General features: G+C 44.0%; 2 protein-coding genes across 3 annotated transcripts; one reads left to right on the top strand and one right to left on the bottom strand.

Moving 5' to 3' along the window:
* Positions 1-25,101: 25,101 nt before the first annotated feature.
* Positions 25,102-56,841, bottom strand: COQ7 (coenzyme Q7, hydroxylase). Its single transcript, XM_040356894.1, has 6 exons — positions 56,702-56,841; positions 49,719-49,918; positions 41,359-41,473; positions 41,131-41,270; positions 38,989-39,057; positions 25,102-25,580 (listed from the first exon to the last, which is right to left on the bottom strand). The coding sequence occupies exons 1-6, from the start codon at positions 56,757-56,759 to the stop codon at positions 25,503-25,505; spliced, it is 660 nt and encodes a 219-aa protein (XP_040212828.1). The 5' UTR covers positions 56,760-56,841; the 3' UTR covers positions 25,102-25,502.
* Positions 56,842-57,105: 264 nt separating this feature from the next.
* LOC120943533 lies at positions 57,106-134,292 on the top strand. Of its 2 annotated transcripts, XM_040356892.1 has the most exons (14): positions 57,106-57,212; positions 67,183-67,273; positions 71,218-71,412; positions 74,471-74,523; positions 78,958-79,066; positions 80,634-80,673; positions 80,754-80,941; positions 106,966-107,139; positions 108,346-108,424; positions 110,930-111,079; positions 118,025-119,181; positions 128,754-128,902; positions 131,363-131,432; positions 133,320-134,292. In XM_040356892.1, the coding sequence occupies exons 1-14, from the start codon at positions 57,112-57,114 to the stop codon at positions 133,581-133,583; spliced, it is 2,820 nt and encodes a 939-aa protein (XP_040212826.1). In that variant the 5' UTR covers positions 57,106-57,111; the 3' UTR covers positions 133,584-134,292. The 2 variants fall into 2 exon arrangements, with proteins under 2 accessions (XP_040212826.1, XP_040212827.1); XM_040356893.1 differs by lacking the exon at positions 128,754-128,902 and having other exon boundaries at positions 133,320-133,409.
* Positions 134,293-144,179: the final 9,887 nt, after the last annotated feature.

The raw sequence follows: 144,179 nt of genomic DNA, 5'->3' as shown, positions 1-144,179 counted from the left end.
TACAGATGCGCGGGCTGCCTTCGCGCATGCGCCGCCCGCGTTCAAGGACTGGCCAACCACGCCAGAGCACATGATCACATTCGCCCAATCCCAGGGCGCCATCTGCCGCAAAATGGCGGTGACAATAACGGTAACGGAGTTCAGAAAAATGACACAAGTCCTCCTAACCTGGGGGGGATTTTACAATACCTGTCCCCCCCGCATTATTTCCTGGGGGGGATTCGTCCCCCCCGTCCCCCCCGGTTCCTACGCCCATGCTCCCGGGACCCCCGGCTCCAGGCACTCGTGTCCCTCTTGTCCTTCGGCTTCCTCTGTCTCACCTTCAGCGGAGCCAGGACAGGAGATATAAGAGAGGCCGACCTCATCAAATCAGTCTCCCATCCGATCCCTGACACTGGCTGTTCACCTAACATTGTTAGGTCTCACATATAACAGAAATATGTAAATCTGATACTTTTCAAACAGCTTAATAATACTTGAAGCTAAACACATTCTTGCCTGTTTCTGTGGAGGCTCCAATGCAGAAAGAATAGGATGATCTAGTGACATCACCTAAATTAAGGCAGGAACAAAGATTTACAAAAAACAGCCTGAAGTTGAAAAATTGTCAGAGGAAAACCATTTAGATGTAAGAACAAAAACTCACCCACAGATGGTCTTATTTTGAGATAGGAATTCAATAAGAGAACTGGACAGATGAGCCTGTTGGAATATGCTGCAAGCGTGATCCAAGAGCCTTTCCCAAGCTGATCAGTTTTTGACTGACTAATAAATAACCTAGAATTTTTGTGATTAGCTATTATATAATTAATTCTAAGGCCTTTCCTGCTCTTAGAATTATTTGGGACTAGCTCAGAGACGCTCAGAGCAGCAAAGAAACTATGAGAAATGGTAGCTCTAAAGAAGCATGCCTCATAAGGGGAGAAACAGACCACATTTTAGATATTACATAAATCAAAATGTCAGGTATAATAGGTCTTCTCTTATCCAAAGAATAATGAGATTTTCTATAACTCTTCATTGCCTGACATATTGTTTAGAAACTATAACAGGATGGTAAAGAATGCAATTTAAGAAAAAATGACACTCATTAATTCATTCAAAAATAAAATAACACGAAATGTTCTGAAAACTCTAGAAAACTCTGGATTTGTGAATCAAGAAAAGATAGCCATAACCACCATGCTGTAGTATAACCTGACCACGTAGAGGGTGTCAAAGTCTTGATAATGTTGTCCGTGACTAATCTATTTTCCAAAACTGCTGGGGGCATGAAGTTCCTCTCACGTCTGCCTCCGGGAATAGCTGGAAAAACTATTCATTTGAAATCTAGAAAGAGAATCTGCTATCAGATTGTATTTACCAGGGAAATATCATGCTTTAATCCACAAATTCAATCTCAGGCAATTTTAAACTGAATAACAAAGCAAAACTATGACTGGTCTAGATTTTGAAGAAAGACAATTATCCGTACTGAGTCTTTTATTCCTAAAGTGAACCCCCCAAATTTTAATAGCTACAATTATGGGAAATAATTCCAATAAAAATATATATTTTAAATAAGTCCTTAATATTCCAATCCAATGGCCATTTTTCTGCAAAACAGTTTTTTTGCCAAATCTCTGCAAAACCCAAAGATCCTGCAGGATCCGTAAGTAATTAAAAATCCTGAATTAAAAAAAGGAAATCTTGCCAAACCGATCTCCCATTAAAATCGAATAAAAACTTCTGTCAGACCAATAAATCTTCTTTCATGTCTTGCGACAACCTTATATGAGAGTAAGGATTCTTAAAACCCGAAATAACCAGATATAGCCTTCTCGAAAATATATGACCCATTGTAAGTACCTAATTGCAAATGTGAGGAGGCCTAATAAGTTCTGCATAGCTTTCAGATAAACTTTTTTTTAGCAAGGAATACTAGATATTAACATGCAGATTTTATCAATATTTTCCTGAGGAAGCCTAAACAGAGCTCTTCAGCACTAATCTGCGTATACACTCCATACCCTGCTTAACAGTCAGGGCTTATCGGAGAGACGTGACACCTGGCGCTCGGCCGATCCTGATCGCAGGGGAGTCAACTTTAGGTTGGAGAACCAACGACTTGGTCCTACAGAGGAGGACAAAAAAGGAACACGAATAGTAGTCCAGTGCAAAGATTAATGAGAGAGGTGTCCTATAAGGTAGTTATGGAGACGGGGCTAACCCACACATTGCTGCCACTGAGTCTAGCAGGAAAGCTGCTATTAGAATTTTTTTGGGGGGGGAGACATGCTTTGTCTCTTCTGCTTTAAAGTGGTTGTACACCCTGTATAACCACTTTTATCTACAGGTAAGCCTAGATTAAGGCTTACCTGTAGGTGCTCGAAATATCTCCTAAACCTCCATGGTTTAGGAGATATTTACAACAATGACGGGTGCCAATGTCTACGGCGCATGTGCACTTTAGAAATCGTGTCATTTCTAAAGAAGGTCATACCGTGACTGGTGGCTCCCACGCACATTACGTCATCGCGGCTCCGGACAATCACAGCTGATCCCTGGAAGTAACCCTCGGGAGAGATTTCAGCCGCCAGAGCGGTGTAGGAGGACAGCTGCGGGGTCTTCGATCTGAGGTGAGTATTACATAATGAGCTAGTATGCTATGCATACTAGCTTATTATACCTTTGCCTTTTTTGGTTTACAACCACTTTAAAGCTACTTACCTGCCTGTCTGCCCATGCGCAGCTTACTGTACAAATTGGGCAATGCCGAATCTGACCTCATCCCCGCCCGGTCAATGACATAGGCCAACGATCAAGACCTGGAGGCCGGCTGCCCGCCCAAAGATGTCAGCAGCTGGGCGGGTAACTTGGCAACCCTGCATCACTGGAGCTGAGGTAAGCATTGTTCCGCTTTAAATACATTTAGCTAAATTCACAAAGCGTTACGCCGGCGTATCAGTAGATACGCCGTCGTAACTCGGAATCTAAGCCGTCGTATGATTAAGTGTATTCTTAAACTGAGATACACTTAAACCTAGTTAAGATACGACGGCCTGCGCCGTCGTATCTTAGCTGTCTAGTTCCGCCGGCCGCTAGGGGCGTGAACGCTGATTTACGCCTAGAATGCGTAAATCAGCGAGATACGCCGATTCACGAACGTACGCTTGCCCGTCGCAGTAAAGATATGTCTGGGCGTATTTATGCGCTCGGCGTAAGCCGGTGGGCCGGCATATCCCAGGAAGTTGCGCAGGCGTAGTTGTGAGCATGCGCACAGGGAAGCGATCATACGTCCACGTCACTGCGCATGCTCCGTTGATGATACGCCGGGCGTAAGCCACTGCTCCACGCTCAGGCCATCATTAGCATAAGGTCACACCCACTTACACTTACGCCGGCTTACGCCTTCAAATTTACGTTACGCCGGCGCAACGTTGGGAGCAAGTGCTTTGTGAATACTGTACTTGCCTCTCTAGGTTACGTTGGCGTAGCGCATATGAGCTGTGCTACGCCGGCGCAAAGATGCGCCTATCTACCTGAATCTGGCTATAAATGCTTACATTTTAGAAAACTTGGAACCATGCTGTGCCATTAGATCTCTTAGTTGATAAATCAATGACTCAATATCAATATATATATATATATATATATATATACACACACACAGTATATCATCTCTTTGTTGTGTACAAATTGTTCAATATGTTTATAGATGTTCAATGATTTCCTGTGACAAAGAGTGAAATTGGAAATATCTTCAGAAAAAGGAATACATCCAAAATATTTCTACTCGTGAAATGATTACAGCGCTATGTACTCACATACAAAGGAACATTGCTTTGTAATTTTTTCAATAGTTCTGACTGGTGGCATCTGCTGTAATGGATACTTTCACATCAAAGTACTTTCTGCAAATCTTCTTCGTGATCCAGGTAATCTTCAACTTAAACCGTGAATGTGCTTGATGCTTGGCAGCCTGGTCACTATTATTGTAAACAAGTGGACAGACAGCTGGTGCATGCTTCAGCCATTATAATGATCACATCAAGGGGTTCTATTTTTAAGAGAACATAGGCAGTCTGTGAAGTGTCCATGTGAAGGCTGATTCAAATACAGTAACAAGTGAAACGACCTGCCCCTGACATGGATGTGGCCTGCAAATGTAGTCGACTCGGTAAACCTGTCATCGCTATGTTAATCTGACTTTCAACTTCGATATTGGGCTTTTCACCTCTAGTGGATGGCAGCAGAGTATGCTAAATGCTTTCCATTGTAGAATCCACTACAAAGTGTTAACTGCTGTATTGGTCATGAAGATAAACAAACAGATCGGAGGTGGTGATATCTTTATATGGACACGGTATAACTTTATTGATCTCAGAAATGCTTTGAGTGGGATATTTAAAGGTGTTGTGATAACTTTAGTGTAGGTTGCATTAGCTGTCTTCCTGCACAGCTTTACAAGTATGAGGATAAGAAGTGTGATCTGTCACTACCATCGTGACATGCCTCCGTCCCTATTGTACATATATACACATGTAGCACTGACCCCCGAAGGAGCTGCTGGTTTAATTTGGGCCTGCACTCTACTAATAAACCCCACTAACTTGGCTCAATCCCCTTGGCACAGCTGTGATGCAATGCAATACAATACAATGTAAGACAATACAAAATACCTGTATTATAACCCCAGGATCCACTGACTGCATTTGGAGTGAGAAAAACAGTACGCCACAACAACTGGATACTTAACCAGAGATATATTTTACTGTGAAATATGCAAATAAGTGATTACAGTAATTGTGCTGTCATCCCAACGTAAGACGACAGCACAATTGATGTTTAACATAAGCTATTTGAAAACAGTATACATAAACATTTTATACCTGGGAGCTCCCCCTACTTTATTAGCTATGCGTGAGATCTCACTTAAAGTACTTGGTCTTGGATCTTCTTTTCTTCGCTAGCTAAAGTGATCTGTAATCCACAGTTTTGATGAGTCAAATTGAAGTGAAAATGCTCCTGGTGTAACTGCAACAACTATTTTAAAATCGCTTGAAATGTCAAATTAGATAGGCCTCAAGCTTTCTCAGTTTCAGTTCCTCTGCTCCTCTGTGGAACTATAAATCTCAGTGAGGCCTGTATATGAGTCTAACTGTGTGTAAACTTAGCAAACTGTGGGTCGTGACCCGCTCACCCACTGGATCGGAGCTCCGGGTAGTAACTTTTGTTCAGGGTCCTTGCTTCTCCGTCAGCTCTGTTCAGCTCCGCTGGATGGATCCGGTTCTCTGATGCTCGGATGAGTGTCTCTCGGTCTCTGCAATCCGGCCACTGTCCTCTAGCTCTCCGAGCTCAGCCTTTCGCTCCCCAGCAGCTCGGCATCCACCTCCAGAAGGCTTTTTGTTTACACTCCTGTCTCCCCTCGTCTCCAAGGCAACCAAAATCCTCAACCCAAAACATCTCTCTGCATTACCAGTATTTGGGTCTCTCCTCGTCTCCAAGGCAACCAAAATACTAAACACAACATCTCTCTGCAATACCAGTATTTGGTCACTAGATGGCTCCAAATACTTAAACATAGCAATGTCCATAGACGTTGTATTAAAGTATGCAAACACACATCAATATACAAGAATGTCAGCGCTACACACTCCCCCTACTTTATCTCTTTGGTCCTCCAAAGAGGTTCAAATTGCTAACTCTATTCTGCATTTTAGCCTCTATACGGTTATACAATACAGACAGAGGAGCTTCCCACCAATTGTCATATGATGGGGAGCTATCCTGTGCACTCACAGCTGATACTACTGTGTCTGGTACAGATGTGCCAAGGGGTGAGGTGGGGTTGTCCCTTACTGAATCAAAAGTAGAGGGACCAGACAGTTCAAGGTTTCTTTTGCTGACAAACTGAGATGCTTCAGAGCATTCGCCCAATGTATCATAAGTCAGTCTGCGTGGTGGGCGAATGTCTCTCTTTGCACTTTCGGGGTATCCATTCCTTTTTGACAAATGTCGTCATCCCTCCTCTCAGTGACTAAAAATGGAGAGTAAATAAGAGTACTGGGCTCTTCTGCAAGATGAGTTGCCGGCACAAATTCTGGGGCCTCTGCCCTGAGAGTTCCGTTATTATCCTCCTCTACTTCTGAAGAGATATCGGCATCTGTTTCTGAAATTTCCGGAGGCCACAGCCAACTCATCTCCACTTCCTCATCTTCATCTGTAGAGGGTGCAGGCTGAGATCTGGTTATTGGCCTACACACATGGATGTGGATGGGAATTCCTCCTCTGTGCTTATCCTGACTGCCTCAGTGAGAGGTAAAAGGTGATTCCGATGCCAGGTTTTTATTGGTCCAGTGTTTCCTTCTGGCTTGATTTCATACACTGGGAGCCCTGGAAGCTTCCTACACACAACATAAGGCTGTGATCTCCAACGATCAGCCAACTTATGCTTGCCTGGGATGCCTAGATTCCTCAGCAAAACCCGGTCACCTGGTTGAAGATCCTGAACTCTTACTTTCAGGTCAAAGTTTCTCTTGTTCCTGTTGACTCTGGAGTTCGAGGTGGCTTGAGCCTGCTCGTAAGCTATCTTCAGGCTCCTCCGCAGCCTATCCACATACCCTCTATGGGAGGTCTCTGATGTGTGATCCAAGGAGGAACCAAAAGCCAGGTCGACTGGTAATCGGGCTTCACGGCCGAACATCAATCTGTAAGGTGAATACCCAGTGGCGTCACTTTTGGTACTGTTGTAGGCATGAACCAGTGCAGTAATGTGTTTACTCCAATGGGGTTTCTGTTCCGCAGTCAACGTCCCCAACATATTCAGGAGAGTCCTGTTGAACCTTTCCGGTTGATGTCTTTCGTTGTATACACCTGAGGCAGGAATGACAGTAACTCTCCACTTCTTTCCTCATGTGAGGCCAGTAGAACCTGTCCCTTACTAGTTGGAAAGTCCTCTCGGCTCCCAAATGACCATGATGATCGTGTAATGATCGTGTAAAGCAATCAGTACCCTCTCTCTGTGCTTTTCCGGCAGGAGCAGCTGCCACTTTGCTTCTGGATCATCAGAGGGGCCCCTTCGGTAGACCACCCCTTGTTGCAACTGCAACCGATCCCATTCTTTCAGTATCAGCCGGGCTTCCTTCTTGGGGCTCTTCTGCAGCACATCAGACTGTTGATGTTCCAATGCCTTCAGCACCAGCCCACACAGTGGATCTTCCTCCTGATCTCTCCTGAGATCCTTTCTGGATAGCTTGGGGAGACCCTCTTGTACAACCTGGGAGACGTTGCAATAGCACCTGGGTACTCCCGCTGAGGATACTCCCACTTCTTCAGCTCTGGCCCCACCTCTACCATGTAGACTTGTCCCTTCACAAAGGGCTCTTACCCCCTCTGGAGTAAGTTGAGTCCAGTCTTCTGATGGATTTCGGGGGTCATGAGGCCTTCTTGATAGAGCATCCGCATCTCGATTACCAACCCCTGGTCTGTACTTCAGGCTGAAGGTAAATGCCGAGAGAGCAGCTAGCCACCTGTGAACGGTGGCGTCCAGCTTTGCAGTGGTGAGCAGGTATGTGAGGGGGTTGTTGTCCGTCTTTACCACGAATTCAGCCCCATAAAGGTAATCCTTCAACTTGTCTACCACTGCCCACTTCAGAGCCAGAAATTCAAGCTTGTGAGTCGGATAGTTTCTTTCGGCAGGAATCAAACTTCTGCTCACATAGGCGATCGGCTGCAGATGCCCTTCATGCTCTTGATAGAGCACTCCTCCCAGTCCGTCATGGCTGGCATCCACATGCAACTCGTATGGTTTGGCAGGGTCTGCATAGGCCAAAACCGGAGCAGTGGTAAGGCTCCACTTCAATTGTCTGAAGGCTTCCTCACATCCTGGAGTCCACTGGTCCTGGATGGACTCTTTCTTCCTTCTGGGCCCTTCTTTTGGCTTCCTTGACTGATCTGGGCTTACACTAACTTCTTCCTGTTTCTTCAGGAGCTCAGTGAGTGGGTGGGCTATTTTAGCGAACCCCTCTACGAACCTTCTGTAGTACGAACAGAAGCCTAAGAATGACCTGAGTTCAGTCACGTTGGTGGGCCTTGGCCAAGAAGTGACAGCTTCTAACTTCTTGGGATCGGTTGCCACTCCCTCTTCAGACACAATGTGTCCCAGGTAATTCAATGAGGGCTGGTAGAACTGGCATTTTTCCATAGAGAGCTTCAGACCTTCATCATGAAGTCTCTTCAGGACCTTCTCCAGGCGTTCTTCGTGCTCTTCCAACGTTCTTCCAAATACTATGACGTCATCCAGGTAAACTAGTACTTCAAGTAGGTTCATGTCACCCACTGTTTTTTCCATCAACCTCTGGAACGTTGCTGGGGCCCCAGACAGGCCTTGCGGCATTCGGTTGAACTCAAAGAATCCGACTGGGGTGATAAAAGCGGTCTTCTCTTTGTCTTCAGGGCACATGGGGATCTGATAATACCCACTCTTTAAGTCCAGCACACTGAACCACTTTGCTCCCGACAGGCTCTGCAGAGCATCCTCTATCCGAGGTGTGGTGTACTGGTCAGGAATGGTCCTCCGGTTCAGGGTCCTGTAATCGATACATAGGCGTAGGGACCCGTTCTTCTTCCTGACCACCACTATTGGGGAGGCATAAGGACTCCTGGACTCCCGGATAATGCCAGTCCTCTTGAGTTCAGCCAGTTGTTCCCTCAAATCTTCCAGATCTCCCAATGGGATTCGCCTAACCCTTTCACGAAACGGCTTGTCTTCCTCCAGTCGAATTCGGTGGGTGGCACTCTTTGCCAAACCCACATCAAATTCACTTTTTGAGAAAGCTGCCCTCCATCTCAGAAGTTGGGCTTTAGCTCTTTCTCTCCATGCAGGAGTAAGAGGCGTATTCTTTGGGCAGAATTCGTCTACAGGGATTTCTGCTGCTGGTCCTTCCGTCGAACCACATGCTGCGACTGGAGTTGCTGGGCTGACCTGTCCTAACAGTAGTCTGGCTGGCACCCTAACTGGCACAGCTGCTGTGTTGCGGACACTGACTGGAACTTTGCCATGAGTCCTCTTCAATGCCCTGGTGGGCAATACTTCAGGGATAAGTTCTAACCCCTTTTTTTCTTCCTGGCTTGTATTTTCAAGGACAATGAAAGGACCTGTTTTTTTCCAGCTTAACTTGACGGAGGCTCTCAGGCAGACTACTTCACCTGGCTGGACTAACCTCTTTTCCCTATCCAGGAGCCAGATTTTTCCCACTCCCTCTTCAGGAGCCTCTTCCTCCTGTCTAAGGTCTCGGTATGTCTGGGCCAACATTGGATGTATTTTAGTGGGGAGGGTCCCCTTCTGCAGCACAAGCGGTGCAAGTAGCCTCCTCACCAAGTCAGTGTTCGTCCCAATGATGAGGGAATTTTTGTCAGCCCCTGGGGGACGAGGGCACACTATGGCCAAGGTGTCAAAAGTCTCAGCCTCTCCTGCTGTACTTGGGTCGAAGGTGAGTCTGACCGGCAGGTAACCATCATATGGGAAGTTCTGGGTGCCTAATCCCCATATCTCTAGTTCCTCCAATTTCTGTAACGGCAGGTGCTTGAGATGTCTGTCATAGAAATCCCTGTAGAGCAAGGTTACTTGGGCTCCAGTGTCCAGCAGGGCTTTCGTATAAATCTCCTCTACTTGGATGGGAACAATTGGGGAGGGTCCCACTAGCTTGGGGGGAAATCCACTGATTGCAGTACCTTTGACCTGCCTGGTGGCTTGTACCTTCGCCTTTGGTTTTGGGGGTCTCTCTCTTTTCCCTCCTGGCTTGTTGGTGACCTCAGTGGTCAGGGGTATATGAGTCGGTGTGGAGTTCGCTATTGCGACCGGGCGCCCAGTTGACTCCTTCACTGGGGCCCTCTGAAGTTTTTCCCCCAGTTGTTTGGATTTGGTTTCAGTTACTGGGCTTGGGCACACTCGCCTGAGATGTCCTACTCCTCCACATTTGAAGCAGACTCTCTGTGTTTGTTTCATAGGATGATTAATGGTAGGAGTCTCTGGAGCCTTGAGTGGCAGGACTTCTTCTGTCTGGGGTTTCACCAGACGAATCATCAACATGGTCATCATCTCCAGTATTTCTTTCTGGGTTTGGAACAGCTTCTCCAGTTCAGTCTGACCTACGGGTAGGTGGTGAATAGGTGAAAGCCATGATCCCTGTTCAACGCTTGTTGCCAATACATTAAGTTCCTGAGTGTCTGAGGGGACACCTATCTGCTGTATTTTAGCACTTGTGGTGCTAGGAGGTTGAAGTTTCCCCTGTTTTTGGTCCCTCTCAATCTCCATTTTATCCGCTTCATTCACTTTCTCAATGAGGACCTCATCCGGAGTTGAGGGATCTTCCAAATACTGCTTCAGTTGTAGCTTGATATAGTCACTCCTCAATCCCGTAGTCACAGATCTCCTAAATTTCCTCTTAACTAGCTCGGCTCCAAAATGCTCTCCATTTCCTTCTTCCTTTGATGTGAACAGCAGGCGGTCCTTGAGCTCAATGGCCCGAAATAGGAAGTTCTGAGGAGTCTCTCTATTATCCTGTGTCATATTTATCAGTCGATGAAACAGCTCAGTGGCATCTTCCTCCTCATAATAGCTTTTCAGTATCCTCTTTAGCTGGTTCAAGGTCAATCCACTCTTCCTCTCCAACATGCCCCTAACACTTGAACCTGGGCTGATGGCATGGATTACAGCCTCTCTAATTTCCGATTCCAGATATCCTTTTTGTAGCCCCAACTCTATTTTGTGTAGGAGGCTGGTGTAGGACAGTTTGTCCTTCTGCCCTCTTTCTCCTATCTGACCGTCAATGTGGAAATCCTTCCGGATTGTTACTTCCTGCAAGCGGCCCTGGGTGCGTTTCTTCAGTACCTTCCCAGTGTTGGGCGTTATCTGGCCATCTTTCTGGTCCTCCAAAACGACACGTAACCCATTAATGCGTTCAGCTATCATACTGGAGGTCTCCTGAAACCTCTCCTGTATGTTACAGTACTGTCGCTTCAGATCAGCCAGCTGTCGTTCTGCCAGTGATTTAACAGCAGCCTCTGCTTTCCTGTCTAAAGGTTCTAACTGCTTTTGACTGGGAGAGCGCCCTTCATGTTTGCTGGGGTGTGTCAGATGGAACTCTGTCTTTTCGGACAATTTTATACTGGCACCGTGGAAGTTTTCAGGGACATCCCGTTCCCACTCTATCAGTGCATAGGTGCAGTCGGTCCCAGGATCGGGTTTCACTGCGACCACGTAAGCCTTTCTGTCCGGGGACAATGCTTGTACCACCTCTTTAATTTGTTTCTTTCCCCAGTCGCTCTCTGGAAGTTCAATGACCACGCTCGCTTCTGAGCGTGTCCCTTCTGCTTCGCACCATTGGACTACTTTGATGGGGTCCATGATAGCGTGAAGGGGCGGGCTTGCTTGTAGAGTGACAGGAATCCCGGACGAGCCCCCACGTGTAGCACTGACCCCCGAAGGAGCTGCTGGTTTAATTTGGGCCTGCACTCTACTAATAAACCCCACTAACTTGGCTCAATCCCCTTGGCACAGCTGTGATGCAATGCAATACAATACAATGTAAGACAATACAAAATACCTGTATTATAACCCCAGGATCCACTGACTGCATTTGGAGTGAGAAAAACAGTACGCCACAACAACTGGATACTTAACCAGAGATATATTTTACTGTGAAATATGCAAATAAGTGATTACAGTAATTGTGCTGTCATCCCAACGTAAGACGACAGCACAATTGATTTAAACATAAGCTATTTGAAAACAGTATACATAAACATTTTATACCTGGGAGCTCCCCCTACTTTATTAGCTATGCGTGAGATCTCACTTAAAGTACTTGGTCTTGGATCTTCTTTTCTTCGCTAGCTAAAGTGATCTGTAATCCACAGTTTTGATGGGTCAAATTGAAGTGAAAATGCTCCTGGTGTAACTGCAACAACTATTTTAAAATCGCTTGAAATGTCAAATTAGATAGGCCTCAAGCTTTCTCAGTTTCAGTTCCTCTGCTCCTCTGTGGAACTATAAATCTCAGTGAGGCCTGTATATGAGTCTAACTGTGTGTAAACTTAGCAAACTGTGGGTCGTGACCCGCTCACCCACTGGATCGGAGCTCCGGGTAGTAACTTTTGTTCAGGGTCCTGTGACTGCAACTTGCTTCTCCGTCAGCTCTGTTCAGCTCCGCTGGATGGATCCGGTTCTCTGATGCTCGGATGAGTGTCTCTCGGTCTCTGCAATCCGGCCACTGTCCTCTAGCTCTCCGAGCTCAGCCTTTCGCTCCCCAGCAGCTCGGCATCCACCTCCAGAAGGCTTTTTGTTTACACTCCTGTCTCCCCTCGTCTCCAAGGCAACCAAAATCCTCAACCCAAAACATCTCTCTGCATTACCAGTATTTGGGTCTCTCCTCGTCTCCAAGGCAACCAAAATACTAAACACAACATCTCTCTGAAATACCAGTATTTGGTCACTAGATGGCTCCAAATACTTAAACATAGCAATGTCCATAGACGTTGTATTAAAGTATGCAAACACACATCAATATACAAGAATGTCAGCGCTACACACACATGAGCAATGATCATGGGACTTTACATGAGGCGTGTCGGTGTCTCTTCCAAAATGATGAACCATAGAATACATGTAGTTAGAAAATCGAAATTGAACATGCCATGATCTAAAAATACGCGATTTTTGAGCAATAAGCCATTAAAAGGTCATTAAAGCAAGCTGACATATTAAAATACACACAATTGGTAAATAAAATTCATATTGTGCTGATACATGATGGTATATGCATGAACAAAAACATGATGGATGTAAGTTGCAAGAACCAGGCTGTCTTGACATCCTAAAAACTTGTTTCGTGGATTCTGTCCACTCATCAGGAGTATGGTATAGGAAATATCTATAATTGTCAGTAAGTAAACAAAAATATATATATATATATATAATGAAACATACGGTAGTAAAAAAAAATAATTTCCTATAAGGGGAAAGAAAAAAATGATCTTAAAGGGGCAAGAAGTCTGATATTTACAAGTCAGCTTTAGAGAATGGCCCAGCTTCTAAAAAGGGGAATAGGGGTGTCAGATGCAGTGTCTGACCCGGGGATGAGGCAAGAAAAACCCATCCAGACCAGGAGAAAAGCCAAAAAACAGGCCAGGGAACCACAGTGTAGTCCATAGGAAAGATGGAATAGAGGGACAGCTCAGGTCCACATTAATCTGAAAAAATATATATGTGTAAGGATATATACATGAGTGCATAAAATATTTTAATTCGGAAAAGTGTGTTAGCTGTGTCCAAAATACCCAATAAAACATGGGAGTGAAGAAACAAAAAGAAACCGGGGGGGAATGAACAAACCACCAATGCATATCTATTGGAGGTGTTGTGGAAATTGTATTATATTATATTATATGTGGACATTTTATTCTAAGATGTGTATTTTATAGATTGTCATCTATCTCCCTATGTCTGATTTAATCGAAGAGCGCTCTAGTTGAATGGGTTGAATTGGGACCAGCGGTAAAAACAATAGGTAGGAAAACCTTCTCATGGACTTGGAGACGTGTTCCCTGTGTGTGTGTGGACGTTTGTCGGTTTGTAAGTATCAAGCGCAATGCGTTGGGCTTCTTGCCTTCAAATGTCTATGCACATTAGAGAAGCGAAGTCCGCATAACGAGAGAAACCTATTATATCTCTGTTGTGGCTACACTTTCCCTTTTGGATATATATCTGCTTTTATAAGAGGACATTGATATCTGCCTTGTTGGTATACTTGTACCGTATATTGACAACAGCAGTAGCAATGTCCCCGCAGATCTTCTCAAGGCTGTAAAAACAAATAGAATGATCCTCAATAGATACTGGTTCTGAGCAGTATTGAATGGGCTCCATGCTGACTGTCATATCCTGTGATGCCATTTCTTGTAATGCCATTTCGCATGGAGGAAGCCACTGGCTGTTGGGGCCATGACTTCCTGTTTGTGATTCCTTTTGTTGTCCATGAATAAAAACCAAGTGCTGTGCTCGGGAGAGGAGTCAAGCGGAGGATGTAAGCACGAAAGCATGGTGGTCATGTCTGTTTATTTGGGTATATGCAGGAAACAGAGCGATACTAAGATGCATTATACCATTAGGCTGAAAGGTGTCAGGGCACTAGTTCTATTGCCCACGGTTTCGCGCACATGCGCAGAAGAACGGCGCTATCGTGCACATCTATGCAGCGCACACATGCGCGGCCCAGCAGCGCGACGGGTGTGTGGACGCGCACACGGTAACGCACACGCGCACAGGCACGCACGCGGCTCCCTCAGAACTGTGACCGCCCTATTTAAACCTGCTCCTGACACATGACAGGTTGCTGGTTTGTCATCAGCTCCTGTATGTGTTTCTGCCGTTTGACCTTGCCTTTGACCTGGATTGCCTGACTTCCCGATTGGATACCTGACCTCTGCTTCACTTCAGATTGCTGCCCTCTCTAACCCTTGACCCCGGCTTGTATATTGGACTTTGCTGCTCTCTCTAACCCTTGACCCTGGCTTGGATATTGGACTTTGCTGCTCTCTCTGACCCCTGACCCCGGCTTGAACCTCGGACTTTGTTGCTATCTCTGATCCCTGATCCCAGCTTGCATCTCAGACTTTACCTGTCTCTTCAGCCGTTGTTCCCGGCTTGTCTTGAACTGGTCCCCTGCTGCTTGAGCATCCTGTGGTTCCGGATTCCTCACCTGCTCATCCTCACCTGGATTGCAACCCAGCTACCCGCTCTCGGTACCGGTGCCTTCTGGTGCTTTCCCCCCTCTGTTCCCATCTCCAGAGGGAGGTCAGCTCCGGTTCGCAAAGGTGAGCCGTCCGCAGCATCTCGGCCTCGGTAAGTACGATCCCTGATAAAAGGGCGCTTTAAGCGCAGGAGATATGGAGTATGCATAGTGTATATAAAAATCTCCAGGACAGAGGGGAGCCGTGGAATAGGTGATTAAGCATTGTGTGAATCAATAGGGTCGCAGGAACACAGATGTGCTCTAGTGAGAAATAAAACTTACATCCATCATGTTTTTGTTCATGCATATACCATCAAGTATCAGCACAATATGAATTTATTTTACCAATTATTTGTATTTTTTTTAAATCAGAAAAATTATTTGTATTTTTATATGTCAGCTTGCTTTAATGGCCTTTTAATGGCTTTATTGCTCAAAAATCGCATTGTGTATTTTTAGATCATGGAGTGTTCAATTTCGATTGTAATACATTTTCAAACTACATGTATTCTATGAATCATCATTTTGTAAAGTCCCATGACCATTGCTCCAGTTTGTATGACTTTGTTCTGGATTCTTCAAGCAGACTATTATACAGTCAGAGCTGAAGAGGGTCACAGAGGGAAAATTCGACCTGTCTAGGTATATACATACATTCAATGGATATTCATCCTGTTATCTATGACACAAATCTGAGTGACAGAAAGAGGAAAATGCAAATGACGGGCTTTTGCCTAAAAGCAAAATTAATGTTTTTAAAAATAAAGTACAGCAGGGAGAGCATCTTTTTAATGTGACAACAAAGGCATCATAAAAAAAACATAAATTCCTATAAGAAGAAGTGTGGGCAAATTAAAAAAATAAACATTCATACTTACCTCCATGCTGCAGCATCTGTCCAGTGCTGCAGCTGTCCCTTGCCATCTCTACGCCCAAGATCTGAGCAATCATGTGATCGGTAATTGCTCAATTCTCAAGACCGCTCTGAGCAGAGAGCGGTGACTGTCAGTCAAGGCTCTCTGTTCTGCCTCTTAAACAGTAGCTGGAACGCTGGTCTGTGGAGGCGACAGGAGCGGTTGACTCTCTCTCTCTCAGCAGCACACCGAGGGGCGGAGCCAGCTGCCGGTCAGGTATCTGGGTGGATCCCAACATTATTGTCGTGATTAGAGTTGAGCAGACACCTGGATGTTCGAGTTCGGCCGAACTTCGGAAAAAAGTCTGGGTTTGCGACCCGAACTTGACCCCGAACCCAAACCCCATTGAAGTCAATGGGGACCCGAACTTTTCAGTAATAAAATGTCTCTAAAAAACTAATGGAAAGGGCATGGCAAGTACTCTGCAAAAAATTTCTGAAGCAGGACTGACTCCTATATATTTCTCTCCCTAAGCACAATCAGGAACCTTTCCCTAAAGTATCTAATGCAGAGTATCTCACAGGAACATATGCAGTGCTGGTGTAATATGATTTCTGAAGCAGGACTGACTCCTATATATTTCTCTCCCTATAAGAAAAATCAGGAACCTTTCCCTAAAGTATCTAATGCAGAGTATCTCACAGGAACATATGCTGTGCTGGTGTAATTTGATTTCTGAAGCAGGACAGTCTGACTCCTATCTAATTCTCTCCCTCAGATCAGATCATCAGCAGCAGCAGCAGCATTTCCCTACCCTATCTAAAGCAGAGTGACGTGCTGTGCTATGTGCCTCTAGCTTATATAGAGGCTGGGTCACATGCTGCACTGGCCAATCACAGCCATGCCATTCGTAGGCATGGCTGTGATGGCTTTTAGGTCACACAAGTAAAACAAATGATGATTGGCTGCCCTGCAGCACGCCATTACATTGCCAAACACCGAACCCAAACTCACAGCAAATTGTTCGGGTTCGGGTCCGGGTACCAAAAACCCAAAAGTCTGGTACGAACCCAAACTTTACAGTTCGGGTTCGCTCAACCCTAGTTGTGATACATCCATAAACTGGAGAAGTAGCTCTGTGACATCAGCCAACAGTTGGCTAATGCTTGCTTCCAGCTGATTCTGGGTCACGGGAAAACACAAGTGCACTCCTGTGATCCAGAAGAGAAGTATGGCCAAAAAAGCTTTGGCCATACTTCTCTTTTCATTTACATGCTTCGGAGATGCCTTTAAAGTGGATAAAAAGTGGGTAAACTGACTATAGTGGGTAAACTGACACATGCCAAGGTCCTAGGAGTAGTCCCGGACTCTGAACTCTCCTTCAAGCCCCACGTCCAATCACTGTCCACTTTAACATCAAAACTGAATACAACACCTGACCCCATAAATTCTACCCTTAACCCTTAAAGTGACACTAAATGAGATCCCTATTCTTCAAAAATTATCCAGACACATCCACCACTTAAATATGTAAACCCAATATTTAATATTCCTGCACTTGTATGAGAAAATATCCTGTTCTTTGTATAGCTTGTTTTGTGTGAAATCTTGTGTGTTTCTGCCAGCCCCTCTGCTTTCCTATTAAAACCTGAACACACTAGGCATGAGAGCACAGCATGGTCAGTTTTCTGGCTGTGCCTGCTCTTCTCCAATGATTAAACTTGTGCTGACATGCCCATTACCCTTCCTTTTAGGTTTAGATCCACTTTAAGGTTAAGTGTTAGCGTCAGATTAAAGGTTAATTAGTTGTTACACTGGGGATCGAAAGTTTGGGCACCCCAGGTAAAAATGTGTATTAATGTGCATAACGAAGCCAAGGAAAGATGGAAAAATCTCCAAAAGGCATCAAATTACAGATTAGACATTCTTTTAATATGTCAAAAAAAGTTAGATTTTATTTCCATCATTTACACTTTCAAAATTACAGAAAACAAAAAAATGGCGTCTGCAAAAGTTTGGGCACCCTGCAGGATTATAGCATGCACTGCCCCCTTTGCAAAGCTGAGACCTGCCAGTGTCATGGATTGTTCTCAATCATTGTCTGGGAAGACCAGGTGATGTCAATCTCAAAGGTTTTAAATGCCCAGACTCATCTGACCTTGCCCCAACAATCAGCACCATGGGTTCTTCTAAGCAGTTGACTAGAAAACTGAAACTGAAAATAGTTGACGCTCACAAAGCTGGAGAAGGCTATAAGAAGATAGCAAAGCGGTTTCAGATGTCAATATCCTCTGTTCGGAATGTAATTAAGAAATGGCAGTCATCAGGAACAGTGGAAGTTAAAGCAAGATTTGGAAGACCAAGAAAAATATCAGACAGAACAGCTCGCAGGATTGTGAGAAAAGCAATTCAAAACCCACGTTTGACTGCACGGTCCCTCCAGAAAGATCTGGCAGACACTGGAGTTGTGGTACACTATTCCACTATAAAGAGATACTTGTACAAATATGGTCTTCATGGAAGAGTCATCAGAAGAAAACCTCTTCTACGTCCTCACCACAAAAATCAGCGTTTGAACTTTGCAAATGAACATATAGACAAGCCTGATGCATTTTGGAAACAAGTTCTGTGGACCGATGAGGTTAAAATAGAACTTTTTGGCCGGAATGAGCAAAGGTACGTTTGGAGAAAAAAAGGGCACAGAATTTAATGAAAAGAACCTCTGTCCAACTGTTTAGCATGGGGGTGGATCAATCATGCTTTGGGGTTGTATTGCAGCCAGTGGCACAGGGAACATTTCATGAGTAGAAGGAAAATGGATTCAATAAAATTTCAGCAAATTCTGGATGGTAACTTGATGGCCATCTGTGAAAAAGCTGAAGTTAAAGAGAGGATGGCTTCTACAAATGGATAATGATCCTAAACACACCTCAAAATCCACGGGGGATTACATCAAGAGGCGTAAACTGAAGGTTTTGCCATGGCCTTTACAATCTCCTGACCTCAACATAATTGAAAATCTATAGATAGACCTTAAAAGAGCAGTGCGTGACGGACAGCCCAGAAATCTCAAAGAACTGGAAGACTTTTGTAAGGAAGAATGGGCAAAGATACCTCAAACTTTTGGCTCTGTATGCCACCAGAATTAAATTAAAATTGAAGCAATCCAAATGAATTTAAAGTGAAGACTTCCAGCTTTAATTCAGGGGGTTAAACATAAATATCAAGTACAAATTTTAGGAACTACAACCATTTGTATACACAGTCCCCCCATTTTTAGGGGCTCAAATGTAATTGGACAAATTAACCATTTGCTTACTGGGGCACATATACCCCCTTCCTGCCCAGGCAAAATTTCAGCTTTCAGCACTGCGTCGCTTTAAATTAAAATTGCGCGGTCGTGCAACGTGCCTCCCAAACAAAATTGATGTTCTTTTTTTCCCACAAATAGAGCTTTATTTTGGTGGTATTTGATCACCTCTACAGTTTTTATTATTTGCGCTATAAACAAAAAAAGAGCGACAATTTTGAAAAGAAAACACAATATTTTTTACTTTTTGCTATTATAAATATCCAATTTTTTTAAAAAAAATAACTTTATTTTTTTCTCAGTTTAGGCCGATATGTATTCTACATATTTTTAGTGATTAGTTTGGCTACAAAATAGGGGATAGAATTCTGAATTTTTTTTTATTATTTTTTTTTTTACTCGGCGATCTGCAAATTTTGTCAGGACTGCGACATTATGGCGGACGCATCGGACACTTTTGACACATTTTTGGGACCATTCACATTAATACAGCGAACAGTGCTATAAAAATGCACGGATTACTGTAACAATGTGACTGGGTGGAAGGGGTTAACACTAGGGGGCGAGGAAGGGGTTAAATGTGTATCCTGGGAGTGCTTCATACTGTGGGGGGAGGGGACTGACTGGGGGAGGTGACCGATGCTGTGTCCCTATGTACAAGGGACACAGCATCAGTCTCCTCTCCCTGACAGGCACACGCATCGGCATCTCGTTGACGCGCCGAGCGTGCGTGCACGCCGCCGACTCCACTTGCGCGCCCCCCAGTGGCTGAAGGCCGGAACCCGTATATAGACGGCCTCCCGGCAATTAAGAGCCACATTGTGGCCGTAAAAACACGCCGGGCGGGCGGGAAGTGGTTAATATAATCATAAATAAAATGTTAATTTTTTATATTTTGTTAAGAATCCTTTACTGGCAATGACTGCCTTAAATCTGGAACCCATGGACATTACCAAAGACTGGGTTTCCTCCTTTCTGATGCTTTGCCAGGCTCTAATGGCAGCCATCTTCAGTTGTTCTTTGTTTGTGGGTCGTTCTGCCTTTAGTTTTGCCTTCAGCAAGTGAAATGCATGCTCATTTGGGATGAGATCAGGTGATTGACTCAGCCATTGCAGAATATTCCACTTCTTTACCTTCAAAAGCTCCTGGGTTGTTTTGGCTCACTGTACTGTGAAGTGCCGTCCAATCAACTTTGCTGCATTTGGCTGAATCTGGGCGGACAGTATATCTCTAAACACTACAGAATTCATCCGGCTGCTTCTGTCTTCTGTCACATCATCAATAAAAAAACAATGACCCAGTGCCACTGGAAGCCATGCATTTCCATGCCATCACACTGCCTCCACCATGTTTTACAGATTACATTGTGCGCTTTGGATCATAAGCCGTTTCATGTTTTCTCCATACTTTTTTCTTCCCGTCATTCTGAAACAGATTAATCTTAGTTTCATCCATCCAAATAATGCTTTTCCAGAACTGGTCTGGCTTTTATGTTTTTTTGGCAAAGTCTAATCTGGCTTTTCTATTCGTTAGGCTTATGAATGGTTTGCAATCTTGTGGTGAACCCTCTGTATCTGATCTTGTGAAGTCTTCTCTTGATTGTAGACTTGACAATGAGAGAGTGTCCGTTATGTGAATGGGGTTTTCTTTACCATAGAGGGGATCCTGCGATCATTCACCACTGTTGTGCTTACATGGATGTCCAGGCCTTTTTATGTTGCTGAGCTCACCAGTGCTTTCTTCTTTCCTCAGAATGTACCAAACTGTTGGTTTGGCCACTCCTAATGTTGCTGATATCTCTCTGATGGATTTGTTTAATTTTTGAAGCATTACATTGGCCTGTTTGACTTGCATGAACAGCTCCTTTGAATGCATGATGTAGGTTTTTACAGCAATAGATTGCAAATGCAAATATCACACTTAGAATCAAATCCAGACCTTTTACCTGCTTAATTATTAAAGAAATAATGCAGGAGTAGCCCTGGCCATGAAACGGCTTTTGATTCAACTGTCCAATTACTTTCGGTCCGTTGAAAACTATTTCTATTTGGCTATTCTTAACAGCTGTAATTCCTAAATCCTTTCTCCAATTTGGATATGCATACCCTCAAATTAAAGCGGGGGTTCACCCTTAGAGGGCACTTTTCCCCCTTAGATTCCTGCTCGTTATTACTAGGGGAATCGGCTATTTATTTTAAAATATGTGCAGTACTTACCCGTTTACGAGACGCATCCTCTCCGTCGCTTCCGGGTATGGGCTTCGGGAATGGGCGTTCCTTCTTGATTGACAGGTTTCCGAGAGGCTTCCGACGGTCGCATCCATCGCGTCACGATTTTCCGAAAGAAGCCGAACGTCGGTGCGCAGGCGCAGTATAGAGCCGCACCGACGTTCGGCTTCTTTCGGCTACGAGTGACGCGATGGATGCGACCGTCGGAAGCCTCTCGGAAGAATGTCAATCAAGAAGGAACGCCCGCTCCCGAAGACCATACCCGGAAGCGACGGAAGAAGATGCAGCTCGAAAACGGGTAAGTACTGCACATATTTTAATATAAATAGCCGATTCCCCTAGACCGAACGAGCAGGAAGCTAAGGGGAGATTTTTTTTTTTTTTTTAAATGGGTGAACTCCCGCTTTAAACCCTAGAGTGTGCACTTTCAGCTAATATCCATTATAATAACTATAGCTTAAATATGTATTAAAAAAAAAAAAGAAACATTGTGCCTGTGTCCAAATATATATGGACCTAACTGTACATTTCCAAAGAGTTTATGTCATATTAGAGTAATGTGTTGTACATGCTCACTCTTTCTCTATCTAGCTAAAGGAGTTGTAAAGAAAAACTTTTTTTTTTGCTGAAATTACTGTTTACAGGGTATAGAGACATAATAGTTAACTGATTCCTTTTAAAAATGATTAAAAATAGATAAAAATCAATCATATAATGTACCTACAGTTTCAGTTTTGTTTTTGCATGCTGTTTCCTCCTTCTGTGATGTACAGCGACTCAGAGCCAATACAGGGCAGTGATGGTTTGTAAAACGAAACTGATTGGTGTTGAGGGGTTTTAAACACACAGTAATCACACCTCCTTGATTAAGCTCCCATGACTTTTTTTATCAGGAAACAGACAACCAGGAAGTGTTCAGAACAGAGAAGGATTACAGCAACATCAGAGCAAAAACTAACAATGAGGACATGAAACCAGGACTGCAGTAAGGTAAAGGAAGCTATTTAGCTTTAAAAAATAATGTGTACAAGAAGTGCCATCCAGGTGAATTTAGTTATTACACCCTCTCACTACACTAGTCTGAAATGGAGGATTCTTCTCTTAAGGGTTTAGTTTTCTTGGAAGGTGAAGAAGCTGAAGCAACTAGTGTACAGGACCAATACTTAGCATATAGATGGAAAACACATTCTACACATATGTATATCCACCTCCCCTTCAGAAGGTTTTTACTCCTTCATGAACAGGCCATTTTTTGTTATTAACTGGTAATTGCACAGTCATGGAACGCTGTACCCAAATGAAATTTAAATATTTTTTTTCCCAAAAAAAGAGATTTATTTTGATGAAATTTGATCACCACTTGGTTTTTTTATTACCTAAAACGAAAAAGGGCAAATATTTTGGGGATTTTTTTAACGTTCTGCTATAAAACATATCCAATAAAAACAATTAAAGAAAAAATCGAATTTCTTCATAAATTTAGACCAAAATGTATTCTGCTAACAGGTCTTTGGTATAAGTCGCTGGCGGTGATCAGAGACTTATAGATGGAAATGTGATAGTGAGGCAGCCAATCTTGCACTAACTGACCCTGACTGGGGACTGACTAACTGCAGTTGACATCACCAGTGACAATAAAACAGTGATCAGTGCTAATACTATACACTGTCACTGTACTAATGACACTGACTGGGATTAACAATCAGTAATATGAGCTCATTTTTAATACAAATGTCTTTGTATCTTATCCCCGCTTTGCAACACAGGTCTCTGGGCTGTGATTGGACCAGGGGCGTTGCTAGGTGGCAAAAAGACCAGGGGCTTCAGTCCGAAGTCCGAGGCTGGCACCAAGGGGGGGGGCAGGGTGATCGTGGCCCGGGATTTTTTGGCTGGAACGGTGGGGTTGTGTAGCGGGGGGGGGGTAAGTTCACTTGCTGGTTGTTGCCTGGGGCTTACCCGTGCCCATCAATTTTGAACACTAATCTCACCTACCTGACACACTGGCCTATCTGACATACATACACTGACCTCACCTACCTGACCAGGAGACGGATTTCATGTGTCCTGCAGTTCAGTTCAGCATCAGCTGTAGTGTGCGGTGTGCAGCGCGCCCATCATGTGTCACAGCAGGCAGCCAGAGGAGGAGAGGAGACTGCTTGGATTTCATCGCCAGCAGTGCCCATGATCAGACAGTCAGACAAACCAAGATCCGGAGCTCTTCACTCTGCCATCCGCCCCCAGCACAGCTCAGGTCATGGGTGCTCAACCTGTGGCTCTCCAGCTGTTGCAGAACTTCAAGTGCCATCATGCCTCTGCCTTTGGGAGTCATGCTTGTAACAGTCAGTAGCTTGCAATGCCTCATGGGAATTGTAGTTCTGAAACAGCTGGAGAGCCACAGGTTGAGCACCCATGGCTCAGGTCATCAACACACCCCAGCGCAGCAGGCTCCTCCAGTCATCCTCATCCCCTCCTCTACAATCATCGGAGCAGTCACTGGCAGATCTCGCCCGATCGATCCTCCGCTGCTCTTATCTCTCCCGCCCTAGCGCCGAGCAGGGGATCTCAGTGATGTGGCGCGGCGGCATTGTAATTCCCGCCTTCTGGAGCCTGTAGCGACTATGATGGACGTCACACGTTCCGCAGTCCCGGCATTGGACGTCCATCATAGGCGCTGCAGGCTCCTGAAGGCGGGACCCGCTATGTCACTCAGTGACTCGGCCGCACTCAGCGTTCCAGATCAGTCGCTGCTCGTCGGCGCTCGGGGCTAACAATTGGATGGTGCCTTACCGAGACTCTGTTTTTTTGGGGGCTCCAGCCCCCCCTAGCCACGCCCTCCTGACGCCCCTGGATTGGACACAGCCGATAAGCAGGTCCCAGCCATGGATCATTGGCCAGGATCTGCTGACAGACTCCCTCTGTGTACAATCACAGCAGGTGTCGGGGTGGGGGTCCATGTGCGTAAGCTAAACACCGGAAATAGGCAGCGACGTACTAGTATGTCACTTTGCCTGTGTGGGTTGCCCGCCTGCAATATACTGCAAGTGAATACACCTGAACTCCAGCCAACATTTTTTTTTTTTTTGGGGGTTTTGGACACAATGGGGAAGAGTTGAAGTTATAAATATGTTCTTATAACTGGCTGAGTACTCTTTACCCACAGACCTGTAGTAAAGAGAAAGAGCTTCAATGGAAACATGGATGGCAATAAACTTTTTTTTTTTTTTTTTTTTTTAATGGTAGGAGAGAGTTTGAACCTCTGACAAGTCTTTATTGTTACCTACATTCTCTTAGGAAAATTTGCACTCACTTACCGTCCTTGTGGCAATGGACACCAATACATTATGTGAGAGAACCTCTCCCCAACATGGAACCAGACAGCAATAAAAATCTGATAGAGGTTTTGACTGTACCCTACACAATACAAAAACTAAAAAAAAGTCTGGCCTTTTACTTTATAGCTACAAGAAGAAATTCTGGTACATCTCTGTTTTGGATATACGCCATGAACGCAAAAAAGGATGAAGTAACAAGGGCAACAATGTTGGAACAGTTACTATACTTTTAAAAAAGATAAAATAAAAAAGACAAGGATGGTAGCTGCCTTACTGTGCAAGACTAAGTTATGCTCCTATACTTTGAGAATTAAGAGTACCCAGCATGCTGTCATTGCAACATCTGCCCCCTTTCCCATCTTTCCAGTGTTCACACCTGTTGTATTTTTTTCCAAAAATCATTAGCAATGCTGAAGCCCATATAACCCTGCATCACAAAATGTGCTCAGTCTTCTGGGTTGAGGTGCAACCTTATAGTGGATTGGGAAGACTATGGGGTGCTATGCCCAACAGGATGTTGATTTTGCAACCAATGCTGCCTAGAGCTGGGCTATTGGTCTTCCAAATGATATACATTAAACAAATAACTTTAAAAAAGTCAAATTCAATGTAGAAAAATAATTACAATTTATTGACCAATTCATAGTTCTACCCTTCTGACAATTTCAGCAATACAAGATAGGAGAATAATAGAATGAGCAGTTTTTATTACCTACAGTATATTGTTTGGTTGTAGTGACATTTAAAGTGTCCAGTGAAGAACGCAATAAGAAATGTTCACATTTAGGCCAAATAAAAACTTCACTTGGTTCTGTAAATATATTTTTATGTAAGCTTTCAGCTTAAATTACATACACTGCCACCTAGTGGCCACTTATAAAACTGCAAAAAGCATTACTTGCTAAAGCATAAGGCAGCTGCCTAACCACAATAATGCATTGTGTAAAAACAGCTTCATTGCAGAAGAAAGGAATATGCTTAAATTCTCTCCGAAACTCCTTTTCTTAGACACGTTCAGATAAATAGACAGCTGCTCGGCATCCGGCTTGTATAACAGTCTTCAGCACCGAATAAGCTGGAGCCTGCAGGGAAAAGAGGCATTACATTGTCAGAGGCACTTCGGCAGACAGTTGATGTCCTTTATCTATTCCTTTGAAGTTTGGAGACACAAGATTGTCAAGCTATTTTTACAATGACCTATGATCTCTTAATGTAGAGGTAAATTTAGTTCATCTGGCATCAAAGCATGTCATATAGCAGGTGCCTGAGGATAAAATGAGCCTAATTATCAGTTCTGGGGGGCTATTGCAGGTCTGATCACCCACAATCCACGCAACTTTTTATTTTGATGGGATAGTTTTTTCATAGAAAACGAAAACATTTATTTTGTTCATTTTCTTGTAAACAGTTAAAAAAATTCAAAAGCAGCACAACAAAAAGCAAACAGTGGTATACCATATATAACTTGTTTTGTTTCCAGAACTGATTTAAACAATGGCCTATGCAAAAAGTCAGACGGAATTTTTTCATCGGATATTCCGACCATGTGTATGCCCCATCTGACTTTTTTCATCGGAAATTCCGACGGAGTTAGAAAGAGAACATGTTCTCTTTTTCGCCAATGGAAAAAAATTTGATCGGAAATTCTGATCGTCTGTACAGCTGCACGATTAATCGCGGAGAGAATCGCGATCTCGATTCTCCCCGCGGGATGACCCACGATTCTTCTGTTTCACGGCCAGTTCCACGTAACCAGCATGGAACGCAAATGGCGCCGATATCGGAACCGACGTCAGCAGCCTGCGCCGCTGGATGGATGCCTGGGCTTCTCTTGCAGATCTGTACAACTGTAATGCCGCGTACACACCATCACTTTATGTGATGAAAAAAAACGACACTTTCTGTGAAGTAAAAAATGACGTTTTTGAAACTTCAATTTTCAAAGACGAAGTTGCCTACACACCATCGTTTTCTCACAATAATCTTGCAAAGTGAGGTTACGTTCCACCACGTTTTACCATTGAAGCTTGCTTCATAAGTAGCTTCTGGGCATGCGTGGATGAAAAAACGTCTTAGAAAACAACGTTTTTTGATACACACGGTCAATTTCTGTGAAGTAAAAAGTGCACTTTTGAAAAACGACACATAAAATTGAAGCATGCTTAAATTTTTTTTGGTCGTTTTTTACAAGACATAAAACGACGTTTTCCCCCACACACAGTCAATTAAAGTGACGTTTTTAAAAACGTCATTTTTTTTCATCACATAAAGTGATGGTGTGTACGCGGCATAATGGTTGCTGGCGGTACTGCTTCGGATGTATTAATCTTTATCACAGTTCTGTACAACTGTGTGTATCCATGCGCCACCCAATGGTTGCTGGCGGTACTGCTTCTGATGTATAAAAAAAGAGACCAGTGATATGTCTATAATGTTAAAGACCATATAACTCCTATGAAAAAAGCAGAATCAAAGTTTGATTCTGCTTTTTTCATAGGAGTTATATGGTCTTTAACATTATAGACATATCACTGGTCTGTTTTTTATATATTCATATTTTCAGATAAATCACAGGTTTATTTATTTATTTGGGGGGGGTTCTGGCATTCAGTTTTTGAGAATCGTGAGAGAATCATGATCTTTAGTCTAAGCAAAAGAACCGTGATTCTCATTTTGACCAGAATCGTGCAGCTCTAATCGTCTGTATGCTTTTTTGACGAAAAAAAAAAACATGCATGCTCGGAAACAATTTGACGCATGCTCGGAAGCATTTTCTCGGCTCGTCGTAGTGTTTTAAATCACTGTGTTCTTGACGGTCGGAATTTAGTGTGACAGTGTGTATGCCAGAAAGCTTGAGCGGAATTTCGCCAGGGTTTATTCCGACGGAAATTCCGATCATGCGTACAAGGCATTAGTTTTAGTTCATCTTTTTAGAAAAGAAATGTAAAGATGAACCAACACTGTACACCATCCCCACCCCCGTCCCAGCTGTACTTACCTATTTACCTCAAGGGATGCTGAGCTGTCAGTGTCCATGCAGCCAGTCCAACGGTCCAGGGACATGAAAACGTCATTCTTCAACCTCTTTGCTATGCAGCGCTTTTGGGACAGACCAGAGCGATTCACTGTGCAGGCGCTGACCAATCAGATATGCTCTGGTCTGTCCTGGAAGTGCTGCACAGAGAAGAGCAGGAATTTCAGATCCCAGGATCACTGTGTGGGCACTGATAGATCAGCATCCCTGCAGGCAACGGGGACTGGCTGGGGGGTGGAGCTTTTGGGTAAGGAGGATGTATGGCTGTACTGTATGGTGTATGTTCACCTTAAAAAAAATCTGAAAAGGTCAATACTTTAAGGTTACATCCACATGGTTGCATAGCTGAAGCCCCAGCAGCTTGGTACAAATGAATGGCCGGCGACGCCTCTGTTCACATGCAACCGCTCACCTCGGCCGGGTAGCTAATCGGCCACTTTGTATGCAGACATAGCAGAGTGCTGCTGCGGAGCAAACTATCCACGCCCCATCCCCCATGTGAATGAAGCCTTACTGGAGCACTTGCTTAACTTTTTCAAAGAATGTCCAGTCTACAGGAGTAGGGGGCGTGTTTCATTTAAATTAAGCGTGTCCCCGCACTGAACGAACTGCGCATGCTCCGTTCCTAAATTTCCCGCCGTGCATTGCGCTAAATGACGTCGCAAGGACGTAATTTTTTGTGACGTGGACGTAAATTACGTCCAGCCCGATTCACGGACGACTTACACAAACAAAATATTTTTTTTATAATTATACGCGGGAACGACGGCCATACTTAACATTGATTCCACCACGAAATAGCAGCTTTAACTATACGCCGAAAAAAGCCGACGTAAAAAAAATGCGACGGCCGCTCGTACGTTCGTGGATCGTCGGAAATAGCTAATTTGCATACTCAATGCGGAAAATGACAGGAACGCCACCCAGCGGACGCCGAAGAATTGCATCTTAGATCCGAAGGCGTACGAAGACATACGCCTGTCGGATCTAACCCAGATGCCGTCGTATCTTGTTTTGAGGATTCAAAACAACGATACGACGCGGGAAATTTGAATCAGTATCAGTAGATACGCCGGCGTACTCTCTCTGTGGATCTGCCCCTTAGTCTATTCAGAGGGATTATACTTTGTTTTTCAGGATAAATTGGGCTTTCATTTAAAATTAAATAGTAACATATCTCCTGAATAAAAATAAAAAAAATTATTATCAAAGAAAAACTGCCACAGAATAGTAAAAAATATATATATTTAATATTTAGATGTATATATTGCTTGCTGTTACTATAACCTACCATTAAAGAACGCCTCAAAATAAATTCCCTGCTCCAGACGATACCACATGTGTATGTTATTTGTATCCATAAGAGGGCCCAGAAATGATAGCCCACATTTAGCTTTTTAATTTAAAAACACATCTACACTGATACTAAATAAAACATTTTTTATTTTTAATCCTACCTAAAATACCCTGATCCTAACCTAGTTCAAACCCTGATCTAGATAACTTTTTTATTTTTTACACACACTTTTGTTTACAAATTTCTCCTCTAGCAAGGAGAAATGATACAATGTATCTCTGTGTGTATACACTATATTTTTCTCCATTTAAGATGAGAAAACACAGGGATAGGCTGTGCAGTGACTGATCACTGGATGGCCCCTTTCACACGGGCGCACAGATCGGATCATTTATTGCCCTCTATGGAGCGGCAAATGTGTTACATCTGCCAACTTCCGATAAAAACAGACAAATGGGGGATCTGTTTCCTATCAATCTGGTGGTCCCTTTACATCTTACTGCCCATGAAGAAATGTGAGCCGTGTCTGTGTCCGCTCTGCATAAGCTGAGCAGACACAGACCTGTCATCTGCCTGCTCAGTGGGGATCAGCCGAGAGATATCCTGCTGAGCAGGCTGATCCATGGGCAGAGCCTGCCAGTGTGAAAGAGCCCAGAGAGTCAATCACAGTGATCAGGTGATCAGGAACCAGGCCTTCCGATTCCCAATCATTAGTACGAGACCAGGAGCAGTCACTAACAGTTTAGTCTCTTGTGCTGGATGCATGTTGTGCAGCGTTGCTCCCAGCACTAACACAGCAGTGCACATATGCAGTCCTATGGAAGAAGACCCACTTCTGGGAGACCATATATAGTATGTCATACTCATTGGGAAAGGGTTCAAGAAATTGTAGCTTTTGGCTAGAAATAAAAAAATAAAAAATAAATCCTTTTAGGGCTTTTTCACACTTCTGTGGATTATTGTGTTCTTCAGATACAGAAAAACACAGGTCTTCATAAAAGTATAAACAAGCCCTAAAGCTGCCCCCAGGTGGACCGAAAATTTGGTAATCGTTCGATCCTTGTATGAGTACTGTCAATCTATTGGAAAATGTTGTCTCGATTAGTGCTGCCTACTATAACTTGCAGCACTGATCAGTGTATTCTAATGGTGGAGATGTCAAGGGATACAAGGGGTAATCACTGTGTGGGATGTGCTGATGGAGTAGCTAGGGGTAGCAGAAGCTGAGCGGTTTGTAAGGTGGATGAGCCTGACAGCAGCGTTCATGATGGACTGAAGGGGGGGAAGCTTATTTAACCACTTCCCAACCGCCTGCCGTACATATATTGTGGCAAGGAGACTCGATTGTGCAAAATCCCGTACCTGTACATGATTTTGTCAATAGCCACTGGCGGGCGCGCATGCCACCGTAGCCGCGTTCGCACGCTGATTGGCCACAGGAGGAGCCAATCAGCGGGCCCGGTGGACGCGAAGTCCACCGGCCACCCAAGATCGCTCTCCGCAGAGACAGAACGGCAGTCTGCCGATGTAAACAAGCAGACCGCCGTGCTGTCAGGCATGGACACACTGATCTAGTTTTCCTGCTAATCAGGAACACGGATCAGAGTGTCCATGCAGTTAGCTAACCCCCCCCCCCCCACAGTTAGAAACAAAATAAAGGGAACACTGTTAAAGCCCTGTACACGCGATCGAATATCTGATGGAATTTTCGTCGGATATCCGATGAAGCTGACTTTCTTCAGTCTTGCCTACACACCATCAGTCAAAAATCCGACCGTGTCCAACGCGGTGACGCAAGACACTACGACGTGCTGAGAAAAATGAAGTTCAATGCTTCCGAGCATGCGTCGACTTGATTCTGAGCATGCGTGGATTTTTGACCGATGGACTTCCACACAGACGATCGTTTTTTTTTTAAACATGTTCTATTTTTTTTCCACCGATGGAAAACAAACCAATGGGGCCCGCACATGATCGGTTTGTCCGATGAAAACGGTCCATCGGTCTGTTTTCATCAGACAAACCGATCGCGTGTACAGGGCCTTAACCCCTTGATCGCCCCTAATGTTAACCCCATCCCTGCCAGTGTCATTTATACTGTGTCAGTGCATATTGATGGGGTAGCGGCGGAGACTATCGCGTCCTCTCCCGTGGATGCCTGGCTGCCGACTGAGGGAAAGATGGCCCCTGCTCGGCTCCATAGCATGGGAGGGCGGAAGTCAAACTTCCGCCCATAGCTCTTAAAGGAGAATTTTTTTTTTTTTAAGTGACCTTTCTTTAATTGCATTTTAGCGTAAATATGAGATCTGAGGCCTTTTTGACCCCAGATCTCATATTTAAGGGGTCCTGTCCTTTTTTCTATTACAAGGGATGTTTACATTCCTTGTAATAGGAATAAAAGTGACCCAATTTTTTTTTTTTTAAAAGACAGTGTTAAAAAAAATATATATTTTTTTAAGCACCCCATCCCAACGAGTTCACACGCAGAAGCGACCGCATACGTGGGTAGCGTCCGCATATGAAAACGGTGTTCAAACCACACATTTGAGGTATCACCACAATCGTTAGAGTGAGAGCAATAACTCTAGCTCTAGACCTCCTATGTAACTTAAAACTGGTAACCTGTAGACATCTCTAAACATCGTCTATGGAGATATATAAGGGTAAAAGTTTGTCGCCATTCCACGAGCAGGCGCAATTTTGAAGCGTGACATGTTGGGTATCAATTTACTTGGTGTAATATTCACAATATAAAAAAAAAATTGGGCTAACTTTACTGTTATCTTAATTTTTTTTATTAAAAAAGTGTATTTTTTCCCAAAAAGTGTGCTTGTAAGACCACTGCGCAAATACAGCATGACAGAAAGTATTGCAATGACCGCCATTTTATTTTCTAGGGTGTTAGATAAAAATATATATAATGTTTGGGGGTTCTAAGTAATTTTCGAGCAAACAAAAAATAATTTTAACTTGTAAACAACAAATCTCGGGGCTGAAGTGGTTAAAAAGTGTGAGCTGGAGATTGGCTTCAATTTGTTTAGTGCCTTTAAATCTGCTAGTACATTTAACGCCCCGTACACACGATTGAAATTTCCAATGGGATAAAATCTGATGAAATTCTGTTCAAGCTGTCTTGCATACACACTGTCAGACCAAATTCCAACCGTCCAAAACGCGGTGACGTAAAAAACACTACAACGAGCCGAGAAAATGATGTTCAATGCTTCCGAGCATGCGTCGACTTGATTCTGAGCATGCATGTTTTTTTCTCAGTTGGAGTTCCACACAGACGATCTATTTCTAAACTCCGATGGAAAAAAGTCCAATGGGGCCCACACACAGTCGGAATATCTGATGAAAAAAAAGGGATTTTTAATACAGCTTACCTGTAAAATCCTTTTCTTGGAGTACATCACGGGACACAGAGCGGCATATTCATTACTATATGGGTTATATGGAGTACCTTCAGGTGTTGACACTGGCAATCTCAAACAGGAAATGCCCCTCCCTATATAACCCCCTCCCATAGGAGGAGTACCTCAGTTTTGTAGCAAGCAGTATGCCTCCCAAAATGGTCCCCAAAAAGAGGGGTGGGAGCTCTGTGTCCCGTGATGTACTCCAAGAAAAGGATTTTACAGGTAAGCTGTATTAAAAATCCCTTTTTCTTTATCGTACATCACGGGACACAGAGCGGCATATTCATTACTATATGGGATGTCCCAAAGCAATGCTCACAATGAGGGGAGGGAGAACATCTCCAAGACAAAAGGATTTAATTTAGAGATATACTCAAATCATAATAAATCCAACTTAGTTGAGAAAAATAATCTTAAATTTTAAATTTAACTCAAAAAAGAGGAGCCCCCGGAATCCGAGGGTCTCAAACTGCAGCCTGCAGCACTGCCTGCCCAAAGGCTGTATCAGACTTCCTTCTTACGTCCAACTGGTAGAATTTTGTAAACGTGTGGACAGAAGACCAGGTTGCCGCCTTGCAAACTTGAGCCATAGAGATCTGGTGGTGTGCTGCCCAGGAGGCGCCCATGGCCCTAGTAGAATGAGCCTTTAATGATACTGGAGGAGGCAACCCTTTCAAGCCGTAGGCCTGAGTGATTAATTGCTTAATCCACCTAGAAATGGTGGACTTTGCAGCTGCCTGCCCCTTCTTGGGCCCATCCGGTAATATGAACAGCACATCTGTTTTCCGGATCTTCTTTGTAGCTTTAAGATAGGCCTTCATGGCCCTGACGATATCCAAGGTATGCAGCAACCCTTCCTTTCTGGAAGTAGGTTTAGGGAAGAAGGATGGTAATACCAAATCCTGGTTCAAATGAAAACTGGATATAACCTTCGGTAGGAAGGAAGGATGAGGGCGGAGAACGACCTTGTCCTTATGAAAAATAAGATATGGTTCCTTACAGGATAAGGCCGCCAGTTCCGATACTCTTCTTGCGGAAACTATGGCGACCAAAAATACTAACTTTCTTGTCAGTAAAACCAAAGGAATTTCAGCCAACGGCTCAAACGGTTGTTTCTGTAAACTTGACAGAACAAGGTTTAAATCCCATGGGCAAAGCGGGGATTTAACTGGAGGTTTAATACGTAAGACCCCTTGAAGGAAGGTCTTAACCAGCGAGTGGGTGGCCAGCGGCCGCTGAAACCACACTGACAGAGCAGAAATCTGTCCTTTGATTGTGCTTAATGCCAATCCTTTATCCACTCCTAGCTGGAGAAAACTTAATACTCTATCGATGGTAAATTTGCGAGAAAGCCATCGCTTGGACTCACACCAGCCTACATAGGCCTTCCAGACCCTGTAATAAATCACCCTAGAGACCGGTTTCCTGGCTCTGATTAGGGTAGAGATTACTTTCTGAGACAGACCTCTACCCCTGAGAATCAGGGATTCAGCTTCCAGGCCGTCAAATTTAGATGCCGTAAGGCAGGGTGGAGGATCGGACCTTGCGATAGCAGGTCTGGCCGTAGAGGAAGAGTCCAAGGGTCTCCCACTACCATCCTTAAGATTAGTGAGTACCATGCCCTTCTGGGCCATGCTGGAGCTACCAGGATGACTGGTATGTGCTCCACCCGGATCCTGCGCAGCAGGCGGGGTAGTAACTGGAGCGGGGGAAACGCATAAAGAAGTTTGAACCGATGCCAAGGGCAAACCAACGCATCGGTTCCGCAGGCCATCGGATCCCTTGAGCGGGACATGAACCTGTCTAGCTTCTTGTTGAGTCTCGATGCCATGATATCCACGTCCGGCACTCCCCATCTTTGGCAGAGTGCTTGAAAGATTTGTGGATGCAGAGACCATTCCCCCGGCAAAAGAGTCTGGCGGCTTAAGAAGTCCGCCTGAAAGTTGTCCACTCCTGGAATGAATATTGCCGATATGCAGGGCACATGAGCCTCTGCCCATAGGAGAATCAAGCTCACCTCTCTCTGAGCGGCTTGACTCCTGGTTCCCCCTTGGTGATTTATGTATGCCACGGCCGTGGCATTGTCTGATTGAATTCTCACCGGGAACCCCTGCAATTTTGACGTCCAAGCCCTGAGGGCTAGTCGAGCAGCTCTGAGCTCCAAGATGTTGATGGGCAACTGCTTCTCTGGCGTTGCCCAAGTACCTTGGCGAGTGCAACCATCCAAAATTGCTCCCCAGCCCGTCAGGCTGGCGTCTGTGGTCACTATCTTCCAAGCCACTGGGCTGAAAGACTTCCCCTTCAGTAGATTCTGAGGGTCTAACCACCAACACAGATTTTGTCGGACTCTTGATGAGAGCGGCAACGGGATATCCAAGGCCTGTGGCCTTCTGCTCCATGCTGACAGGATGGCTGCCTGCAGGATGCGAGTGTGGCTCTGGGCGTATGGTACCACCTCGAATGTGGCCACCATCTTGCCTAGTAACCTCATACATAGGCGAATAGTCGGTTCCTTCTTGCTTAGAACCAGTAGGATTAATTCCTTGATGGCTTAATTCCTCTTTGTTGTTCTGTGTCTAATCTCATGCCGAGATATTCCAACTGCCTTGTGGGCAGGAAAGCTGACTTTTCTCGATTTAGGACCCAGCCGAACTTCTCGAGGTATTGGACCGTGAGGGCCACTGCTCGCTCCAAGCCGGGAGACGAGTGATCTATGACTAGGAGGTCGTCCAGGTATGCTAGGATCGTGACCCCTTGGATCCTTAGTTTGGCTAGGATTGGAGCTAGGACCTTCGTGAACACCCGGGGGGCCGTAGCCAACCCGAAGGGAAGCGCCACGAATTGGAAGTGACGCGAAGCCACCATGAAGCGTAGATATTTTTGATGTGGCTGATAAATTGGAAGATGAAGGTAGGCATCCTTTATGTCTATGGACGCCATGAAGTCGTCCTTTTGGAGTGTGGTAGCTGCTGACCGCACGGATTCCATCCGAAATGAGCGGATCTTTAGGTATGTATTTACCATCTTTAGGTCCAAAATTGGCCTGACATCTCCATTGGACTTCGGGATGATGAATAGGTTGGAGTAGAAACCTAGCCCCTGTTCCAGGACTGGTACCTCTACTATTACTTCCTGGGAAAGTAGATGATTTAATGCCGACATTAATGCGGCTCCTTTCTCCGGATCGTTTGGAATCCTCGACTCCTGGAAATGAAGAGGAGGAAACCTTAGGAAATCTAATTTGTAGCCCGTGGCCACGGAAGACCGTACCCACTCGTCGGGAATGCTGGCTTCCCAAACCTCTGAAAAGAGTCGCAGCCTTCCCCCCACCTTCGTGGGTGGGGGCGTCCCTTCATAAGGTCGGCTTGGGGGCTGGTTTAGCTGGTTTGCGAACCCACTGCTTTCTGCCTCTAGCAGCCTGTCCTTGTGATTTGCTGTTGAAGCCGAAGTTTGCTTTCGCAGGAGGCCGTCGATACTGTTTGGCATTAGAGGGCCCCTGCCCAGGGGAGTACTGTCGTTTAAACGCAGGCCCCTGAAACTTCCTCTTAGTTGGCAAGAGAGTACTTTTGCCATTTGAAATGGTTTGAATGTATTTATCTAGGTCTTCTCCGAAGAGTCGTCCTCCATGGAAGGGGAACCCTACCAGGAGCTTCTTGCATGGGGGCTCGGCCTCCCAGCTTTTTAACCATAAGAGTCTTCTCATATGGATAAGGGATAACGATAAACGTGACGCTTGCTGGATAGAATCCTTAATTGCGTCTACTGTAAAACATATGGCCCTAGGGACATCCGAAAATTCTTCTGCCTGCTGGGCAGGAATAAGTTTAAGCATCTGCTTAACTTGATCCGATAATGCTTGAGCAACCCCAATCGCAGCCACGGCTGGCTGTACTACTGCCCCTGCAGTAGTGAAGGAGTTCTTAAGTAGTGCTTCCAAGCGTTTATCAACTGGATCCTTGAATACCTGTATGTTTTCTACAGGGCATGTTAATGATTTGTTAATACATGAGATGGCTGCGTCCACTGCAGGAGTAGCCCATTTCTTGGAAAATTTATCTTCCATAGGATATAGGGCAGAGAATCTTTTTAGGTGGTAAGAAGATTTTATCTGGCTTGTTCCAATCTTGGAACAAAACTCCCTCTAGTAGAGGGTGGATCGGAAATACTGCATTGCTTTGAGGCGCCCTCAGTGAGCCCAAAGCTGAAACCGTAGACACCTGGAGATCTGGTACTGGCAAGTTGAATGCATTATGGACCAAGTCCGTTAAGGCTTGAATCCACCAGCTCTCCCCTTGGGAGACTGCTCCAGACTCCTCTGTATCCGGATCTTCGATCCCTGAACCTACTTGGTCCTTGTCCAAGAGATCGTCCAATTCCCCTGAGGAAAGGACCTCCTCTTCTGAGGGTCCGCGCTCGGACGACGGAGATCTAATCCGTTTACTGCCCCGCATAGCTGTGGCTATCATTTTTCCCATTCTTTTCTCCATCTCTCTTAAAGAGGTGAGTAATACCTTGTCCGTGACCATCTTAGGGTTGGACTGACCCGCGCCAGCTCCAGCCCCAGATCCCGATGGCCCCAAGGCTCCCTGTGGGGAAAGCAGCGGCATAACTTTGTCCGAGACCTCAGACTCTCTGGGGGAATCCCCACCTCTTGTACCCTCTGACCCGGATGCCATGGTACAATACCGAGGTACACCTGCTACCTATTGGTATTTGGAACTATAAAAGTTAATTGTCCAAACACCTGTTTGGGGGATAAAAAAATGCTTCCTCTCCCCTAGATGACTTTTCTTTTCTTTTTTTTTTTTTTTCGTTTTTGTTTCAAATCCAGGAAAGAAAAAACATTCTGTCCCCCTGAGTAGTATTGCAAAGAAAAACTATGAGATGGAAAAGAAACAGCCTATTTCTAGGCTTGAAAAAACAGTCTTCTGAAGACTGCAAAATCCTTTCTGGCCACTGTGTGTCCTCGGCGCCCCGTGCTGCCGCTCTGGTTTTTCTTCCCCAGTTCCAAAGTATTGAATGGAACAAACAAGGAAGGGCCGCCCCTTCCCTCTCCCCTCACTTACCTGCTCCATGCCGCAGGACTTTGCCAAGCAAGAGGCCCAATCTTCCCCCATCTCCGTGGGGATGTCTAGACCTTCAGGCCCTGGGTTCCTATGAAGGATCCACTGTCCTGGGCCCATATAGCACCCTGGCAACAGAAAACATTAGGCACCCAAAGGTTTCTAAGTTCTGGGCCCAGGGCTATACCCCAAGGGTTTGGGGTCCGGTTACTGACCACTTTAGCGCTGAGGCTTTTTTGGACAGAACCGGTAGCTCACCTAATCCCAAGGATGCGGAGGCAAGCTAAACCATGACTAACACCTAAGACACTGGCGTAAAAACTGAGGTACTCCTCCTATGGGAGGGGGTTATATAGGGAGGGGCATTTCCTGTTTGAGATTGCCAGTGTCAACACCTGAAGGTACTCCATATAACCCATATAGTAATGAATATGCCGCTCTGTGTCCCGTGATGTACGATAAAGAAATTCCGCCTGACTTTTTTCCGATCGTGTGTACAAGGCATAACACTCCCCCCAGACTGACAATGCTGCTGTCCAAATGCGTCTCTATTGCTCCTTCATCCAAAATGGGGGCATTCTGATACAGATGTGTTACTGACCAACCTGGTCAGGTGAAAACTCAGGGGGGGGGGGGTTTAGTCCCCTAAAAAAAAGCCTCCCCAAAAAAGCAGCCAACAAATCTAATAATTGATAAGCTACAATACATTACATTTCCAGTTTATTACTGCTTTAAGAAAACAAACTCATGCCACAACAGTTTGCAGCTAGAAAGAATCTGAATTCTACGGGGAGGAATATTTCGCGGTTTTATTAACCTTTAGAAGCTGCAGAGCTTCATTTCTGCTTACCTGAGATAATTAAGAACTCATTACTTATTTAAGCATTTTAATTAGCATCTACTTATCCCCATCAAATATAAAAGCAGAGGTTTATCGCTTCTTCCAAAACAACAAGATTCCTAGAGCTGAACTCCAGGCACACTAACTTTCCTTAAAATTATATTCCTCAATAGGCAAAAAATTACTTTGTGTTCACTAAATACCTCCGCAAACCTAGGTAATACCTTGTCATAGATGACTTGTTTTTTCAGATTCTCCCATCCACACAAGCGAGGTGAATAGAGAAAAAACTCTATGATGTGCCATTGTATTCTGACAGCGGGACTCCATTGTCAAAAAACACCGATCATCGGTAGCAGCTCATTGGTGCAGAACCACTGCCATTCATGAAACACCTTGTATTTTTTTTCCCATAAATACAAAGCTTTCTTTGATTGAAAGAGGTGGAGAGGAGGGGCCATGACATCATAATCTCCATCTCATCCAATCAGAGAAGGCCTTGTTTTCATTGAACATACAAGGGTTCAAAAAATAAAAGCAGTGCCAAGCAAGTGACCCCCCTTTGTTTGGTTAGTGTGCAGAGGGGAAGCCGCTCGCACAGAACCTAAGCAGGATCCAGAAGATTGCAGCCTTTACTATAGTAGCGCTGGATTCTACAGTGATTTCTAAACCCTACCCAGGGGCCTTCCGGTATGAAATCTGCATACTCCGATTGTGCCAAGCTTGATCGATGCAAGTATGCAATACAAATAATTCTTGGAGTTCAGCTTTACAGGAACTGAACTGGTTTGCAGAAAATGTAAAAGAGGCTCTTCTTCCCGTTACAGTTAGACTCATACCAGTTCTGCGTCATGTTCCAGTCCGGTATCATGATGTTCCATTTCTTCATCCCGAAACTTCTTTATTGTCTGGTGTAAAAGAAAGAAAGACCACTTTACATGTAGGGATCAAACATGGATGCTATAGCAACCTATACTAATTTCATAGATTGGCTGTCCATAGCCATGCAAGAGCAGTCATGATCCTTCCTACAATAGAGGTGCAGAGCAGTGAGCCTAGCATTAGACATAGGTTTTCATCTTAAAGTGTATTTCCAGGGGAAAATGTTTTTAGTTATGGATAGAGAGAGAAAGGGATAGAAGCCCTGTCCGGCGTTTAATGCTATCTGGGTCTTTGTTACAATGTTACAATTTCCCCTTAGTTCCTGCCCTGCTGACACAATTTTACCAGACTGGAAGCGAGGGGAACGCTCCAACGGCAACCATTTATGACTTCCTGTCAGGTGATACCATTGTCAGCTGGACAGGAAGTGAGGGTAAATCTCTCTAAAGAGGTCCCAAATAGTTGCAAAACTATCAGGATATCCAAACCTTCCACACAACAACAACAACAAAACAAGAGACCAAACAAAGCTGCTAGCAGATTGTTTGTTTTGAGGCCCACCTTTCCCATTAGTGCACTGTAGGCTTTCGCCTGGAGCTTACATGTAGGAGATATCCGTGATGTTTTTTTTTATGTTGCGTCAAGGTGATACTCCAAATTTTGGAGTGTATCTTGATTCTGGACATCTCTGTGTTCTGATATTGATTCCCTCCTATGATATATCTTGGGACCCCTTGATAAAATTTCCCAAGTTGTGGGGACCCCTAACAGTAAAATTATTTTCATAGCGTGGGTTGAAAGCACCCAAGGCAAGACAAGTAATTTGTGGCCCTAACCCGCGGACATTTAGTGCTCCCTGAGTCCCTTCCACTCCTACAGTATTAAAACCCCTTATAGTACATTTTAGGATGTAACACTCCTTTCTCTTTGTTCTCCTTTCTTTCCCTTTCATCTCTCTCTTTCCGAATTCCTTGTTTTTTCCCCCATCCCTCCCTCTAACGGTCTTTCTTGCTCTCTTTTTTTTACTTTCTCTCCCTTTTTCTTTGTTCTTCCCCCCTCTTATCATTTCCCTTCCTGGGAGAATAGTGCAGGCTTCAGGAAAAGCCCAGGATTTGGTGACCCCTGGCAAATCATCATTTGACCCCTGAGGGGGTCCCGACCCCTAGGTTGAGAACCACTGCTCTAGTGCCTCCTGTTTTTGTTTCCATCTATCGCCTTTTCAAGTTTTCCTGCAGGTTTTTTTCTTCAGGTTTACCAAAACCATCTAATATGAGGTCAAACCTTAAGAGTTTCAATTTGTATGCAATCAGGCAGGCCCTTGCACTACATGGTTTTGGTAAACCAGAAGAGAAAAACCTGCAGGAAAACCGATAGTGTGTTTGGGGCTTTACTTTTTAATCTCTATGTCTGGTTGGTCTTAGTTTGGGAAAAGTGGGGAAAAACGCGTTGACTAACAAGTATAGAGGAACTGTGGACTTGATTTCCGATATCCACGCCAACAACACATATATTACTTCCATTGATCATATATACTGCTTGGCTAGATCTGTATCTCCATGCTTAGGATTGGGTTTTGGTTGACCTAGTGAATGTAGATGGTGCTAGAATGATTTTATTCAACCATTTTTTTATAATTTTGGAATAAAGATTGACATTGTAATTTAAAAAATATTGTCTCATGTTGTGCCTAGAAAGTCTGCCAAGTTTTTGAGAAATTAGGATTCTATTTTCTCTTTCTTTCCTATATGACAATTTGGATGTTGGCAATTTGAGGGTCTTTTTCTTCCTGCGGTATAAATGTTTTCAATGTACCCATTCGTCCTGCCAGTAAGTTTTCCTTATATTGGCAGGCAGGCAAATCAGGCTAAGCAGTAAATCCTCTGCCTTCCTTCTTGGGGGTGTAATAACAGAAAACCTAAAATGGTGATGCCATCTCTCGCACACCTGCAAACAATTGGTATTACTGGTCTATGGGTAAATGATAGCGTTTAGACTGATTTCAAGACTGCAGGTCTTTTGTGTAATTCACCCAATAAATTCATTGGATTTTTCTGTACCCTTTAAAAACCATGTTATATGGTGGAATTCCATTTAAGCACCTGCAGTAATTCCTTGTGCTTTTCAGGATCCCTTTCCATAAGAGTTCGGATTTGACTGTTATAGTGGTCTGATATGGTCTCTTCTACCGCCACTGTACATGCCATTGCGCCATTCTTTCCCAGCAGAGCCGTACCAGCACCTGAGTGGGACAAGATGTGACAATCCATGAGCTCATGCATTCAGAACATAAGTATAAGAAATTAAAACACAAAGCAGACGTAGCCTACCTAATACAAATCCAGCCACATTCCAGAACGGCAGCAGTATGGTAGGCCGGACCCTGTTTGCAACCATTAGTTCATCAAACTTTTTTAAATGATCTTTCTCCTGGTTCCACATATGCTGTAAAATATACATTGGTAACACTGAGAGAAGATGTAGCTAAGGTAACTTTAGATAATAATTTCAGATATATTTTAGACACTTTCAAATGTAAAATAATGTTTAATTTAATCAATCCATTACCACATCAGGGATATTTGCCTTGTATAAGGTAAACTAAAATAGGTAATACCAAATGCTTAGGGGATAAGGAGCAGGGGACAGTATCCTCACATGTAGTGAGCAAGTGGATACTTAATAATGTAAAAAGGTGCCACGTCCTAATAAGTACGGAAAGAAAGAGAAACTAGGGGCAAGTTTTTTTGGACTTTTCAGGCACTGTGTGCTGGTAAGAATATAGTCGTACAGAGAGAGATTCTCTAAAATTGAATTTATTTGAACATGAAAATACAGTTCATATATTAAAAAAACTTGACGTTCCAACGGAACTAACTAACAAACTAGCTAGACATTGCAATATGCCTCCAAAATATAACAGGAAGTTGTAAACTAATGATCAAACATGATAATACAGCATTTCAAAGATGAAGTACAAACTATAGAGAGTAGGTTAGATAATTCGAATATCCTGTATAGATGAAGGAGGTTCAGACATGAACTGTCTGAAAGATGGAACTTGCAATGTATTGACTCGACCGGTTTTGCGCATCTTACAGCGCTTCTTCCCAGAGTCTCTTAGGTATAGTTTGATATAGGATCAGTAGATTCCAATAATAGGTGTACAGCTTAGAATAAAAAAACTTCTTATAGAGGCTTAGTAACTAGGTCCGAGCTGCTGGACACTAGATAGGTAGAGATGAACCCTTTTGGGCAAAAAGATCTTAAATGGAGTGTTGCACTGCCAGGGAGAGGGGGGGGGGGGGCGCCGTGGCTCCCAACCCTATTATAGTATCTAAATATTAGGAAGTTTATGCCAGGATTTAGGCCTTAAAGGGCTTGTGGCCCAGAGGCAATATTGGTTCTAGTGATTCCGATGGCAGCGGGTGTACTCCGTAAGCCTCCGTAAGCCTCCCGGGAGACTGCAGCCAGTCTCCCAGGAGGCTTACGGAGTACACCCGCTGCCATCGGAATCACTAGAACCAATATTGCCTCTGAGCCACAAGCCCTTTAAGGCCTAAATCCTGGCATAAACTTCCTAATATTCCCAAGATCTGTTTGCCCAAAAGGGTTCATCTCTACCTATCTAGTGTCCAGCAGCCCGGACCTAGTTACTAAGCCTCTATAAGAAGTTTTTTTCTTCTATGCTGTACACCTATTATTGGAATCTACTGATCCTATATCAAACTATACCTAAGAGACTCTGGGAAGAAGCGATGTAAGATGCGCAAAACCGGTCGAGTCAATACATTGCAAGTTCCATCTTTCAGACAGTTCATGTCTGAACCTCCTTCATCTATACAGGATATTCGAATTATCTAACCTACTCTCTATAGTTTGTACTTCATCTTTGAAATGCTGTATTATCATGTTTGATCATTAGTTTACAACTTTCTGTTATATTTTGGAGGCATATTGCAATGTCTAGCTAGTTTGTTAGTTAGTTCCATTGGAACGTCAAGTTTTTAAAGCGGTGGTTCCCCCTTAAAAACAACATTTTTTTATTCCACTGCCCCCCCACATTCCATCACGATTAAGGCTATTATTTTTTTTTTCCTGCTGTACATACCTTAGTACAGCATCTTCACCCGTGCATCCGGGTTGCGAGTCCCGCGGGAGTGGGCGTTCCTCACATGATGTTGATTGACGTTTTGCCCAAAAACGAGCTCTCCCCCCGTCGCGTAAGCCGCGTCACGATTGGCGAAAGGAGCCGAACGGCGATGCGCATGCGCAGTATAGCGCCGACTCGCCGTTCGGCTCCTTTCGCCAACCGTGACGCGGCTTACGCGACAGGGGGGAGCTCGTTTTTGAGCAAAACGTCAATCAACATCATGTGAGGAACGCCCACTCCCGCGGGACTCGCAACCCGGATGCACGGGTGAAGATGCTGTACTAAGGTATGTACAGCAGGAAAAAAAAAATAATAGCCTTAATCGTGATGGAATGTGGGGGGGCAGTGGAATAAAAAAAAATTGTTTTTAAGGGGGAACCACCGCTTTAATATATGAACTGTATTTTCATGTTCAAATAAATTCAATTTTAGAGAATCTCTCTCTGTACGACTATATTCTTACCAGCACACAGTGCCTGAAAAGTCCAAAAAAAACTTGCCCCTAGTTTCTTTTTCTTCAAATGCTTAGGGGAAACTACAGTGCCACATCCCTATAAGCAGTGCATCATACAGAAAATGTATAGTGGAATGGTACTAGATAGGGGGTCTAGGTGCTGGGGGTCCCCACCTTTTCCCTCCTTCCGGGTCCCTTCTACCCTTATCGGCACACTCTGGGTTTCCATTTATATTTGTTCAGCGGGATGTTAAATGTCATATTATACTATACTGTAATACTGATGGATGTTATTTCATTTCGATTATCTGGTTATATAAATGTGGTAATGGCTCCCAAGTAAGTGGACTAAGTCCAGGAAACGCATCAGGCCACAAAGGATCACCAATTCTGGATATGATGCACTGTGTTGTCAAAACTATTTTAGGATTTTGTATTAGGCCTAATGCACATTGGTTGTTTTTACAGCGGCTGTTTTTTTCTACAGTCAATAAACTCTCCATCATGTTATCCTATGTGTTCATGCACACATAGGCTGTTATCAGCAGTTTTTGGCTAGGGTCGTTTTTTGGCATTAAAAAAAAAAACTTCAAAACTAGTGGGTTCTGAGAGGAGTTTTTCAGCTGAAAAAAACGCTTTAACATCAAAAACTCAGATAAACTCTGAAAAGCGTGGCTCACCAACCTTGTTTGATCCATTGAGAGAAAAAAAATGCTAACGTAGAAAATGCTAAAAAACGCAGGCTCGCTTATGTGGGTTCTGAATACGCCCTAGTTCATCGCTATCGAGTAGTTGTTACGCTGCCCTCTGGCTTCAATACGATCTGAGCCACTAACACAGAACAAGCAAGCAGACCACTTGATCTGGGATAAAAACTGCTAGATTCATCATGTGAAAGCCAAACCAGTCAGTAAGACAGCCAGGTAAGTAGTATTTTCAGAAGGTCAGCAATGTCAGCCTACATGTTAAGCTCATGAAAAGGTTTTCATTCATTCCAATGGCCAGAATAAATGACTATTCTGCATGCAGAGGATTGCATTTATGCAGTCTAACCGCATGACAATAATAAAAAAGCAAGACTTGGTACAGTACCTGCCGCCGAGAATGTGTTTTTAGCACGACGGCATCGCGCTGATTCTCGGCGACAGGGTGCCGACATCTCGCGCTTGCTGGAATAGTAAAAGCACATTCCAGCAAGCGCGTCATAGAAGCGACGAGAGATCCGACTTGGATTCCCGCCAATTCTACACGTGTGCGGCGTTTGTTATGAATCCTGAGGGGGAACTCCCCGCCGGATTTTAAATAAAAATCGTGGGTAGGTATCACATGGGTAGGTACCAGAGCATGATGGGACTGTGAGGCCTATATAAGTCGGATGCAAACCGCGCACCTGTCATTGCAGCGAGAAGAGGCGACGTGTCAACATCGGGAGAAGGCTGAAAAAGAGAAGAGAAGAAGAAGACGTCACAGCACAGAAGAAGAAGAAGACGTTCAGCCCTGAAGGAGAAGGCACCGGACAGCGGGAGGAAGAACCGGGGTGCGCCGAGTCAACAGCGGAGAGCGGCGAACATAGAAGAAGACCCCCGGAGAGTGGAGAAGACCCCCCGGATAGCGGAGAAGACCCCCCGGATAATGGAAGAAGAAGCCCCCCCCTGAGAAGCACACAACCCCCCGCCGAAGACGTCGGAGGAAACCCGCCGGGGGGTGGGCGCTTTTATAAAAGCGACCCCCCCCCCCGGCGATGGAAGAGAACCAGACGGCGGCAAAGAAGAGCGGCCCCCACCCAAAGACGTCAAAGAAGAAGCCCCCCTGCAGAAAGAGCTAAAGAAGACAGGGGGGTGCCTCCGGAGCAGACTAATAAATTATTTTAAAAACCCTTTTGTCGTGTTTATTAACTTTAACATTTTTCCTCCAGGTGAATGGGTAGGGGTACGATGTACCCCATATCCATTCACTTAAGATACCGGCCCCCCACCCTATTAAAGGTGGCTCCCAGATTCCGATAAGCCTCCCACCCGCATACCCCGACAACCAACGGCCAGGGTTGTCGGGAAGGGGTCCTGTCCTCATCAACATGGGGACAGGGTGCTCTGGGGTGGGGGGGCCGCAGTGCGCCCCCCTGCCCCAGAGCACCCAACCCCCCCATGTTGAGGGCATGCAGCCTGGTACGGCTCAGGAGGGGGGGGGGGCGCTCGCTCGTCCCCACTCCTTTCCTGGTCGGCCGGGTAGCGTGCTTTGGATACGGGTCCTGTATGGATTGTAGGGGGACCCCCTACGCCGTTTTTCGGCGTAGGGGGGGGTCTCCTTACAACCCATACCAGACCTAAGGGCCCGGTATGCTCCTGAGGGGGGAACCCATGCCGGATTTTCATTTAAAATCCGGCGGGGAGTTCCCCCTCAGGATTCATAACAAACGCCGCACACGTGTAGAATTGGCGGGAATCCAAGTCTGATCTCCCGTCGCTTCTACGACGGCTTTGTCTCCATCGCGGCAAGCCAGCTCGGCGCTGGCTCCCGCGATGGGGCTCGTAGGTGGTCAATCTCGCCGAGAAAGGGAGCGAGATTGACACAATATCGCGGTCACCTACTGTACTTCTATAGTGCCATTACGTTTTACTTGTATTTTAGACAAAAAAGTACAAAACCTGCACCAAGAATAACCACAAAGCGATCTTTAAAGCTAAAAAAGACCACTTCACAAACACCATCTCCAAAGCCCTAAACCGTCCACAGGAACTTTTTAAACTAGTCGCTAAGACTATGAACCCCTCCTGCTTGGAGCCCCCTGCAAACGAGACACAGGAATTCTGTAATGAACTATCCGACTTTATCGACAAAATCGAAAAGATTCGGGCAACAGTTCAACAGAAAAAAAACACCAACCCCACTCAGATACAGCAAGAAGAAGAAATCAACATAAATAGTCCACGATTGACGAATTTCGAGCTGGTCCCAATTACCATCGACACCACAAAAAAACATAATCGGAAGCCTCAGCGACAACACATCACGTAATGACATCATTCCTACAAAACTCTTGAAAGAATGCACGGACATCTTGGCACCCATCATAAACCAATTGTTCAGGGAAGGGATGGTTTCCGAACAACCTCAAGCAAGGCATAATAAAACCCCTCTTAAAAGGGGAGGTTCACCCTAAAAAACACTTTCTCTAATTACACTGGCCCCCCACATTACAATACGATTATGCCTGTTATGTTTTTTTTGATGCTGTACATACCTTCGTACAGCTATTCACCCGTGGCTTCGGGGTTGCGAGTCCCGCGGTAGTGGGCGTTCCTCACATGCTGGTGATTGACGTTTTGGCGTCACGACTGGCGAAAGGAGCCGAACGGCGAGTCGGCGCTATACTGCGCCTGCGCATCGCCGTTCGGCTCCTTTCGCCAATCGTGATGCGGCTTACGCGACGGGGGGAGCTGTTTTTTTGTCAAAACGTCAATCACCAGCATGTGAGGAACGCCCACTCCCTCGGGACTCGCAACCCCGAAGCCACGGGTGAATAGCTGTACGAAGGTATGTACAGCATCAAAAAAAACATAACAGGCATAATCGTATTGTAATGTGGGGGGCCAGTGTAATTAGAGAAAGTGGTTTTTAGGGAGAACCTCCCCTTTAAAGAAACCCAACCTCGACCCGAAAGACCCAAACCAGCACAGACCGGTAACAAGCCTGAACACGATCTCCAAGATCATGGAGAAAGCAGTAGTACAACAGCTTCAGCCCCACCTGGACGACCACAAACTCCTAGATCCTCTATAATCAGGTTTTCGCCCAGGCCACGGCACAGAAACGGCTCTTCTCAAGATATGGGATGACGAACTCGAAGCAGCAAATGACGGAGAATCCTGTCTCCTAGTGCTGCTGGACCTCAGTGCAGCCTTCGACACGGTAGACCACAACATATTGCTCACGCGACTCAAAGAAGTAGCAGGAGTCTCTGACGCGGCCCTACCATGGTTCGCATCTTTCCTAAGAAATCGCACTCAGACCGTGAAACTTGGAGGCTTTACATCAGAAACACAGACCATTACATGCGGAGTCCCGCAAGGATCACCCCTCTCACCCGTACTCTTCAACATCTACATCCGCCCGCTCCTCAAAATCATCAGCAAACAGGACCTGCGCTACCACTCCTATGCGGACGACACGCAGCTTTACCTTCGATTCACCAACAAAAAAGACCAATTTCATGAACTCGGAAAGTATCTTACACTGATCGACAATTGGATGACTGAAAGCTCCCTCAAACTCAACGGATCCAAAACAGAACTACTCACCCTTCACGCAAATAGGAAATCCATTTCTAGGACCACATGGACACCACCCACCATTCTCGGACAAACCATCACGCCAAGCAAGAAAGTCAAAAGTCTCAGAGTCATCTTTGACTCAGACATGACGATGGACGCACAAATAGGATCAGTCGTCAGCGGTTCTCATTATCTGCTCCGCATGCTACGTAGACTCATCCCCTTCATCCCGGAAGAGGACACAGCAGTAGTGGTTGGAACTATCATCAACTCACGACTCGACTACACAAACTCCCTCTATTTAGGACTACCAAAATACCAGAGTTCACGTCTACAAGTTGTCCAGAACACGGCAGCCAGAATGGTAACAGGTAAAAAGCCGTGGGAATCAGTCTCCCCGGCCTTGAGGTCCCTCCACTGGCTGCCCGTACAGGACCAGGTGACATTCAAGACACTCTGCCTCACCCACAAATGTATACAGGGGAGCGCTCCCCAATACTTAAGCGAGAAAATAAAACCTTACGCGTGCTCCGGTCAACCAACCAAAACCTTCTCCAAATTCCTAAATCCCGATACAAATCGAAGGGAGAACGTAGATTTTCGGTCCAAGCACCACGGCTCTGGAATGCTCTACATACTACCATCCGCTTGGAGGAAAACCATCGGGCCTTTAGGAAAAAACTAAAGACCCACCTCTTCTGAAAAGACCAGTACGACTCTGGATGCCAGCGCCTTGAGGCGATTAAGTTCGCATTTGTTGCGCTATACAAGTTACTCACTCAGAAAGCAGTGTTTACTTAATTTTCAGTACAATGACAAGCTCTATAAAGAGACCCTTAAAGCGGAGTTCCACCCAAAAACTGAACTTCCGCTTTTCGGGAACCCTCCCCACTCCGGTGTCACATTTGGCACCTTTCAGGGGGGAGGGGGGTGCAGATACATGTCTAAGACAGGTATTTGCACCCACTTCCGGGCATAAACTCCCGTAGGAGTTACGCCACTTCATCCACCCATCCCCGCTATCTCCTGGGAAACACACTGTTCCGAGGAGAAAGCGGGGACCAGTGAGGGAGCACCGCGCTACTCGCGCATGCGCAGTAGGGAACCGGGCAGTGAAGCCACAACGCTTCACTTCCTGATTCCCTCATCAAGGATGGCGGCGGGGGCTGCCGAGGGACGAGCAATTGCTCGGCTTCGGCTGCCAACATTGTGTGCACGTTGGATAGGTAAATGGCCATTTTTTATACGTCAGCAGCTGCACTATTAGTAGCTGCTGGCTTTTAAAAAAAAAAAATAAATTCGGGTTTACCTCCTCTTTAAAATGCATGTAAACCTAAGAAGTAGCCACTGGGGTGGGTTTTGAGAAGAGCCTAGTACAAAAGTTCATAGCACTCAGAGGTCTTTTTGGAATGTTTATCGATTAGGAGCATCAAGTAAAGGCAACATGTTTCGGGGTAAAGGCCTCCCTCTTGCTCAGGCCTGGAGCAGTGAATGTTATTAGGATCACAATGAGATGCAATAGGAGACCTACTGTATGTTAGGGCTTGATGAAGACTGTCAAATCTTAGCAGCACTACGAGTTGATAGCTCCGTCATCACCTGCCGAGTGATCTTACTGTCGCGATCAGAGCGGTAGCAGCCCAGGACCAGAACAAGGTTCACCTACACTGCACCTTCATTACGCATTATCTCCTTTGAAGGAAGGCTGACTCCACTGTATAGGAATCAGAACCAAGCCTTGCTTCTATTGTTACAGCGCTACCATAGACATATAAGACGTAGCCTATAAATAATATCTGTACATTCACTAACCTGAATGATGGGTCCTACAGACGATCTGCCCAATACGGCCATTTGCCCAGCATAGATGCGATTCGCTCCATATTCCCCAGCGTGATCCACTCTTATTACACGATCCAGCAGTGCTCTATCTCCGTCATCTGTGGAGCCTACTGAGCTGCACTGTCTGGCTGGCACAGCGCACACCGATAAGCAGCATTGTTGCTTCACACCTTGGATTTAAAGTGCAATAGATAAACTGAAGAATACCATTAAGATTGTTTTTAGTATTTACATTTTGTATAGTTCAGGTATGAGACAGACAGGTAATGGTCCCAGACAAGTAACATCACTCCAACGTTGTTATAACATAGCTTCTATGTACTAGCTACAGGCTAGATATCCTACCTTATGGGTCATGTCACGCAATGCTTGAAAGACAATTTTTTTTAGGCAACATTTTTTTTTTATCTGCGTTTGTTTTTTTATTCATGTTACTGTAAAACCGCTGCAGAAGGATCTTTAATACAAACATGCGGGCGGGTAGCCGGGAGGAGCCACGCCAATGTTCACTGGCTGCAGGGACATCCCAGCAGCCAATCCTAGTGCACAGCGTCATGGCCTGGGCGGGAGTTAAAGTGGAGTTCCACCCATGTTTTTATGTTTGTCTGTGCTGCATGCCCTAATCTCATAGTGTTCAGAATGGACACTTTTTATTTATTTTGTTGCTTGTAAATACCTTTATTTTGTAGTCCTTCATTACTTCCTCCTCCTTATTAGCCTAGGCTATTAAGTCACAAGGCTATTCGCAAGGGTTTCTGGGATAGGCATCATGTATCCCAGTAGTCCTTGCAAATAGCCTATTACATAGAGAAGGGGCGGCAACTTCCTCTGACACTCCCGTTGCTATGGAAACCTGACTGAAACCTATTACATCGCTTGTGTAGCACTGAGCATGTGCGAGATCTGCAATGCTGAAATCCAGGAAATCATACAGTCTGGCTTCATGATGCCCACACTTAAGATGGCCACGGTCTATTTCTAGATTATAAACTAACTAAATGCTCTAATAACCTAACAAAACGGACCTTAGTTTACAGACTAACTTTACTAGACTACATTAATCTTGTGTATTACAGGGGTATTTATATTTAAAAAGTGAAATTGTGGGTGGAACTCCCCTTTAAGGCAGCGGCTTTGTCAGAAGTGAAAGACGCGGCGAGCGGGAGAAATACACAGTGGGACTGATGCTAGCTGCGCACCGCGAAACGGAGACCCCTGCACTAGCGGAGTCGGGAATAAAACAGAGAGCAGAAGTGAGCTCTAACAAGGCAAGGAATACAGCACAGTACAGTGCATGTACACTGATGGGGACACTCTGATTGGACACTGATGGGGACACTCTGATTGGACACTGATGGGGACACTCTGATTGGACACTGATGGGGACACTCTGATTGGACACTGATGGGGACACTCTGATTGGACACTGATGGGGACACTCTGATTGGACACAGTATTTGTGGATGATACAAAGTAAAGCAGGGTAATAACTTCTGCGCAGAATGTGAAACCCTTACAAGAAGATCTAAATAAAATAATGGGGTGGGCAACTACATTGTAGATGAGGTTTAATGTTGAAAAATTTAAAGTAATGCATTTGGGTGCTAAAAATACAAGTACAAGTTACTCACTAGGGGGAGAACCTCTGAGGGAAGCTAGGATGGAAAATTACCTGGGGGTCCTAATAGATGACAGGCTCAGCAATTGCATTAAAAAGGACATTCACTCCAGAGAAAAAATGATAATTCTCCCGCTCTACAAGACTCTGGTCCGGCCGCATCTTGAGTATGCCGTCCAGTTCTGGGTTTCAGTCCTCAGGAAGGATGTGCTGGAACTGGAGAGAGTCCAGAGAAGGGCAACAAAGCTAATAAAGGGACTACTAGATGTAGGGGTCTCAAACTGGGGCCCTCCAGCTGTTGCAAAACTACAAGTCCCATGAGGCATTGCAAGGCTGACAGTTGCAAGCATGACTCCCACAGGTAGAGGCACGATGGGACCTGTAATTTCGCAAACAACTGGAGGGCCGTTAGTTTGAGACCCCTGGACTAGAGGATCTCAGCTATGGGGAAAGACTACAAACATTGAACTTATTCTCTCTGGAGGGGAGTCGCCTGAGAGGGGATATGATAGCAATGTACAAATACTGTACTGGTGACCCGCATAGGGAAAAACTTTTCAGTGAAAGGAAATTTATAAAGACACACGGCCATTCACTGAAATTAGAAGAGAAGCAGTTTAACCTTAAACTGCATAGAGGGTTCTTTGCTGTCAGAGCAGTAAGGATGTGGAATTCTCTTCCACAAGCAGTGGTATCAGCAGGAAGCATCGAGAGTGTCAGAAAACTATTAGATGGGCACCTTAACAATCATAACATACAGGGATATACAATGCAAATTTTAAACATGACATGTTGGGTATCAATTTAATCAGTAAAACATCATCTTTCTCAAAAAAAAATAAAATAAAATGGGCTAACTTAACCACTTCCAGACCTTAGGTGTTTTTCAGATTCGGTGTTTGCAAGACTAAAATATTTTTTTCTGCTAGAAAATTACTTAAAACCCCCCAAACATTATATATTTTTTTTCTAACACCCTAGAGAATAAAATAGTGGTCATTCCAATACTTTTTGTCACACCGTATTTGCGCATCGGTCTTACAAGCGCACTTTTTTTGGAAAAAATTCACTTTTTTGAATTAAAAAATAAGACAACAATAAATTTGGCCCAATTTTTTTATATATTGTGAAAGATAATGTTACGCCGAGTAAAATGATGCCCAACATGTCACGCTTAAAAATTGCGCCCGCTCGTGGCATGGCGTCAAACTTTTAGCCTTAAAAATCTCGATAGGCGATGTTTAAAAAATTCTAGAGATTGCATTTTTTGAGCTACAGAGTAGCTCTAGGGCTATAATTATTGCTCTCGCTCTAACGATCGCGGCAATACCTCACTTGTGTGATTTGAACACCGTTTTCATATGCGGGCGCTACTCCCGTATGCGTTCGCTTCTGCGCGCGAGCTCGTCGGGACGGGGCGCTTTAAAAAAAATTTTTTTTTGTTTTCTTATTTATTTTTATTTATTTTATTATTTTTTACACTGAAAAAAAAAAAATAATAATTTGATCACTTTTATTCCTATTACAAGGAATGTAAACATCCCTTGTAATAGAAAAAAGCATGACAGGTCCTCTTAAATATGAGATCTGGGGTCAAAAAGACCTCAGATCTCATATTTGGGCTTAAATGCAAAAAATAAAAAATAAATAAAAAATGTCATTTTTTCAAATGACCAAAAATAAAATTTGTCTCTTTAAGAGGCTGGGCGGGACTGACGTTTTGACGTCACTTCCGCCCAGCCGAGCTATGAGGACGGGCGAAGGAGATTTTTCCTTCAGTCTCGTCCCGGCTCACCAGCCGACAGCACCCGATCCCGCCACCGATAACGGCGATCTCGCGGAGACCGCCATTATCGGATTCCAGACCGCGCACACTAAAGATTGATACCTCGGTTGTGACAGCAGCTGCTGCCGTTACCGAGATATCAATCTTTAAAAAATGGACGTACATCGTCGTGCGCAGGTCTGGAAGTGGTTAAAGGGGAGTTCCACCCACAATTTCACTTTTTAAATATAAATACCCCTGTAATACACAAGATTAATGTATTCTAGTAAAGTTAGTCTGTAAACTAAGGTCCGTTTTGTTAGGTTGTTAGAGCATTTAATTAGTTTATAATCTAGAAATAGACCGTGGCCATCTTAAGTGTGGGCATCATGAAGCCAGACTGTATGACTTCCTGGATTTCAGCCTTGCAGATCTTGCACATGCTCAGTGCTGCACAAGCGATGTAATAGGTTTCAGTCAGGTTTCCATAGCAACTGGAGTGTCAGAGGAAGTTGCCGCCCCTTCTCTATGCAAATAGGCTATTTGAAAGGACTACTGGGATACATGATGCCTATCCCAGAAACCCTTGCGAATAGCCTTGTGACTTAATAGCCTAGGCTAATAAGGAGGAGGAAGTAATGAAGGACTACAAAATAAAGGTATTTACAAGCAACAAATTAAATAAAAATTGTCCATTCTGAACACTATGAGATTAGGGCATGCAGCACAGACAAACATACAAAAATGGGTGGAACTCCACTTTAACTGTTGTCTTATTTTTTAAAGTCCAAAAAGGGTATTTTTTTTTCAAACAAATTGCGCTTGTAAGACCGCATCGCAAATACGGTGTGACAAAGTATTGCAATGACTGACATTTTTTTCTCTAGGGAGTCTGAAAAAATATATATAATGTTTGGGGGTTCTAAGTAATTTTCTAGCAAAAAAAAAAAAACGACTTTAACTTGAAAACAACATATACAAATAAGGGATGTTGGTGTCATATATATTAAAGTGTTTGATACTGGCCTTTGGCCACACAACCTTGTAAACAAGTGTCAAAAAGAGGCGCGGTCCTTAAAGTGGTTAAACTACCTCACATCTGCAATCACAGCCATAAACCTGCCCCAAGCGTGTTCTTCAGGCTCTTCCGCAGACTGCATGTGACTGAACCTATGATTGCAGTTGCAATGCTTTGCATCCCTCATGCTCAATTTGTGGCCACTTTTTGTGCAGTCCTCTGGGCCACCGTAGACACTAATCTGTGTTTCCCTATTGCCCTGTTATAGCAGTGCTTTCTAACAGTCTCACTCGTGTAATATGTCTCCAGTGTATGACTGTACCTAGTCTCCAACAACTCCTATAGCATATTCACAGTCTCTGAAAGTCTTCTGCCTCTCTGACCGTCCCTTCTATCATACCTGCACTCTCTGAGCGTCCCTTCTATTCAGGGTTGCCAACTTTTAGTAAATTTACAAACAGTTTGTAAAATCCATAATTGTTTCATCTGTCCATGAATGTCAGTTATGGACATTCAGCCTACATGTCCGTAATGGACATTCAAGGACAGATGCAAAATGTACGGATTTTACAAACTGTTCGTAAATATACTGAAAGTTGGCAACCCTGCTTCTATTATGTCCCCACTCTCTGACTGTCTCTTCTATCACGTCCACACTCTCTGACCATCTCTTCTATCACTCCCCCACTCTCTGACCGTCCCTTCTATTATGTCCCCACTCTCTGACTGTCTCTTCTATCACGTCCGCACTCTCTGACCATCTCTTCTATCACACCCGCACTCTCTGACCGTCCCTTCTATTATGTCCCCCACTCTCTGACCGTCTCTTCTATCACGTCCGCACTCTCTGACCGTCTCTTCTATCACGTCTGCACTCTCTGACCGTCTCTTCTATCACGTCCGCACTCTCTGACCGTCCCTTCTATTATGTCCCCACTCTCTGACTGTCTCTTCTATCACGCCAGCACTCTCTGACCATCTCTTCTATCACGCCCCCACTCTCTGACCGTCTCTTCTATCACGCCCCCACTCTCTGACCGTCTCTTCTATCACGCCCCCACTCTCTGACCGTCTCTTCTATCACTCCCCCACTCTCTGACCGTCTCTTCTATCACTCCCCCACTCTCTGATCGTCTCTTCTATCACGCCCCCACTCTCTGACCGTCTCTTCTATCACTCCCCCACTCTCTGACCGTCTCTTCTATCACGCCCCCACTCTCTGTTTTTTTGCAAAGCTGAACTATGGCTTTATTAGCTGTCTTTGCACTTTCCTGTAGAAGCGATCTGCGTGGCTGTGACACCCCATGATCACTACTACACAATCCAGATGAACCCTGTGTTATACTGTGCATTCTGATGTGTACCGTCATTGTAGTGTTTGTATGTATAAATGTTTTAATAAAGTACTTCTGATCATTACACAACAATGTGATTTAGTTCTATCATACATCACACCGTGATCTGTACCCGAGATCTATCATACGTCACACCGTGATCTGTACATGAGATCTATCATACATGACACTGTGATCTGTACATGAGATCTATCATACATCACACCGTGATCTGTACATGAGATCTATCATACATCACACCGTGATCTGTACATGAGATCTATCATATGTCACACTGTGATCTGTACATGAGATCTATCATACATCACACGGTGATCTGTACATGAGATGTATCATACATGACACTGTGATCTGTACATGAGATCTATCATACATCACACCGTGATCTGTACCTGAGATCTATCATACATCACACCGTGATCTGTACATGAGATCTATCATACATCACACTGTGATCTGTACATGAGATCTATCATACATCACACCGTGATCTGTACCTGAGATCTATCATACATCACACCGTGATCTGTACATGAGATCTATCATACATCACACCGTGATCTGTACATGAGATCTATCATACGTCACACTGTGATCTGTACCTGAGATCTATCATACATCACACCGTGATCTGTACATGAGATCTATCATACATCACACCGTGATCTGTACATGAGATCTATCATACATCACACCGTGATCTGTACCTGAGATCTATCATACATCACACCGTGATCTGTACATGAGATCTATCATACATCACACCGTGATCTGTACCCGAGATCTATCATACATCACACTGTGATCTGTACATGAGATATATCATACATGACGCTGTGATCTGTACATGAGATCTATCATACATCACACCGTGATCTGTACATGAGATATATCATACATGACGCTGTGATCTGTACATGAGATCTATCATACATCACACCGTGATCTGTACATGACATCTATCATACATGACACTGTGATCTGTACATGAGATCTATCATACATCACACTGTGATCTGTACCTGAGATCTATCATACGTCACACTGTGATCTGTACCTGACATCTATCATACATCACACTGTGATCTGTACCTGAGATCTATCATACATCACACCGTGATCTGTACATGAGATCTATCATACGTCACACTGTGATCTGTACCTGACATCTATCATACATCACACTGTGATCTGTACCTGCTCTCTGGAGGCCGGAGCACAGCTGTCTAATCCGGAGCCCTGCTGCTCTATCCATGCCTGAGAACGACCTTTCCTCTCCCAATAGCTGTCACTACAACATTTCTTGTCGCCTTCTTCTGACATCATTCACCATGAGCCTGTTACCAGGATACTGCTGACTCTGCTCTGCCCATTCCAGAGACAACGTGTTACCAAGCATGTCTGCAACACAGGAGCCATTTTGTTGTAGTTCTCGGACCAGCGTATTATTAAAGCCTTAAAGCTCAGGAAATCCTTCCTAGAGATTTATGATTATATGTATGTCATTGTGAATTGTGATAACTTCTATATGTGATATGACTGGTAAGAAGAAGGAGGCACACCCTTTCTATATGTAGTGCACACCCGGCTCCGCCCCCATGGTTGCTATGACAGCACAGACAACATTCACCAGCAGGGGACAGAGGACACCAGGCATGGACTGCAGCATCCCCTCCAGAGCCGTTATTCCAGCAGTGGCTGCAAGGCTGTGAGTTATGTGGGAGAAGAACTTACAGTCTACTCTCTTACACTGATAACCTTTCATGACTTAGCCCATAGCTGACATTTGGTGTTTACAAGTTCAAATCTGTGGCCTGGATTCAGAAAGGATTTACGACGGCGTATCTCCAGATAGGGCGTCATAAGTCCAAATCTGCGCCGTCGCATCTATACGCCTATTCAGAAAGGCATTTACGTTAGAATTTGTCCAAGATACGACTGACGTAAGTCTCTTACGCCGTCGTATCTTGGGTGCATATTTACGCTGGCCGCTAGGGGCGCTTCCGTAGATTTACGCGTAGAATATGCAAATTAGCTAGATACGCTGATTCAGAAACGTACTTGTGCACATGTCACTGGGATACGTCCACGGACGGCGCATGCGCCGTTCGTTCGGCCCCTCATTTGCATGGGGTCACGGTTCATTTTAATAAAACACGCCCACTGCCAACCTACTTTGAATTACGCAGGCTTACGCCGGCCCATATACGCTACGCCGCCGTAACTTAGGACGCAAGTTGTTTCTGAATACGGTACCTGCCTCTAAGTTACATGCGGCGGCGTAGTGTATATGAGATACGCTACGCCCGCCCAAACTTACGCGATTCTTTCTGAATCTGGGCCTGTATTTTTTGCTAGAAAATTACTTAGAACCCCCAAACATTTTATATATATATATATATATATATATATATATATATATATATATATATATATATATATATATTTTAGCAGAGACCCTAGAGAATAAAATAGCGATCGTTGCAATATTTTATGTCACACAGTATTTGTGCAGTGGCCTTTCAAACGCATTTTTTGAAGGAAAAAGACACTTTCATGAATAAAAAAAAAAATAAACAGTAAAATGAGCCAATTTTTTGTATACTGGGGAAAGATGATGTTACACCAAATAAATAGATACCAAACATGTCACACTTTGAAATTGCGCACACTCGTCGAATGGCGACAAACTACGGTACCTAAAAATCTCCGTAGACGGCGCTTAATTTTTTTTTACGGTTACCAGGTTAGAGTTACAGAGGAAGTCTAGTGCTAGAATTATTGCTCTCGCTCTGACGATCGTGGCAATACCTCACATGTGTGATTTAAACACCGTTTACATATGCGAGCACGACTTGCGTATGCATTTTCTTTGCTGTGCGAGGTTGCGGGGACAGGGGTGATTTAATATTTTTGTTCTTATTTATTTTATTTCTGTTTATTTTTTTACATTGTGTTAAAAAAAAAAAAAAATGAAACATCCCTTGTGACAGTAATAGGTGGTGACAGGTACTTTTTATGGACGGATCGGAGGTCTAAAAGACCCCAAATCCCTCCTTTACACTTCAAATTATTCAGATCACCAAAAAAACGGCGATTCTGAATACTGTACTTTTTTTTAAAACTGGCGCCAATGGCAGCTGAGTAATCCGGAAGCGTTTTTGTGATGTCGCTTCTGTGTTTACATACAGGAGACTGGAACGAAGCCGTTTCCGGCTTTGTGCCAGTCTGTCACTAGACGCCGGAAGTGGCGCATCACCGGTAAGAGCGGCGGAAGGCGGCAGGAGGGGGATGTCCCCTCCCACTCCTCCGGTATAACAACCAAGTGGCTTAACCACTTAAAGCGGGGGTTCATCCTTAAAAAAAAAACATTTTATTTTTCTAGCATGCCATCAAGCATACTAGCGTATGGTGACCAGACATCCCCAGTTTCAGGGGACAGTCCCCTGATTGAGGACACTGTCCCCAGACCAAGTCCGTCCCTGGTTTTGTCCCCAGAATGGATTTAATAGGGGACAGGGGCAATTTCAAAGACAATCAGTGCAGAATTAAAATAAAAAAAATAGAATTGGCCCCCCCCCCCCCCCCGCTCCTTTCTGATGATCATGTGCTGGTCGGAGCGGAGGGAATATTTCTTCAGCTTCGCTCGCATGTTCTTCTGCCTTGGCTCAAATCCTGGCCAGCCGCCTGCCTATCTCCTTGCCTTCCCTGGCAGAGTGATCTTCCTCCGCTCCCCACCCAGTAGTAGCCGGGGCCTGAAGAGTAAGACTTGAGTGGCTGTGAGGTGGGCGGTGGCGGGCAGAGAGTCGCTGATTGTTGCCATTACTAGTAAAGAAAAAATATGTCCCCGGATTTAATTTAAAAAATCTGGTCACCTTATACTAGCGCGATCTACAGTACGCCTTTATTTTATTTTTTGGCGCCGTACTCACAGTTTACTGCCGTAGTGAAGTTTCAGACTCCCCGCGGGGAATGGGCGTTCCTATGCAGAGGGAAGATGATTGACGGGCAGCTATGGTGCGTCACGCTTCCCAAAAATAGCCGAAATAGGACTTGCCTCTTCACGGCGCCTGCGCAGTCAGCTCCGATGTCTGTGCGCAGGCGCCGTATAGCGCCGTGAAGAGGCAATTCCTATTTCGGCTATCTTCGGGAAGCGTGACGTGCCATAGCCGGCCGTCAATCATCTTCCCTCTGCATAGGAACGCCCATTCCCCGCGGGGAGTCTGAAACTTCACTACAGGATTAAACTGTGAGTACGGCGCAAAAAAAAAAAAAAAAAAGGCATACTGTAGCTCGCGCTAGTATGCTTGATGGCATGCTAGAAACTGTTTTTTTGGGGTGAAACACCGCTTTAAGGACCGCCGCATGTACATATACGTCGGCAGAATGGCACGTACAGGCACAATCACGTACCTGAACGTGGCTGCCTTCGTGCGGGTCGGGGGTCCGATCAGGGCCCCCCCCCAGTACATGCAGCGGTCCGTGGGAGCGATCCGGGATGAGTGAGTGAGAAACTTGTAGAGCGCAACACATGCGAACTGAATCGCCTCCGAACACAGAGGAGAGAAGACATCTGAACAGTGAGTTGCACCAACAGACCACTAACACCAGTACACATAGGCACACAACCCCCCCAGTCACCCCCCGATCACCCCCCCCCCCCCCCCCCCAGTCCCCATTTATTTTCTGATCACTGCATTTAGTGTCATTTGTGACAGAAAAAAGTGTTAGAGACATTAGCTTTAAGCCCCTTTAGGTTCAGGGTAGCCCCCTACCCCCCCCTAATAAAGGTTTAACCCATTGATCGCCACCTCAGTTAACCCTTTCACCCCCTATCACCAGTGTCACTAAGCGATCGTTTTTCTGATCGCTGTATTAGTGTTGCTGGTGCCGCTAGGTAGCCAGTTATTTTTTGAGGTTCGCCGCCAGGTTTTTATAGCGTTAGGTACCCTCATAAATTTTCTAAATAAAGGTTTTAATCCCTGATTGCCCCTAGAGTTAACCCTTTCACCAGTGATCACCGTATAAGTGTCACTGGTGACGCTGGTTAGCCAGTTAGTTATTTGATTGGGATGATCTTTGGGAGAACTTCTCCAGACTGGTGTCGGCTAGAGACCATCTCATACAGTACACATTTTTACACTCACCCCAGGCAGATTAGCTAGGATCCTTCCCGCTCAATCAGTGTACTTCATCCAGGGAAGATTTTCTTCACATATTTTGGGAGTACACAGCCATGCAACAATTCTGGGTAGAAGTTACACAATGCATCCAAGAAGTTAAGACTCTGCAGACACGTGCTGGTACCATTAATTCTTAATAGCACCCCCATGCATCTGCGCATGACCCCAAAGTCATGTGCGTTTGCAGCCACCAAAATGCATAGTACAGCAGTACCATGCAGTTTTGTGGTTGTGCAATTTAAAAAATTGTGCCTGCTGTATTTTGTGTGCCTAACAGCCCATTGAAATGTATAAGCTGACATAGATGTAAGGGAACGCGCAAAAAACGCACATGATCAGATGCACCTGCACAGTATGGTGTGAACTGGCCCTTATTGAGTTTAGATACAATATTATGTCCAGTTGAGTTAAAGTACGTTTGTTTCACATATTACAGTCGCATTGTCTTTTAGAGAAAGCACGGTTCAGTAAATCAGTGTAATTTTCTGAGCATAGCCGATATTCTACATCAAATTACACATAAACATTACACTTAAAGTGATACTAAAGTCTCTTTTTTTTGCTTAAAAATAACAAAAATGTTGTACTTACCTCCTATGTGTAGTGGTTTTTCACAGAGCAGCGCAGACCCTTCTCTTCTCGGGTCCCTCTTCGTCGCTCCTGGCCCCTCCCTCCTGATTGATTGATTTAAAGCGGTGGTTCACCCTTATTAACATCTTTTTAGCATAAAATGAGGCATAGTAGCGCGAGCTACAGTATGCCTATTCTTTATTTTTTTAGTCCCGTACTCACAGTGTAATCGTAGAGACAAGATTCCGACTCCCCGCGGGGAATGGGCGTTCCTATGGAGAGGGAAGGTGATTGACGGCCGGCTCTGGCACGTCACGCTCCCCGAAGACAGCCGGAACAGGTCTCGGCTCTTCACGGCGCTATACTGCGCCTGCGCACAGACTATGCGCAAGCGCCGTGAAGCGCCAAGTCCTATTTCGGGTATTTCCGGAGGAAGCGTGACATGGCATAGCCGGCCGTCAATCATGCTCCCTCTCCATAGGAACGCCCATTCCCCGAGGGGGGTCGGAATCTTGTCTCTATGATTACACTGTGAGTACGGGACTAAAAAAATAAAGACAGGCATACTGTAGCTCGCGCTACTATGCCTCATTTTATGCTTTTTTTTTTATTAATAGGGTGAACCCCCGCTTTAATAGATTTATAATGCGCCAAATACTGACCCGTCAGGGCAGTGTCTAAGCGCAGAAATAGGTAAATCAAGTCAGGGAGGGAAAGAAATAGAAGGAAAAGAAAAAAGGAGAGCAAGAAAAACTAAGGAACAGATCACCAGGGAACAACAGGGAGAACTAACATGACTCGGCCTGCTTTTTCTAAAAAAAAAAAAGTTTTTTGCGTTTTACGAAAGGCCATAATAGAGGGGAGAGACCGAATGGAAGCAGGGAGACTATTCCATAGAGCCGTAGCTCTCACAGAAAAGCATCTGCCCCAAAGGTAAGCAAACGGGCAGATGGGCAAGTGACAAGACCAGCTGTTAGTGATCTGAGTGCTCGTGCAGGGGCATATCGTGTTATCAAGGAATTCAGATATTGCGGGCCCGTCCCATGATAAGCACGATAGGCGAGACAAAGAGCCTTAAACTCAACGCGATCTACCACAGTGAGCCAGTGCAGTGATCGCAGGGTAGGGGTAATATGCTCCCGCCTATTTAGGCCAGAGATTAGTCTAGCGGCCTGGTTTTGGACGAGCTGGATTTTCCTCAGCCACTTTAGAGGCATACCCAAATACACATTGTTGTTAAAGTCAATCCGGGAGTTGACGAGAGATTGAACCAAGACTTTCCGGTGGTTCTGAGAAAACAGATTTTTGACCTTTCTCAGACACCTGATGTAATACAGTGCGTTGCGGATACATTGATTGACTTGGGGTATCCAATTCAGATTACAGTCAAAAATTGTCCCCAGGACACGGACTTGATTCACCGGAACGGGACACGGCCCAAGGCTCGTGGGCCACTTCCCCAGAAAGACAGCTGGATCAATACGTCCAGAGATGAGAATTTCTGTCTTTTTAGCATTTAGACTAAGGGAATTGTGATCCATCCACGGTTTGATGTCTAATAGGCAGGAAGCAAGCTGCAGACCAGGAGCAGGGTCGGATAGGCTGTCGACGACCAACTGGACATCGTCTGCATACAGCCGATTAAACACTGCATGGGTGTCCAGCAGACTCGCAAGCGGCCGAAGATACACATTAACCACTTCCCGACCTCCTCATGTACATATACGTCAGCAGAATGGCACGGACAGGCACATGTACGTACCTGTACGTCCTCTGCTAGACGTGGGTGGGGGGTCCGATCGGGACCCCCCCCCCCGTACATGCGGAGGTCGGGTCCGCTCGGGGAGCGATCCGGGACGACGGCGCGGCTATTTGTTTATAGCCGCTCCGTCGCGATCGTTCCCCGGAGCTGAAGAACGGGGAGAGCCGTGTGTAAACACGGCTTCCCCGTGCTTCACTGTGTCGCCGCATCGATCGCGTCATTCCCTTTATAGGGAAGACACGATCGATGACGTCATTCCTACAGCCACACCCCCCTACACTAGTAAACACACACAAAGTAAACCCTAACTCCTACAGCGCCCCCTGTGGTTAACTCCCAAACTGCAACTGTCATTTTCACAATAAACAATGCAATTTAAATGCATTTTTTGCTGTGAAAATGACAATGGTCCCAAAAATGTGTCAAAATTGTCCGAAGTGTCCGCCATAATGTCGCAGTCACGAAAAAAATCGCTGATCGCCGCCATTAGTAGTAAAAAAAATAAAAAAAATTAAAATGCAAAAAAACTATCCCCTATTTTGTAAACGCTATAAATTTTGCGCAAACCAACCGATAAACGATTATTGCGATTTTTTTTACCAAAAATAGGTAGAAGAATACGTATCGGCCTAAACTGAGGAAAAAAAAAAATTTATATATGTTTTTGGGGGATATTTATTACAGCAAAAAGTAAAAAATATTGCATTTTTTTCAAAATTGTCGCTCTATTTTTGTTTATAGCGCAAAAAATAAAAACCGCAGAGGTGATCAAATACCACCAAAAGAAAGCTCTATTTGTGGGGAAAAAAGGACGCCAATTTTGTTTGGGAACCACGTCGCACGACCGCGCAATTGTCTGTTAAAGTGACGCAGTCCCGAACTGTAAAAACCCCTTGGGTCTTTAGGCAGCAATATGGTCGGGGCTTAAGTGGTTAAATAGCCATGGTGACAGGGCCGAGCCCTGAGGCACCCCACAACTCAGGGTGCTGATGGCAGATAGGAAAGGACCGGTTTTAACATGAAAGGTCCTGTGGGTGAGGAAGTCTGAAAGCCAGTGTGAAGCAGTGCCGGTAATGTGAAACTCGTCCCGAAGCCTGGCAATCAATATAGCGTGGTCTACAGTGTCAAAGGCCCCAGAGAGGTCAAGGAGCACCAAGGCAGCCGCTTCCCTCGCGTCCCTGACCCCGAGCAGCTTCTTTCTGGTAGAAAGGACCGTGAGCTCAATCCCACGGCCCGGACGGAAACCGCACTGCGAGTTGTGAAACAGACCTTTTGTCTCTGAGTACGATTGAAGTTGACGAGTGCCCCCACAACAAGCAGCTTGCTATTGGGGCAGCCGAGCCGCAGCTGCCTGTGTCCATTCACACACGGAGCCGCTGATAGGCCCCGCCCCCTCCCTCCCCACATTGGCTCACTGAGTTTGATTGACAGCAGTGAGAGCCAATGGCGCTCCGCTGCTGTCTCCCAATGAGGAGGGAGAGTCCCAGGCTGCCGAGTCTCTCCTGCAACAGAGCCGGATAAGTATCGCCAGGTAAGTATTAGGGGGGCTGAGGGGAGCTGCTGCACACAGAATGTTTTTTATCTTAATGCATACAACTAAAGGCATTTTTTTTGGTACTTTTGGATAGAGTGGAGAGGTATTAGAACACCTGTCAGGTTTTTATTGCTGTCTGTGCCCCCCGTTAACGAGATTCACCCTCTCTATTTGACCTGTTTACCATTATCATTGAAAGTGAAAAGTGAAGTTTTTGGTTGTCACCAGAAAAGTAATAGAGTGAAAATCTTCCAATAGGGACACTAGTTCTGGTGACCTGGGAGTCCCCAAGGAATTCCCTTCATTTGCAGGGATTTGCTCTCACTTCTTGTTTGGCTATGGGACAGGAAGTGAAGGGAAATCTCCCCAATGGGACACAGATGGTGAAAAAAAAAAAAATCTGACAGGGGTTATAACTTTCCCTTGATCTGTCCAAAATAAAAATAAAAATATTTTGCCTATAGTTTTACTTTAAACTTTCATACCAATATTCATACGTACAATTGTAAGAAAATTCTCAGTACATTTGACGGCATTACAAATGTTGTTCCATTTGGGGACAAACGGACTTTACTGAACATAGGGAGCATCATAGGTATCTCTAGGGCCGGTGGGACAAGGGGTGGGCAGGAGGTGAGGCTGCCTCTGGCGCAATGGTTTATTGCAGGGATGGGGGGCACCCTGACCCTAACCCTAAGGGAAAGGAGGGGGCTCAGTAAAGCATCTTTTGCCCTGGGCGCTGGATGACCTTGTCCCGGCACTGGGTATCTCACAGTCACCAACCCTCGGAAACCTTGCAGTTATAGCCAGATGCTGAGCTTTTCTGACAAACAAAGCTCCAACATTATGTGTGTCCCTTTCTACCTTCTAAACATTCTTATTGGCCACTGAGGCTGCCCATCAGTATGGGCATGTAGGGGCATGAGGTAGTAGCAAGCACTGATACTGTAGGTCTGCAAAGTATTTTTTTTATTGCTTTCAGGTTCTTTTGAAAGTCATTTTTGCAAGCTTTCTCTTGTATACTTCTCGTTTCATATAGAGATTTGAACATTAGACACTAGATGGCAGGCTGAGATAAAATATTATCTGACTTATAGGCCTGGATTACACTGGCAGAGCCTACCTATGTAATGAACAAATATGGTCACCCCTATGTATGTATATAATTACAAACTGTAAAAGGCTTAAAACATTCAAATATACAGCTGCATTTTTTTGTATTTTATTTTTTTGCATCAGGCTAATTCTTTGCATGTTTATTTAAGAGTAATGTTTTTAGCTTAATTTATTTAAAGGGTAACTACACTTTAATGGAAAAAATGGCAAACAAATAAATAAACAATTGCTACACATGTCACATTGTAATTTAATGTTATTAAAAATTACCTTTCCTTTTCAATGTCCAGCACTGTAATTTTCAGTAAAATGCTATGCAATATGGAAATCTGGAGTTGTTCTGTACACAGGTGGTGTATGCAATGCTCTCCAGAAATTTTTATTTTTTTTGCTTGTGTGATTGGCTTTGTTTTTTCCAGAAGTCTGCACTAAGATACATGTCAGATTTTGGACATCCCCTGCAACACAAATGTCATTTTTGGTGAGATACTCCCAAAGGGGAAAGCACTAAGTAGGTGCAGACCTTGCCTTTTTCCTCATTAGAGCCATGCAAATGCAGCAGCTGGTTGAGAACTATAAAATCACACATTTTCATTAATTTTGCACATGAACACAGGCACATAAACAGCTTCAGAATAACAAAAGGTAGGACTCTGCAACAAAGTTTGTTAAAATCCTTGCAATGTACATAGATCACCCGAGGGGAATGTTTTTCTCTCAACAAAAGTAGAGTTACTCTTTAATATTTTAAAGGAACACAAATTGCTGAATTATTACTAAATCATGACCGTGTCTCCTTAGAACTCTGTTGAATTTGACCAAGCACACGTTGAAGTTCTCAGAGTTCAGTATGTCCTCCTGGTTCATTCTTCACAAGGGAGATCAGTGAATATATGTTCACTGATCTCCCAACATCTCCCAGTCCCAACATTCCCCACTGAGCAGGTGGACTCCAACGGAGCCCGCCCCATGTGGAAAGGGACTACAAAGGCAAATCTTTATTGTTTTTTTTTTAATGTTTAACACCTTTTATATGCAGGCACTGTTTAAATGAAGATCTACTTTTTGCCTGTTCAAACTTGTCAAAAAAGTGCCTTCAAGCACTGCAAGTTTGATACTTTGAATCAACTAAACCTGGCTACATGGTTTTCAGTGTTGGAAGTACATTTTAGGGGTGGAAAATGAGTGCACGAGACACAGTTTTTCAGAATTATCTCCTAACTTGGACAATGAATAAGGGAAAAACAACCTAAAAAGCTTTATTTGAAAGCTGAAGTACTTGGCAGTAGGAGGCATGAAGTAACCATGATCACTTTTGTTTTATTAGTCCTTATTTCAGTTATAGTTGGATGTTGGTAAGATCTGAGAAACTGCCATCAAACACCTACATATCATATATACATTTTGGGTTACCTGGCCTTTTACTATAGTTTGGGTAGCATTGCTTTATTTAATAACTAACTTCTATTTAAAGCTTTAGATTATAATGCTTACTGTTTTTCTTTTATTACAGAAAATATTATGTTGATGTAGAAAGAAAAGAAGTTGGTTTTGATTTATCTTTACATCCAAAAGATACAAATGAAAAATATAGACTGTATGAAGTAAGTAAAACAAAAAATTATGTTTGTACTGAACATTTGAAATTGAACCATCAAAACATTTCCAAATTTATTATCAAATTTCTCTGTTTTAAAGTGAACCTGGGTAGGGAGTTCAGTAGACAAATGTTATCAAGAATATATGCACTTAATTATGGCCCAGATTCACATAGGGCGGCGTAACTATGTGCGGGCGTAGCGTATCTTATTTACGCTACGCCGCCGCAACTTAGAGAGGCAAGTGCTGTATTCACAAAGCACTTGCGTCCTAAGTTACGGCGGCGTGCGTATTTCAAAGTAGGCAGGTCGTGGGCGTGTTGTATTTAAATTAAGCTTGACCCCATGTAGATGCATGGCCGAACGAACAGGGCATGCGTGCGCATGCTCAGTATCGCGTCGTATTTACGCCCAAAGATACGCCGGCTCAATGCCTGTGACGTGAACGTAACCTACGCACAGCCCCATTCACGTACGACTTGCGTAAAAAGATACGCTTGTTCCGACGTCCATACCTTGCATGGGCTGCGCCACCTAGAGACCAGCTTTAACTTTACGCCGGTGTATGTCTTACGTAAACAGCGTAACTAATTGCGACGGGCGTACGTACGTTCGTGAATCGGCATTTCTTGCTCATTTACATATTCGACGCGGAAATCAACGGAAGCGCCACCTAGCAGCCAGCGTAAATATGCACCCCAAGATACGACGTCATAGGAGACTTACGCCGCTCGTATCTTGGCTAAATCTATGCGTAACTGGTTCTAAGAATCAGGCGCATAGATACAACGGCGGACATTCGGACTTACGACGGCGTATCTGGAGATACGCCGTCGTAAGTCTTTGAGAATCTGGGCCTATATGTGTATGACACAATAGTGGAACAAAGTTACATTTCTTTTACTTCTAATGAGCCAAATATGAGTTATAAGTTCAGCTCAAGGGACTTTTTCCAAACCATTAAAAAAAAAGTTTGGAACTTGTGAAAGTTCCCTAAACCCTATTGAAGTCTATGGAGGACATATCCTGCAAATACATTTTGCCCATTGTAACAGGAGTAACTTTTGGGCACAGATTGAGCCAGGAGATGGGGTGGCAAGTGAATCATAATTCATGTATTACATGAGATGGGACATCACTGATAGTTCGTATTGCAGGATTTTGAGACACTGCAAGATGTTGGTTAATTGTGACCCCAACCAGTCAATAGTGACTCATCTCTCTGTGAAGACTGTTAATATGTTAAATAAGTCTGGCTTTTGAAAGGCATTTAATTGTGTGATAACACTGTCTAAAACCTATTGATGCTCAGAGGTGTGAATAGGTGTCAAGCTGCATGCGGAGACGAAACGTCTGCCTAGGAAACTCAGTGTGTGATGGGTTTGTTGTTATACTGTTAATTAAGGAATGTTTAGTAATTAGCCTTAGTGTGTGATTAGGGGGGTGGAGATCTCATTGTTGCTTTAATGCCTTGTACTGTATAAAAAGCTGAGAAGAAACCATTAAAGTATCATTACATTTGAAACCAGAAGCACAGAGCTGTGTGTCTCGTGTCTGGGGGGAATTCTTATGGATCGGGTCCTTTTGGTTGGAGTGTCGATAAGCTGTCGTGACTGGGATGGAAGGTCGTAAACGGTGGTGACCGTTACACCCATTTTTAGGGCTGGGCACTGTCAGGGAACATGTATCACTGCCATTTACCATGGTATCAAAAGATACCACTTGGTAGGGAGCAGCCACTTTTGAAAGTACTTATAAAAAAGGCTTAAGGGGCATCATTAAAACTGCACAAATCCTCCCAGTATCATACTTAGGGGATGCCATAAATCTGGCAGTGAAGTGTTGCACCTCTACGGTGTACTAAAGCAAATTGACATTTACAATTTAAATTGCCAGTAAATGAGAGTTCCCTGCTGCTTCATTCTGTTTTGAGAAAAAGCATTGGGGATTTCCTTCAACATCTATCCCAGACCTTTATCTTTTTTATTGTCCCATGATGACCCTTCTCCATTTAATCTCTCGCCACAAATGACCACAAAAATCTACAATGTCATTCACAGCTGGATAGTGGATGATAGGACTCCGGTGGCCGCCGGTGTCCTAGCAACCAATGGTGTATCCCTGACCCTATTCACTGAATGTAAATCAAGGGGAGAGGTATGCAGGCTGACATCGTTGACCAAATGTGGCCATATTTGGTTGGTGAGGCCAGCCAGCTTCCCAGCCCCACTGTTTACAATTACTGTATCTGATTGAGGCCAGGGATGCGTCACTGGCTTTTGGTCCCCCATGGCCACAGTCCTAAGCAGAAAGCTGTTGTTTATCAGTGGTGTTAGGCTGGCCATACATTATACAATGTTCTTATTCAATTTCCTTTAGATTTACCTTTAACTGTGTAGTGCAAGGGCCTGCCTGATTGCAAACAAATTGAAAGTGTTTAGGGTTAACCCCATATTACCATATATACTCGAGTATAAGCTGAGTTTTTCAGCACATTTTTTGTGCTGAAAATGCCCTCCTCGGCTTATACTCGAGTCACCTTTTTGCGCCTGACCTCCTGGACTTTGGGGACCCAGTACCCGCTGGCCATAGGTCCCCTGAACCCCATACATGTAGCCCCACTCTTTCTCTACAAGTGTGCAAAGTTTGTTGTCCGGGGGACCTACGGCCAGGGAGGAACACCGATTTTTCAAAGCCGGGTACCCCTTGTATAGACTCCCATGTTAAACGGTCATTTCACCAGTGATTTTGGGGACCTGGTACCGGCCGGTCGTAGGTCCCCAAGACCTGAAACTTGGCACACATGTAGCCCCATCTCTCCTCTATAAGTGTGCAAAGTTTATTGTCTGGGGGACCTATGGCTGGGGAGCACAGATTTTTCAAAGCTGGGCACCCCTTCTATAGACTCCTATGTTAAACGTCAGTCTAGTCATGGACACAGTGAGGCATGGGCACCCTAGGCTTATACTCGAGTCAATACGTTTTCCCAGTTTTTTGTGGTAAAATTAGGTGCCTCGGCTTATATTCGGGTCAATTTATACTGGAATATGGTTTTGTAAATATAAAGAAAAATTGTACAAGAAAATTGTATAATGTATGGCCAGCCTTAGTAAAACCACCACTACTGAAAAATTTCCTGGAAAGCCAAAGGTTCGCTGCTGTGGATGGGAGTACAGGCCATTAGTTGTTTGCTCTTTGGAAAATTAGCAAACTAAGAGTTCAGGGCAAATTCTGCATTGCCCCAAACTTGAACCACATCCCTAAATATCACAATAACAGACTTACTTCAAGTCTGAGTAAGGGAAAAAAAATGTCACTCCTTCAATAAAAAAAAGCCTGGCAATTCCTACAAAGGATTGCCCTTTTTTATTGACAGAAAGGGTCAAAAGGATCTGCAGCATTTGTAGTTCTTGTGACATTTATAGCATACAAAAATTAGATTTAGGAAAGCAAAGACAAATCAATAAATACTCTCTCTGAGTGACAGATGTTATATGCATAGAAGTATTGTGGAAATCCAAGTATTTTTTGGACATGACTATAAAATGTGGCTGACATTTGTCTGGGTAGGAGAGGGAAACTTGGAGTAACTTGGTAAGGAATCTAATAAGAAGGTTTGATGAATTGTATGCAAATTTGGCTTGGTGTTCATTTGGGGCAGATATACAACATATTTCTTTTTTAATCACATAGATTTTTCACCTTCCCTTTGGCTCTTTGTTCAGTCAGCACTGGATTTGGCTGCCAGAGTAAAAAAAAAAAAGCCCAGTAAAGGCTGCGACCAGATATACTTCCCCCCAATCCCCACATCTGCTCACATTCCAGGGCTGCATCATGGTAGGAAGGGGAGATTAAAATACTCATCATACCACGCATAAACCATCACCTTGCACAGAAGTAACAGGTTTTTGTTTACTGTTTAACTAACTGCATTTTCTTGCAATATTCAGCAGGCAGGTAACCATATGGTACATCAAAGTCAAGGAATCAAGAATCATTTTTTGGACAAGCAGATAGAGGCTGCTCTTCGGCATTACATCGGAAAGTCTGAAGCAGATAAAAAGGCCAAAATGGAAGTAAAACAGGAGAGAAGGATAAAAGTGCAAAGAAAAATAAAAAAGAATATGTCAGCTTTAACCATGCCTGTAAGTTTATTAGAAACTATACAGTTTCCATGATATCAGAAGTTGCCTAAACCACATCATAAGTCCAAAACATAAAGTAAGATGTTTTAGTTTCAGATCTTTTTCTAACATCAGACCTTCATATAATGGGTCTTGCATGCGTCTGGCGGTATAAAGTAGAATTACTTATTTGACATTAAGCATAATGATAGCACCATCTAAATAGTGGTATCATTGGCATTGTTGGGCTTCTTAGATAACAGTTCAAAAAGCTATGGCTAATAATTACCTTTGGTAACCAGTCAGAATTTAGTTATCTCTAATATGGAGTAGAGCTGCACGATAAATTGTTAAAAAATTGCAATCTCAATTCAACCCCCCTTACGATCTTAATCTGGCATTTCCATGATTCTATGTAACAAGTGCAGAGCCGTTCTCTGCTCAGAGCTGTAAAAAAAAAACGACAAATGTTTATCAACATTCCTCAGCGCTGGGAGATAAAGAGAAACATTGTAACATGTTGTAGTTTTAGATCAAAGGGAAGAACTGTAAACGAGGTCAGTTTAACAACTTAAATGGAACTTCAGTCATTTTTTCATCTTTCCATCTATTAAATCTTTTGCCCTTGTTGTTTTAACTTTAGATAGTGTAACGACACCCCCCGAGTATGAAAGGGGTTAAAGTCGTTTAGGATATTCCATTCCCGAACACAAAGGCAGCTACCAATTCTCTAACCAGCCGAAGAAGAAACCCATACGAATAATTCTCCCCCAAATACGAGACGAAGCTCCGTGTTGGAGGTCAAACAGGAATCACAATCTTTATTGGAAGACTACAGGCTTATATACAGTAAAAGAGGAGGTGCATACATATCCTACTCATATTACTCTGAAAATACACCTGTGACCAGACCTAATTAACATGAGCTAACTAACTAATCCCTTTAAGCAGCCAAGATGACTCAGAGACATGACCTTTAGGCTAGACTTGCCGTCTTGTAGCTCAGAAGACACAATCAACATTATCACAAATCAACACAGAACTCCTTCACACAATTACAGGGTCAATTAACACAAACCACAATGAAAGGCCCATAGAAGTTACCCTAGACTCATTTACATTATAACAGACAACAGACAGACAGGTGGCTGGAGGTGATGACATTAGCATCTCCTTACAGTATATGTCCCAACAGTATGAATGAGTCACTCTTTCTAATGAGGCATATATCCTGGGAGATAATGTGGATAAATATAACTGTCCCATTTTAAGTAGACCAAGATATATTTTCTCAGTCACCCTATGCCCCTAATGGACATAGGGTGATTCAGACATAAGAGGTGCATGGGGAGCTGAAGCAATACTTTCTAAGGGATTCTGGGTTCCACGGGCCCTCCCGTTACAGATAGTAAAACCATAGTTGCCAACATTTTAAAAAAAATTCCAGGGACACTTTGCAGCACAGCTGTTAATTAATTACCACACTGACTTCTCCGAAGCTCCACCCACTCCGCATAATCTTCGCCTGGCAAAGATTATGCGTAGTGGGTGGAGCTTTGGGGAAGTGAGTGTGGTAATTAATTAATAGCTGTGCTGCAAAGTGTCCCTGGACAAATGTTGGCAACTATGGTAAAACCTTTTTTTCTGCCAGTAAATACCTTATACAGCCCACTTCCTGTTTCTAGACGTATGACATCATGCACAGCTCTCTCTCTCTCGAACTCTTGTGAGAGTTTGCCAGGAAGGGAGGGGGTTGAATCAAAAGAGGGCCAATGTGAGCTTCAGACCTTGGAGGTGCGTCTGTGTAAATCCAGGAAGTGAACAGGCAGCAGCTTCAGCTCCATACAGTTAAAATGATTGCAGCCTGACTCAGTGGAAGGAGATTTCTGCAGCATATTTGGCAAGTACAGAATCACAGTATATATAAATGAATATTCAAAGTGGTTGGAGGGAATGGCAAAGTTGTTTTTATTACAAATTATGTGAGCAGCTTGCAGTTTCCTCTTTAAAGACTAATGCCGCGTACACACGATCGGTTAAACCGATGAGAATGGTCTGATAGACTGTTTCCATCGGTCAAAACCGATCGTGTGTGGGCGCCATCGGTTAAAAAAAGGCAACTTGTTTTCAAATGAACCGATGGATTCCTAACCGATAGGACAAAACTGATCGTTAGTAGGCACAACCATCGGTTAAAAATCCATGCATGCTCAGAATCAAGTCGACGCATGCTTGGAAGCATTGAGCTTCGTTTTTTCCAGCACGTCGTTGTGTTTTACGTCACCGCGTTCTGACACGATCGTTTTTTTAACTGATGGTGTGTAGGCAAGACAGACCATCAGTCAGCTTCATCGGTTAACCGATGAAAACGGTCCATCGGTCCGTTCTCATCGGATGGACTGATCGTGTGTACGCGGCATAAGCCTTTTTCTAACACTTGTTGCTTACAAGTTAAAATATTTTTTTTCTGCTAGAAAATTACTTGGGACCCCCAAATATTATATATATATTTTTTAGCAGAGACCCTAGAGCAGGGATATGCAATTAGCGGACCTCCAGCTGTTGCAGAACTACAAGTCCCATGAGGCATAGCAAGACTCTGACAGCCACAAGCATGGCACCCAAAGGCAGAGGCATGATGGGAATTGTAGTTTTGCAACATCTGGAGGTCCGCTAATTGCATATCCCTGCCCTAGAGCATAAAATGGTGGTTGTTGCAATATTTTATGTCACACTATTTGCATAGCGGTCTTTCAAATGCAATTGTTTTTACTATATACTTCAATGAATTAAAAAAATAAAATAAACAGTAAAGTTAGCCCAATTTTTCTGTATACTGTGAAAGATGTTATGCCGTGAGAATCATGATCTTTAGTCTAAGCAAAAAAAATGTGATTCTCATTTTTGCCAGAATTGTGCAGCTCTAATATGGAGTGACCAAATGAACTGTGAGAAGTGACTTTTTAATATCTGTTATTGCTGTGAGTGGTTCTTTGTTATTTATTATGCCTGAGCTTTTCATTTCAGTTTTGAATATTTGCATTATATAATGTGTATCTTAACTGTTGTATATTTACAGGACCGTTTTTCAGATCATTGTGTATACCCAAGCAACCCAAACCAAAAATTATGGTAATAATTCCCTTTATTTATGACATTTCTTTCTCTTATTTATCTGCTAGTAAGGAGTAGCAAATCTGTCTGGGTTTGATTTATCAAGGGTTTAGTGATTTTTGGGGTTAATAGGCATTTAAATAACATGCTTGGTGATGCCTTAAATCTGTACATGGTTTTACAGAGCAGTACAATTTTCACAGAGAGTATCAATGACAATATGTACTGGCAGCACATTTTCACAATTGGGGTATTGAATTGATTTTTACTTATAGAATTAACTTTGCTTACATACAGGAGTAGCACCCCAATTGGATTATTTTTGGTTTGGGAAAAAAAGGCTGTTTTCAGGCTTTTTTACACTTGCTGTGGTCTTCAAAGAGGAATCCATATTCAGATTGCTCATCATAGAGCATTTGGCAGGGAGCGAGGAGGCATTGTTACAGTTAGAATGCAGAGTAGAGGAAAAAGTATTTGAGAGGCTGTACCCCCAGCTCCCCAGTATTCACAGTGCCCCTTAGGCCCCATACACACGATAGAATTTATCCGCGAATACGGTCCAGCGGACCGTTTCCGCGGATAAATCCTCTCGAGGATTTCGGCGGATTTTCATGCGATGGAGTGTACACACCATCGCATTGAAATCCGCGCCGAAATCCTCTGGCGATGACGTGTCGCGCCGTCGCCGCGATTATGACGCGGCGACGTGCGCGACGCTGTCATATAAGGAATTCCACGCATGCGTCGAATCATTACGACGCATGCGGGGGATCCCTTCGGACGGATGGATCCGGTGAGTCTATACAGACCAGCGGATCCATCCGTTGGGATGGACTCCAGCAGATGGATATGTTCTGCATGTCAGCGAATATTCGATCTGCTGGAATCCATCCCAGGGGAGATATATCCACGGAAACAGATCCGCTGGCGTGTACACACCATAGGATCTATCCGCTGAAACCCATTTGCTGGGATTTATCTGCGGATGGATTCTATGGTGTGTACGGGGTTTTAGTTCTCACTTAGTGAAAACTTACTTTAAGCAGCAACAATTTGTCATGAAGCAGTAATAGGCCCCCTTTGACCAGCAGGTAGAAACTGGTCAATAATTCAGCTAAGGCTGTCCTTTTGCTCATTAATTCATAATTGCCCTGCCACTGTCCTATTTCTTTCAGACTCTCTTTAAAGAGGAAATAAACCCTGGTGGATTTTACTTCCACTTTGTTCCCTGCAAAGTAAAAGCATAATGGGCTAATATGCATTGCATACTAGCCCGTTATTTACCACTTACCTGCAGAAGAAGCCCGCAATGTCACAGCTGTCCCCGCTGTGTAATTGCGTCCATCTTCAACCCCTCTTCCTTCCGGGGCCGTGGACTCCGGTTCTAATATTGGCCGGAGTCACGTGGCGTCACTCCCACGCAGGAGTCGGCGGTCGCGGCACAGGCACTATAGAAACGTCCTTTCTTCAGTGCGCATGCACCGACGTATATGGCGAATATCTCCTAAACCGTACAGGTTTAGGAGATATTTCCAGTACCTACAGGTAAATCTTATTATAGGCTCACCTGTAGGAAAAAGTGGTTGTACAGGGTTTACAACCACTTTAAGAATTAACGGACCACAGATGATACAGCAGTGTAAAATTGGTTAGCAGAGGGACATTTTTAATGAGACAAAATGGGCCCGAAAGTAATAGAAAAATAGAGTACAGGTAGGAAACAGTGGTGAAAAATTGGCTGCAGCTAGGCTTACATTTACTAGAGAATCACAAAAGGAAGGAATGTCTGCACTACCAAAAAAAAAACGATATACTGTATGTGTGTCTCTGATAACTATTAAATATAATTGCAGTACCAAATGTAATAATTCAAATAAATAAAGTGTTATAATGATTATTAAAATGTGAATTAAAAAATTGCAAAAACACAGTGATATCATTGTCAACAAAATAATTTCATTATTTTGCACTTTTTCTTTTATTATTTTGTTGATAATGTGTTTATGAAATGATGTTATTTATTTATGTTATCACATTTAGCCCTGCATTTATATTTTATTACTAGAAACAAAGAACACAGGATGAGGCTTTACTATAAGCAATGAGAATTCCATAGAGGCAGGGGCGAACTGACCATGCCACTAGGGGGCCCGATCAGGATTGCCAGCCTCAGTAAAACCAGGGACAGTATGTAAAAATCTGTGTTTTTAAAAAAAAAATCCCAAGATTATAGCTCCCCTGCCTCTCCAGTACCTTTTCAGTGTGTGTACAGTATGTGCATTCTGTGTGTATGTATACTGTGGGCCAGATCCACAAAAGAATTACGCCGGCGTATCTATTGATACGCCGCGTAATTTCAACGTTCCCGCGTCGTATCTTTGTTTTGTATCCACAAAACAAGACACAACGGCATCTGGGATCGATCCGACAGGCGTACGTCTTAGTACGCCGTCGGATCTTAGGTACATTTTTTCGGCGGCCGCTAGGTGGCGTTTCCGTCGAATTCCGTGTCAAGTATGCAAATTAGCTAGTTACGGCAATCCACGAACGTACGTCGGGCGCTTTTTTTTACGTCGTTTGCGTTCGGCTTTTTCCGGCGTATAGTTACCCCTGCTATATGGTGGCGTACTCAATGTTAAGTATGGCCGTCGTTCCCGCCTCGCATTTTGAATTTTTTACGTCGTTTGCGTAAGTCGTTCGTGAATATGGATTTGCGTAGAATGACGTCACCGTCGTAAGCATTGGCTTTTTCCAGTTTAATTTCGAGCATGCGCACTGGGATACCCCCACGGGCGGCGCATGCGCCGTTAAAAAAACCTGTTGTTTACGGCGAGTCACGATGTATTTACATAAAACACCCCCCTATCACATCCATTTGAATTCAGAGCCCTTACGCCGCCAAAGATACACTACGCCGCCGTAACTTACGGTGCAAATTCATTGAGGATTCGAAAAAAAAAGTAAGTTACAGCAGTGTAGTGTATCTTAGATACGCTACGCCCGGCGGTAATATGCGCCGCTGTACGTGGATCTGCCCCTGTGTGTGTATATTATGTGTGTATATTGTGTGTCTGTGCGTGTGTATGTATACTGTATGTGTATACTGTGTATGTATACTGTATGTGTGTGTGTATACTGTGTGGCCCCATAATTTATTGCCCGGGGGCCCCATAATCTCCTATTGCCCGGGGGGTCCCATGAGTTGTCAGTCCCCCCTTGCATAGAGGATTCAGTAGTGTAAAATGGGACAGTAGTGGGACAGTTTTAATCAGGAATTTAATCAGGAACTTGACAATACAAAAAATATATCCCCAAAATAAATGAAAACCCCAAAATACCACCTTCCTCAAACAAAAGCCCACTTTTTTTTTTAAAGAGAAGCCTTACAGCAGTAAAAACTAATTCAGGACAGAAACTAAAAGTGACCACTGACCTCATATCATTGCCAAAATACAATTAAAGACAAAAAAGTCTCCAATAATAGGAACACCAAAAAAACAGCAAAGTTGCCCTTTTATAGTGAGGGGGTTGGTATATCCAAAATCGCTGTGATTTGCCCCTGTGTCTCTTACATGGTGTAAACACAGGAGGCTGTGGCTGTTGGATATAGGTAAGTATGTGTCTGTGGAGGGGGGGGGGGGGGGGTTAGGGGGTTAGGTTATGTCCGGTTAGGTCAGGGAAAAGGGACAAATAGGAAAAGTGCAATTTAAGCCCTGGTTCACACTGGGCTGCGGGAGTGAAGCCGTGCGAGTTCATCTGAACTCGCACGATTTCACTCCCGCCGGCAGTCCCGATTTCGGCCGCGATTTAAGAGACATCTGTGCAGGTTTCTGCACAGATGTCTATGTAAATCGCGGCCCGAAATCGCAAAAAGTAGTACAGGAACTACTTTTTGAAATCGGTGCAGCGCAGCAGATGCGGCGTCGCACCGATTAGGACAGTGTCATTGCCGACAATTGCCGCTGATTTGAGATGCAATTTCACATGTGAAATCGCATCTCAAATCGAAGGAAATCGTACCCAGTGTGAACCAGGGCTAAGAGAGATTTTAAACAAGCTTTTACCTACCTCCTTAGCTGCAGGCAGTGTGGAACATATTAAAGGTATACAAAGTTGTTCAAATCAGGTCCCAGCACCCTGCTCTCCTCTTTCCCTGTGTTCTTGCTCTGTGTTTACATTAGCGATTAAAAGGCTACGAAATCACTTGAGACCATGTACCATAGGGAGTCTGTGTATTTGTCTACAGATATGAATGGAATTGTTAAACATATATAGCATTCAGATAACAGAGAACATACGAGACTTCATTGACATACACAGTAGGTCATAAAAAAAAACAATGCTTTTTCCCCACACTGTCCAGGTTTCAGATTTTAAAATGTTAATTTATAATCTCATTCAGTGTTGTAGGTATCTATTTTTCACATGTAATTTGCCTCTTTTTTTCTGCAGTGACCTGGAAGGCCTCTCATCAAACCTAATGTATAACCATCCTCCTGACATTTCACATGGAGAATTTAAAAGACTTGTTGCCTTGGCTGCAAATCTTATTGTAGTCACCGTATGTGGAACTCACATTACTAAAACTAAATATGATGTCTTTATACAGTGAAGAAAACATAATTTTATTTATTTGTCATTATCTTTAATCCTAATGCCCATATATTAAATGCAGGGGAAACAAAGCTTTGATTAAATAGTATTTGATGGAAAAGAACGAGCTTAAGGTAGTATTAAACCCTTAGCAATTTTTAGCTTAAAGTAATGTTAAACCCAGTGGGGTGGTTAATGAACTAAAACTGGGGAGTGCTAAATCTGGCACAGTGGACAGTGCAGTCTCCCCAGTCTGTTAGCTTAGGAAGTGGAAGGAGGAAAAGGGGAGTGCCTTGTCACCCTAGATTACAGGCCTTTGTTTTTCAATTTAAGCACACAAGTGTAAGCATAAGCAAGGATTAATAGACAAAGGGCTAGATTCAGGTAGATTCGCGCATTGTTACGACGGCGTAGCGTATCGTATTTACGCTACGCCGCCGTAAGTAAGTGAGGCAAGTGCTGTATTCACAAAGCACTTGCCTCCTAAGTTACGGCGGCGTAGCGTAAATGGGGCCGGCGTAAGCGCGCCTAATTCAAATGAGGATGAGGGGGGCGTGTTTTATGTAAATGGGTGGTCACCCGACGTGATTGACGTTTTTTACGAACGGCGCATGCGCCGTCCGTGTACATATCCCAGTGTGCATTGCTCCGAAGTACGCCGCAAGGACGTATTGGTTTCGACGTGAATGTAAATTACGTCCAGCCCCATTCACAGACGACATACGCAAACGACGTAAAATTTTCAAATTTCGAAGCGGGAACGACGGCCATACTTAACATTGGCTACACCACCTAGGGGGCAACTTTATCTTTACGCGGCGTATCTCTTACGGAAACGGCGTATCTTTACTGCGACGGGCAAGCGTATGTTCGTGAATCGGCGTATCTAGGCATTTGCATATTCTACGCCAAACTCAACGGAAGCGCCACCTAGCGGCCAGCGTAAATATTGCACCCTAAGATACGACGGCGTAGGAGACTTACGCCGCTCGTATCTTAGCCTAATTTAAGCGTATCTGGTTTCCAGAATACGCTTAAATTTACGACGGCGCAGATTCAGAGTTACGTCGACGTATCTACTGATACACCGGCGTAACTCTCTCTGAATCTAGCACAAAGTGAATAAATCAGCTGCTGAAAGTGCTTTAAAAAATCTGAGGGTTTGATACGACTTCAAGTAGCATCGATTTGGAATTTTTGGATTAAAGTGCAAATTTATGCCCAATTTTCTCTGTTCTGGGTAAAGTGGGGAACCTATTGTCTCTCCAGTGGGGAATTAGGCAGCATTTAAAAAATTATATTGTTTCTCACACCCTCTCACCAATTGCTCTGATTCTGAGAAATCTTCTGCTGAAGGCCACAGTAAAATTTCTGATTGTTGACCCACTGGGTGCCCTGCATCTCGTACTGGTTTCTTCTGCAAACGTCTAGTGCGGTTGAAGTCAAAGGGAGGTAAAATATACAGACGTGCAGCTAAGCAATTGTGGTATATTTTCCAACAGTTGTGTTTTTTTTTTTTATCTCCTTTTTTATAGACTCCAGGCTGTCCTTTACCACATCTTCATCAACATAAAGGTAATTGATACTACACAAACATCAGGGTGGGAAATAAATAAATATATTTAAAATCATGGATTTCTTTTTTTTCATGGCAGAGGATGGTGCAAAAGCTGGCACAGGGCACTATTTTACATCTACATGTGTTAAGATACCAACCTGCAGGCAAGAGCCTCCTTCCAGCAAAAAGTCATCAACTCTGAATAAGGAGAGCCACACCCGATATGTAGAGAATGTGGATTATGGTTCTACAAAGCTTCATCCTATAGAGAAGGGCTCTTCAAAGGTATTTAGTCTACATTGGAAAATTTGAAATTAATTCAGGAACACACAGTTTAATGGTTGAATAGTTAAATTTTTATTCAAACTTTGTTCAATTGCACCAGCCTGCTCTACTCCCATTGATCTGTAAAATAATGATCCTGAAAAGTACATGTTGGTAATGCTGAAGCATGCTCCTTGCTGCCTCTCTCACACATACACACACACAAAACCTGATGCTTAAAAAAGAATGCACTAGGATGTTTCTTACAGCTGCTGTACAGTGTAACGACACCCCAAGTATGAAAGGGGTTAAAGTCGTTTAGGGCATTCCATTCCCGAACACAAGGCAGCTACAGGACACACCAACCAGCCAGACAAGAAACCCATACGAATGATTCTCCCCCAAATACGAGACGAAACTCTGTGTTGAGGGTCAAACAGGAATAAATCTTTATTGAAAAATACAAGTCTTAAATACAGTAAAACTGGAAGGGGCATATCTCCTGCTCATATTACTCTGGAAAACACCTGTGACCAGAATCCTAATTAACATGAGCTAATTAACAAATTCTTTTAGACAGCCTAAATGACTCAGAGACATGACCTTTTAGGCTAGACCTGCTGTCTGGTAGCTCAGAAGACACAATCAACATTATCACAAATCAACATAGAACTCCTTCACACAATAGCAGTTAATTACCACAACAACAATGAGATGCAGAGCAGTCACACTAGAGTGGGGACTGTGCAAGTGCGCCTGTGAGTGTCAGTGCGGGTGGGGAGGATGGGCGGAGTGCGAGGGGACTGTGCCCATGACTGAGGGCAGCGAGAATGGGCGAAGCCTTGCAGTGTGCCTGTGAGTGGGGGCGGAGGCTGTGCCCCTTGATCAGTGTGCTATCTCCCGCGCGGCGGCAGCGGGCCCCCCTACAGTGCCGGAAATCAAGGGCCCAGTCACGAGTGTGCCTGCTGCGGCCCTGATAATTCTGCCACTGTTCCCATGCCACTATGAGGGGGCCAACAGCGGCTGTACACAAAGGTGGACATGACCCGTCCTCAGGCAGGGCACATTTATCTCTCTTTAGCAATGTTGCCTGTGCTATCCAGCCACAGCATGCAGAGGAGGTGGTGGGTAGTGTTGCTCACGAATATTCGCATTGCGAATATTCGACTCGAATATAGCATATTCGAGAAATCGCGCTATATTTCGAATTTCGCGGTGAATATTCGCAATTCCGAATATTCGATTTTTTACAATTTTTTTTTTAGAACAGATCACATCCTAGATATCTCCATCGACGTCTAAAAGCATTGCTGGTATGATTAGAGACCCTGGGCCGAGTAGCTGAAGCGTTCATTGAATTTTGCCGAAAAATCGCAATGCGATTATTCGGCAATCGCAATATCGCGCGATTATTTTCTTCGCCCCTATCTTCCGCATCAGAGCGATTTTTACAGTTTCATTTTTAAAACAGATCACATCCTAGTGATCTCCATAGACGTCTAAAAGCATTGCTGGTATGATTAGAGACCTTGGGCCGAGTAGCTGAAGCGATCATTTTATATTGCCGAATATTCGCAATGCGAATATTCGGCAATAGGAATATTGCGCGATTATTTTCTCCGCCCTTTTGCATCAGAGCCAATCAGAGTTCTCCTTCCACACTCGTCAGAGGTTAGCAACCAATAGGAACCTGCCTGCACGGACATTATATAAGGTCACTCCCAGCACCATTTCATTGCAGATTCAGAAGCTGGCTAGAGAGTGTGGAGGCTGTTTCTGTGTTCCTGTGTCTGTTCCTGATTGATTTATATCATCATCAGCATAGTGCTGCATTTAAAGAAAGATGTGACCACAAATATTTGACAACTTTTGGGTGCTTGAGGCCAGTAAGAGTCAATATTTGGGTCAGGGATTGGGGGGAGGGGGATTTTGGGGGGGACTTTTCGCGGCACTGATACAAACAATCTGGTAAAAGGTATCGATATTTATTTAACAAAGAAAATACATATATAACACAGATGAAATTTTAAGAACAATCCCCACATCATACATCAGAAAGTGATTAACAGACTGTGTTTTAGTGGAATCGATGACCTCGACCGGTTTCGCGGTTTTACCGCTTCTTCAGGAGGAGTTTATGTTCTAAAAGGTATATATAAACAGTTGAAATAAACAAGCAGAACATACAAAATATATATACATTATGTATAATTCAAAACAGCGCATTGTACAGTAGAGCAAAGCACTCACCCAGGCTGGTCATATGGTCGGACGTGAAACCTGGCAAAAGCCTTCTGTGGCGCGTGGAGGGGGATATTTTTATTTAGACGGGCTCTATTAGGATAAGGAGTAGAATGAATAATATATATATAACAAGGATGGCCAATTGATTATTGAGGTATGGATCACCAGGGGGTGAGGAAGGTGTGTGAATGACCAAACAGGATGAAAAGAACAAGGAAGGGAGGGAGGGGAAGAATTGGAAAGGGGGGGGAAAAAGAAGGAGGGAAGAAGAGAAAGGAATGGGAGAAAGGGAAAGGGGGGGAAAGGAAAGAAAATAGGGGAAGAGGGGGAGGAAAACAAGAGGAGGAGCGGAAAAAAGAGTTATTGGAGCGGGGCAAGGGGGGAGGGAAAAGTGGGGGGGGGGGGAAAGGGGAAGAGGGGAAGAAAAAGAGAGGGTTTTTGGTTGGTGGAAGGGAGAAATGAAAAAGAAGGGAAAAAGGGGGAGGCCATGGGGGGGGGGGGGGGGGGGGGGGGGGTGAGGGGGAAGAGGTAGCGGGATATAGGTGAGAAGAAAAAAGTAAAAAATAAACCTGAAGTGAAAAAAAGTGAGAAAAAGGGGGGGGAGGTGAAGGAAAAAAGGGGGGGGCAAAAGTATTGGTGAAGTATAAAGGGTGAAAAAGATGAGAAAGGTGAAGAAAAAAAAAAAAGGGGGGGGAAGAAGAGGGGGAGGACTGGTGAAGAAAAAGAGGGGGTATTGACTGTGATGGGGGATTAGGAAAATTAAAACGGGAAGGGAGATTTTAAAGGGCAATGGAAGAAAAAAGGGGGGGAAAAAAATTGAAGATGCCAGTGAGAAGCACCAGCAAATATACATCCAAGGTGCAGTGTTGCATAATAGATGATAAAGAATAAAATTCAGAGAAGAAGTGATTGATTAAAAAGATCTATCACCAAGCACTTACTGAAGTTAAGAGTACCCATCACCAGGATAACCAATAAATAGTAGGGAAGTTCCCCATAGGGGCCTTACCATCAACATATTGATAGTACACACATTACTGGGGCACAAAGATTGAGGTGGAATCAGCCTTAAATAGTAGCTTTGCATTGCCAGGATAAGGGCAATCGCTGTGCAGTCAGTCCAACTGAGAAATCCAAAGAAGGAAAGATTTATCCATAAGGGCAGTTGCCAAATCAAGGGTAGAGCAGTCTTAGTGACAGGCAGTCAGATGTACTCACCTCGAATGTAGGACATTCACATGTGTCCCCAGGGAGAGCGTCCGTGCTAACTCACAGAAACGGCTGTGTGAGCCGCTTTTGTAGGTATCCCTGGACGGCGTGTGACGTCATCGAATTGCGACGCCGCCGCCGTCCAACGTCCCACCAACCCATGCACGTGAGTGCGTGGGTGTGTAGCTGCTGACCCAATGGCAGTGCGCCAGGTCATAGGCTACAAGCTGAGAGCTCCAATTGGTGCTCACGGCCGGGGACGACACACCACGCGCCAATAGGAAGGGGAGAAACCAGGTGCACGATCCAATCAGCCAGCCAGGCTGTCTGAGCTCCAAGAATACGCTGTATTGTAAACAGAAATACATGGACATTTGTATTGCAGGTAGAGTGATACACATATTCAATACTGAAATTATGAAATAGCGTGGGGTTACCCCATCACAATGCTTGGCTGTTAATTCAGAGTTAAGGGTCTTTTTTTGCCAAAATAGGTTATGGAAAAATCATCACATAGTTACCCTCTAATGTCCCTGTATATATGAATAAAAATATACTTTTTTTGGGGGGCAGATAAACGCCTCCACATTAATGCCACAACCTATTTAGGAACGATTGGCATTTAGGACATCAGTATGTTTTTCCAAAGGGGAGGAAAGACACGGGAAGAAAGGAGGGGGGGGGGGAAAAGAGAACAAAGGGGGGGGGGGGGGGGGGGGGGGGGGGAGAGAAATGACCGCCATCTAGGGGACTAGAGGGGGATCTCAATACTAGCGTAGGAAAGATTTGTAGGAGTTCATTTCATTTAATCCTGGAAAAGTTGTGGCATCGAGATGCTCGATCCACAGGCATTCTTTCTGTAAAATAATCCTATTCCAGTCTCCACCCCGTGGATGTTGTGGGATTATTTCCAAGATAAAAAACCTTACAACAGAAAGGTCATATTTATGATATAATCCAATATGACGCCCTACTGTTGTTAATTTCCCTACGTTTGAATCGTAAAGGTGATCACCCAAACGCTGTCGAAATTCCCTAAAGGTCTTGCCTATATAAAAGGCTCCACAAATACAAGTCATGAGATAAACAATGCCCTTCGTGCCACAATTGGCCGAGAATGGGGGGTAAAAATCCTCGCCATTGGGTAACAGAAAATGATCACCCTCCATCACCCATGGGCATCTTGGACAGCTGCCACATCTGTAGGTGCCCCTAGGTGATGTGTGCGTTGTGTCTTCCGTAACATAATGACTACTGGTCAGTCGGTCGCGTAATGAATAAGCCCGACGAAATACCAGTTCGGGTTGTTGTTTAACATATTTCCTCAGGATATTGTTTTCAGCGAGGATGTGCCAGTTAGCTTGCAGTATGTTACGTAAGTCATTGTGGTGTGCAGAGTATGTTGTGATGAATCGTACTGATTCATGTATACGTTTTTTAATATTTTTAGAGGGGTCATACAACAAGGATTGCCTAGGTCGAAGGCAAGCCCTATTGTAGGCCTTTTTCAGATTAGTGTGGGTGTATCCACGAGCAAGGAGACGATCTCGTAGTTCATCTGCCTGTCTCTTAAAATCTGTAGGTATTGTACAGTTCCTCCGCAGTCGTAGGTATTGGGCAAATGGAATACTTCGAATGAGGGGCCTAGGATGGGCACTCGAGGCACACAAAAGGGTGTTTCCTGCTGTCGGCTTCCTGTAAAGGTCAGTGTATAGTGTGTCATCCGCCTGTTTGATGACAGTCAGGTCCAAAAAGGGGACCTGGCTCTCATCAAACACCACTGTAAATTTCAAATTAAACTCATTGATATTAAGCATCTGTACAAACTCGAGTAGGGAGTTTTCCCCCCCCTTTCCAATTCTTCCCCTCCCTCCCTTCCTTGTTCTTTTCATCCTGTTTGGTCATTCACACACCTTCCTCACCCCCTGGTGATCCATACCTCAATAATCAATTGGCCATCCTTGTTATATATATATTATTCATTCTACTCCTTATCCTAATAGAGCCCGTCTAAATAAAAATATCCCCCTCCACGCGCCACAGAAGGCTTTTGCCAGGTTTCACGTCCGACCATATGACCAGCCTGGGTGAGTGCTTTGCTCTACTGTACAATGCGCTGTTTTGAATTATACATAATGTATATATATTTTGTATGTTCTGCTTGTTTATTTCAACTGTTTATATATACCTTTTAGAACATAAACTCCTCCTGAAGAAGCGGTAAAACCGCGAAACCGGTCGAGGTCATCGATTCCACTAAAACACAGTCTGTTAATCACTTTCTGATGTATGATGTGGGGATTGTTCTTAAAATTTCATCTGTGTTATATATGTATTTTCTTTGTTAAATAAATATCGATACCTTTTACCAGATTGTTTGTATCAGTGCCGCGAAAAGTCCCCCCCAAAATCCCCCTCCCCCAATCCCTGACCCAAATATTGACTCTTACTGGCCTCAAGCACCCAAAAGTTGTCAAATATTTGTGGTCACATCTTTCTTTATATTCAATGGGATGTAGGCACAATTTTCATCCATTATACCCCCATTTTAAGAGAGGCGACACTCTCCCCTTTTCTCAATAGTGCTGCATTGCTATTTAGTGATTCCAGTGCATCTTTTCCAGTATATCAACTGCTTTTTTCAAAGCAATAGACCCAAGAGCTTTTTTCAAAGCTACGTTTTGTGCTGTTTTGTGCTGTTTTGTTCATCTTGTGTTACTGTTTGATCTTGCATCTTTGCTGTTCAGTGATATTTGCTAGTGATTTCAGTGCACATTTTGCTGAGCTTTCTAAAAGAGCTTTTTTCAAAGCTAAGTTTTGTTCATCTTGTGTTACTGTTTGATCTTGCAGCTTCGCTGTTCAGTGATATTTGCTAGTGATTTCAGTGCACATTTTGCTTAGTTTTTCCTAAAAGCTAAGTTTTGTGTTCAGTTTAGTTAAATTTTGTGTAGTAAGTGTACACACTGTTAGTGTACATTTATTTCATCTAGCTTAGCTTAGTGTGTGTTTAGTGTCTGTGTTTTGTGTTTAAAAAAAAAAAAAAAAAAAAAGTTAGTGTTTGTTTAGTGCTTTTTTTTTTTTTCTTTAATTTTGTAGTCCTTGTCTTTGGTGTACTACTTTTCTTATAGTTTAGTAGCTGTCTGTGTACATCTTTGTCTGCTTGCCTGTCTTGTAAAAAAAACACATAAAAACACATTTTCCTCACATTTCCCCCCCCCAATAAAGTTTACCCCCCCACACACATCAGCAATCATGAGCGGCATCCGTGGCCGTGGCAGCAGGGGTAGGGGAGTTACTCCCAGTGCTGGGTCGCTGCCAGCACGGGGTACCTCTCGTGCCCCTACTAGTGGTAGAGGATCGGGTGCAAGGGGAGTCCGCCTGATCCGGGAGTTCTTCCCATCGGGCAGCCGCCCGATATTGCCATCTCAGGCTGAAGTAGTGGTGGACTACATGGGGCACAGCAGTGCCACTGAGTCGTCGGTCCCGACTCACAGTAGTACCATCATTACACCGGTGCCTGTAGTACCCCCCCCCAGCCCCCAAGAGTCCAGCATCTTACTGTTCGACAGCGACAGTGAGAGGGATATCTTGGGGGAGGCCATGCATCAGGCAGACCTCCAGCTCTGTCCTGATGGTCAGGACCTTTTTGAAGGGATGGATGAGGAGGATGGGATACCTGCTGGCAGTATCCCAGAGACATCCCTTCAAACTGGTGCTGCTGTTTTGGTGCAGGAAACAGCAGCACCTAGTCAGACCCAGGCGTGGGTGAGAGGACAGCGGAGCCAGGCTAGAGGCTCCATGTCAGTTGGTTCCCTCAGACCAACACATCTCAGCCCTTGGTCTGACATCTCTGGGGGCGAAGAGGGTGACCCATCATGGTTGCCATCTGACGCGTCGGCTCACTACGTCAGTGACGACGGGGAAGGTAGGCACCCTGGTGAAACGGTGCGCCAGGTCACCACCAGGGAGACCATCGTCAGGGTCTCCACTGGTGATGGCAGCAGGAGGTGTCAGGAGGAGCAGCAGGCAGCTCCACCTGTGCGCACCGAGTCCCAGCAGGTGCAAGTAAGCGTCACCCCATCTGACAGGAGGGCGGTGCTGAAGTCACCTGTCTGGAACTACTTTACCTTGGTGGCAGACAACCCTACCGTGGCCATCTGCCGGATTTTTAAAGTGAGGGTGAAGAGAGGGAAGTGTTTGGCTCGGGTGGGTACCACAGCCCTGAACCAGCACCTGAGGATAAACCACTGGGCGGTGTTTGACGAGATGAAGCGTGGTGGTGGTAGCAGCGCCACCACCACAAGTGAGCAGGGTACAGCAGCCCCTGCCACATCTTCATCTCTTTCCAGCAGGTCATGCCCCCCCGCTCCCTCTAGTAGAGGTACTGGTACCGGCAGCCAGACCTCTACTTCCACAGGACCCTCCGCGTCTGTGTCCCGCACTGCCGTCCGGCGCCAGGCGTCAATTTCAGACGCCTTTGACCGCACCACTCCCTTCCCCCCTGGAGACCGACGTGTGCGTTCCCTCAATGGGCTCCTGGCAAGGGTTATTGCCCAACATCTGCTGCCCTTCAACATAGTTGACAGCAACCCCTTCAGGCAGATGTTGGAGCAGGCCCAACCCCATTGGCGTGTCCCCAGCCGCCATTTCTTTGCCAGGACTGGTGTCCCTGCCCTACACCAGCACATTGTGCAGAATGTAACCCTGTCGCTGGATCACGCTGTCAGCGACAGGGTTCATCTGACAATGGATGGCTGGACCAGCAGGCATGGGCAGGGGCGCTACATCAGCTTCACGGCCCATTGGGTTTCCCTCCGAGGCGTCGGTGAGGGATCGGCGGCAACCGATCTTGTGGTGCCGCCCCGGGGTGTCCAGGGGAGAACTGCTGGTCTCCCTCAAGCCACTGTCTCCGCAGCTGCTGAGCCTCCCAGCAAGCGCCCCCGTAGCTACTCAAGTGTGGGGCACGTGCGCTGTCAGGCCGTGCTCCAGCTTGTTAGTTTAGGGGACCGGAGACACACTGGACAAGAAGTGCTGAAAGCACTTCAGGCTCAGGTCCAGAAGTGGCTGACACCCCGAAGGCTCCAGGCAGGTATGGTTGTCTGCGATAACGGCAGCAACCTACTCGCCGCCCTCAGTGCTGGCAGTCTGACCCACGTGCCCTGTCTGGCACATGTCCTCAACCTGGTGGTGCAGAAGTTCCTGCGCACTTATCCCGGGTTGAGTGACATTGTGGCAAAGGCGCGTAGGATTGCCAGCCACTTCAGGCGCTCCCCAACCGCTACCGCGTCCCTGTCCGAGTTGCAGCGGAACTACAGTCTGCCCCTTCACAGGCTGATTGTGGACAGTGTGACGCGGTGGAACTCCACCCTCCACATGCTGAAGAGGTTGTGGGAGCAGCGAAGGGCGGTGAGGGAGTACCTGATGGACCTACGCACTGAGAGGGCTTCACCACAACTCCCTTTCATCGCCTGTGCGGAGTGGGGGCAGATACAGCAGGTCTGCCAAGTGTTGTCCTCCTTCGAGCAGGCGACCAAGATGGTCAGCAGTGAGCATGTCGGCCTCAATAACGTGCTGCCAATACTGTTCATGCTGGAGAGGACAATAGATCGCCTGCTCGAAGCTGGGGAGAGTGCCTTGGTGGAGCAGGAGGAGTCAGCAATGCTCCACCGAGACCAGGGCCAGGACGAGGAGGAGGAGGAGGAGGATGATGATGATGAGGAGGAGGAGGTGGTTGCTGGTGTCATCCCGGAGTCAGGGCCTGGTCAGGAGGGAGAGCCGGTGTTGGGGGCACCGATAGTCCGGGGTTTGGGCATCTCTGAGCGTGACCAGCAGCGCCTCAGGGATGAAGAGTCGGACCTCATTGACCTGGGCAGCAGTGAGGAGTCACAGCGGGCTGTGCTCTTCCCCATGGCTGCCCACATGCTGAGATGCCTCAGGAACGACCCCCGGGTTAAGACCATCAAGGCGAGGGATGATTTCTGGATGGCCACCCTTTTGGATCCCAGGTGCAAGGGGAAACTGGAGCAGTTCATCCCAGCCAGCCGGAGGCAGCACCGGATGGAGGAACTGCAGGCAGGCATTGTCAGCCGGTTGGAGCAGGCAACTCCCCGGCCTCCAGTTGTCCCCCCTCATCTCACCCAGCAGGTGGCTGCACCCAGCAGCAGCCGAGCAGGGGACCTAATGGATGAGATGAGGATGTTCTTCCAAACCGAGTGACCCAGTACCAGCACCAGCAGCAGCAGCAGTCACCACCAGCGGCTGGCCCACATGGTGGCAGACTACATGGCGTCCGTCGGTGCTTCTGACAGTATGAGCACCGACGACCCCATGGAGTACTGGGTTGCCAGATTGGACACCTGCCGCGAGCTCGCTCAGTATGCGCTGGAGTTATTGTCTTGCCCCCCCTCCAGCGTACTATCTGAGCGGACATTCAGCGCGGCAGGTGGGGTGGTCACGGACAAGAGGACCCGTCTGTCCACAGACTCCGTGGACAGACTCACATTCATAAAGATGAATGAGTCCTGGATCGGCGGTGACTTTCTGGCACCCGTCGTCGGTTCAGGGCGCGGAAGGGTCCCTTGTCATGCATTCCCTGATGGAGCCCCGGACCTGATGTATTTACAGTGCTGAATATAACTATTTTAACACCTGAGAAAATCAATGTTAATATTTGGTACAGTAGGCTTTCTTTGCAATTACAGCGGTCAAACCTTTCTTGTAGTTTTACACCAGCTTTGCACACACTGGGGGAGGGATTTTGGCCCACTCCTCCACACAGATCTTCTCTACATCAGTCAGGTTTCTGGGCTCTCGCTGAGAAACACGGAGTTTGAGCTCCCTCCAAAGATTCTCTATTGGGTTTAGGTCTGGAGACTGGCTAGGCCACGCCAGAACCTTGATATGCTCCTTACAGAGCCACCCCTTGGTTATCCTGGCTGTGTGCTTTGGGTCATTGTCATGTTGGAAGAACCAGCCTCGACCCATCTTCAAAGCTCTAAATCAGGGAAGGAGGTTGTTGCCCAAAATCTAGCAATAAATGGCCCCGGTCATCCTCTCCTTAATACAGTGCAGTCACCCTGTCCCATGTGCAGAAAAACACCACCAAAGCATGATGCTACCACCCCCATGCTTCACAGTAGGGATGGCGTTCTTGGCATGGTACTCATCATTATTCTTCCTCCGAACACGGTTAGTGAAATTATGACCAAAAAGTTATATTATGGTCTCATCTGACCACATGACTTTATCCCATGACTCCTCTGGATCAGTCAAGACACCTATGTCAGCAGTTATTTCCCACTCTATATACTCCTATTACCACTGCTGTTCATCATGGCACCTCCTGCCCAAGTGATATGACTCTGTATCAACTACTACTGCTAATACTACTACTGCTGCTGCTGCTGCTGCTGCTGCCCAGTCAAGGCACATATGTCAGCAGTTATTTCACACTCTATATACTCTTATTACCACTGCTGTTCATCATGGCACCTCCTGCCCAAGTGATATGACTCTGTATCAACTACTACTGCTAATACTACTACTGCTGCTTCTGCTGCTGCTGCTCAGTCAAGACACCTATGTCAGCAGTTATTTCACACTCTATATACTCCTATTACCACTGCTGTTCATCATGGCACCTCCTGCCCAAGTGATATGACTCTGTATCAACTACTACTGCTAATACTACTACTGCTGCTGCTGCTGCTGCTGCTGCTCAGTCAAGACAACTATGTCAAAAGTAATTTCCCACTCTATATACTCCTATTACCACTGCTGTTCATCATGGCACCTCCTGCCCAAGTGATATGACTCTGTATCAACTACTACTTGGTAAAGTCAAAGTCTTTACCAAGTAACTATAGACCTGTTAGTCTAACTTCTATAGTTGGGAAGATACTGGAACGTTTAATAAAAGACCACATGGATGAGTTCTTGCTGGAAAAAAACTATTTAAGCAGCAGACAACATGGATTCATGAAAGACAGAAGTTGTCAGACAAACCTGATTTCCTTTTATGAAGAGGTAAGTAAAACCCTGGACAGAGGCGTGGCTGTGGACGTGATATATTTGGATTTTGCAAAAGCGTTCGATACAGTTCCGCACACACGGCTCATGTGTAAGGTAAGGTCTACAGGATTGGATATATCAGTTTGTAAATGGATAGAAAACTGGCTGAAAGACAGAATTCAGAGAGTCGTGGTTAATGATTCTTACTCTGAATGGTCCAATGTTATCAGTGGTGTACCCCAGGGTTCAGTGATGGGACCCTTACTTTTCAATATATTTATAAATGATATTGGGTCTGAGATCAAAAGTAACATTTCTGTCTTTGCAGATGACACCAAGCTATGCAGTGGAATAACGTCCTTGCAGGATGTCGCCAATTTACAAGCCGACCTCAATGCTCTGTCTAATTGGGCGACTGAGTGGCAGATGAGGTTTAATGTTGATAAATGTAAAGTTATGCACTTAGGGACTAAGAATATGCATGCATCATACATACTAGGGGGAGTACAACTGGGGGGATCTGTAGTGGAGAAGGATCTGGGGGTTTTAGTTGATCATAAGCTCAATAATGGCATGCAATGCCAAGCTGCGGTTTCCAAAGCGAGCAAAGTCCTTTCTTGTATTAAGAGAGGTATGGACTCCAGAGACAGAGATATAATTTTGCCCCTGTACAAATCATTAGTAAGACCTCATCTGGAATATGCAGTTCAGTTTTGGGCACCAGTTCTCAAAAAGGATATCGGAGAACTGGAGAAAGTGCAGAGAAGAGCAACCAAACTGATAAGAGGCATGGAGGAGCTCAGCTATGAGGAAAGATTAGAAGAACTAAATCTATTCACTCTTGAGAAGAGGAGAATTAGGGGGGATATGATCAACATGTACAAATATATAAGAGGTCCATACAGTGTACTTGGTGTTGAGTTATTCACTTTACGGTCAACACTGAGGACAAGGGGGCACTCTTTACGTCTAGAGGAAAAGAGATTTCACCTCCAAATACGGAAAGGTTTTTTCACAGTGAGAGCTGTGAAAATGTGGAACAGACTCCCTCCAGAGGTGGTTCTGGCCAGCTCAGTAGATTGCTTTAAGAAGGGCCTGGATTCTTTCCTAAATGTACATAAAATAACTGAGTACTAAGATTTGTAGGTAAAGTTGATCCAGGGTAAATCCGATTGCCTCTCGGGGGATCAGGAGGGAATTTTTTCCCCTGCTGGAGCAAATTGGATCATGCTCTGCTGGGGTTTTTTGCCTTCCTCTGGATCAACTGTGGGTATGGAGTTGGGTGTATGGGATTGTATTGTGTTTTTTTATTTTGTTTGTTTATTTTTTTGTGGTTGAACTGGATGGACTTGTGTCTTTTTTCAACCTGACTAACTATGTAACTATGTAACTATGTAACTACTGCTAATACTACTACTGCTGCTTCTGCTGCTGCTGCTCAGTCAATACACCTATGTCAGCAGTTAATTCACACTCTATATACTCCTATTACCACTGCTGTTCATCATGGCACCTCCTGCCCAAGTGATATGACTCTGTATTGTCAATGTCTACTACTACTACTGCTCAATCAAGACACCTATGTCACTAGTTATTTGCCACTCTATACTACTATTACCACTACTGATGCTGCTGCTGCTGTTCATCATGGCACCTCTTGCCCGAGTGATTTGACACTGTATTGTCAATGTCTACTACTACTATTGCAGCTCAGTCAAGACACCTGTGTCCCAATTTTTTGGTACACTATTGACTACTATGGCCACTACTGATGCTGTAAAGTCTTCCCCAAGTGTTTTTATGCTATCTAGTACTATTACCACTACTGCTTGTAAATCCTGCCTGTGTGATACTTAGTGGGAATGCTTTAATAAGCATTCCCAGTATGGATACCCGTAAATGTATTAATCTTAATTAGTGTGAATGCTTTAATAAACATTTCCAGTATTGATATCCGTAAATTTAGTATTCTTATTATTCCTTACGTTTTTTGGTTCTGCGTAACTTCGGCATACTTTCAGCTATTGAGACCATTCAACTGTAAAAATGTTCGTCTCGTTCAGCTAATGATGGGACTTCTTCAAGTTTTTTTGGACTATTTACACTTTTATAAATTTTAAGCTTTTAGACCCTTTTTTTTAACATTGAAGTCAATGAGAACATCCCTTTCCCCTTTCAAATCACATGCCCTGCCAAAAGTTTCAGCTACTTCATACTTTCACTTACAGACACTAAACAAACTTTAAAGCGGTCACAAATTATTTAGCTATCCGGCTATGACTTTTCAGATCGTTATCGTTTACAATTTTTGGTGAAAACGCAATTTACGTTTGGCGAATTTTTTACGAAAATGCAATCGGTTATAATGTAATCCTATGGAGGGGATTTAGAGTCTGTCATGTGACCTTAACATTGGAGATCTTTGTAATTAAAAATATCTTTAGAAAAAGGGGAAACAAATTGCTCTCACGCCCACAAGATCTACTTTTCATACACAATTTTTATATCAAAACGTAGCTATGCTTGTCTGGTTTCTGGCAATGTGATCAATTCTGCGATACGTATTTTAGTTTTAGTTATTGGAGCAACAGCCAGAAATTATGTCTCATAGACTCTCATGTTAAATTATCTAAAAAATGTTGCTGCAAAACTCACAAAGACGCTCTTTTCTAAATCGCAGACATGGCCACATTTTTAAGTTTATCAACATAAATTTCATATCGATGCGTTCACAAGGGCCGTGTATTTCAAACGGTGTAGTCGTTGTATCGATCGCATGTACGGTTGAGGATTTATTAAGCTTTGTTTGGAGGCTTAAATCATGTATTTGATCTGTGAATTAAAAGCGTTTGTAATGTTATTTCTTTCCATAAATAACTTTCCTGACCTCAGTGCAATATTCCTCCTCACTGACCTGGGGGGGAGGGGAAACCTCTTGAGGGGGGAGGGGCGACCAGGAAGTCAGCATACTCTATACTTTGCAGATAGAGAAAGAAGCTGTGTGTCCTAAAGATAGTGTAGTGGTTATGGTGAATGTCTTTGGCAAGGGGCTCAGCAATTAAGCTATTCAGCATTCCCACTCGCATTTTCCTCAGGAAATGCATTGTCTAGTTACATTATATTTTAATACTACTGCTGCTGCCTCCATGCTGAGTAAAGCTTCATGACCTCTCTGGCACAGCGGATCCACCAACAGCCTCCGCTACAAGCTACCAGACCGGATCTAAACAGCAAGTGTAACTATAACAATGAACCCTGGTTTGCGGCATTTTTACTGCAACCATTGGGCTGTCTGCAAGAGCTCATCTGCATTCGCTCTCTCTTTCTTGCTCTCCCTCTCTCTCTCTTTGTATATATATATATATTGTTGCTTTTGTTATGTTCATTTTTCAACAGTTTATTTTGTGTTCGTCGTGTCTGTGTCGTGTGCTTTAGTTTGTCCTAGGTTACTGTTAAATAAAATAATAGTATAAAATGTTTTTGCTTATTATGAAGTTAGATGTGTTGATGTTGATTTGTTTGATGTGAAGTTAGATGTGTTGAAAAACCTACAAATCTATCTCAAAAAGAAATGAAACATTTCCAAAAAATAAGATTTTTTAATAAAAAAATAAATTCAGATATAACTCTGATTGAGCTTATGAAGCCGTTCCATTTCCGCAATATTTTTGGATTGCTGCTGCTCTAGCAGCGCATTTTGTTGAGTCAGGTAGCGGATCTGGCGTTGGTTTCCCAGGATCCTCTGGTGGGTTTTCTTTATGAGTGCGTTCTGCCTCATCATCTTTCTTGATACTGTTAGGATATAATAAAAAAACATTTGGATTTCAAAGAACGTTACCAAATAAATAAAATATTTTTTTTGCTTATTAATCAATCATTATCATGTGTATACACTTGTTATGTGTCTAACACATCCCGGGTGTGCAGAATTATTAGGCACATTAGTATTTGGACCACATCATCCTCTTTATGCATGTTGTCTTACTCCAAGCTGTATAGGCTCGAAAGCCTACTACCGATTAGGCATATTAGGTAATGTACATCTCTGTAATGAGAAGGTGTGTGGTCTAATGACATCAACACTCTATATCAGGTGTGCATAATTATTAGTCAATTTCCTTTTCTTTGGCAAAATGGGCCAAAAGAAGGACTTGACAGACTCTGAAAAGTCCAAAATAGAGAGATATCTAGCAGAGGGATGCAGCACTCTTAAAATTGCAAAGCTTCTGAAGCGTGATCATCAAACAAAAGAAGCGTGTGGAAAAACAAAGGCGCAAAATAACTGCCCATGAACTGAGAAAAGTTAAGCGTGCAGCTGCCAAGATGCCACTTGCCACCAGATTGGCCATATTTCAGAGCTGCAACATCACTGGGGTGCCCAAAAGCACAAGGTGTGCAATACCCAGAGACATGGCCAAGGTAAGAAAGGCTGAAAGACGACGACCACTGAACAAGACACACAAGCTGCAACGTCAAGACTGTGCCAATAAATATCTCAAGAAAGATTTTTCTAAGGTTTTATGGACTGCTGAAATGAGAGTGAGTCTTGATGGGCCAGATGGAAGAGCCCGTGGCTGGATTGGTAAAGGGCAGGGAGCTCCAGTCCGACTCAGACGCCAGCAAGGTGGTGGTGGAGTACTGGTTTGGGCTGGTATCATCAAAGATGAGCTTGTGGGGCCTTTTCGGATTGAGGATGGAGTCAAGCTCAACTCCCAGTCCTACTGCCAGATTATGGAAGAGACCTTCTTCAAGCAGTGGTACAGGAAGAAGTCTGCATCCTTCAAGAAAAACATGATTTTCATGCAGGACAATGCTCCATCACACGTGTCAAAGTACTCCACAGCGTGACTGGCAAGAAAGGGTATTAAATAAAAAAAACTAATGACATGGCCTCCTTGTTCACCTGATCTGAACCCCATTGAGAACCTGTGGTCCATCATCAAATGTGAGATTTACAAGGAGGGAAAACAGTACACCTCTCTGAACAGTGTCTGGGAGGCTGTGGTTGCTGCTGCACGCAATGTTGATGGTGAACAGATCAAAACACTGACAGAATCCATGGATGTCAGGCTTTTGAGTGTCCTTGCAAAGAAAGGTGGCTATATTGGTCACTGATTTGTTTTGTTTTTGAATGTCAGAAATGTGTATTTGTGAATGTTGAGATGTTATATTGGTTTCACTGTTAAAAATAAATCATTGAAATGGGTATATATTTATTTTTTTGTTAATTTGCCTAATAATTCTGCACAGTAATAGTAGTCACCTGCACACACAGATATCCCCCTAAAATAGCTAACATTAAAAACAAACTAAAAACTACTTCCAAAAATATTCAGCTTTGATATTAATGAGTTTTTGGGGTTCATTGAGAACATGGTTGTTGTTCAATAATAAAATGAATCCTCAAAAATACAACTTGCCTAATAATTCTGCACTACCTGTATACTTCTATCATAAATACCATATTATGGTTCTACAATCTGACAGGTGCGCTTTATATGTTGTCCATTTTTATATCTACATTTTATTGTTGAAATGTTATTAATCATTGTGCACATATTTACCTTCCTGAGCGAGGCTCACAGGACCGCTGTCTTCCTCCTGCTCGTCTGCTTGAGAAGTTGGGGTGGGGGGGGGGAAGCTCCTCAACTTGCTCCTCAACAGGAGCTGGGTTGGCGAGTGGGAGGGCCCTGGCTGCTCCTCCTCATCCATCTCCTCCTCTGCCGCATCCTCCTCTGCCGCATCCTCCTCCTCCTCATCGGCCTGGCGCCTTCTGCGCTTGGCGCGAACAACTGGTATTGGAGCTCCTATAATAACACAATGTTCATATATTATAAAAATGTTTTCTAATGACGTATGAAAATTCTGTGTACTCTGCTGTATTGTATATGAATACAAATTGATTTATATAGACAGTTAACCAATGGGACAATGTTATATTAAAGGGTCTTGTGGGCACTACAGGGGACTGAGCGTGAGCTGGGATGCCACCATGTTAAAATGAGCTGTTTTTGTCTCCTTTGTTTTGTTCAGACGATCTCATGTTAAAAAAAGGGCCTGATGGAGCACACGGGATTACTATAACAACCCCACGCCTAACACAGGAATTTAGTGGGAATCTATATATATAAAACTCAACGTGTGTGTGCATGTATGTATGTATGTATGTTCCAGCATCACGTACAAACGGCTAAAGATATTTACATGAAACTTGGCACACAGGTTACTTATATGTCAGCCACAAACATAGGATAGGTGGTTTAACCCTTACCCACCCCCATTTGCCATGGTCGGGGTTTTTCTTTAAAGTCCCATTCAACTCTATGGGAAATACATGTTACTTCATAACAGCTGTAGATATTTCAATAACACTTGGTCACATGTTACCTATACGTCCACTTAAAGTATAGGATCGTTAATTTATCCCTTAACTACCCACTTTGGTGATGGTCTGGGTTTTTGTTTAAAGTCCCATGCAAAGCAATGGGAAAAGTATGTTCCCACATAACTTCTGTGTTCCTGTCTGCTGTCCCATGTCTTTTTTCAACAGTACTATGAATAACTTGGCTGGTGGTGATATATGTTAGCACAACATGGCATCTTGGTTAACAACATCTGACCTTACATGAATTACATATGACCTTACATAACTGTCACCAAAGGAGCTGCGGTGGCTCAACGCGATTGCCACTGCGCTGACAAGCGATTCACCTCTGCAGCTAGGGGTTCGGATCCCGCTCTCGGCTACATGTGAATTGAGTTTGGTGGTCTCAGCCCCGCCCCCGGTGGGTGTGCTATGCGAGGTGGGGTTGGGAGGACCCCCTGGGGCATGGAGAAAGGTGGCAGATTGCCTCTGGGGGAGGCCTCCCAACTCCTGCAGGCCAGCTCCTCTCTCTCTCGAGTTCACGCACAAAATACACTTTTGAAAAAAAAAACATAACTGTCAACAATAACTTACCTGGATGATATCTGTCCCGAAGACGTCTGACCTGTTCCATGTGGCGCCTCTTCAGGTCAGACCACTTCTTCACAATCGCCAGCTGATTGTGTTGGCCGCCGAAGTGGCCATTAGGGCGCTGACCACAGCCTTTTTCTCTGGCTGCCTGCGGAGCTGGTCGTACCCTGTTTCCAGGAACTTCTGCAAGATGAAGAACAAAGTATATTGTAATACTTTTGTTGACAGCCTTATGGATATATGACGTAAATGTATGGTATTCAACAATTGGAAGCATTCTCGCCTTATTAATCAATGACAGGGGTAACATGACAGATTTTATATCCTGCCATTTCGGTCGCCACCTTTTTTGCATAAATATAGCAGCCATTATCATTTGCATAATTATGTATATATTATTAACAACACAGGATACACGTATAGGGGAGATATGCGTTGCTATTCATCTGACCGCTATAATTATTTTTGGACACTGATAATGGGCCTGTACAATAGATTATTTTTTTTCATCCCTATCTTTATATAGGAACAATAATATGTTTGTTAATTTTGACTTTTTGATGAATTAATTTTGAATAAATAATGGAGTTGATGTTATTTAACAACTACAACTACCAGCATGCTCTGATACACCATGTAGCTCACCGTCACCAGCTGTACAACAATTATACTTTAACTCCCAGCATGCCTGGACAGTTAATGGCTGTCCAGTAATAACGGGGAGTTGTTTTGCAACAGCTGTAGGCTCCGTTTAGGAAACAGTGCCGTACAAGATGTTTTCTTTTAATGTGGAGGTGAGGGTGGTTATGTAGGGGTATGTGTATATGTTTTGTTTTTTCATTTATATTTAGTGTGGTGTAGTGTTTTTAAGGTACAGTCAGAGGGGCATGGGGTTCACAGTAGTTTCCCGCTGAGGGTTTGAGCTGCAGCGCCGAATTTGCTTCAGCTAGAAGCACACTGTAAGCCACAGCCCATGTGAATATACCCTGTACATTCACATTGGGGGAGAGGGGGGGGTAATTGCAGCCAGTTGCATGCAGGGAGTTTTAGTTTTGCAACAGCTGGAGGCAGAATTATTTCACATTGGTCACTTTCCTCACTCTCCCATCTTCCTTTTCCCCACTTTCTTTTATTATTTTTCCCCGTGTTCTGTTTTGTTTGTCACTCTTTTTGTTTTGGTGCTTGCACTTTATGTGTGGCGAGTAGGGTGCTGGTCCTCGGGCCGGTCTCTGAAAGTCTTGGGAGTTGGTAGACTCGGCCTTCTGGTTAGGTTCACCGGCTCTCATGGGGTCTCCCTTCGGGGGAGCCTCACCGAGGAGGGTTCTGTTTCGGCAGTCCCTCCGAGGATGTTGGGTCCTTGTGGCTTCGGCTGCTTGGACCGAGATGGGTCCATATGGCTTCGGCTGTATGGACCACAGTAACTCTTTTCCCTGTCAGGAGCCTAACGCCCCGGGGGGTCAGAGACGGGACCTTTTCGGAGGACCACTGACGTATGCACCCGTCGCAGTTTTTTGTGATGTCACTCTTTAGGTGTGTGCACATTTTTCCCTGCAACGGGTGGAGTTTTTGGGTTGTGTTTTGCACGCCACAGGCTTTTCACCAGAAAAAAAACAGCTGGAGGCAGAATGGTTGCAAAACACTAAGGGTTTGTTACCTAACTCAGGGTTTCAAGACCAGTCCACCTCCAGCTGTTGCAAAACTACTACTCCCATCAGCCACGGTCTGTCAGTGCATGCTAAGAATTTTACTTTTGCTGCATCTAGGGTGCCACAGTTTAGAGACCCGTGCATAAAGGCCTGAAAAATGTGGGCCTGCAGAACTTATAATACTAGAAGTGCCAGCATTCCCAGGCATGCTGGAAGTTGTAGTTCTGCAACATCTAAAGGGCAATATGTATTCGAACGTCCTTGGGCCTTGAGGACCCAGAAGTCAGGACGTTCGCATACGTCCTATGTCCAAAAAAATGTTAAATTCATTATGCTAAATAACAAGGAAAAGTGCCTAAATACACATTTACCAACCAGGGTGTCTGCAGCTGTCCAGGCATGCTGGGACTTGTAGTTTTGTAAAAGCAGGAGACACATTGTTTGTGAAATACTAATATCTGATCATATATACTAACTTTTAAACTAGACTAAAATGCAGTTGAAGATAATGAAATAACAGTGGTCAAAATACTTACACAAATCAGCATCTTTTCCTCAGATACAGTGAAATTACTTCCAACCATCTTGCTCTGCGATTGCGTTGCGATCATAAAGTTGGAAACTGGCAAGGCTCCAGGAAATGGTCGCGTGTTGTTCGCGCGATTGCGCATGCGCGATCGAAAAATCGCGATCGCAATATTTTTTGGTTAAAATATCATAAATATTCGATTTCAGAGTGCTCCTACAGCAGTTTTCGAAATATCTGCAATCAATTTCGCATTCGCATTTTGTGAAATTGCGTTAAAATATCTCGAATATTCGATTTCAGAGTGAGCCAATCAGAGCGCTCCTACAGCATTTCTCGAAATTGCGCAATAAATATCGCATTCGCATGTTGCGATATTTCGATAAAATATAACGAATATTCTGAGCCAATCAGAGTGCTCCTACAGCATTTCTCGAAATTGCGCAATAAATATCGCATTCGCATGTTGCGATATTTCGATAAAATATCACGAATATTCTGAGCCAATCGGAGCGCTCCTCCAGCATTTGTCGAAATTGCGCAATAAATATCGCATTCGCATTTTGCGAAATTTCGATAAAATATCACAAATATTCTGAGCCAATCAGAGTGCTCCTAGCGCTGTTGTCGAAATTTCGCCATCAATATCGCATTCGCATTTTGCGAAATTTCGACAAAATATCAAGAATATTGTGAGCCAATTAGAGTGCTCCTACCGCAGTTATTAAAAATTCGCAATTATTTTCGCATTCGCAATAGCGAAAAATCGCAATCATTTAATTTTGACAAAATATCACGAATATTCGAATTTAGCGAATATATCTCGAATATTCGAATATATATTCGAGATATATCGCGAAATCGAATATGGCATATTCTGCTCAACACTAGTGGTGGGCTGGCTTATTAAACCATCCCCATACTCTGTGACCCAAGCTGACACTAGTGAACAGTCCACTGCAGTTGCCAGAGCGGCTTATTCTGCCTCCTTGTCCATAGCCAATCCTGCCATAGCCCCAGCATCATGCATTGAGGAGTCAGCTGAATTAATTGAACACAGCATCAGCCACTTGCTTCTTGGGGATGCACAGACATTACTTGATTCTGATGTTGGTTTTGAGGTAGAGGAAGGAAATAACATGAGCCTACAGAGAGGGGAGAACACTAATAAATAACAACTTGAAAGTCATGTTCCCCAGCCACAGTGTATTGCTAAGTTGGCTCCAGTGATGATGAGGATGAAGGGAATGATGAGGTCACTGACGCAACTTAAGTGCGGATAGAGCAGAGGAGTAAAGTGAGGGGGAGAAACAACCTCAATAGGACAGGATGTCCTTCAGAGGCAGCCATCATGGAAGAGTAGAGAGCAACCATCAGATCACAATAACAATTCCATCAGATTGTGGATCAGTTATATCCTGGCCCACTTTCCACAACTTAGCTGTGTGGGCCTTTTTTAGCACATGTGCAGCCGATCGCACTGTTGCAATTTTCAATCTCTGCTGCAAGCAGATCAAACATGGCAAAAACACCAGCCATTTGGGTACCACATGCTTGACAAGGCATTTAGCCTCCCACCACTCAGCCCATTGGCAAGAGCACCTGAAAGCCACATACAAGCGACACAGTTCTCCTCCTCACTCCTCACTCCTCACCTTTCATGTCTACACCTGCTATATCTCATGACCTCTCAGCAGCCTCCACTGACAGGGATGATGGCATAACAAAGGGTGTCACAGGTCCTTGCAACACATCTGCCAATAGCACACTATCAGCTGTTGAGTATAGCAGGCAAATTTCTCTGCCCCAACTGCTGAATTGAAAAAGGAAATACACCCCCTGCCCCCCACATGCCCAGTATCTAAATTCCAGCTTGTCCAAATTGCTGGCTTTACAACTCCTGTATTTCCATCTGGTGGATTCTGCTCCCTTACATGAACTTGCAGAATGTGCTGTACCACAATGGCAGGTTCCCAGTCACTATTTCTCTGCACGTAAGGCCATTCCAGCACCGTACCATCATGTGGAAAGCCATGTTTTGGCATTGTTGGGCAAGGCACTCAGCAGCAAGGTCCACTATAATGCTGACAGGTAGTCCAGCAAGCATGATCAAGGACAATATATTTTGTTAACAGCACATTGGGTAACTGCTTGCAACTAGAGAGGAGGCAGGACATGGCTCAGTGCTGGAGTTTTTCCCGCAATGTCTCCATACAGCTGGTTGTGATGATGCGAGATCTGGCATCTCCACCCCCTCATCCTCTATGCCCTTCTCTGCTGAATTGTCTTATGAACCACCAGTACCCCCTAAGCGTTCAAGGGGCCATTCAACGAGTCAGGCTAAAAGATGCCATGCAGACCATTCAGCTGGTCTGTCTAGGGTACAGGAGCCACACCAAAGCAGAGATTCATTCAGCTCTGTAGGGGCAGGTCCAGAGGTGATTCACGCCATGGAAGCGTGAGCCAGGAATGGTGGTGTGCAATAATGGCACTAACCTTCTGTCCACCCTTCGACAGGGAAAGTTGACACATATGCCATGCCTGGCACATGTCCTCAATTTGGTTGTGAAGCATTTCTTAAACAGGTAACCAGGTTTGCAAGATCTTCTAAGGCAGGCCAGAAGAGTCTGTAGCCATATCAAGCGCTCACACACAGCCAGTGTTTGGTTGGCTGGAATTCAGTGAGAATTCCACCTGCCTGCAAACCACTTGATTTTTGACCCACCAGGTGGAACTCAACTTTGACGATGCTGCAATGGCTACACCTACCAGGTGGAACTCAACGTTGGCAATGCTGCAATGGCTGCACACACAGCAGAGGGCCGTGAGGGTATGGCACAAGGCCAGGCTCAGGGAAGCTCTGATTTTTTACACTACACCAATGGCTGCTGATAAAGGATGCATGCACTGTACTGTCATAATTTGAGGAGGCGACAATGATGGTGAGTCGTGACAATGCATGCATCAGTGACACAATCCCTCTTGTGTTCCTGCTGGAGCATACTCTGCGTGGCACCTTGTGTTCCTGCTGGAGCATACTCTGTGTGGCACTCAAGGCAGAGCAGCAGGAGGAAGAGGAGCACTTCCTTTGCTCTCAATGCCCACTTTATGCAGACACAATTCTTGTGACACCACAGAACACACAAGAGGAGAGGGAGGAGGATTCTGGCAGTTTTGGAGGCATGGAAGCAGAGGAAGACATACATCAAACCTTAGGAGATAGTTTTAAATCCCCAGAAACCTTGGGAGTAGTACGTGGCTGGAAGGAGGCAGTTCAAGATACTGTTATCTCAGTGATCCAGAGGACTCTGCTTCTCATGCCTCTGCAAACTTGCTGTGCATTGGCTCCCTTATTCTTCAAAATCTGCGAAAGGACCCAAGAATTTGTGGCATCAAGGAGAAGGGTAATTGGTTGGCAATCCTCCTTGACCACCATTACAAGTCACAGAACTTATCCTGCCCTCGCAGAGGGAGCACAGGATGAAATATCTTGAGGAAACCTTAAAGTGGAGGTTTCATCAAAAAAACTATTTTGCTTTAAACTGTAGCTTACGACAAAAAAAGAAAAAAAAAATAATTTTTTACTCATCTGGAAATGCCTGTTGCTATGCGGTCCCACGAAATCTGCCTTTGAAACCACCTAGGATTCTGACATCATCTCCCTCTAATGCTCCTGGGAAATGTGTGTCATCATTTCCCAGGATGCAGTGCGCTGTCCAATTATCACTCCCCATCCAAGATTTCCAGGAAGTAAGTGCCTGTAGGCTTCACAATGCCCACAAGCAAAATGACAACGGTGTAGATATAGTTTTATAAACTATCTTTTTTGAATATCTATGCGGATCGGCGGCGGATTGTAAAATAGTAAGTGACCAGATTTATATTATAAAAACCCAGGATGAAAGGACATACATTTAAAAAATGCTAATTGTGGTTGGAACTCTGCTTTAAGGAGGAGTTTATGTAATGCCTTTCCAGATTCTGGTAGGTTACAGTCTCATGAAAAAGCTTGTTTTGAGGCTTCTGTTGGTCAAAGGAGAGCGGTGGAGAAGAGGGCCGCCTCAGTGATGCATTTTAGATTTTTGTTTACCCTCAGTGCCCAGGGCTGTCAGCTTCAAGATCCCATCGGCAGTGTTTGCATCATATGGTGAAAGATTATCTAAGGGTGAAAACAGGCATGGAAAGCTTTCCAGTAGACGAGCCACTGGGTTTCTTGGTCATGAGAATAGACCACTGGCCAGAACTTGCCCAGTATGCAATGGGGCTGCTCTGCATCCAGCGTGCTTTCTGAATGGATATTTGGTGCTGCCGGAGGTTTTGTGACAGATAAAAGAGTGTGTCTGTCTACAAACTCTGTTAAACAGCTGACATTTGTCAAAATGAATCAGTCCTAAATTAGCAGCAGCTATCAAGCCCCTGATGTCGATGTCGCTAAATAAAGAATTATTGGGATCTCGAATCTCTGCAAAACTGTCTAGGCTGCCTAGCTTTGTGGGTGTTAATTTTATCTTGAAGTACATTTTTTGGTATAGGTTTCATGGGCACAATTAATACCCAAGGACCAATTTTTCTGCACATGTTTGACAGGTGCATCAATTATTTTTTTAACAGATAAACTTTTATTAAGGTACAATGCAGATAGGCACATACATAATATAAACAACAGAAAGGAAAAAAAACAAGTCAGGTGCATCAATTTTTTTTATTTTTTACAGCAAGGCTAATTCTCAAGAGTACCTCTAGATGGTTACTGGGTGAAGGCACCACCAACACCCAAAGACCAAGTTTTCCGTAACTGTTTGACAGGGGCATCAAATTATTTATTTTTTTTACAGCAGGGTCAACTCTTGCTTTCATCAAGAGTACCTATATAGGGTTACGTTGTGAAGGCACCACTAGCACCCAAAGCCCATTTTTTCCACACCTGTTACTTCTATTCAAAGTCTGAGAAAAAGACACCAGCCTTTATCTTAAAAAAATGTTAACCTTGGTCTGGGTGTACTATAATTTGGCTTATCCACATTAAACTTGCTCACTGTGGTGCAAAACTTTGTTATTTCCATCCAAAATCTGCCAAAGCGACACCAGAAGTTATCCAAAAAATCTCGAACCTTTCTCCGAGTGCCTTTAAAATGTGGTCTCATCATACAGACTGTCTCCCCAAGCCATTGATTACTAAATAAAGAAAGCTTGCAGGGAAAAATCTAAATGTAATTTTTTTTCTTTATAAATGTCAGCTTTGCTGCAGCAGGTTCTATACACTGTACAGATGCGCCATTTTACAGGCAGACTAATGAGACCCCCCAGGCACTAAATTTAAAGGAATTTTTCATTGTTATTGTTTCACTTTAAACATGATTAAAATAATTTCTCCTTTAAAAACAATCTTTTTTAAAGGTGTGTGTGATGTGTGTTGCATAACCAATAAATTAACTTACATTTGTGTTGACTACAGGTGACAGAAAAGAGTAAGAAAATAGATTATGAAATTATAGTCCATACAGGAGCCATTTCTCCAAAAGAAGCCAAACCATCTCTGTTTATGAGGCTAATTGGTGATCATGGAAAGTCAAAAACACTTTTCCTCCAGAACACTCTGTATAGCAGTACTACCTCTAGTACTGGACAGGTAAGACATGGATTTTCCTGTTTCTAAATGACAAATGGGTAGATTCAGGTAGGGGCGCTCTAATTTGCGGCGGCGTAGCCTAGCGTGTTTACACTACGCCGCCTTAAGTAAGAGAGGCAAGTACATGATTCTCAAAGCACTTGCCTCCTTACTTAGGGCGGCGTAGTGTAAACGCGGCAGGCGTAAGGGCGCCTAATTCAAATGGGTTGGAGGGGGGCGTGTTTAATGGTAATGAGGCTTGACCTCACGTTTTTAAAGTTTTTTGGCTACTGCGCATGCACCGGGCACCTACATTTCCCAGTGCGCATTGCGGCTAAGTACGCCGTACGAGCCTATTGATTTAGACGTGGATGTAAACGACGTAACTCCCTATTCGCGGACGACTTACGCAAACAACGTAAAAAATTCGAACCTTGCGGTGGGAACGGCGGCCATACTTTAACATTGTTATTCCACCTAATAGGTGGAATAACTTTAGGCCTCCTAAGGCCTTACAGAAACGGCGTAAATCAACTGCGGCGGCCGGGCGTACGTTCGTGAATCAGCGTACAAACTAATTTACATAATCTACTGATAAGTCGGCCTAACTCTTACTGAATCTACCTATGTGAGCCTATAATTAGTGCCAAATTGCAGGGTATTTGGAAATGGAGACACTACTGGACATTGAGACTATTGAGGCCCCAGGAAGACTACATTTACCATTGTCTCTACTAAGAGCTCTTGCATACAGATGTAAATACAGGCATATGGGCATACAACATGAAATGCATATCTCTGTTCTTGATGCCCAAGAGGCCCAGCTGGTATGTAAATCTGCCCATAGAACTGTATTGACAGAATACTCTGTACATGGGTAACAGGCAGGTGCATCCTGGCATAGATTCTCAAATGCTAAACTTTAACTTTCACCCTTACGCCCATGTAAAGGTAAGTACCAGCATACAGCTCAATCTGTCAATACAGTCCTATGGGCATAATTACACACCAGCTAGGGCTCCTGGGTGTTGCAAATACAGGCATATTTTATACTGCACACCCATACTCCTATATTTACTGTATGTGCATGAGCCGTAAAGGTGATTCGTGATGCCTCAGGATGTGTGCATTAGTAAAGTCCTTTGTACTTTGACGTGATGGCAGTGTAGCTAAGAGAGGGTGTGACATTACATTTATAATGTCACCATGATTTATTTTGTTTTGAAGGTTGTTTCGTCCTATGTTAAAGCAAAAGATGTTGGAGAACTGAAGAAAATAATGCTGGGAGTTAATGAAAAAAAACAAGGTGTGTGCCTCTAAATTGTCTATGATCTAAAAATTAAAAAAAACATACAGTGCCTTGAAAAAGTATTCATACCTCTTGAAAATTTTCCACATTTTGACATGTTACAACCGAAAACATAAATATATTTTGTTGGGATTTTATGTAATAGACCAACACAAAGTTACACATAATTGTAAAGTGGACGAAAAATTACAAACGGTTTTCAAAATTTTACAAATAAATATCTTAAAAGTATGGCGTGTATTTGTATTCAGCCCCCTTTACTATGATACCCCTAACTAATATCTAGTGGAACCAATTGCCTTCAGAAGTCACCCAATTAGTAAATAGAGTCCACCTGGGTGTAATTTAATCTCAGTATAAATGCAGCTGTTTTGTGAAGCCCTCAGAGATTTGTTAGATCACCTTGGTGAACAAACAGCATCATGAAGGCCAATGAACACACTAGACAGGTCAGGGATAAAGTTGTGGAGAAGTTTAAAGCAGTTTAAAGGGTTAGGTTATAAAAAACATCCCAAGCTTTGAACATCTCACGGAGCACTGTTCAACTCATCATCTGAAAATGGAAAGAGTATGGCACTGCAAACCTACCAAGACTTGGCCATCCACCTAAACTGACAGGCCGGGCAAGAAAAGCATTAATCAGAGAAGCAGCCAAGAGGCCCATGGTACCTCTAGAGGAGCTGCAGAGATCCACAGCTCAGATGGGAGATTCTGTCCACAGGACAACTATTAGTCGTGCACTTCACAAATCTGGCAAGGAGAAAACCATTGTTGAAGGAAAGCTATAAGAAGTCCTGTTTGCAGTTTGCGAGAAGCCATGTGGGGAACACAGCAAATATGTGGATGAAGGTGCTCTGGTCAGATGAGACAAAATGTGTTACTTTTTGGCCTAAAAGTAAAACGATATGTGTGGCGGAAAACTAACACTGAACTTCAACCTGAACATACTATCCCCACCGTGAAACATGGTGGTGGTAGCATCATGTTGTGGGGATGCTTTTCTTCAGCAGGGACAGGCAAGCTGGTCAGAGTTCATGGGAAGATGGATATAGCCAAATACAGGGCAATTTTAGAAGAAAACCTGTTATGCCACATACACACGGTGGAAAACGGTGGATTTTTTTACGATTGAATTTTGGCTCAAACTTGTGTTGCATACACACGGTCACACAAAATTCCGAACGTCAAGAATGCAGTGACGTACAACACTACAACAAGCCGAGAACAATTAAGTTCAATGATTCTGAGCATGCGTGTTTTTTTGTGTGTTGGAATTGCATACAGACGATCGGAATTTCCGTCTGAAAATTTGAGAACCAGCTCTCAAATTTTTGCTGTAGGAAATTCTGACAGAAAAAGTCTGATGGGGTCTACACACGGTCGGAAAATATTTGGACAGCCGCACTCCTGAAAAAGATTACTGAATTGTCCTTTAATGGTAAAATGGAATACACTACAAGTGTGTATGCGGAATTAGAGTCTGCAAAAGACTTGAGACTGGGGCGGAGGTTCACTGTCCAGCAGGACAACAACTATATACATACAGCCAGAGCTACAATAGAATGGTTTAAATCAAAGCATACAGTATTCATGTGTTAGAATGGCCAAGTCAAAGTCCAGACCTAAATCCAATTGAGAATCTGTGGCAAGACTTGAAAATTGCTGTTCACAGATGCTCTCCATCCAATCTGACAGAGCTTGAGCTATTTTGCAACCAGGAATGGGCAACAAAAATTCACTCTCTAGATGTGCAAAGCTGGTCGAGACATACTTAATTTATGTTTTAAAAAGCCAGCAGCTGCAAATACTGCAGCTGCTGACTTTTAAAAAATGAACACTTAACTGTCCAGCGTGCCCGCGAAGTCGGCAGAAGAGGACAAGCAATCGATAGGTCCTCGGATGCTGCCGCCGCCATGCTCGGTGAGGGAATCGGGAAGTGAAGCCTTGTGGCATGCACAAGTAGCGTGGCGCGCCCTCACTGGTCCCGGATCTCTCCTGGGAACACTGTGTTTCCCAGAAGACAGCAGGGGGGTGACACTAAGGGGTGTGACTCCTGCGGTAGTCAATACCCGGAAGTGGTGCAAATACCTGTCTTAGACAGGAATCTGCACCCCCCTCCCCCTGAAAGGTGCCAAATGTGACACCGGAGGGGGGTTCCAAAAAGTGGAAATTTTTGGGTGGAACTCCGCTTTAAGACGACTTGCAGCTGTATTTGCAGCGAAAGGTTCTTCTACAAAGTATTAACTCATAGGGGCTGAATACAAATGTCCCCCACACTTTTCACATATTTATTTGTAAAAAAAAAAAAAAAAATTTATCATTTTCCTTCCACTTCATAATTATGTGCCACTTTGTGTTGGTCTATCACATAAAATCCAAATAAAATAAATTTACATTTTTGGTTGTAACATAACAAAATGTGGAAAATTTCAACGCACTGTATATACATTCTACCTACAGAAGCTAAGTGTAAGCTTTTAATACATATGTATTTTCTATTAGATTGTAGGTGCTATTGCATAGACGTTTCTATATTGAAAGGAAAAACAAAATATGTGTTCCCCTGCAACAAATGGCTCTCACGTCAAATTGTCATGATCTACGTTGGAAAATGTGACTCTCTGGACAGCAATTCACAGGCAGGATTTAAAGGTAATGACTAGTTTATTATAGCAACAAGTAAAAAATATTGTATTTTTTTTCAAAATTGTCGTTCTTTTTTGTTTATAGCGCAAAAAATAAAAACCGCAGAGGTGATCAAATACCACCAAAAAAAAGGACATCAATTTTGTTTGGGGGCCACGTCGCACGACCGCGCAATTGTCAGTTTAAGCGACGCAGTGCCGGAAGCTGAAATTTCACCTGGGCAGGAGGGGGGTATATGTGCCCAGTAAGCAAGTTGTTAAAGGAACCTATTCATAAGTACCTATTTAGAAGAACCTATTTAGAAAATAAAAAATGAACCTTTACAACCCCTCCAGAGGTGCCTTGACAAAATGCCTAAAACTTGCCCAAAAATTGTATACAAGCCACCAGGTGGATCAAGCTTGCCTTTTAGTTACACAAAGTCCCATGTTTTCCTTGTGCGCCATTACGACCTTGTAGCCTCCGGCATCCTAAGAACCAATAACATCATCAGCTAATAAGAAGGATGTGAGAAATTATACCGCTCTAAAAACTGCTGATCCCTTGGCTTTGCTTCCCTCCCACTGAGGCTGGGTTCACACTACTACACTACTTTCATCCTACTTTGCTCTGCTACATTGGTCCTACATTTATCCTACATTGGTCCTACATCCATCCTACTTTCATGAACAGGATACTACTTTGGTCCGACTTCAATGATATTCAATGGGCCTGAAGTAGGATCAATGTAGGACCAAAAGTAGTACAGGGAGCATTTTCAAAGTCGGACCGACTTGTGTAGGACGCTACAAGACGCTCTCATAGGGAAACATTGAACACAGAGCAAAGTAGGATGAAAGTAGTGTAGTAGTGTGAACCCAGCCTAAGGCTGGGTTCACACTACTACACTACTTTCATCCTACTTTGCTCTGCTACATTGGTCCTACATTTATCCTACATTGGTCCTACATCCATCCTACTTTCATGAACAGGATACTACTTTGGTCCGACTTCAATGATATTCAATGGGCCTGAAGTAGGATCAATGTAGGACCAAAAGTAGTACAGGGAGCATTTTCAAAGTCGGACCGACTTGTGTAGGACGCTACAAGACGCTCTCATAGGGAAACATTGAACACAGAGCAAAGTAGGATGAAAGTAGTGTAGTAGTGTGAACCCAGCCTAAACCAACAAGGTGCTGGCTATGCACAGGTGCATTAGATAGAAGAAGGTCCTGGACTGCCGCACTCCTTAAAACGATGTATTTATTACACAAATAGAATCCAAAAAACAACCAAAGCGATGCAGACAAAATGAAGTGAACGACAGGAAAAGGTGGCTGACATGTTTCACATCATGTGGTGTTTACTTGTAGCCATGATGTGAAACATGTCAGCCACCTTTTCCTGTCGTTCACTTAATTTTGACTGCATCGCTTTGGTTGTTTTTTGGATTCTATTTGTATAATAAAGACATTGTTTTAAGGAGTGCGGCAGTCCAGGACATTCTTCTATCTAATAAGAAGGATGTCGGTCGTCTGCACAGTATCCTTGTTTGTCTCTGTCAGCGCTGGGGTCACATTAGCTGAGTGACGGTGAAAAACTGAAGAAGAGAAATACCTCCAACATTGGGTGTCCTACATGTGTGGATATTGATGCATTATGTAAAGCATCGTACACACGATCAGTCCATCCGATGAGAACGGTCTGATGGACCGTTGTCGTCGGTTAACCGATGAAGCTGACTGATGGTCCGTCGCCTACACACCATTGGTTAAAAAAACAATCGTGTCAGAATGCGGTGACGTAAAACACAATGACGTGCTGAAAAAAACCGAAGGTCAATGCTTCCAAGCATACGTCGACTTGATTCTGAGCATGCATGGATTTTTAACCGATGGTCGTGCCTACTAACGATCGGTTTTGCCCTATCGGTTAGGAATCCATCGGTTAAATTTAAAACAAGTTGGCTTTTTTTTAACCTATGGTTAAATAACCTATGGGGCCCACACACGATCGGTTTTGACTGATGAAAACGGTCCATCAGACCGTTGTCCTCTGGTTAACCTATCGTGTGTACGAGGCCTTAAACTATTAGAATAGCTTTTTACATTTGGGAATGGGGTGCCTTGAGGCTGTCCATAATTTTAAAGGGTGCCTTGACTGAAAAATTAGAAACACTGACCTAGGGTGCCCCAAGAGATTCCATTAATTTGTAGGGATTTCCCCTTACTTCCTGTTTTGGCTATTGGACAGAAACTGAAACTCCCCAGTGGGACACAGATGGCAAAAATACACCTTATTGGCATTTTAAACCTCCCTTACGATATCCAAAATGAAAAAAAAAGTTGTGCCTATACTATCCTACTTTAAATATAAATACCATAGTTGTATCATAAAATATTGGCAATTCTGTCAAATGTGTCTTGACTGTGGGAATAGACAAATAAATAGAATTAGGGGTTTGTTTATAAAGGATTTGCTGGTAAAATGTTCTGGTCCACTCAGCAGAATGCATCTCAGGTCTTTTTACCCACTTTTATTGATCCAAACATCAAAGTAACACAGTGTTCCCCACCCAGGAGTTGTTTAGCCTTACAATGGATACAAACACCTTGTCTGCCTTGTCATAGTCCTAGGCTGACAAAAGTAAGCCTGCCCGCCACTACAGGACCTGTATGGCTTCTCACCAGAATATGTTCTCCCATACGTTTTCTGTTTGGAGATGCCTCTGCTTTCTAAGCTGCCAATACAGCATTTAAAGGGCAAGTATGTGAAGTATTACCTACACTTGCATGCAACCACACTGGCTTAAGTTGCCCAGGGATACTTTAAAAGCTTCTAATGAGTAATAGCTAGATTCAGTAAGAGTTAGGTCGGCGTATCAGTAGATACGCCGCTTTAGGCTACGCCGCCGTAACTTAGCAGGCAAGTACTATGTGAATCATGTACTTGCCTCGCTAACTTACGGCGGCGTAGTGTAAACACGATACGCTACGCCGCCACCCTTACTGAATCTAGCTATAAGTTTTCAAGAGGGATATCTGAGTATTTCAATCTGGGTCACACCAGCCATATTACAGTCATTTACAATACATGGCATGTTTATAGGAAATAACAACACTTAAGCAAAGACATTGTTGTGTATGCTCTAGCTGTATGGCCTTCATAGAGTTTTGCAGTAGCAAAAATCCAGATATATCAACTGAGCTCACAATAGGACATTTTCTTTATGCTAACACTTTTATTTCAGCTTTGAAAGGGTGACAATGAAAGAGGCTCAAACTTTCAAATATCCAGCACATTCTTAAGGGGCTCAGTACTCCTACCTCTCCCCTTTAGCTCCTCCTTGCAGAGCTCTATGCTATATTCTCTAAATGTTGCACTATTCATCTCAAACTTACTCTCCCAGAGTTTCCAAAATGGTGGAACATCCTTCCCCAAACTAGTATCCTGTTATAAAGCATAGCCTCTGCTTTAGACAGTACTTTACTACTTGGAGCTTCTATCTCTGCTTTTGCTTAAAAGCAATTGCCCATCTCACTGCAACTGTCAGCATATCATACTAGTATTTAAAGGATATGATCACATTCTCAAGAAAAAATAAAAATCAACCTATCTTCAAATATCCTGGCCACCCCCTCAGAGCAAGTATCCATTGTAATGCTCACAATGGCAAGTGCTCTTTGGTCAGTGCAGCCATGTGACTGTGCTGCTAATAAGAAATGCTTCAATAATTGGATAAGATCCACCGTGACTAGGAAAGTCAGCAAGTCAGGAAAGTTAGCAAGAAAAAGCCATCACTCCTAGTAACATCACTTCCCCTTTAAACCTGTCATAGTTGTTGCTACTCCAGTCTATGACCCAGTAGGCCAGCTCAAACTTTTCGACCGGAAGGGGCAGTACTGACTAGTGTATTTGGGTCATGCTTTTTGTATAGCAACCGTCTCAAAGGCATTCACAAACGTTCACATCATCAACTGGCAACATACATTACAGATATAACGTCAGATAGCCTAATTGCTTCAATGTTACAGGTGCAACAGCACTAACCTGCTTCTGGGCAGCCCTCGGCTCTTTCACTGTACTGAGAGCTGGCCTCCAATTCCCTGTAGCTAGGATCACTGCCAAATGATGGTTACACCAGTCTATGGCAGGCTACCACACTGGTGGGTTCTATTTGGGCAATTGTGCCAAAACAGCTTTTAAGCAAGCATTTGACTCACAGTTGGTGGCTAAAACCCTCCGTATTACCCCCACAAGAAAGAACTATCCTGGCACTTTAGGCGTGCCAATTGGTATCACTATGACAAGCAAGCTTGCAGCTACCCACCATACTGATAACAGTAGTAATATAATGCACTATGCATAGTCCCTTAGCCCCCAAGAAGGGGTTCCAGCAATGGTGGTCTATCTGCCACCTGCCTGGATTACTGGACTTTTTTTTCCCTGCGCAGGGATGGGAAGGGGGGCGTATATATGGGGGCATGTTTTCTTTTTTTCTTTGGTTGAAAAAAAAAATGTTTCCTTGTGACAGAATGTATTTTTCTAAAATAAAGAAATCTTGCGAGCCTCCACTCGAAAATAGCTATTATGCGGATAGCTGCTGGCGATGATCACGTCTCATAAATTCGTGCAAAGTAAATATATATAGAAACGCAGCTCTATCTTTAAAGAATGTATAGCAAAACATATGTACAAATAATTCAAATAAATTGCTATAATGCAATAGATACGTAAACACTATAACCCAATCAACATAATTGAATCACGTCTAACTAATATTAAATTAAAGTGACAATAGTGCAATGAAAGTGCTTATTATGTGAAACAACATAAAACATACTAATACTGTGATGCATAGAAATTAGATTAAAGTGCTGTAGTGCATATATATGTGATATCCCAAAATTATATCACATCAAATTCATAAAGTCCATAAATAGTTAATCCTTCATGCAGTGATCCAAACGTGTTGGTGTGTTCACACATTGGTGCTCCCCCCTAGGTAATAAACGCTCACCTCAGAGCGTGTGACATCACATTCAAGTTTGGTCAGAACACGCATGTGAACCACCTCTGGGTTCTGTGAATACTGTGAAATCCTGGGTTGCCCAATAGCGTGGTCTCCATGTATATATGTAAGATGACAGAAAAGGCGAGATAGTGTGATATTGTTATAAAAACTGTTAAACACAAACCCCAGTCAGGGGTACTTGCATGGACAAGGTGCATCAGTGCACCGCTTTAAAAAAAGTAGATAACGCTGGGATCATATGAGATGATGTGCGTCTCCTCCTCGAACAGACCAGCTGCCTTCCGTACCGTCCTGTCCCCTCCTCTGCACGTGTCGATACAGTTTGGGCAAGTCTTACATCAAATCCTTTATATAAATGGACCCTATGATACATCAAATGACTTTCAGTTTGGCTCATATGGATTCAAATCTGACATGGATATAATTTCTGGCCAGCCAGTGAAAATATGCTGCAGCATATATTCTGCACTTGGCTTCCATCACTTGTTATTTTTGTGACATTAAGGTTCCCCCTTTACTCAATTATTTTTATTTGGTATGTTATAGGGAATATCTAGAAATGTTAATTATGTCTAAGGCCTCGTACACACGACCGAACATGTCTGCTGAAACTGGTCCGCGGACCAGTTTCCGCGGACATGTTCGGTCGTGTGTATGGCCGACCAGACAATTTTCCGGCGGATCGGACAGGTTTTCAGCGGACAAATGTTTCTTAGCATGCTAAGAAACATGTCCGCTGGAAGCCTGTCCGTCGGACATGTTCGGTCGTCTGTACGACTCACCGGACATGTCCGCTTGGCCAAAAGCCCTCGCATGCCTCAAAGTGATTCGACGCATGCGTGGAAGCATTGACCTTCCAGGGTCGCGCACGTCGCCGCGTCATCATCGCGGCGACGGCGCGGCCACGTCACCGCATTCGCTGTCCGCGGGAAATTTGGTCTGATGGTGTGTACAGCCATCAGACCAAAATCCGCCAGCGGACATGTCCGATGAAAACGGTCCGCGGACCGTTTTCATCGGACATGTCCCGTCGTGTGTACGAGGCCTAAGCAGTATGCTGAAAAACAGCAGTGCACATGCTGGTATGTGAGGGTGCCTAGGCACAACTGTGCATACAGTGTCATAGCTGTGTATCTGAAATTTAGGAAGCACTGTGGCCTCTGCCTACTAGATTTACGAGATTTTAATTAATTTTGGTGATGTCATTACTGTGCTGCTTACTGGAGGGGAGTCTGCATCGTACACTTCTCCCCGCTTCTGCCTAATTCTTTCTGTGTTTGCATGCTTTGTGAACCTCTCTTGCTGCTTTTGCTGCTTCTTGAATATTCACCCTGCAGTTCTCAGATCACAAGTCATCAAGGGACATTGCTGACATAAGGAAACAAAGCCATATTCCTTTACCAAGATGGAAGCCCCCACCCAGAAACAAGGTATGGTAACTCACTAATGTTGAAAAGACCAGCTGCAGGGAATCTGAAGGCAATGTTGGTGAATAGTCCTTTGTCCTCTGCTAGCCTTTTTTGAGCACGGCTTCTGAAGTTCAGTTTTCCATTATCTAGTAAATATTGGTGTTTTAATAAGATTAACTGAGTTAAGCTGGCCATAAACTGCTAGTTTCATATGATCTTTTGTATGAAAAATGTTCACAGTATCTTTGATAATGCCTACAGGGACTTGACGAGTGTTGTTCAAAACGTTGTTTGCTTTTAATATTCAATTTTGGGATACATGTAATTTCCTGAGCGTAAACCACATACACTGTTAAAATATATTTAGTTTGAGAAAAAAATTCCATCCTGATTCTTCAATTTTTCTCACCACTATGATTGCAAACGTCTATCAATTTGACCCTACTAATGTGGTTAATATGCCAGGACCTCCTTGTATTCCTTGTCGACTAGTGACTATAGTTTTGTGATGTGTGATTTATTTCAGATACAGAAAACCATCAAACAGGAAAAACATGTCGATTTTCTGCTGACAGTAGCAATGCACTCTACAGGAATAATAATCAATTTCTGATAACATCCAAGATGGCTGACTTAAATTCATGTGAAAGCACTGGAAAGGTTGAAGGCACTAAAGTAGAGGATATTGTTTATAAAGAAAGCAGTACTGAGACAGACGTTTCTAAGACGATTGAAGCTAAAAAAATAAACGGTGTTCAAACAATCAATACTAAGTCACCTGAATCATCCAAGAGATATAAAAATAAAGCATCAAAGAGGACAATGGAAAAAAGAAATGCTTCTTCAGAGGTAAAATTCCAAAATGTCCCCTGTTCTAAAGAGACCTCTGTGATAAGAAATCAAAGTGAAAGAGATCAAAAAGAATCTGTTCAGATCCCCATCCCGGAAGACAAGCACTTCAATACCACAACAAAAGATCGTGAACCTGAACCTGTGATTGATAATAATATCACAGATATGAGGGAAGAAGAAATACCTATGAAGATCTCCACGAACATAAATGGTCCTCCTACAGTAGAACATAGGAGAGCAAGCAGCCCAGTCGGCTATGTATTCTTCTCCCATGAAAGACAAGGGCCAGCTATCCTTGATGAAGTAAATATTCACGCCAGGAGAAACACAGGAAGTTCAATAAATCCTGACTCAAAGGGTGAAAACACAGAACCAACTGAGAGCATTAAGGAAAGAGATAATGATAAGGAAGGAGCATCACAACTTTATTTATTACAACAAATTCTATTGAAATCAGAAGGCAATTGGACAGATAGCCCTCCTGGAGCCAATTCTCAATCTTCTATAGCCAACTTGGTAAATCTAGAAAAAACAGAGAGCGAGCATGATGAATCTGATCAAGGCCATGAAGCCCACAGTGCCCATGCACAGGATGGTGGTTGTGATTGCCCATATTACCCACTAGACACTGAGGCTGTACAAAATTCAGGCTGCCTCTGTTCATGGGAAGACTGCTGCAGCTATGATTCAGACTCCACACTCAATGAGGAGTACTTGTTCTCTGATAACTCTTTGGCTCTGAGTCCTTCAGAAGACGAAGAATGTGAAATCTATTCAAAATCGATTTATCTGGATAAAGACACAAAGGAATTGCCACAACAAATGCTTCAAGTAGGTGCTGCAATGCATGACATACATTTATATTGTACAGTATTGTTCAGTATGGGGTTCCTGAACTGAACATCAACTCCCATCATTATTGATTGAACACCTAATTTTCTCCTCTGTTAAAGGGGAGTTCCACCCACAATTTCACTTTTTAAATATAAATACCCCTGTAATACACAAGCTTAATGTATTCTAGTAAAGTTAGTCTGTAAACTAAGGTCCGTTTTGTTAGGTTGTTACAGCATTTAAATAGTTTATAATCTAGAAATAGACTGTGGCCATCTTAAGTGTGGGCATCATGAAGCCAGACTGTATGACTTCCTGGATTTCAGCTTTGCATATCTCGTACATGCTCAGTGCACAAGCAATGTAATAGGTTTCAGTCAGGTTTGCAAGGACTACTGGGAAACATGATGCCTATCCCAGAAACCCTTGCAAATAGCCTAGGCAAATAAGGAGGAGGAAGTAATGAAGGACTACAAAATAAAGGTATTTACAAGCAACAAATTAAATAAAAATTGTCCATTCTGAACACTATGAGATTAGAGCATGCAACACAGACAAACATAAAAAAATGGGTGGAACTCCACTTTAAGTTTTTTTATATGGTAGTTTGTGTTTATAATTGTGTAGCAATATTAGAAAACAAGATACATTAAAACCTTGGTTTGCGAGCATAATTCGTTCCAGAAACATGCTTGTAATCCAAAGCACTTGTATATCAAAGCATTTTTTTACAGGGTATAAAAGAGAAGAGAGGCACCTCTAAGTGTAGCAATAAGTTGCTAAATGTTGTAATAATATATATGTGAAAGGTCTACAGCGCTACTATAGTGAAAAATTAATTATATCACTTAATCAATAAATAAATGAAAAAGCAGCAATTATAACGGTGAACTAAACCAAGCAAAATATGTGAAAAAGGATAATGCGCTAAATCAACTGATTAAATAAGGTGTCAACACATCAAAATTACTGGAGGAAAAGGACAAATTGATACAAAGAATAAAGTTCCAAATTCTATATATATATCGTCCCTTGTTGCTGTAATCCTGAAGGCAACTCAGAAACACTTTGCCAAACCACACACGCACAGTGTGTGAGATATAACCAGCTTGATGATGTAATGATCAAACCTGTCAGGTCAAAAGTGCTTTCCACCAGGTATTCACGTGTTCAGATATGCAAAGAAAGGGAGACAGAGAAAAGACCGATAGTGTGATACCGTTAATGAAACACCAGCGTCTCACAACACTCAGAACATCACTCACGAATCCCCGATATTAAATAGGCTTCAGCGTGTGTGCATGTAAGCTGCTCAGCTTGTCAGGCTCCTCATCCGGCACCTCCGTGCGTCCCGTCACTCAATAGGGGAGGAGCTTGAGTGACGGGACGCACGGAGGTGCCGGATGAGGAGCCTGACAAGCTGAGCAGCTTACATGCACACACGCTGAAGCCTATTTAATATCGGGGATTCGTGAGTGATGTTCTGAGTGTTGTGAGACGCTGGTGTTTCATTAACGGTATCACACTATCGGTCTTTTCTCTGTCTCCCTTTCTTTGCATATCTGAACACGTGAATACCTGGTGGAAAGCACTTTTGACCTGACAGGTTTGATCATTACATCATCAAGCTGGTTATATCTCACACACTGTGCGTGTGTGGTTTGGCAAAGTGTTTCTGAGTTGCCTTCAGGATTACAGCAACAAGGGACGATATATATATAGAATTTGGAACTTTATTCTTTGTATCAATTTGTCCTTTTCCTCCAGTAATTTTGATGTGTTGACACCTTATTTAATCAGTTGATTTAGCGCATTATCCTTTTTCACATATTTTGCTAAATGTTGTACCTTCATTAAATGTAACCATATTGCTACACTGAGAGGCTCCTCTCTTCTTTGTTATACTCATTTGTGACATGACGCTACTCTTATATCAAGACATCACTTGTATATCAAGGCAAAATTTATTAAAACATCTTGCTTGTCTTGCAAAACGCTCTCAAACCAAGTTATTCTCAAACCAAGGTTTTATTGTATTTATGCATGACTCATGTGGCCTATTTTATTGTGAATGTTCAGGGTTTTAATGTAAATTCCAAGATAAATATATAAAACTGCATCGAATTTTTAGAGCCCAATTACAGCCAGATCTTTTTTTGCTGTTTTGAATAGAATAGGTAATGGTTAGACCTTATGACAAATATCTGTTGTCGTCTGTGTCCCCATTGCACAGATTACCCCTGACGTTTTATCATTGTTACACCAGGACAACATGGGAAGAAATGGAGTCACTGGGGAAGGAACAGCTAGCATCAAAAACTTGAATGAGCTTTCACTTCTCTACATAAAAGTGTTACCCCAACTGGAGGGAAGTTGGGGTAAGGGGAAGTTCATTACTTCCAATCCCTTTTACCCCTTTTCACCAGGACAGAAAAGTGGGGGGAATCCCCATAATGTGTCCACGGATGACTGACAAAGTCTAACCCTTCCGTTGACATGTTGTCCCAAATAAAAAATAAGTTGTACTGAGAGTTGGGCTTTGTTTGCAAAGTAAGCATTGAGTAACTGGAAGTTTAAGAAAATCTTAAAAATTATACATTTATAAACTCCTAAATTAAAATAAAAATGTATATAAAATTGACCAAGCCATTATATTTTCCCAGTGCTGTATAACATGCCGTATAAAATGAAGCTTACATACAGTGGGCCGGATTCAGAGAGCTTCGCCTATCTTTAGGCGGGCGTAGCGTATCTCAGATAAACTTACGGCGGCACAGTGTAACTGGACCGGCGTAAGCCTGCCTAATTCAAAATAGGCTGGTTGGGGGCGTGTACTATGTAAAATAGTAGTGACCCCACGTTTTTGCCGTTTTTAGCGAACGGCCTCAATGCGCCGTCCGTGGACGTATCCCAGTGTGCATGCTCCAAATGACGTTGGCAAATCGTCATGCTTTCGACGTGAACGTAAATTACATCCAGCCCTATTCGCGAACGACTTAACACAGGATACGCCGCACATACCCCTCATCTAGCAGGGGTAACATTACGCCGGAAAAAGCCGAACGCAATAGACGTAAAGAAAAAAAAAGTGCCGGGCGGTCGTTTGTTTCTGAATCGGCGTAAATACTAATTTGGATATTCCTCGCGTAAAAATACGGAAGCGCCAACTAGCGGCCAGCCAGAAAATGCAGCCTAAGATACGACGGTGTAAGACACTTACACCTGTCGGATCTTAGGGATATCTATGCGTAACTGATTCTCTGAATCAGGCGCATAGATACGACCGACCGCACTCAGAGATACGACGGCGTATCAGGAGATACGCCGCCGTATCTCTTTTCTGAATCCGGCCCAGTGTTCAGAAACCTCACTGAGAAATTCAATGCAACAAAATTATCTTTCTTAATTTATGTTTTATTTTTGTGCACATCAAAAGGATGACCTTAGATATGCATATGACGTCAGTTAAAGAAAACTCACAAGTAGAAAAATAAATATTTATCCCCCAAAAAATCCTATTTATCCAATTATTAATCCCACGTTAAACCTAGTCAGCCCTTTGTTTTTATATTTTTCTACTGTTTCTTATTTTTTAATTCATTATATCTTTTATTTTGTTTTGTTTATTAATTTGGTTTGACAAAGAACTTTTATTACATTTGTAAATACCAGAAGAGTAAATTTTAATGTCATTATAATCAAGACAAACTGTATAATAAAATGTAAACTTTTTATCTGTAGTAACACTGGTTGTTTTAAAACACCCACTAGTCATAGCAGCAGAAATTACAATTTAGTTTCATCTTTTTGTCCAAAAAATAATAATTTTTGCAAGACAATATGGCTACCCTAAGAAAGCAAGTGTTAAAGGCCTGATCACCAGTTTAAAATATAGTAAAAATAAAAAAACGGGGGGGGGGGGGGTTGAGCTACGATCTCACAGGGCGGAGACGTTTTTGACTTCCATAGGGGCGGACCGTATTCTCTCCTCTCTATACCTCAGGTTGTCTTGTGGGGAGTCGGGTGGAAGGTCTAAATTGTATGATAAGTGGAAAGCAGATCTTCCTGCCCTCGCCGCTGATGATTGGGAAGAGGGAATCCAGCAATACATCCCTCTGATGGTTTCGGCAAGGGATATATACATCCAACTTAAGTTTATCCACAGAGCATACTACACCCCTGTGAGGCTTTCAAGGATCTACCCTTCCCAAACGGATAGATGTCCCAAATGCAATACAGGCCTAGGTACTTTTTTACATGTGGTTTGGGAGTGTCCTGCCATCCAGCAGTTCTGGTCGGGGGTGGTTGACATTATTAATTCGGTGGGCAATGTACATATCGACCTGAATCCAATCATACTGCTTCTGGGGGTCTGTGACAATGTCATACCTAACACGCACAAACAGCTGTTTGTATTTTATGCCTCCTTTTATGCTAGAAAGGCTATCCTGCTTAAATGGAAACAGCCGGATCCTCCAACGGTCTCCCAGTGGAGAGCTCTTGTGAATGCCACACTGCCCTTGTATAAGCTTACGTATATGAATCGTAAATGTCCTAAAAAGTTGGAGAAAATCTGGGGTGCATGGTCCAAGCAGTGAACTCGAGGTCCCAGGTGCTATCCTTGGGGTGAAGATGCTGCCCTTTGACTTGGGCCTCCCCCTTCCCCCCCCTCTCTCCCTTCCACTATTCTCCCTTGGCCTTGATGTCCCCCCGCCTGGTCCCCCCTCCCTTTATCCCGTCCTCCCCTCCCCCCGGTCGTCCACCCTGGAGCTTGGGGCCTGGACCGCCATGGTGCTTCTCCACATAATACGTATATTCTGTGGGTGCTAGTGTGTTCAGTACTTAGCCGGGCTTCGCAACCATAATGTATGAGATTCGGTCTATGAATGTGATTTTGTTTATCCTGTAAGCTGTAGCTGCAATGGGTTTTTTTTTTTTTGTTAGTTTGTTTTTGTAATTGTCATTTGATGTATGTCTTTATACTTCTCCTTTTGGAGACAAATAAAAACTTTTCTGTTAAAAAAAAACCATAAGGAAACAAATCAGCCACCACATTTAAAAGGCATTGTAAACCTTCCTACTGTTTTTCACCTGCATAAGATGTACATTGATCATGCAGAATCGTAGTGTCATTTGTTGGCCTGTATGCCACAGTGTAGTGTCAGAAATGTGTTTGTTTTGAAACATGAGGCATGCAGCATGGCACGGCACAGGCATAACCTCTGTCTGTAGTGTATGAACAAACCCATCCTGGAAAGAAACTATATATCCCACAATCCCTGGGCCCTAGTGCTGGTGCAGGTGAAAGCAATTACTTCAGCTTACCATGCAGGAAGAGATGTGTTTTCACAAAATAGAACGCATTTGTGATGCAACACAGAGAAATGGCTAGACATGCATGTGACCTGGAACAAGACATTGCTTGTCCTGCTGGTGACTAGGGACAAAGTAGGTGGATTAATGCATGGAGATAGGGGAATCAGCCATGACACTACAAACTGCAGCCGCAACATATGAGCCCATCATTATAGAGTAAAAGCAAACAAATATCAAAGGGATTATAATTACACTAATACCTTAATATATTGAAATAAAACATTTGAAAACATACAATGCCTTTTAGGACTGGTAAGCTGCAATATATTACATTTTTGTTTTTGTGTTGAAATACACTTTAGCCCTGGTTCACACTGGGCTGCGGGAGTGAAGCCGTGCGAGTTCAGCTGAACTCGCACGATTTCACTCCCGCTGGCAGTCCCGATTTCGGCCGCGATTTAAGAGACATCTGTGCAGGTTTCTGCACAGATGTCTATGTAAATCGCGGCCCGAAATCGCAAAAAGTAGTACAGGAATTACTTTCTGAAATCGGTGCAGCGCCGCAGATGCGGTGTCCCACCGATTAGGACAGTGTCATTGCCGACAATTGCCGGCAAATGCCGCCGATTTGAGATGCGATTTCACATGTGAAATCGCATCTCAAATCGAAGGAAATCGTACCCAGTGTGAACCTGGGTTTAAGCAATTGTTCTGGAATCAATAAGACCATAGCAGAAAATTGCTTTGGTCCATAAAGGGTATACAGGTGAGGGAGCTGAAATGGTTAGTATAACTGTTACCTTAAAGTAGAACTTTAGTCAGAAAATTAAGTCCTGCAAGATTTCTTTCAGGCTGACCCCATTTACCCATGATGGTGGCATCTTTAGTGGGTTTAAGGTATATCTATGTATGTAAAACATTAAAAACAAGTGCCTCTACTGTTTAAAATCCAGTAATACACTGTCATGCCCTGCTCTGCACATGCTTAGTTGTGCTCCATTTTTAGGCATTGATGAATTTGTAGAGACTGATCTGTTGACAACATTAAAGCAAAATTAAACCTCTTGAGCCTTTACATTCAAGGAAGCTGCTTTTATTTGATCTGCAACTGCTATGGCGCTGCACATGTGATCAGTTATGACACCAGACATTTGATGGTTTCACAGTTTGCTTGAGAACACAAGCAAATCGACAGTTAGCATTCCAGAAATGTAACCTCTATAAAACTGTAATGCCGCGTACACACCATCACTTTATGTGATGAAAAAAAACGAAGTTTTTAAAAACGTCACTTTAAATGACCGTGTGTGGGGGAAAACGTTGTTTTATGTCTTGTGAAAAACGAAAAAAAAAAATTGAAGCATGCTTCAAATTTATGTGTCATTTTTCAAAACGTTGCTTTTTACTTCACAGAAATTGACCGTGTGTAGCAAAAAACGACGTTTAAAACAATGTTTTTACACCCGCGCATGCCCAGAAGCTAGTTATGAAGCGAGCTTCAATGGAAAAACGTGGTGAACGTAACCTCGCTTTGCTAGAGCATTGTGAAAAAACGATGGTGTGTAGGCAACGTCGTTTTTGAAAATTGAAGTTTCAAAAACGTCCTTTTTTACTTCACAGAAAATGTCGTTTTTTTTCATCACATAAAGTGATGGTGTGTATGCGGCATTAATGTCGATGGGTTTAGTTCTGCAGCAAAATGGCAGCCTCCAGCAATGCAGCAGTAGGAGCAATGCTGGCGGAAATTTACAGCACACACTAATGTAGCATAATTATTAATGTGGAATTTTATGTTCCTTGCTAAAGAACATTATTTTTTATCAGGTTGATAAAGTTCTGCCACTTGCCAAACGTAGGCAATCATATGAAGTCTCGGACTTCATGTGGATATATCTCAATGATGCCTGCAGCTGCAGGCATCGTTCAGATCTCTCTTTTTTTTTTTTTTCAACTAGCGATTCCCTGCAATGTAAAAGCCATAATAGCAGCTGTATAGCTGCTTGATTGCTTTTACAGGTGACAGGAGGGGATGCCCCCCCTCCTACCGCCCTCTGATGCTTCTCCAGCCTCTCACATGTGATCAGGACACCGGACAATAAAACTGGCGGCAGTTTACCATAGAGCCAACTGCAGACCTTATGGTCCCGGCCTTCTCTATGACCCTCGGAGGCCCGTAGCGACATCATGACATCACTTCTGACGCTGGCAGATGTAAACACTGCAGAGTTTTTTTTTGTTTTTTTTTAGCTGGATAATTTTTAAAGTGCTTGATCCCCTCGTGCTCGCATGCATAAGCAAATGCATACGTAGGTCGCACCCACATAAGTAAACGCCATTTAAACCACACATGTGAGGTATCACAGCGGACGTTAGAGCGAGAACAATAATTCCAGCCTTCTTCTGTAACTCTAAACTGGAAACCTGTAAACATTTTTAAAGAGCCAGCCGCTTATGGAGATTTTTAAGTATCGTAGTTTGTCGCCATTTCACAAGCGTGCGCAATTTTAAAGCGTGACATGTTGGGTATCTATTTACTTGGCGTAACATCAATTTTTCACAATATACAAATGAACTGGGGTAAATATTGTGGTTTTTTTTTTAATTCTGAAAGTTTTTCCCCCAAAAATTTGTTCGCAAAATTTCTGCACAAATACAAATTGCAACAATCACCATTTTATTCCCTAGGTTCTCTGCTAAAAAAATATAGCAGAGAACATACACATGGCCAGGATTCCCGACCAAAGCTCTCATGGCAGTTTTCCTGTCATACATATATATTTTGATGTTTGGGGGTTAAACAAAGAGGAATGAAGGTAAATCATTTGCTTAAAGTTGCTCTGAACAGGTAACCTTCTTTTTTTTTTAAATAGGAGATAATGTCATCTAGGTTCAATTGGGTTGAGAGTTACAAAAAGTTGAAACTGCACGATCGAAGGCTCTGGCCTCCATCAAGTTCCAACTCTGGAGATGTACATGCTGTAACCTACATAGCTGGCACTAGTTTTTTGCAGCCTGTGTAGATACACTGCCAACCTATGGCTGGGCAGCTACAGTTGGATTCTCCCTCCTAATAACAAGTACTGTGGGAACAGGGCCGCCATCAGGGGGGTACAGGCAGTACACCTGTAAGGTGTACAGGCAGTACACCCCACAGGGCCCCATATGGCAACTACCCTTTTTTTTATTTATTTTTTATAAAAATCTAAATAAAATAATATATTTTTATTTTATTTTTTATTAAAGGGCCAAATTTTTTTTTTTTAGAGGTCAGGAGGTCCACAGGGCCCCGGATGGCAACCCCCCCTTTTTTTATTTATATATTTTTATTTATTTTTATATATATGTTTTTTTTTTATTAAAGGGCTCAGAGGTCCCCAAGGCCCCATGTGGCAAACCCCCTTTTTTTTATTTGTTATAAATGTTTATTTTTTTATTTTTGTTTTTATATATATATATATATATATATATATATATATATATATATATATATTTTTTTTTGTTAAAGGGCCCAGAGGTTTCTTTTTATTATTATTATTATTATTATTATTAAAGGGCACAGAGGTCCCGGATGGCAACCCCCCTTTTTTTTAATTTCTTTTTATAGCAAAAAAATAATAATTTGTGTGTATATATATATATATATATATATATATATATATGTATTTATTTTTTATTAAAGGAACCAGAGGTCCCCAAGGCCCCGGATGGCTACCTCCCTTTTTTATATATATTTTTCTTTATTTCTTATTTTTTTCCCCCGCTTCTCAATTTGCGTCAGTCCCCGCCCCCCCCCCCCCCTTCTCAATTTCAGGTTCTCTGCTCCAGGGGGCCCATGCCTGATGTGTAAGGGGCCCCATAATTCCTGATGGCTGCCCTGTGTGGGAACTAGATATCTCTAGTTGGCTGCTTGACTGGGGCCAGGGCTAGTGTTTTATGATGTAAACCATAAAGTTGCTCAGGATGCCCAAGTCTAGTTGCTCTTTTCTCCTTAGGTCTGGATGTTCCTCCATCGTGTAACAAGAGCCTTGATATCACACAGTTCTTTGGTTTGAAGACATCAAATTATCTGCTCAAATATCAGTATTTAATGTGATATTGTGAAAATTGTGCCCCAAACTACAGTTTCTGACTGCTATCAAGCCAGCCTGTAGCCATCCCCTAGCCTTGGGTTATATTCAAATGAGATATGACTGTATGTGTGTGTTTTTGTACCACTCTTGTGCAAAAAAAATCCCCCTTTTTTTTTAATGCAGAACACAAACAACTATCGTATTCGTAAGGAGAGAAGAGTTCATTCCTGCAATGAAAATGCAAACATTTTTCAAAGATCCCTGGCTGCAATTCACAGTTCTGATATCAGCAGTTTAAAAAACCTTTGCTCCTTTCATTTCTTTCTACCCAGGTATTTATTCTACCCATATTATGCATTATATCCATAATAGGATCCTAGCGAGATTCAAACTCAGCATTGTAGTGATCTCAAGCAATGTACATCATATAATCTTAAATATGAATCCTAGAGGACATGTTGATAGTAATAAGTATACAACCAAAATTGGTATTGTAGTTTTAAACATCTGGTAATATAAAAAACATCTACATATATATTTTCTGACTGTAGCAGTAAGATCTTTGCATCTGAATTCTCAGTTGGGATTTTATTATCTTGCTACTATTTTTTGCTTCTCTGCCAGAGTAATGCAGCAGAAAGAGTTATGCCTCGTACACACGTTAAGGAAAACTGCCATGACAGCTTTTGGCTGGGAAAACCGGCCGTGTGTATGCTCCATTCTAGTTTTCCCGACATTAAAACTGTGGAAAAAAAAAAGAGAACATGTTTTATTTTTTCCCGCCATTTTTTAACCCGGCAGTTTTCCTATGGGAAACACTGCGATGGAGCATACACACGGCCGGGATTCCCGACCAAAGCTCTCATGGAAGTTTTCCTGTCAGGAAACCCGATCGTGTGTAGGTCCGGGTTTACCAAGCAGGTTCTCGGTTTTCCCCTCAGGTTTCCCGGCTGACTTTTTACCGCCGGGAAACACGGTCGTGTGGACGAGGCATAAGGCTGAGTTTACATATGTACGAATTGGATGCGTTTTTGAACGCATGACATGCAAGTGTGACCAGCTCTCAATAAAGCCGCTTCACACAGGTCCGGGATGGCTGCGGTGCAGATTGCAAAAGGGTCCTGTGCATTTTTGGGTCAGTTTCAGGTGTAAATTCCGACAAAAATTTGGACCTGAATTCCACCTGAACTGATGAACAGAAACGCACCGGACCCCAGGCATGAATCTGTGGCTGCACATATGGGAACCTGGCCTAAGACATGTGTGGGGTAGCAGGGCCCGAATCTCAAGTTAGGAAAGCTCATCACTGAAGTCCACAGAGTATACAGGCATTCAAAATATGATCTAAATCACAGGTGTCAAACACAAGGCCCGAGGGCCGAATCCGGCCCTCCAGGCCATTTCATGTGGCCCTCGCACTTCTCCTGCAACTGCAGGAGAGCTCCAGCTCTCCTCTGGTCCTACTCCAGACCCTTGATTTCTGCTTTCTAGCAATGCATCCAGCTTCTTCCCAGCAACAGCATAAGGTAAGGGGGTACACTGTGATGTAAGGGAGAGTGGGGGACTCAACTTCTGATGGTGGGGTGGCTCTTGACATCTAATGTAAAGGGGAGGGCATGCAGTGGACATCTAATCTTACAGATATAACCAACCCTTTTGAGGGCGATCATAATGCTAATGTAGCCCACAATGAAATTGAGTTTGACACCCCTGATCTAAATCATCCTCTTTTACCCATGATGGTAACTGCAATGTTAGTAAAGACCTAGGGCCAGATTCACAGAAGAGATACGACGGCGTATCTCCTGATACACCGTCGTATCTCTGAGAGTATCTATGCGGCTGATTCATAGAATCAGTTACGCATAGATAGCCCTAAGATCCGACAGGTGTAATTGACTTACACCGTCGGATCTTAGGCTGCAATACTTCGGCCACCGCTGGGTGGAGTTTGCGTTGTTTTCCAGCGTCGGGTATGCAAATTAGCTTTTACGGCGATCCACGAAGCTACTCGCGTGCATTACGTTGTTTTTTCCCGTCGCAAAGTTAAGCTATCTTTTTCATGGCTTAACTTTACACAAGCCATGTTAAAGTATGGCCGTCGTTCCCACGTCGAATTAAAAAAAAAAAATTTGGCGTAAGTACGTTACGCACGTCGCCATTCGCAAACACGAAATTTACTAACGGAGCATGCGCAGAACGTTCGGCGCGGGAGAGCGCCTAATTTAAATGGTACACGCCCCATTTGAATTAGGCGGGCTTGCGCCGGATGTCTTTACAATACACCGCCGCAAGTTTCCAGGTAAGTGCTTTGTGAATCAAGACGATACGTTACGCCGCCGCATTTGTACCTGAATCTGGCCCCTAGGTTTTGCCAACTGTGCTTTAAGTTCTAACGTTCAGTAAAATTGAAATGCACAGGTTTTCACAGAAAACAAATGCTAAGCTTTATAGATGTAAATGATACCAGTTTTGTGCAGCTGCAAAACATTTAGAGTCAGTTATCACTTTATCAAAACTTGGCAGCCCATTTTCTAAATCCAGGGTTTGGTATCTAAGATAAGATTTCTTGGTTATGAATTGTATTTCTTGGAAAACACTTGACCATTATCATTATTACATATCTCGCCTATATGTCATCCCATGAATGTTTAGTGAGACACATCAAGCTTGATAAATGGTACTTGTTGGCATAACTTGGCATACTTCAAATGTTTTCCATACTAAACAAGTCATGTACTGTACCTTGTTTAATTGGTTTCTTGTTGAAAAATATGTTTTTACTTCTGCAGCATCAAAGACGAGGAGGGTAAAACTCTATTACATCACGCAGCTTCTCAAGAGAACCCACACATTAGTCAGGTATGTGGAAATGTAATCTTTAAAACATTACTATAGAGATGGTATACTCCCGTCATGGACCTTCTGTTGCCTTTGGTTACCTTTCAATATGGTTGCTTCTGATGTAGTGCAGTAGTAGGAATTTTTTATTCCTAGTGATGCTGTCCACAAAGGTCAAACTGTACATAGATGTCAGTGGGTTGAATACCCACAGATTTTTTATTTATTTTAGGGGCTCCACAGGTGAGATTTAGCAAGAGTCACCCTACTCACGCTACCAGAAGGTCATTGGCGGTGTGGGCTGCCAAAGATAGGCTTCTTTAAAGCAGGCCTATCAGTAACATTGTAAGTCTGCATAAATACATTCCTGGCAGGTCAATATAATCAGTAGCAATTTAATTCTTCCAAAAAATTGTCTTTTATTGTGCTCAAGGCCAATGGCTGTAAAGCAGGGAATTGTTAGAACCTCTGTTAGATGTAATTGTTCTGTCACCATTAAGGGGAATCCCCCCTCAGTTCCCATTATTGTGGCCACACAGGATATGAGATGAAATTACCCAATGAGGACACAGGGGCAACACCACAAATGTTGCAGGTTTCATGTCTTTTCCCCAGTCTATTTAAAAATAAATGCTTGTACAGTATTGCTTTAGATCAGGGGTATTGCTTTAGATCAGGGGTGTCAACAGTGGTGGCCCATTATTATCTCTCCTCGCCACCCCCTATATGCAGTGAATAGATTCATGCATAGCATGAAGCTATCCACGGCCCCCTCCCCCCATTCAAGTGTCCAGCCTCTTGCACGTCACGGGGCACATGAATTACAGCGGCCAGGTTTTTTTTAAGCACCTTAACAAAGCCAGGGGCTCTAATAGTCGCAGAGGGTGCGTCTGAAGCCCACCCAGGTGTTTTGCAACAGCAAATGAATATTCGCTGGCCTATCAGGATATTTTCCCAGCCAATCGGGAAGCAGGTATGAAACCCATTTCCTGATTGGCCAAAACAACAGGTGATCTTATTGGATGCCTAGCACTGGGAGGAGCAGAGAGGTGACGCAACGCTGAAGCTGCTCCAGGAGAGGACACCGGAGCAGCTTTCCACGAGCCCACCACACTGGAAGATGACCACATCAGCTCCGACCGCTGCTCTCACCGCTCGCATCCAGGGTAAGGACAGCGGGTGGTGGGGGGTGTTATTGCCAGGGGGTAAGTGGCCGTTGTGCTTGGCACTGGCAGCCGGCACTGGCACCCCCCCCCCAAAAAAAAACACCAGCCCCCACTGGGTGTCAAACTCAATTTTATCACGAGCAGCATCAGCATTATGGTTGCCCTAAAAAAACTAAAAAGGACCGGTGTTATCTGTAAGACTGGATGTCCAGAGCACCCCAACATCCCTTACGTTAGATGTCAAGAGGCTCTCCCTTCATCAAAAGTCAATAGTCCCCCACCTTAGATTACACCCCCCCACCCCTTACCTTGTGCTGCTGCCGGGAAAGACCTAGGAAGCAAAAAGGGCAGGTTCCAGAGGAGGACCAGAGAAGGGCTGGAGTCAACTTGCCAAAGTCTGCTGAATGTTGAGACCAGGGGAGGCAGAGACGAGGGGGTGGTGCGGCTGCACAGAGAGACGCAGGCGCTGTAGGAGGCATTTTGTTCTCTCTGCTGCCGACCGGGGGGGGGGGATGCAGAGACAAGCCTCTCAGCGGAAGTGCAGGATCTGGCGGAGGAGTTCTGTCCTCCTCTCTGTTGCCAACTGCTGAGACAAGTTGAGGGCAGAGACCAGGGCTGCAGGAGAGATGTGAGGGCCACATGAAATGGCCTGGCGGGCTGCATTCATCCCGCGGGCCTTGTGTTTGACACGTGCTTTAGATGTTTCTCCTTGTTATAACATCTGCATTTCTTTATTACCCAGGTGCTCCTGGACACAACTGTCGGAATGGTAAACATAGATCAACAGGATATATTTAATAAAACAGCCTTACATTATGCTGTTGAAAATGGGAATGCTAAGACAATAAAACTACTATTGGACAGAGGAGCGCAAGTTGAAATTACAGATGAAAGTTCAAAGACTGTTTTGGATATTGAAAAAAAAAAGGGGATTGAGGAGGATCACCAAGAAACCTTATTAAGGAACACTCTGGACTTAAAAGACAACTTTATTGAAAATGAGTAAATTAATTAATGTAAAAAAATACCACTGTGCAAACATAAAAAAATGACAACGTTGTCAAACAACTCAGAGACCTGCCGGCAGCACACTTCATACACCACCACACACAGTCCACACTGCAATACGTTTATGGTGATACATGGGCTCTTCCACAGACAGTGGGATAAAAGGGATGATTATGATTATTATTATTATTCTATATTATTTGGATATTGCTTTTGAGAAAAATGCAAATTAACTAGCTCAAGATAGCAAGATAGCCTTCAAAACCTGATTTTTTTTTTACGTATTTGATTGCAGTGCACTCTTATGCAATTTTCTTGCTTTCCAATACATTTTTTTTATGGGAGAGTAATATTTTAAGCATTTAAAATGGTAATAAGCCAAAAACAAACTTTTATCATATTTCAGCCTACTACTTCTTAGATGTCATGGATGCATTCGTTTTTTTTTTAGGCTATTCTTTCTTTCTTTTCCGCCATTAAGTCAGTTGTTTTTCAACAGAACAAGCTTTCCTGCAGATGTAACAGGTAGAGGATTGGGCCAAATGATTTAACTACTTGCCTAAACCCCCCCCCCTCCCCCGTCATATGACGGCTGGACGATGAGGCTTTCACTCTGGGTTGACGTCTTCTCGATGCCAGGCCACTAGGGGGCGCGTGCGCCGCTGGGTCCCTGGGGACCCGATGCGCGTTCCCGGCGGCCACGATGTCCGCCGGGCACCCACGATTGCCCAGTAACTGAGCAGGACCGTGGATCTGTGTGTGTAAACACACAGATCCACGCCCTGTCAGGGAGAGGAGACTGATGCTGTGTCCCTTGTATATAGGGACACCGATTGGTCACCTCCCCCAGTCAGTCCCCTCCCCCTACAGTTAGAATCACTCCTAGGGAACACATTTATTCCCTTGATTGCCCCCTAGTGTTAACCCCATCCCTGCCAGTCATATTTACACAGTAATCAATGCATTTCTATAGTACTAATCACTGTATAAATGTGAATGGTCCCTAAAATGTGTCAAAAGTGTTCGATATGTCTGTGGCAATATCCCAGTCATGATAAAAAAAACGCAGATCGCCGCCATTACTAGTAAAAAAATATATAATAATAAAAATGCTATACATCTATCCCCTATTTTGCGTAAACTAATCAATATACACTTATTGCGATGCAGCGGGCACGAGCCTGCTAGCCCACTTAAAAAGACCAACGTCTACCCTGTCTAACACGATTCACACACCAGAGCCAACCTGCCGTAGTATAACTGCGGCTGCTGGTCCATAAGAGGTTAAAGTATATCTCCACATTTATTCAAAAAATAAATAAAAATGTGTGATGATATTGACAGTTTCCTTGGGTGATCTGTGTACATTGCAGAATATTATAATAAATCTGTTGCAAATTCCTACCTTTTGTTTCTGTTCTGAACAAAACTTTTTTTTTGTCATGTCCGGCTTTCTGATATGGCAGGGTTTGATTCATTAACCACCTGGTGGAATCTCAGGGCTTTGGTCAGTGAAGCTGCAGTATCGCCCATCTTTTAGCAGTAAGGCTGGATTCACACCTATGCATTTTTAGTGCTTTTTGCATTTTGCAGATTTGCACTACAGTCTATTTAACATGGTTTCCTATGCAAATCCGCAAAATGCAAAAAGCACTAAAAATGCATAGGTGTGAATCCAGCCTCATAAACCCTTTGGAGGTTTATTACCAAGTTGTTTTTATTGTTCTGAATTTGCTTTTGAACTGCTTTATTAAAGTGTAGAGCGGTAAGAGTATGGGCAACTTTTAATACAGTGGGCCATATTCTCAAACAAGTTACACCGGCGTATATGGAGATGCGCGGCGTAAGTGTAAAGATGCGCCGTCCTATCTATGCGCCGTAGTCACAGAACCATATCCGCCAGAAATCAGGCTACTCCTGTCCGTCTTAACTAGTTTAAGTTTACGCAGCGTAGGCGTATATTTCAGCTGATGGCATCCTAGGCTGCCATAGAATTAGTATTCAAATATGCAAATGATGTAGATGCGCTGATTCCCGAACCTACGCGCGATCGGCTTAGGCTACGCGCCGTGCGCGTAAGACGATTGTCCGGCTGAAAGTTACCCCTTATAAAGCTTGGTTTACTTTGCTCCAGACCTGAGTAAGTTAGCTTGAAAAAAGCAAATACAGCAGCACCATCCCGGACGAGCTGAGCAACCAAATTTTTCGGACAACACATTCGTATGCCAACATGCCAGGGGCAGGCGTGGTCTTAGCACTGCTAGTGTGTGAGGAGGAAGAGGCACTTAGAAGGAGGAGGGCACGGAGGAGGGCACGTGAGAGGATCTACCCACAGCGCATTAGCCTCTTTGGCATGTCTGATGTGGATGTGTATCACCGTTATAGATTCAGCCCTGATGCCATCCTTGAAATTACCAGAGCCCTGAAGAATGACATCAGCAGCCCAACACAACGATCCCATGCAGTGCAGCCACTGGTGAAGGTCCTGGCAACATTGCATTTTCTTGCCACAGGCTCTTTTCAAAGAACCAGTGGAGACGTGGTTGGGATATCCCAAACCAGCATGAGTAGATGCGTGCACCAAGTTGTCCCCGCAATACTCCGACGCATGTCGCACCACATAATCAGACCCACCCAGGAGGACATGCGGCTGAAGGCAATGACAGATTTCTGCCTAATTGATGGTTTCCCACGCACTGTGGGTGCAATTGATTGTACCCATGTGGCAATACAGCCCCCCCACGAGACCAAGCACATATACCGCAACAGAAAACATTGGCATTCTATCAATGTCCAAGTGATCGTGGATGCACATGGCCTCATATGGCACGTCCGTGCAAAACACCCCGGATCCAGCCATGACAGCTTTATATTCAGACAAAGTGACATCCCAAGACAATTTGAGCAGAATGTGTATGGGGACAGTTGGCTGGTTGGTGAGTGACATGGGTGTCAGGTATGACTGTCCCCCCCCATGATGCAGACATCACGAGGGGCACATGCATGACTAACATCCTCCTGTCTTTTCCCTTCCAGGTGACTCTGCCTATGCACTGGGACCTCATCTCATGACTCCATTCCGCAATCCGCAAACACCAGGAGAGAGAAGATATAACGAAGCACACGCACGCACCCGTGCAGTGGTTGAGCGAACATTTGGCATACTTAAGTCACGCTTTCGATGCCTGGATAAGACTGGGGGTACCCTGCTGTATTCCCCCAACTTCGTGTGCCAAATCATCGCTGCATGTTGCGTGCTGCACAACTTCGCAGTGAGAAAGGGCCTGCAGATTGACCTACGTGATGACCTGACCCCCCAACCACCATGTCCCCCCCTAACCGAGGCTACCCCGTCTGCTGATGGTACAGCAGTCAGGAGATGTCTCGTGGAGCGAATCTTTGAACGTTAAACACACACATTAAACATGGCACACAGAAAATGCACGCATGCACACCACTGTGGTCCCTAACACACACCCCACATGCACAGAACATTGGATTAGACCGAAGTACACCGCACGGTACTAAGGAGCAGCAACGCCGCGTCAAGGCCCCAATGATGTTGCTGTCCATTCATACGTCATTCATATGGACCTGGGGAGAACTTATCACCAGCGCCCGAGGGTGACCCCCCTTACTGGCAGGAATGTCACCACCCCACATTCACACACCATTCACACTGTACTCTGCAACACTGCCTGTGTGCAGCACCCAAAATTAAAAAAAAAGCTCTTAACCAGAGCAAATAATAAAATAAGCTCTTAACCAGAGCAAATAATAAAATAAGCTCTTAACCAGAGCAAATAATAAAATATGCTCTTAACCAGAGCAAATAATTAAAAAAGCTCTTAACCAGAGCAAATGAAGAATAAATAATCACTTGCCCCGGCGCGGGCTACGCCTGGTGCCCAGGTTCCTGGCCCTCACTTGCCTGGGGGGAGCTGGGGCATCAGGTGGAGGAACATCTCCAGGTGGAGGAACATCCCCAGGTGGAGGAACATCCCCAGGTGCCTCCCTGCCTGCCTGTCTGCCCTCCAAAGCCAGTGCTATGCGGGTGAGCAATGACTCCTGGGTAGCTGTCTGGGCCTGAACAGCCCTTCGCAGGCACCTGACCTCCCCCACAAGTTCGGCAGTTGTAGTCTGCAGCTCACCCAGGCTGGTGATTGTGGCTGCGCTGTTTCCAGCCACATCTTGGAGAGCATCTGGTACTGCTCCTGAGGAGGCCAAGCTGTCGGACAGGCGCCTCAACTCCACCAAGATTTCCCCCATATGACGGCTTTGCTGGTCCTGCTGCCTGGCCAGATTCTCATGCAGCATTTCTGCCGCACCCCTTGTCCTGTGGGTAGCCCTCCTGGGGACAGGAGTGGCTGGGCCCCTTGCATAGAGTGAGGACCTTGAGGGGCTGGAGATGAGGGGGATGGGACGGGAGGGACTGGAGAGGGTGTTGGAGGACCCTGAGGGGCTGGAGATACGGGGGCTTTGTGATGGTCCTGCCACCACATGCGACTCCTCCAAAAAAAGGAAGACCTCCTGCTCGCTGTGGACCACCTCTTCCTGGACCACCTCTTCCTGGACCTCCTCCTCAACAACCTCCTGCGCGGAGGACTGACCACTCCCCTCCACCAAGGCCTGTTGGCTTCCCAGGAGGTCAGTCACAGAAGCAGACTGCTCAGTGGATGATGGTCTGTGACGGCCACTGGCAGCATTGGATGGCCCCGCTTCATCCTGCTCACCTGTGGATGACACAAAACATTCACATGTTGGTGGACCCACACATTTGTCACATAAGCCACCACCCCCACCACACATGCAACACACCAGATAGAAGATAAAACACACTTACCTGTCCTCATGGGTGGCTCACTTGAGTTATGGCCCTCCAGGCCCTCCACCTGCTCCCTCCGAAGGCAGTGGGCAATCACTTCCTCCTCTTGAGTGAGCCGGGTAGAACAGGGTGGCCCCCCTCCTGTGCCCCTGGCATGCTTTGCAATGATGGCCATCTTGTTCCTGACCACACCACGCAGGTCATTCATTTTTTTAAGAATGTCCTGGGGGGTCCTTGCCTCATGGCCTAAGGCATTGACCTGGGCAGTCACTTTCCTAAGGATCTCCTCCTTTTTTGTTTTACTTGTGCTGCCACTGTCAGCACCATGGAGTCTTGAATCGTATCTCTCCATGGCAGAGACTATGATGGCCCTCTCATCTTGGCTGAAATTTTTTTTTCTCCTTTCCTTCCTGGGTCCAGGCATTGCAAAGCTAAAGAGCAAAATCTCACGGACACCACCAACAGAATAAATGGAGTCACTTTGCACTCGTTGGGCGCATGTGGTGACGCTTTTATGCACTGGGCCGGCCCAACTCAGCAGGGATTTACGATTACTGTTGTTTTGCGCATGCGCAGAGGGCGGGGCACGTCCAGCGCATGCTCCGTTCGGTCTGGACATCATTTGCATGGGGTCACGGTTCATTAGCATTCTTCACGCCCACATCCCTCCTACGGTCACTTGCGCCTACTTACGCCGACACATTTCAGCTCCGCGAGCGCAACGTAGGACGCATGTGGTACGGGAATAAGGGAGAGCTCTCTCCAAGTTAAGCCGGCGTAGCGCAACTATGATGCGCTACACCTGAGTAAATATGCGCCGATCTACGAGAATATGGCCCAGTATCTTTAAGTTACCAAATTACTTGAGTGGCAATTGTACATGTAATTTTATTATTCTTAATAATGTGGAGTTTTTCAATCATTGCTGGTCCTTGTGCAGACTGCAGTCTGATCCCTCAGCTGTGACGGGCCTTTCTGTTTTTTTTGTTTTGTTTTTCAGAGTTCATGCGTGCGCAGCATTAAGAGTGCAGGGTTCAATAGTGCGCTATGAATACAGTGCAGCGATCAGGAGTGTGCTACGTGCAGAGATCAGGAATGTGCTATGTACACAGTGCAGAATTCAGAAGTGTGCTATGTACAGAGTTCAGGAGCACGTTATGTACAGAGTGTAACATTCAGCCATGCACTACATAGAGTGTAGAGTTACGAATTAGCTGATTGTCTTTAAAATATTGCATTTGGTGATGGTACTGACCACCAAACTTAATATGGGATATCATTTACACTAACATGAGAAGAGAAAGATAGTACACATTACTTTTATTGAGATTCAGGGCTCTTGCACACAGGTGGCTGAGCCCATTCGGTGTAATTGCAGCCCAGGTGAAATGTACAGCCTGTCACTGACACAAATAGTTGTATGTTGCTATACTCATGTTTTATGATCACTGTATAAAGTAATACAGCAGCACACAACTATTCCTGTCAGTGATGGGCTGTACACTGCACCTGGGCTGTGATTACACCAAATGGGCTCAGCCACCTGTGTTAAAGAACCCTGGCCTGATGGATAGATGTGGGGGGAGGGATAGATGGATGGATGGAGCAAGGGATAGATGGATGTTTGGATGGAGGGAGGGATGGTTAGATGGATGGAACAAGAGATGGTTGGTTAGAGGGAGGGAGGGTTGGATGGATGGATAGAGGGAGGGATGGATGGATGGATGGATGGAGGGAGGGATGGATAGAGGGAGGGAGGGATGGTTGGTTGGATAGAGGGAGGGATGGATGGATGAAGAGAGGGAGGGATGGATGGATGGAGAGAGAGAGGGATAGAACACAGACATCCTGTCCTGGTACTGCTCTTTCTGTATCGCACACACTGTGACAGCCTCTGCTCTCTTATTGCTGGCAGAAGCGGTTTCTTTAGACTCAGAGGCTGTGAAATGATATGTCTGCTTCTTGTAATCCATCCTCCATATCAGGCTGTGTTCTCTCCACTCCTCTCTATCTGCTGGCACCTCCTCCTGATACAGCTTAGCTTTGAAGTCAAATCAGGCAGGCTGAGAAAGGGGGCGGGTACAATGCTTTCTCATTGGCTGAGGAAGCAGCAGAGAGGCTGTATATCAATCCGCCTCGGAAATCGGGCTACCGGGTCTAACTAAAGATTATCGGCTTATGCGGCCAGAGCAGCTATACACCTCCAAAGTAAAAAATAATCCCCAGCCTCAATAGGAGGATGTGCAGGTACAAAACAAAAAAGTAGTGGCATCTACATTTTGGGGGTGCATCTGCTGGGGACAAAACCGGGGCCAGATTTGGTCCGGGGACATCTGGTCACCCTAGATTAAGAGAACTGTAGTGGTGCTTAATGCTCAGCAGAATCCCACACTTGCATGCTTTAACTATGCTATGATCGAGGTTTACAAAAAAAAAAAAAAACTGTACTGAGATAAACTGACCTCTGGCTTACTTTAAAAAATGTATTCACTGGCTGGAGAGTGTCCTGACTTGCCTGCTCGCCCCCTCCCCCCTCAAGAGGCTTTCTCCACACCAGGGAGAAAGCCTTGCATTACTGCGTGTAGTTACAGACAGAAGAACAGGAAGTGGATTTCTCAGAAGAAATAAGGACATTTAAAAGCAAAATCGAAGGATGAGGTAAGTGAAGGAGGACTGCACTAAAGTAAAGGAAGCTATTTAGGGAAAACATTTTTTACCTTTACAACCCCTTTAAACCCCATTCCTAACCAGATCAATTTTCAGCTTTCGGTGCTCTCACAATTTGAATGACAATTACCCATATGAACATTTTGTCCTTTTTTTCACACAAATAGAGCTTTATTTTGGTGGTATTTAATCACCATTGGGTTTTTTCTTTTTTGCGCTATAAAAGAAAAAAAGACTGAAAATTCTTTAAAAAAAAAAATGAATTTTTCTAGTTTCTGTTATAAAATTTCGAAAATTTGTATTTTTTCTTCATGCATTTTGGCCAAAATTTATACGGCTACATATCTCTGGTAAAAATAAGTACACATTGGTGTATATTATTTGGTCTCTGTGAAAGTTATAGAATCCACAAGCTACGGTGCCAATATCTGAAAATTGATCACACCTGAAGTACTGACGGCCTATCTCATTTCTTGAGACCCTAACATGCCAGAAAAGTACAAATACCTCCCAAATGATCCCTTTTTGGAAAGAAGACATTACAAGGTATTTAGTAAAGAGGCATGGTGAATTTTTTTACGTAATTTTTTTCCCCACAATTCTTTGCAAAATCAAGATTTTTTTTTCACAAAATGTTCATATTAGCAGGTTATTTCTCACACACAGCATATGCATACCACAAATTACACCCCAAAACACATTCTGCTATTTCTCCCGAGTATGGCGATACCACATGTGTGAGACCTTTACACAGCGTGGCCACATACAGAGGCCCAACATGCAGGGAGCACCTTTAGGCATTCTGGAGCACCCAGACCAGTTCTGACATTTCTCTCCTACATGTAAAAATCATCGTTTATTTGCTAGAAAATTACATAGAACCCCAAAACATTATATATGCTTTTTTAGCAAAGACCCTAGAGCAGGGCTCAAAATTTCAAGCCCTGAGCTTCTAGCCAGGCCTCAAGTGTTACTCGCCACCTCACCTAACCCATACACTGCCCCGCCCCTAATTCCACCCCTAAAAACGCCCTTGTAGATTATCTCTTGGAATGACACTGTTAAATGTTTTATGCCGAATCAAGTTACACAATTAAATATTACCAACAACAACTTTAACAAAATGGGACAGGGCACTGAGGCAGACCAGAGGGACAGGGCACTGGGGCAAACCAGAGGGACAGGGCACTGGGGCAAACCAGAGGGACAGGGCACTGGGGCAAACCAGAGGGACATGGCACTGGGGCAAACCAGAGGGACATGGCACTGGGGCAAACCAGAGGGACATGGACTTTTTAACTTCTGCAAATATTGCTCTCCCTCTTCTTATGTACAAGACTCCCTCCTCCTCCTCTGCCTTCTCTCTAGAACCAGGTCTTTTCCCCCATTCTCTTGCTGTCTTCTCTGCAACCCCCATCCATCCTCCTCTCTCTCTCTCTCTTCCTCTCCTATTCTACCCACTCTCATAATCAGGAGCCCCTGTGTGCGGCTCCACACTTGCATGTCCCCACTTCCCCCTTTCATTGTCGGGCAGTGAGGAGAGGAGCTGCAGCACAGCGGGAGGGAGTACAATCCTGCATAGCCATTGACACCACAACACAGCGCACACTGACACCGCACAGCATACTGCCGCTCTCTTGGTGAGCGCTGTGCTGCACTGCCTACCTTGGACACCCAGAGTGGTGATAATCGTAGTCCTCCAGCTCACTTGTTCCTTCCTGCTCTCTGCTCTCCAGCTACATTGGTCAGGTTGGGAAGCCAGGCTCAGAGAGGTCATACTATCAGGTCCCATGGCTTAACGAGAATTGTAAGGAGAGCACCTGTGTACTGCTCTGCATGTGTGCGGCTCACCCGACTACTTTTCCTGGGCACGCACCTTTCCTCTTCGGCCACCAATCGTAGCGGGGCTCTAAGTGTAGCCACAGATAGGACTGTTGGTCATGCAGAACTGTTATCACTCGCCCCCAGCTTAAATCCACTCGCCAAATGCTAGCAGGCGAGTCACCCTTTAAAATTGCACACGTTTGTGAAATGGCGCCAAACTTCGCTACTTAAAAATCCCCATATGCAAAAATATGAGGGGAACTTGGACAGCCGCACTCCATACTCCAAAAATGTTCCTTTTATTAAAATCAATCACAAAATAAACATGCCACAGCAAAAATTGGACAAAAGCTAACGCGTTTCGCACTGTAGCTTCAGTGCTTAGTCATAGCTAGTACACACACCAAATGAATATTAAAAATATATAAACATCCCCTTAGGCGACGCTTTAATTTTTCTTTATTGGTTACATGTTTTGAGTTACAGAGGAGGTCTAGGACCAAAATTCTTGCTCTCGCTCTAATGTTCGCAGCGATACCTCACATGTGTAGCTTGAACACCGTTTTCATATGTCGGCGGGAATTACGTATGCGTTCGCTTCTGCATGCGAGCACACAGGGACAGGGGCGCTTTAAAAAAATAAATAAAAATGTATTGTTCATTTTACTTTATTTATTTTAGTTTTGACACTTTTTTCCCCAAATTACTTTTTTTGATCACTTTTATTCCTATTATAAGGAATGTAAACATCCCTTGTAATAGGAATATAGCATGACAAGTCCTCTTTACAGTAAGATGTGGGGTCAATAAGACCCCACATTTCACCTCTAGGCAAAATATTGCAGAGTATTGGCAGGGTATTGCAGAGTATTGGCAGGGTATTGCAGAGTATTGGCAGGGTATTGCGGAAGTATTGGCAGGGTATTGCAGAGTATTGCGGAGCATTGGCAGGGTATTGCGGAGTATTGGCAGGGTATTGCAGAGTATTGGCAGGGTATTGCAGAGTATTGGCAGGGTATTGCAGAGTATTGGCAGGGTATTGCAGAGTATTGGCAGGGTATTGCAGAGTATTGGCAGGGTATTGCAGAGTATTGGCGGAGTATTGCAGAGTATTGGCAGGGTATTGCAGAGTATTGGCAGGGTATTTCAGAGTATTGCGGAGTATTGGCAGGGTTTTGCAGAGTATTGGTGGAGTATTGGCAGGGTATTGGCAGGATATTGCAGAGTATTGGCAGGGTATTGCGGAAGTATTGGCAGGGTATTGCAGAGTATTGCGGA

The sequence above is a fragment of the Rana temporaria genome, chromosome 6 (genome assembly GCF_905171775.1).
Source record: "Rana temporaria chromosome 6, aRanTem1.1, whole genome shotgun sequence".
Lineage (NCBI taxonomy): Eukaryota > Metazoa > Chordata > Amphibia > Anura > Ranidae > Rana > Rana temporaria.
The sequence above is the reverse complement of the archived record's forward strand: the minus strand, read 5'-3'. Positions and strand labels throughout refer to the sequence as shown.

Excerpts from the sequence above, each read along its gene's own strand:
- COQ7 (XM_040356894.1), bottom strand. The coding sequence starts at position 56,759 with ATGGATAGAGCAGCAGGGCTCCGGATTAGACAGCTGTGCTCCGGCCTC. Across the intron at positions 41,271-41,358 it reads TGTGGCTGGATTTGTATTAG|GTGCTGGTACGGCTCTGCTG; the intron begins GTAGGCTACGTC and ends TGTCCCACTCAG. Across the intron at positions 25,581-38,988 it reads TGGAACATGACGCAGAACTG|GCTCCAGCTTATTCGGTGCT; the intron begins GTATGAGTCTAA and ends TTTTCCCTGCAG.
- LOC120943533 (XM_040356892.1), top strand. The coding sequence starts at position 57,112 with ATGACAGCACAGACAACATTCACCAGCAGGGGACAGAGGACACCAGGC. Across the intron at positions 111,080-118,024 it reads TTCACAGGCAGGATTTAAAG|ATACAGAAAACCATCAAACA; the intron begins GTAATGACTAGT and ends GATTTATTTCAG. Across the intron at positions 128,903-131,362 it reads TTTCATTTCTTTCTACCCAG|CATCAAAGACGAGGAGGGTA; the intron begins GTATTTATTCTA and ends TTACTTCTGCAG.